This window comes from Nothobranchius furzeri, chromosome 16 (genome assembly GCF_043380555.1).
Source record: "Nothobranchius furzeri strain GRZ-AD chromosome 16, NfurGRZ-RIMD1, whole genome shotgun sequence".
Taxonomy (NCBI): Eukaryota; Metazoa; Chordata; class Actinopteri; order Cyprinodontiformes; family Nothobranchiidae; genus Nothobranchius; species Nothobranchius furzeri.
In genome coordinates, this window is record NC_091756.1 from 3,976,334 (window position 1) to 4,120,512 (window position 144,179).

Here is a 144,179-nt window from a genome sequence, read left to right on the forward strand (position 1 = left end):
GCCGGTAGATTCTTGGCGGGGCCGGTTGGTTTTGAAGTTAATGTCCACCCCTGATTAATAATAAATTATTATACCTTTTGTTTTACTACAGCATCGGTACGCTTCCTGTGCACAGATTATTAAGGATGCTTGTTTCAGCTGTGAGATTAGACGATAGGATCAATGACAAAATAAGTTGTCACACACTCCATGGAAACTTTCAGAGAATCCACAAATAGTGGCTTTCAGACGGTTTTGTTACTTTTAGCAAGTTTAGAAAAGCAGCAGATGAGACAGCATGTCTGATAATTTAGTTTTTCATCTGATAATATTAGAACATGTCAGTAATGTCTGAGGGGCTTTTATAAACACCGTATAACTAACACTACTGGAGAGGGTATGTGTTACACAGAGGCTTCTGGGGAGCCCAGTTATGGGGGGGGGGGGGGGGGGGGGGGGAGGCATTTTGCCTTGGTCCCCAAAATGCCTTGAAACGGCCTTGGCTGTGTGACTGAATTTTGAAAGTTATCTGAATTGTATCAGATGTATAAATATTACATGTGTATAACTTATTGTTTTATACAAGTAAAAACGTGTAGTGGAGATAAATCTACCTACATTTTACTTTGTTTTCTTGTTTTTATTTAACTATTTCCTGTCCTGTCTGTCTCTCATCTTCCTGCATCTCCTCTAAACTCTCCAGAAAAACTGCTGCCTGGATTCTTACTTTTTCACCTCATCAGTTACTTCTGAGCAGATCAAAGGGATCTCCTGACCACAAAGCGGAGAGCGCGTTTCGATGCTGCATCAGTGAGGTGAAATCACCGCAGCACAGGTGATGAGCTCCGCAGTAGCAGAGCGCTTCAGACACAAATAGGACAGAAAATAGAGAACATGAGCAGACATGAACGATCGTGTGCTAATTATAGTTTTTTGGTTTTTGCCACTTGGAGAATGGACCGTGCGCTGGACGCAGCAGCCTGGTGCGCTGTGCAACAACGCGCTGTGCCGCTCTCTGTGCTCTCTGCTCAAAAGAGTCCATAAATGATGTAATATAGGTAGAACACTTATTTCCGGCTCCCCTGGATGTGTAGGATATACAGCTCCCCCATAATTCGATCCCTGCTCCTGCAAAAGCCAGACATTTTCATCAATACAAGAACCCCCAGTCTGGACGCCCGGACAGAGAGTGAAAAGTGGACATGTCCGGGGAAAACAGGACGTACGGTCACCCTAGTCCTCATAAAGCGGGAAATTACAGATACAGTATTTTGCTCGTGCCCTTGCTGCCCTGGGCCTGGGCCCTTTAGAGTTCGTGGGCCCTGGGCAATTGCCCAGTTGCCCATATGGTTAATCCGGCCTTGTCTAGCTTACGTCACACCACCTCACACATCACACTCCATCACTGCATATCCACTCCATCACATCTCATTATTCATATCTTGTCATGTATAATCATTAGTTTAGGAAAAAGAATAAAATCCCTTTTTTTTTTTTTACTATATACTGACTCTGTCTGAATGAATACGAAGTGTGTTTATGGTCCCTGAACAAGTAAAAGTAACTATAATCTTCCGATTAAACTTCAAATATCAATCAGGTTGATATTTCATATTTATATGGAATCATCACACCTTTTAATTTGCAGTCGTCACGCTACAAAGAGTGACGCTACAGTTATATTTTTATACGTATAAGTTTCAATATAAGTGTATAACGAACCCTTTTACTTTTTTAGTTGTGTATATAATGGTAAATTGAATATGTTTCTACTTGCTAGCCATCGAAACTGCAACTATAAAGCAACTAACCAACCACAGCTAACTGATTTGGATATAAAAATAAACATTTTAGATATCAACCCGATAGCTACAGTTAGTTGACTTACATTTAAACTTGAAACTTGCCCCCAAAGTAGCTGCCGACTACTGATTCGCCATCCTTTTGAAAACACTGCTCTGTATTCTGGGAAATTTTTGACCAAGGCCAGGCTACAGGGCACCTCCTGTGTATCCTTGCTCAGCTAGCTAAGCAGCTAACCAACGGAGAACAAACGCCTCGGTACAACATGAACACTGGACCATGGCTTGGTGGTTCCTGATGATGTATCTCCTAGGCAACCGGGGCAGGACCAAGACATCAAGGCAAGGTTCCTTGGCATTGAGAAACACACCCTACCTCAGAGTAGGAGCTAGAATTGTTCTAGGAACTACGGAAAAAGGTTCCTAGTTCCTATCTGTCCGAACACAAGCAAAAAGGGGCTGGTTCCTGAAAAGGTTCTAGGATCTACAAAAGGTTCCTCCAGTCCAAATGTGCCTAAACACAGTTGATGTAACACACTAGGAGTCACCCTTAGACAGTTGTTTTATGATCAGAAATTCTGGGTTTACCAGAAAAGATCACACATGTACAACTGTCATGTGGCCATCATGTCTGACCCATGTTTGGCAGTACTATCTGCACGGTCATCCATCCATGAGCTGCAAAACCTTTATGATTATGAAGTTTAAATGTGGGCCCTAGGAAAAAAAATCCATCCCACTGATAATGATGTGTCCATTGCCTGGTGATCACTGAGCCGGCTCGTGCTGCTTCTGTCTGCCCTGCCTTCATCTGAAAACGTTCCCAGCACAGAGACTGGGTGGGATCCTGCACCGACTGCGTGTAGAATGACATCAGTGGGGCCTGTTTGCATCTAACATGAAGGGCCAAGAATTCCTCGGCGTGCATCGGCACTTCAGCCTGCCTCCATCGGCCCGGGGCACGGCGGCAGCCCCCGGAGCCGAGCAGCACATAACAATAGATCGTGTACCAAGTACCGGGCGGGCGGAAACGAACGACGAGGCGAGCCCCAGCCTCTTTTCCTACATAGCATCCTCCCATCATCCCTATCTCCCCGGACGGTTCGGTAACATGCAGCAGCGGCGCCGTGCGTGGCAGCTCTTACCCGTCACCCACCACCACACATTTGATGGCTTGCATTTGTGCAGAAGCTGGAGGCTTTCAGGGAACCGGAGAGGCGAGAGAGGCAGCGCTGACGGCTCAGATGTGAGCAGCGGGCTAGTTCGCCTCTTTTGGCGATGGAGCCGCAGGGAAAGAGGTCGATGACGAGCAGCACCGAACGTCTCCGACCGGAGCCGAGTGCGTTAAAGGGAGAGGCACCAAGTCCACCTGGCTGCAGCACGCAGAAAAGGGCGGGGGCGGGCCAGTTGTCAGACCCATACCATATTTGGAAAATGCAACACTTAGGTTCCGGAACGGAGGGAGGCGCTGTCCGGTCAGTTTTTTTTTTTTTTTTTTTTTTAGGATATTGGTTCGTTAACAATACAGTCAATATACACAAATGACCCAATATCCACTATGAAGTACATGGAAACAGTATAAACATAACAAAAACATGCCAACAGATTCACCGCCGGGGTTACTGCATACAAATTATGAAACATATGATGATCGAAACAGGAAACAATACGAGACATGCAACAGAGTATGAATTATGGAAAGATTTGAAATTTCGAGCAGAGACTTAGTGTCTTAATGGCTTTGTTATTGTTCGAGGTGGAGATTGTTTTCAAATAAAGCTTAAGCTCTTTTTTCAAGACACAAAAGGAAGGTCTTATTTTTAACACTTTACATTTATGGATGTAAAACTTGGTCAGCAATATGATAAGATTAGATAGAACAGTTCATTTTCCAAATCCCTCTGATAGTCTAGAAATCCAAACAGAACATTGTGAAAATGTAATACAAAGGTCTCTTGGATATGGTCCAATATAAATCTTGCCACAGTTTCCGAGTGTGTTCACAAGTCCAGAACAAGTGGTCGATAGTTTCTGGATGCTCCTTGCAGAAAGTACAGGATACATCAAAGTCTTTAATGAATCTCCTCAGGAATGTTTTAACAGGATAATAGCGATGAAGGAGTTTGAATGTGACTTCTTTGACTTTGTTTGTAAGCAAGTATCTGTTAGGAAGAGTCCATACTTTTTCCCACGACACATATTGAACAAGTGAATTCCATTTAGGGAGAACATGTGGTACAGAAACACAATCAGCTAGAAAAGGGAGCGAATCTTCTTATTTGGCCGTAATCTCGATAGAAAACAAAGTTTCCCTATAAATGTGTCACTTGGATCAGGCAAAGGGGTCATGTTAGATGGTGGGGTGGTATAACTTTTGAAAAGCATAATAACACCAGATGGAATAGCGTAGAAAACAATAGCAAATTCTTTAGGGGTTACCGGAGTTTTATGATGAGAGAGAAATTCTTGATAAGTAAATAAATTTCCTTCCTTATTAAAGAGCTGATTGATCTTTGTAATGCCATTCCTAAACCAATTGTCAAAGAATAAGGATTTCCTTTTGTAACAGACGTCTTTATTGTTCCATATAAGGTAATTATTAGGAGAAAAGTTATGCTTATAAATTAGAGACCAAGCCAATAACATTTATTTATGAAAATTTGAGAGAGAAACAGGTATACGTTCAATATTGTAGTTGCACAGTAAGAGAAATTTTAGTCCACCCAGCTTAGAAAAGATTTGATGGGAAATGATATTCCACATAGACATCGGGTCTTTTAAATAATGTTTAATCCAATTAATTTTGAATGTGTTGTTTAAAATATTAAAATCAAAAAAATTGAGTCCACCATTTTTGTAATTATTCATTAGTACTGATTTTTTAATATAATGAGTTTTGTTCTTCCAAATAAACTTATAAAGCTTCTGATCAATTTCTTTTGTAACTGTTTTATCAACGTCCAAAGAAATAGCAGCATATGCAAGTCTGGAGATTCCTTCCGCCTTAGCGAGTAGTATTCTGCCTTTTAATGAAAGGTCCCTTTGGAGCCACTGGTTAAATTTTTTTTGGTTCTTTCTAATATTGGGGTAAAGTTCAGGTCACCTCTGTCTTTTTGTTTTTTTTGTTACAACTATTCCTAGGTACGTCACTTCTTCTTTAACTGGAATATTGCAGATGGAGGGTAGCTCACAGTTCTTGACTGCCATTAGTTCGCATTTATTTATATTTAGAGAAAGGCCCGAAGCTTTGGAAAAAACCTGAATAACATCAAGAGCGAGGGAGATTTGAGATGAGTCACGTAAGAAAAGGGTTGTGTCATCAGCCAGTTGACTAATAATGACTTCTCTATCTGCAATCGATATGCCTTTTAGGTTGCTCATTTTGATATGAGAGGCCAATAATTGAGTGGCCAGGATAAATAAATAAGGACTGATGGGACATCCCTGACGAATCCCACGATTTATTTGAAACCTAGGAGATGTGCCATTCTTTAGTTTAATTGAACTGTTTCCCTTAGCGTATAAGGTTTTAATTGCTCTGCTAAAAAAATCCCCAAATCCAAATCTCTCTAGTGTTTTGAAGATAAAATTGTGTTCGATGGAGTCAAATGCCTTGTAAAAGTCCCAAAAGAGGATAAAACTTTCATTGGAAATTAGTTCAGGGTAATCTATTATGTCAAGTACGAGTCGAATGTTGTTAGAAATGTGCCTGTTCCTCAAAAATCCAGACTGCGTCTCATCTATAATATTATCTAACACGTTTTTTATGCGCTTAGCGAATATAATAGCTAAAATTTTATAGTCGTTATTGAGGAGACTAATTGGCCGCCAATTGTCAATAAGTGAGATATCCTTCTTCGGTTTAGGGATCAGGGTTATGAGGCCCTGTGTTAGAGTTGGAGGGAGAAAACCTTTGGAAATACTCTCATTAAAGATCTCTAATAAAAATGGAGCTAGCTCTTCAGAGAAGGATACGTAAAATTCAGAAGTGAGTCCATCCACCCCAGGAGATTTGTTGTTTTTTAAACTTTTAATTGACTCTAGTATCTCTTTTAAGGTGATTGGACTATTACAGAACATTTGATCCGCCGTACTAATTGGAGCAATATTCGTTAAAGAGTCCAAAAAACGGACAGCACTGTCATCACAATAACGAGAGCTATATAGCTCCTTATAAAAATTGGAACAGAAGTTTGCAATTCGATTAGCATCGTCACACATTACATTGTCTATTTTTAGTTGATGAATGGTATTATTTTTGGATTGGGATTTTTCTAGCCTAAAAAAGTATGCTGAATTCTGCTCTCCTTCCTCCAGCCATTGCTTCCTGGACCTTACAAAAGCCCCTTCAGCTCTAGATTGATAGAGTTTATCCAGTTTATTTTGAAATTCCAATAGAGTTTCTTGTTCTTCAGGGGATAACTTATCTGGACAAATAGATGACATCTGTGTTATTTTATAAATCACATTTTCTTCTTCATAACATTTGCATTTTGCTAGCTCACTACAGCATTTTCTAAAAAATTTTCCAGCTTCAAACTTTAGAAGTTCCCATTTACTCCCGTATACTTTTTCAGCCTGGGCCTCATTCCAAAAAGCTTGTATTAGTTCCTTAACCTTGGTTTTTACTATGTCATGACACAAGATGGAGCTGTTGAGTTTCCAGTATGCATTATGTTGGCGCGTGGTGGAAGAAGGAAGTAAAGAAATGTTAATTTGGATGGCCTTGTGGTCAGTCAAAGGGGTCGAGAGGATTTCAACCTTGACATATTCCTCGAGATTATTTGAAACTAACCAAAAATCTATTCTTGATTGTCTGGTTCTTGTTTTATTACCCCAGGTAAAAATTCTGTCATGTGGGTATTTTTTTCCTCCAAATATCTATTAGATCAAATCTTTGCATTATTGATTTTAGGTATAAATTAGCGTTAGACAGAGGACCTGGTGGCCACCTATCCATGGTGTTGTCCAAAGTGACATTAAAATCACCTCCTATAACTAGATAAGCAAGAGGGAATTTAGCCAACCAATAACAAATAGTCTTTTCTACGATTGTAAGCAAATTGTTATTATCACCTGTCGAGTTATATCCATGAATAAATGTTAACTAGAATGAAGTTGTAAGTATATATTTCCAGAATCTGACATATATAGTGGCCATTATCGTCACAGTCAGTATGTATTATTTTACCAGTAAAAGTGTTTTTAAGAGTACAAACTCCTGCAGACCTTTGTGTAGCATGTGAGAAAAAGGTCTCATTTCCCCACTGAGATTTCCAAAAGCAGACATCATCATCACCTGTATGAGTTTCCTGACAAAAAAAAACAAAAATCAGTTTTGCATTGTTTCCCAAACAAAAATAAAGCTTTTCGTTTCAAGTTATCCCTTAGACCCCTGGCGTTGAGAGAAACTATGGATAACGACAAATCTGTGATATTAAGATGAACTTTAACTTGCTGATCGCACAGTTCTTACCCTGCGAGCAATATGAAGGATTGATACGAGAACAGCATCAAAATAAGGTATAAGAGCATGTAAATGCAACATAAATGCACGGCATATGAGCCAACAGTCACTTGCAGAACTTAAGGCAAATTGTCTGGGGTAACATGGTGCAAATGTGGAGAGTTGTGGTAGCCAAGCTCCTCAACTCAGGCTGGAGGAAAAACCTCCTTTTTCTCAGTAAAAGCACGGCCTCCTACAAAGTATGCAATTTTCCCCGCCTTGTGTGCTTCACTCACAAGCGGCCAGAGTTTCAGCCTTGCTTCCCTATCAGCAAGGCCGGATTAACCATATGGGCAACTGGGCAATTGCCCAGGGCCCACGAACTCTAAAGGGCCCAGGGCAGCAAGGGCACGAGCAAAACACTGTATCTGTAATTACCCGCTTTATGAGGACTATGGTGACCGTACGTCCGGTTTTCCCCGGACATGTCCACTTTTCACTCTCTGTCCGGGGCGTCCGGACTGGGGGTTCTTGCATTGATGAAAATGTCCGGCTTTTCATCCAGGAGCAGGGATCGAATTATGGGGGAGCTGTATATCTTACACATCCAGGGAAGCCGGAAAAAAGTTTTCTACCTATATTACATCATTTATGGACTCTTCTGAGCAGAGAGCACAGAGCGGCACAGTGCTGCGTTGTTGCGCAGCGATCCAGGCTGCTGCGTCCAGCGTACGGTCCATTCTCAAAGTGGCGCAACCAAAAAACTATAATTAGCACACGATCGTTCATGTCCGCACATGTTCTCTATTTTCTGTCTTATTTGTGCCTGAATCGCTCTGCTGCTGCGGAGCTCATCACCTGTGCTGCGATGATTTCACCTCACGCAGCATCGAAACGCGCTCTCCGCTTTGTGGTCAGGGTTGCAACACATTCCCTTTGATCTGCTCAGAAGTAACTGATGAGGTGAAAAAGTAAGAATCCAGGCAGCAGATTTTCTGGAGAATTAAGAGGAGATGCAGGAAGATGAGAGACAGACAGGACAGGAAATAGTTAAATAAAAACAAGAAAACAAAACAAAAAAATTGTAAGTCGCTTTGGGTAAAAGCGTCTGCTAAGCACATAAACATAAACATAAACAAAACAAAGTGTTGAAAAGTAAAATGTAGGTAGATTTATCTCCACTACACGTTTTTATCTGTATAAAACAATAGGTTATACACATGTAATATTTATACATCTGATACAATTCAGATCACCTTCAACACTCAGTCACACACCCAGAAAAATGAGATTTTGTAATAAATATGCTACATATTTACATATGAATTGTTTTAGAGCCCTTTTATTGGCAGAATCTGATATTAATTTAGTTCTTACAAAAAATGGGTCCCAACATGGTTTGTGTGGCGTTGCCATAGTGTGACATCATAGGCACAGATCCCCTGTCCTCTTGTTTGGAAATGGAAATATGATCACCCTATATTAAACAAACTGTCCACCCGGGCTTTTGCGCTGCACAGAGACGCTTCGCTGCCTACGACTGAACGTTAGTTGAGAGTCAGTCTCATGCAGACTGACCAATGAAGAGAGAGCCTCAAGTTAAGACCCTCTCCTCATTGGTCAGTCCACACAAGGTGGGTCAAAGGTTAACCTGAGCGGGTTACGTGATGCCAGGCATTCAAGTATTGAGTATATTTACTGCATATTACAGTAAAATATTCTGTATGTGACCATATTATGGTGATCCTTGGGTCGTGATGATGGAGCCCTTGAATATTGTTGCCTAGGGTACAACAAAGTGTTAATCTGGCCCTGTCTATCAGCTTTGTAGAGATCTTCCACGAAGCGTAGACCGTTCCCTTGAAGGTAGGATGAGTTTTTCGCTGCAGCCCACACCGCAGCTCTTTGCATCCGTGAGGAGAACTGTATGATGATGCCTCTGGTGGCGCTCGGTTTCTTCACCCCGACCCGGTGGAGTGTGTCGATGACATCTGGGAGTCGTTCAGCATCTGATGGCAGCAGCTCTTGGCAGATACGGGTCACCTCTTTCCACACATCTTTGTCTTCCACCCTCTCACACACTCCGTGTAACTTTAAATTCCAGCGCCTCGATTATCTCTCCATTTCATTAATGCACGATTCAAGCGTGAGAAGCTGCTTCTTTTCTTCTGTAACAGTGATTTCGAGTTGAGAGACCTTACCCTTTAACTCAACCACTTGCTTACAGAGGACATCCAAATCTCCCCTCAGGTTCGAGATTTGCGCTGTATTATCCTTAACCAACGTCTTCAATTCGTCCGATCTGGCATTGATCAACATTGATAAAGAGGTGACAATGTCATTGTTTGCCATTTCAGATTTACCTTTCTTACTGGGTGGTTTCTCTGGGGTAATGGGGAGAGGCGGAAATTCCCCTTCATTCATTACAGAAATTTTTGGTGTGACATCTACAGCAGAGTAGTCATGGCAGTTGTCGATAAGAGCGTTGGAAGCACCTGCAACCTCCTGTTCCTCCATCTTCTTCATCACACTTTTTCTCTTCCCGCTAGAGTTCGCCATAACTTGAAAAAGAAGCCTTAAGAGTTTGCTATTGTAGTCAAATACGGTAAAGGGCTCAGTTTTGAGTCACCATAGGAAGTTTCAAGCCATATTATAACTATATATTTGCAAAATAAAGTTCAGTTTGATAGCTGCCCTCGAAAGCGTGTTCGTTCACAGCGCCATCTTGGCTCCTCCTCGTCCCGCTGTCCGGTCAGTTGTCAGACCCATATAAACTACGCCTGACGTCATGAATCCTATGATGTCCAAGGAGGAACCCTCCTTTCTCGCCTCTGATTGGCTGGAAGGGCTCTACTACGATTGGCTATTTCATGTAAGGGGAAACAGTTTTCCCTCGCTGCAGGATTTTATGTTTACAGCCAGATCTTGAGGAGTTTTTGGAAGAAAATGTGAACTCATCGCTATAATGAACATCCTTTCCTGTTTAGCAACAAACCAGCTTCAGTTTCTTTCATAAAAGAACCTGAAAAACATCAAATGTGAACTTGTAATAAATCTTGTTGCATTTTACCACACTGTAGACTGACTTTTTATCTGTTTAGCTCTGTTATGGGTATCTTATTATTTATTAGGCTATCTATGTCTTCGCTTTAATGGGTTAAGGCTGTTTACAGGTTAGAGCTCATCTCTCATCATCAGATTAAATGTGTATCATTTCATCAAAAACTAAGTTGAAGCTGATTATGATTTAGACCTATTTTTCACCGGTTTATTCTAGAGAAGAAACAGACCTGATGCACACAGCTGGGCAGAACAGGGCGGTTTTATTAAATGTTATACCCAGTGTTGGGAGTAACGCGATACAAAAGGAATTAATTACTGTAATGCATTGCTTTTTGCTGTAATGTGGTAATGTAAGGCATTACAGGGAAAGAAAATGGTAGCATTTACTCGGTACAGTTGTCAGTAACGTGGTAATTACAATACATTTTTAAACCCAGAATCAAGATGTGGGTTTCCTAAAAATTCAAATTGCAGGAAGCCTGAAAAAAGATCCAGTATCCACATATATGACGTCATTTATGGACTCAGCTTTGCGGGCATTCTATGAGCAGAGAGGACGCAGCGGTAATGGCTCAAACACTCCAGCTGCGTCCGGCCGCTGTTATATTCACAAAATCGCTCCACCAAAACAAAATAATTCACTTGTGATCGTTCATATCAGCCCATATTCTCTGGTACTTTGTGTACTTTTCACCCGAGTTCATAATCTGTGCCCCGGTGACTTCAACTCATTGCTGCTGGAGCGCAGCGCCTGTTAAGCTGTTGTTTTTTTTTTTTTTTTTTGCGTTCGGTAGATCCCTTTGGCTGATTAGTTAGAAAGTAGGAAATCTAGTTTACAGTTTTTCTGGAAGACGGAGAAAACATGCAGCATGCAGGAAGGTTAGAGAGAGAAAGGGCCGGAAATTATTCAAATAAAATCAAGAAAAAAAAGAAAAAAACTAGGTAGATTTATCCCCAATACACATTTTTACCAGTGAAAAGCAATAATATATAAGCATTTAATATTTATACATGTGATAGAATCAGATCACCCCAGAAGTCAGTCCCACATCCAGGGCCGTATCAAGGCATTTGGGGACCAAGGCAAATATAGGCTTGGAGCCCCCACCACCCCACTCCCTGCTCAGTTAATGGCAGCGTGTTGAGAGTACAGATTGTTGTTGCTTTTATTTAATAAACAATCATTTTAAAGCACTGTTATTATATCTGACTGTTTTTAACAGCAACCCTAGCTCAGACACCACATCACCTTCCACATATATGTCATGAGCTCACTGAGCGTCACAAGTAACTTAAAGTAATGCAAAAGTAGTGTAATGCCTTACATTTTAAAATCAGTAATATTGTAATGTAATGAATTACTTTTAAATGAGGGTAACAAGTAATAAATAATGCATTACAGTTTTGAAGTAACTTGCCCAACACTGGTCATACCCAGGTAAGGCACATATGTTTATCCTATGTACTCTAATGCTTCAGAGCCAAGAGATATAAAATTAGTCCAACAGTTTGATAAATGCAACAAGATTATAAATTCACATTTTAAGTTTTCCAGTTTGTTATGAAACATAAAACTAAATATTTAGCAAAACAGGACAGAATGTTTATTATAGCGCTAAGTTCACATTTTCTTTCCCAAACTCCCTAAAACAGCTTTCTGTTGGTGGCAGATGGACAGGCTGCAGCGAGGACAGCTGGTTTGCTGCTAAATGAAATAGCCAATCGTAGTAGAGCCTTTCTAGCCAATCAGAAGCGAGAAAGGCGGGATCTCCAAATGACGGAGGCGGTTCCAAGATGGCGCGTAGTATAGACGTGTTTTAGGAACTCAGACAAACCAACCGACCAATTTTAACCTTTTGGGGAACTATTAACGCATGTGTACAACTTTTAAAATAACAGTCAGCGCCTGGAGTCTGGAAAAGTAACAATGAAAAGTGCAGGAAGAAGGAAACTGGACTCCGGTGAGCCATTATCATCTAGTAGCAAGCTAGCAAGCTCAACTCGAGTTCAATCAACTTTTAATGCCAAAGACTGTTAATTTGCACGACTATATTACCTCAGACACTACTGAGAACATGGAAGCAGAGCTCTGCTCACTACCCGTGACACCTTCCAAACCCCCAGCAGAGAAGCAAAGGAAGACACGCGACGCTGACTCAAGCATCCTCTCAGAGTTAGCATCACTCACCGCCCTCATAAATACCAGATCAGATGCCCTGGAAAAGATGGTCAGTAAAAACTCTGTTGTAATTTCTGCGACTAAAGAGGCAATTAAAGACAACTGCAAGCAGACTGAGAGCATAAAAGAATCATTAGACTTTGTTTGTACTGGGAATAAAAAATCAGTTGATTGCTGTGAAAAACAAGTGAACAAATGCCAGAAATCCTGCAACTTGCATGAGAACCGTATCTCCCAACTTGAGAGTTACTCTCGTCGATGGAACTTACGACTTTTTGGATTGGAGGTAAAAGAAAACAAGATCTGAGGTGGGAAACCATCAACATCTGCCAAGCTTTGCTACCAGAGGCAAAAAACGAGTTACTTGGAGTGATCGATGCGGTTCATCGATTTGGAGTAAAGAAAAGCAGCAACACACGTCCTAGAGGGATCATCATTCGCTTTGGCCTTCGGTTTTATCAGGATGCTGTTTGGCGTTCTGCAAAACGCTCCTCCTTCCTACAAGAAAAAAAGCAGAGGATTGTTGAAGATCTGTCTGCAGAAGAACGAGATATAAGACAGGAATTATGGCCTGCAGTTGAAAAGGCGAGGAAAGAAAACAAAAGGGCCTACGTTGTAGGTGTCGGGTCTTTGTGAACGGGACTGAAATTTTCCCTCAGTAAATGAGGCTCGGTTCCACCCTGATAAATCACTTAGTGACTTTTGTTTATATCTAGATGCACCTTCTGCCACAGATGATTGTTATTAGTCACTCTCACATCACCTGTGGGTTAGCATTAAATGCACAAGTGTAAACAGGTGTTGTACTCACTGTTCTATCGTTAAAACACTTGTCTCATTACACTTAAAGGCCATCTTTCATTTTAAACACATGATGAAGTGCATATTTAGTAATATGCCTAAACTTTATATTTTCATTGAATAGAAGGAAGATATTTGAAAATAAAACCAGTTGTTAATGATCCAACTCTGCTTACCTAGCTAATCCGGTTTGAAACGGCGCCTCTAGCTGGAAACAGGAAGTGACGCACAAGGAGGGAAACATTTCCGACTCTACTAAGCAATGGATTCACAGCAGCAGGACGAGGCGCCAGAATTTGAACACAAATTTACAGTTATTTATAATACTGAAGGTGCACAGCCATACAGTTTTGAGCCAGCAGCAAGAGGGGATAAGAAAAGGCAAAACAGGTCATTTAAATGGTGAAAGAAGAGCTATAGAGCTCCGGATGTCACGTGACTCTCAAGAGAGTAGACGCCATGTTGGCAGGCAACAAATGTAAACAACATGAACGGGATCGGCTTGGATTTTACTTCGTCGGAGTTTACTTCACACTTTAAAACCGAAGAAATCGTTTTATATAGTCAGAAATTAAATAGACTAAACATCTCTCCGACCCTTACCGTGCCCCTGGGATACTTTTTAAAAACGCCAGAAGCTGTCGGAGCAGACTTCTTACCGGACCTGGCCGGGGACCGCCTTGGGATTTCCCCGGAGGAGCTGGCCCAGGTGGCTGGGGAGAGGGAAGTCTGGGCCTCTCGACCAAGCCCCCACAATGCGGCTCAAAAATTGAGTCAAACCCGGAAGTACCAAACATTGCAGTTCCACCATCATCCACTAGGGGCTGGTGTCAGAAGCGAGCAAATCCTCATTGACTCCCATGTTAAAAATACCAATTTCACAGCAGAAATAAACATGTTTACAGCCTGGTACCAAAACATGTTTTTGGTTTAAATGATCTAGTTTACACTCATGACAACTCTGAGGGGGGTGAATTTTTTTCACACTCTTCTGTTTAAGTGTATTAAAAGCCTAAAATTCTGTATAATTAATGAGCATCAGACCCACGTGACCACAGAGCTAGCTCCGGGGAAAGGCCTCAGTAGAGCCTCGGTCTGGCCTGGAAACTGCTCCGGGATTTTGAGTCTCTGTGTTTGTGTATTCTTGTTTGGATATTTTTTGTGCAATTGTTGGACAAAATGACTTGCTGTGGCATTAATTGCCTAATAGAGCGTCCAAGGAGTCTCCACTTCATTTATTTCGGTAAGTAAAATTATATTTATGTATTTTAGGTCACTGCCGAGCTGAGCTTAGATGTTAACATGTACTGTTTAACCATGAAATTTAAATGTAATAGAGTAAAACCCAGTGCATTTAACATAATGCTGCACTTTAGAAAATGGGTTGAAATATAACATGTTGGTGGAGCTGGGTTCCCACTATCGGCTTGTGGAGGTCTCGGGAGACCGATGTTTTCCACCCGTTCTCTCCTCCCCGCAGCTCGGCGCATCTCTGTCTGATCACGGCTTCTGTCTCCTGCGCGGGCTGCCGGCTTGTGGAGCTCTGGGATGGAAACCTTTCCACCCAGTTCTCCCCAGCGGCAGCTCTGCACATCTCAGATCGCAGCGGCGCTTGTCTGCTGTGCGGCTACCGGCTTGTGGAGGTCTCGGAGACCTCTGTGTTCCACCCGGTGTCGGTACAAGATCTGCTCGGGTGCAAGATCGGCTCGGGGTCCTTCGACTGCCGATGACGTCAAAGTACGGCAAACCCACTCAGACAAAATAAACTACACATCTATACTGTTGGAAAGAATTTAGCAGTTTCGTTATTAAAATAATGTTTCTTAAGACGTAAGTTTGTGTTTATAATGGTATTTGTAAAATAAAACACTATTTTTTATTCATAATGTTGAACTCCTCTTTGAGCACATCCCTTGAAGGATCATATGGTATTAGCAACACCTGTGAAATTGTATTTGCAGGAAAGAAGTGTGTCCCGTTTATTGAAGTATTTTGTGTTTAGAGTTTTTGACGTGTTGTCCATGCGTAGTTCAGTTACGCTCATAGCTTCTAGCCAAAACTCTGGAGTTAAAAGTTTTCTGGCTTTACTAAAATACCTGTCTGTACTTATTTGATTGATGGTAGTTTTACTTTCTATTAGACTCCAAATGTAATCATTTGGCACGTTTCTAATTCATAATTTGTAATAATGTAATCGGTGATATTAGCATTAGCATTCCTATGGGTTTTTCCATGTATATTAGCATTGCGCTAACCACTCGCTGCCAAATTGCAGCCTTTGCGATTAGAAAATCTCCTTTTGTCACATCGCAATTTAATTGCACATGCAGTTAATCGTTCAGCCCTAATATACATGCAGCTCTATGCTAATAGTGTATTTTCAAAGAGGTAATGATGGATTTCTTTGTAAAAGTTGTCCATCTCTCCAACAGAAAGATTTGCCTGGACCAACGTAACGTGATAACAGCGTAATGTGATTACGTAATTCCGTAAGGTTCATGTTCAGCCAATCAACTACTTAGACGTCATCGGCAGTCGACGGACCCCGAGCCGATCTTGTACCGACACCGGTTTTACCCAGCGGTCAGCCCGGCGTATCTCTGACTCAGAAGCTCCGGTGTTGTGCACAGTTAACTCCGGTTGTAGCTAGGTAGCTACCTCTGTTAGCTTAGCTCCTACCTCCGCGTTAGCTTTGGGTTAGCTTCAGGTTAGCTTGTAGCTAGTTCGACCGGGTGTCGTCAGTTGATCCCAGCCTTACAGCCCCACCCTCAGCTCCACCTCTCTTCCCTTTTGTGGAATTGTCTGGGCTTGACGGAACCTGTGACACGGTCAAAATGGCGGTGGTGGCCACCTCCCATTTAGCCTCAAAAATGTGTTATTGGAGTCTATGGAAACCCATTGTCCAATATTTATATGTCGATGCTCTCAACGCTACTGCTCATTTCTGCCTTCAGTCTGACGGCGCAGCGCAGCGTGCGCTTATTGAATCTGTGTGTGTGTGTGTGTGTGTGTGTGTGTGTGTGTGTGTATGTGTGTGTGTGTGTGTGTGTGTGTGTGTGTGTGTGTGTGTGTGTGTGTGTGTGCGTGCAGCACAGCTCCCATGAGTTGCTCCAGTCACTGCGTCTCGTTATTGGCGCTATTTATTGGGCCCACTTACTTTTCCTTAGGCCCACCCACAAATGAGTTTCTGGCTACGCTAATGGTGACATATGACAGACTTCTCGGAGTTCCGCAGCCATTACACTTTTCACCTTGCGCACCCCTATAGCGGCAGCTCGCGCACCCCTATTTGGGGAATCCCTGCTCTATTCTTTCTCTATTTGCTCTTTGCTGCGTCCGTCTGCTCTTGTCTGTTTTCCAGGCGAGGCGCTGCTCAACTTGAACAAGGCCTAGTGTCCTTCTGCCACCAGCAGAAAGCTGTTTTGGGAAGTTTAGTAAAGAAAATTTGAACTTAGCGCTATAATAAACATTCTGTCCTGGTTTGCAAAACATTTTATGTTTAATAAAAAAACAGAAAAACATAAAATGTGAATTTTAAATCTTGTTGCATTTATCAAACTGTTGTACTAACTTCATATCTCTTGGCTCTGAAGCATTAGAGTACACAGGATAAACATATGTGCCTTACCTGGGTATGACATTTAATAAAACTGCCCTCTTCTGCCCAGCTGTGTGCATCAGGTCTGTTTCTTCTCTAGAAGAATGAAAACGGGTGAAAAATAGGTCTAAATCATAATCAGCTTTAACTTAATTAAATGATACACATTTAATCTGATGATGAGAGATGTGCTCTAACCTGTAAACCGCCTTAACCTATTAAAGCAGGATAGCCTAATATGGAAGTAATAAGATAACCCCATAACAGAAAAAGTCGGTCTACAGTGCGATAAAATGCAACAAGATTTATTACAAGTTCACATTTGATGTTTTTCAGGTTATTTTATGAAAGAAACTGAAACTGGTTTGTTGCTAAACAGGAAAGGATGTTCATTATAGCGATGAGTTCACAATTTCTTCCAAAAACTCCTCAAGATCTGGTTGTAAACATAAAATCCTGCAGCGAGGGAAAACTGTTTCCCCTTACACGAAATAGCCAATCGTAGTAGAGCCCTTCCAGCCAATCAGAGGCGAGAAAGGCGGGACCTCCTTGGACATCCTAGAATTCCACATGATGGACTTCCTTTCCTAACGACGTCTGGAAAGACGGTTCGGAGCGCATCCTTAGTGTTTTCCTAACTCACAGGGAATATCAGTGACTAAGTAGCTATGGGTCCTCAGAAATGTTGCTAGGTGGTTCGCTTTGCTCATTTGATGGAAAAAACGACAGGAAGGGGTCTGAAAAGCTGCTAGAAATAGCCACAAAGTTGCTAAGTTGGCCACGCGGTGTTGGAGGTGCGTTCGATTTGCTACTTGGAGCAAAACGAGGAGGAGGAGCAAATATTCGGCTCTTTTTGTCGCAAATATGGGTGAGTCCAAGCTTCATGTTAACGTAAAGTGGTCAGGCTTTTCTAATCCTAGCTGTTTTATTTTCTGTCAGAAGCTAATTCAGGACATCTGTGTAAGACAGCTTTCATGGGCTGCGTCAGGGGCGTTCCTGTACCTTGAAACATTGGGGGCTGAACCCAGACCCTAAAGGAATCTAGGGAAACTTACACTGTAAAATATGCTTTTTATTATAGCTTTGTTGAGCACATTGGCACCTTGTTTAAAGACAGTCATTGCATTATGTTTTTCAAAATGTATTTATTTTCTCACACACATAAAAACTGACAAAACATGTTTTATTTTCTAAAAACATCAGGAGCTGAAAATTTCAGTTTTTCTGTTTTTACAAAACAAAGCCTGTAGTCCCGTTATAGGGCTTGAGATCACACTCTTATCTTTCTGGGATGTGCACGGACCAGGGGTTTTCCTGGCTCAAATTGAGGCAGAGGTGGTACCATCCTGACCATGCGCCAGCACATGCATACTCTGTGTATTTAACAGACTCATTTTTTTAAAGGCAAAATATGTTTTCGTTCAGTGTTCCAATCTAAGCTTCTGTTGATTAATTGAATATTCCATCTGACAACGTTTCAAGTGAAACAAAACTGGTTTACTGCTAAAAAAATAAGAAATAAAACAACAAAATGATCAGGCTGAAATAACAGACTTTTGTTATAAAAGGCTCAGTAACAGAGCTGAACGATTTTAGGAAAAGATTGATTCGCATTTTTCTGGTAGAAATTGCGATTTTGGTTCAATTCACGATTTTCTGCAAACAAAGGTCCAACACTAGCCTGCCAAGCCATCCTGTAGATTAAGTGAAAAGATGGTCTAGATTCTAATCTAGTACAACAAATCATTCACATTAATATTTACTATTTAACCATACAATAAAAACAGTTAAAGCTATTAATATTTTCTCCCATTATTATCTTTTATGTTATGTGTTTGTGAAGCAACTTGTGATTTTTTATCTAGAGAGGAGCTTCATAAAAACATGTTTTACTCCAAAAATGCATGGAGGAAATCTGTAGGTAGAAATAGCTTTTACATGTATTAAATAACAAAATGCACACGGTTTTCCCTGCATTACCGCGGCAGGCTGAAGCCATCTGATAGTTTATTCCTCACTAAAACATCAGCTCCATGAGAGAGACGCACGCATTCTGACGCCTTCGATTGTTTGAACTAAAGTGTGCCATCAGTAGGGTCGGGCATCGAGCATCGATTGGAACCGGTTCCAACTGTTTGTTTTTCCCGGAATCATTCAAAGTTTTTTATTTCGATTCCTAGAATGCCGACGGAAGAGGAATCCGCGGCCGATCTCCGTGAAAAATAAACGTGATCTGCAAATTGTGATCAACGCGTTTCAGAGCTGATCGCACCAGCTGTCTGTGTGCAGCAGGAGTCCCCCTCCCCCCACCCAGATATAAATAAACGCGTCTGCCGAACTTTTACTCCGTGATGTAAACTTTAACTCCTGCATCGTAGAGGAAACGTGTTAAAATACATCAACACGGTGGATTTAATAGAAGCTTTAAAGAACAAACTCTGGACGTGTGAGGTGAGTTTGTCTCACTGCAGAAATAAAAACACACGGAGCGTCAGCATTCAGATGCAGCCAGCTACATTTAAGTTTCACTTCCTGTTGCGACTGAACGCTGCAGCAGCATGGAGGTGTAGTTCTCAGTCATCCTGGACATGATCATCCTGAGAGTTTTAGCTGAAAACAGCTGGACGTTTCTGGATGTGTTGGAGACATTTAGCCTCTCATCCCAGAGGCTTCTTCCACACTTTGGTTGTGGTCAGTGTTGGGGTCCTGCCCTCATGAGAAAATTACTACGCAGTATTTTCTCCAAAGGACTGTGCCATCTACGCCCTGAAGCGTAGACAATAAAGCATATTAATATCAGCGCCAGCAGGGACTCCATGTCCCATGATCCTCCGCAGCCGGCAGCAGCTTGATGACGTCATCACGCGACGCCAAGTCTGACTGGCCCCGGTGGATACCGGCCCCTACAGAGACCGCCCGCTGGACGAGTCTATAAAGCCGAGGCGCAGAGCGGAACTCCTCCTCTCCCCTGCCCAGTTCACCTGGAGTCAGGAGACCCCCGCCTCTGCTCCTGCCGCTCCGGACGGCGTGTGTGTGACGCCTGGCTGCTGGGGTCAACGGACCAACGCCATCTGATCTGCTCAGCCCCTGGACACAGAGGGACGCCTTGTCTCTGTTCATTCAAGATTTTTTTTTCTTTTTTCTCTCTTTCTTTCTCCCGCTTCTCTAATAGTCCAAAACAAGCGGTCGACCACGTGACTGCTTTAAAATACTAGTCGGTCTCTCTTCCATGCTAAGAACGCCAACGGACCATCTCGAAGTAAGCTCCTCGTTTTTTTTTAAATATCTAAGTTTGTTTTACGCTGTGGCCAGGCCAGACAGACTGTTTAGATATTTAATTTGCCTTTATGATCAATCTGTTGCTGTGTTTTTCTCTTGAGCTTTGTGAAGCGATTTGAAGTTGTTTGGATCAAGTTTACTGTGAACGTTGCTGCTGTTTGCTGCGATTCTCATCTCTGGAGGGGAATCCTCGCTTTGTTTACTTCAGCCACCTAGCAACCTTTGTGTTGAGCACTCGGCCGCTCAACCCTTAGTAAAACTCCATCTCTAATTCCAAATTACGGTCCCAGCTGCTATATCGAAGCATGGAGCGTTGGCTCACCCGACGCCACGTCGAGATAACGCTGTACGGCCGCCATTTCAGTAAAACACACTCCAGCCTTTTGTTCATCACAGTGCAGCGGGTTGATAGCCTGGCAAGCCAGACTAAATAAAGTGTGTTTAGTCTGGCCACGCTCCATTGACGGCTCTCGGTTGTGGGGCGGGTTCTACCGTTGTCTTTCAAATGATCTCCGCATTCCACTGGACAATGAATGTGACATACTCTTGTTTCACTCTGCTGCATCATCCCACCCACCAGGCATATAGAGTGCCCTGATTGGCCCACAAAGCGGATAAAGCTCTGTGATTTGTTCACTAAGCAGATAGAGCACTATGATTGGCCCACCATTATGGACCAATCACAGCTCTTTATGTGTTTGAAACCCCTCTAGAGAGCTGTGATTGGCTAGCCAGAGTCCTGGTAGGAGCTGTGGAGGTTCCAGTGGAGCGTGCCTAGACCAAACTTTGCAAAGCAAGAATTTGGTCTAGTTCACTAGGCTAGCAGGTTGAGGCTTGATCTACGTTCAGGCACAGATCTAGGCCGACCCCCGTCTGTTTCTCCCTAGTTTAGAACGTGCTCACACCGTCAAATACGCGTCCGATCAGGGGGCCCACACCCGCTGATTATTTCGATCCTTTGTTCAACCAAACAAAGGATCCACAATTTTGTTTTTCAAACTCCCTCCAGTTTTGGTAATCAGCCTATCTCTGTCTGATTACATCATCAAGCAACCCCACCTTTGCTTGATTACATCACCGTCTCATCCCACCGGTCTGATTAGATTGTTACTCCACAGTATCACTCCATTGTTTCCTTGCTTGTTGTTTGTTTGATAAAATCAGTTGGTTGACATATTGATTGGCTAGCGCCTTGGAGGAGCTGAGGTGGTTATATTAGTTAATAAATGTTATCGCCAATGAAGTTTTGTCTCAAGTGAATTTCTCTGTGTTGGATAGAATATGACCGCTGCTCGTTAAAAGAATTTTACGAACTTTAGACAGATTGATAGAGGTTTGGATTCATTTTTCCCCAGTTAAAAGGGGTGGAGCCCTGAGGCATATCCATGGATATTCTAATTAAGTAATAAAATCGGTAAATATTTCCATATTTACGAATTTTATTGATGAATCCAAAGGGTAAGTAAAACTTACAAACTATTTGTTGGCTAATAACGCAACATAATAAACAAACACACTGGTTGTGCTGCAAGTCTTTTTCTTTTTCTCTCCAAAACATGTTTTTGTCTAAATGAAGGTGATGTTGTTGTTCATAGAGTTAAAATTCATGTTGAAGTTGAGATTATTTCATCAAGTAGGACATGTGGTTAGCTGGCTCATGTAAAGCATGTCATGTCTTGAATGAATCGGAATCGGGATTCAATAGGAACCGGAATCGAAACAAGGAATTGGAATCGGAATTGGAGTTGTTCAAAATCAAATGATGCCCATCCCTAGCCATCAGAAACATTCAAACCATTTTTAGAAGAGAAGTTGAGCTTTCAAGTCAACTAAAGTGCGACAAATCAGATAAACTGACTGGAACCTCGGCCATAGTGATTGTTTGGTTGTCTCAGCGTGTATACAACAAGCCATTCCATTGGAGGACTGTGAGGGCAGCAACATGGAAAATAGGCTTTCTTTGCTTGTAGGCTTTATAGTAATTACTGTAGCATTCAAGGTATAATTCTAATGCAGATGACCCTAATCGTCTACACTGAGATCACACAGTGGTGACCAGGTACCTGAGCTGTACTAAACTCCTCCTCAAAGATCCTTAAAGAATCAGAATTTGTGTTTGCCAAATGTTAAAAGCTGTTTTTCTGTAAATAAATTTTTTAGAAAAGTCCCAGAAAAAAACTTTATGCAAGGGCTACTAACCAGGCGCTTTTTCTGATAATGTTACATTTTCTAAGACATACAGGAGAAAATTACATGTTTGTTTACCTGGTTCATCATGTGTTGGCCCAGAGTCTTTTTGCCCAGTGCCAGCCACCAAAACTGATGAAGTGTTCTTCTTACTTCTCCCCAAAAATCGTCTGATGTCCATGTTCTATCTGACTCGGAGTGGGAACCGATCAAAGTAATATTCAGAGATACCGGGCTTTCAGCGACCAATAAAACGAGGATTTACCTGCCTCTTCAACCATCTTTGTAACTCTTCTCTTATTGGTCAAACCATCATGCCTGTGTTGCATTCATTAAAGCCAGAAAAATTACAAAACTACGCATGTTCTGGGGCGAAAAAACATTTGGGGAATGCTCAGGCCAGGCAACGCTACTCTACACTATGCGTGGGGGTACAGTTGTTAGCACTGTTGCCTCGCAGCAAGAAGGTTGCAGGTTCAAAACCCGGCTGCGGTCGTTCTGCGGGGAGTTTAGGGCTGGGCGATACGGCCTAAAATTAATATCACAATAGATTGAGGATTTGACCTCGATAACGATAAATGAACGATAACTCCAGGTATGCGCAGAAACAAAAGTTGTCCACTAGACAGGGCTGTCACATGTATTACTTTGAGTCACATTTTTATGTTTGTAAATTGTGATCAGCTCTGAAAAGTCTTGATCACAATTTGCAGATCACGTTTATTTTTCACGGAGATCGGCGGCGGATTCCTCCTCCGTCGGCACACTAGGAATCGAAAAAAAAAATGTTGAGCGATTCCGGGAAAAATGAACAGTTGGAACCGGTTCCAATCGATGCTCGATTCTCAATGCCCAGCCCTACTGACAACGTCTCGACCCTTGTATTGAAAAGTTTCAGAATCATAACGAACTACAAGCCCAGCACACCCGCCTCCACTGATCATCTGCTCTTGGCCAACTGCCTGAACAACTTCTGTTATCGGTTTGATGAGCCATCAGGCAGGTCTCACACCTCATCAGTCCCAACAGTAGAGCTATTGAGCCTGAGGCACACAGAAGACAGATGTGCTGCGCCACGGAAGCGCCGCAGTTTTGGGAAGTCAAATGGTCACACAAGACTCGCTACACTGCTGAGCGCTTCATGAAAAATCGTGAGATAATCTCAACTAGTGTTGTCACAGTGTGAAAATTTTACCTCACAGTTATTGTGGCCAAAATTATCATGGTTTTCGGCATTATCGCGGTATTTTTTTAAAATGTGTTACATTTTCAGACAGCTAAATAAACCCTCTATTTCAGGAAAATATTGTCCTCAGTTTGTCTAAATTTTGCCTAAAATGTGTTATTTTCAAAAAATGTTGTTAATTTGTTTATATTTTTCCATTTTAGTCTTAAACCCATTTGTGCCCACATTTTTTTCAGAGTTGTAATGCATATCTTTTTATCAGTTAAGTCCCTCTGAATCATGTTATATAACTTTTTTCAATTATATACTGTTTTTGGGAAGAAAATGGCATATTTATGTGGTATAGTGGTCAAACAGCTTGTCAGTAGGTGAAATGTGACCTAATAATAGGAATAGAGGAGTAATAATAATATCATTATAACCAGTGCAGACACTGGGGCATTATTTTCACTGGGCAAAATTTTTCCTCCCCCCCCCCCCCCCCCCCCCCCCCCCCGCACGCACACACACACACCTGTAACCTCACCCATGCATCCCACAAACAGGACACTGCTCTGTTGTTTTGGCGCACCTCACTGCAGCAATACCTCCCCCAATGGCTGTTCAAGGCCCAGCCCTGGTCATAACAAAGTAATAGCCTAATAGTATTGTCATAAAAATAAGAAAGGACTCAGGTTCCCCTGTATGAAATTCAAAACAAGACACAATTTGAGCTGTTTCCTTTACTCACTTTTTTAAAACTCAATCACAACAAAGATGTTTTTTTAGAACATCTAACACATATTTTTGTATATGACATAGTTCCCACACAATCATCATTTGGTATGGATGTACTACTCAGTGTGGTACTTTTTGAAGCACTCCACATCACATTTTTCGCACACAAATGGTGTGCGTCCACCAGTTCTTGCACCACTTGTACCTGCTACCAATGTTGCTGGACCAGTGTTTCAAGCTGTCACACCTGGTGACATCAGGTATCGCCACCGCCATTGCAGATTTTCTGCCTTGCCTACTTGGCTTTGTTCCATGGCGCTGGAGGAGGGTCTGGGCTATCAGCCTCTGGAGTGAGAGGAGATCCATCTGCCCGTTTTTCCAGGACCTAAATCAATGTCAAAACAATATTATTGGAGTGTATAATTTGTTTTATGTTTTATTGTTTTCTGCATCAAACAGAACTTGATTCATTCTCCAACATTTCAGAAACGAACCACTGGGTTCAAATAAAATAACTAACTAAGTCAAACATTTCATTTGGTGTTATTTCTGACACCCTTGAACATAAATATATGACTCTAGAGCTGCTCAGAGACATGAAACACTCATATATGAACCCATTATGGATTTTATTATTACATTATGTTTTCCTGTAGGTTTTCAGTACTTTTTTAGATTTTGTGAGTTTTTGCAAAGCGTGTTTTTCTCAGCCTGAGGCGTGGTGTTGAACCAGGAAACAGATGTTTTACTTTGTTAAATCTTCTTAAATGTTTAAATGTTTTGTCCTAACCTGTTGTGAATGGAGAGCTTTTGAGGGACGGCAGGTTGTGTCAATTACGTTTTAGATATAAAAAAAAAAGCAAATATCTGACATCTTCTATTTATCGATGAAAACAAATCAATATGAAATAATCGTGATGCATCGGGATATCGAATCGAATTGAATCGTTGACCCAATAATCGTAATCGAATCGGGAGACAAGTGAAGATTCACACCTCTACTTTTCTGTATATATTTACATATTTACAACCAGCACCGTGTCAGTCTCTGGCAACATTGTGATGCAGGCTGAACATTTGACTAGTGGTGGACTAGTGTGTTACTCCACCTCAAAGTTCTAGTCAAGCTCGTCCTCATATTTCTTGCTCATCATGGAGAGCAAGCGGCCCTGACCCACGCACATGAAATCTTCTTCTGGCTCTGCATCGTCCATCTCAGCAGCAGTGGAAGTCTTTCCATCCATGAAATCAAGACGCCTTCGCCGTTGGACATCATGAAACCATACGTTTATGGCTGGCTTCGGGTCGAAGTGTTTAATGTCTGCCGACAGTAACCGCACCGACACGAGCTCGCCCACACTCTTCCCTGACAGGCTGGACCGCCAGTCACTCTTTATCATTTTCATGTGGTTGAAACCTCTTTCACATTCAGCTGTAGACGCAGGCAGGGTCAGCAGCAGGTCCACAAGCTGAAGAACGTTGGGGCATTCTTCAAAGTACCTTCTGTTCAGTTCTTGATGAACTCACACCAGTCGGGCTGCTGATACACCTTGGATCGGAGTATTGTCCGCCCGACAGCAACTTTGTCCACCGGCACATCTGCATCTTCCAGGACAGGTTTGAAGTACCCTACCAGGACGTCAGCAGCTGCATCTCCAAAGTCTGAAAAACAAACAAAAAAAACCCATTTAATTATCAAAAAACCTTACTCTTTAAAAACCAAGAGGTGTCCTAGCATTGCCTCTTCATTTAAAAAAATGTGCTGTGATGAAATCACCTTATCAAAGTAAAATGAGGCAGTTCATAAATTGAAACAAAAAAAAAACAACCTGTCATGTTTACTTTGTCGGGCCAGAACCCAAAATCTGCAATGTTTGTGGCATGAAGTACCCCCCCCCCCCCCCCCCCCCCCCCTTTCACATGCCCAAATCAGTCCTCCATGTTGGCCACCAGGTCATCAATAAGAATCGGGTGTGATGACTGGAATGATCGACCGTCGCCCGAGAGTTCCCATCCCTCAAAGGTCGTCTTGTTCCCGAACGACTGTAGCATGGGACCAGGCCTACAAAGAGAAAGTAAAAAGTATAGGTTAGTTTAACACAATATAGACTGCTATATAGGGCTGTCACGGTAACCACAAAAATGAAATATCGCAATATGAAGAAGCCCACCGCGCTGCATCATGCGCCACCGCGATTACTGAACTTGGTTCAACTCAATGATGCATGTTGAGAAGGATGGCTGCACTGGTATCAAAGCAAAACGTTACTTCGCTCCTTTGGGAGCGCTTTGGTTTTCAGTACGTCAGCTGCTGCGCCGCCAGAGTCCTTGGCCGAGACAGAGCTGCCACCAGCGGCAAAAAAATAAATAAATAAATAAACGCTCGGAGACCTGCTGAAGTCCCGGACAAGCACTGTTAACGCAACCGTCCCGAAGAGAGTTTGAGCCGAGCTGGAGCTCACTCGCTACCTGCAGGAGGAATGCATCCACCCTAAAGAACCCCCCTGACATGGTGGAGCAACAACCGGGAGAGATTCCCTTTGCTCGCCAGAGTCGCACGCAAATACGTGTGCGTTAGTGCAAAGAGCGCACCATCCGAGAGGGTTTTCAGTGTTGCTGCAAATGTTGCCACCCCTCTCAGATCCTCTCTCAAACCGTATATGGTTAACATGCTGGTTTTCCTTGTGGGCAACAAGGACGTGACCGAGCTATAAAGCACCGTCATTCGTGTGTGTGAAAGTGAAAGTGAAATGATAGTGCGCCCGCCCGGTACATGTAATTTTTTATGCTCGATTTTAAACAACTAAACAAAATGGGGACTTGTTTCTTATTTGTTAGATGCTGCAGCCAAATTTGCATTTAAAAGTTTAACCTTCTCCTGAATTTTGTTGTTTTTAAGTTCAGTCGGACTCCGACTGTCGGAGAAACAAACGTTACTGCGATCTGTGTTGTTACTGCCCTTTGATCTGCATTCAGTAAAGTGTTATTAAAGAAGGCACGGCAATTTTTAACCTTTTTTAAATGTGTAAACATTATGTTTAGATAGTACTGCAATAAAAAAAAGGGCTGCAATAATATCGCACACCGCAATATTAAGCCACCCTGAATCACCGCAGGGGGAATTCCTCAACCGCGACAGCCCTACTGCTATAACTATTGATATGTTTAGAATACTATTTTTCAACCTAGCTCCCCCGTACCTCTCGGACCTCCTTCATCTCTCAACCTCCACCCGTTCCCTCAGGTCCTCCTCCTCCATCCACCTCTCTGTCCCACCTGTCCGTCTGGTCACTATGGGGAGCAGGGCCTTCAGTCGCTCTGCTCCCCAGCTCTGGAACTCACTCCCTCCTGACCTCCATAACTTTGACTCCCTCACTCTCTTTAAAACCAGACTCAAGACCCACCTGTTCCGTCCAGCATTACAATAATTACTCTCTTTGCTCCAATCTGTCTGTTTTATGCTGTTCTATCTTTTATTGTTGTGTATTTTATCTCTGTCTGTAAAGTGTCCTTGAGTGTTTAGAAAGGCGCTGTTGAAATAAAATGTATTATTATTATTATTAGTATTACCTTGGCCCCCAAAATGCCTTGAGACGGCCCTGGGTGTGTGACTGAGTGTTGAAGGAGATCTGAATTGTATCAGATGTATAAATATTACATGTGTATAACTTCTTGTTTTATACAGGTAAAAACGTGTAGTGGAGGTAGGGCTGGGCGATATGACGATTTTAGACCGTTTTACGATCTACACATCTGACGGTCTGTCATTTTTGAGAGACCTTTTTATCACGATTCACAGCTCTGCTGTTGAATTTCTGCCTCTGAATGAAAAGGGAACTTACCCCAGGCGAATGACACGCCTTTGTTTGACCCTTAACCAATTAGAGTGAGTCGTAGTAATATATTAGTGCCCCGCTTGTTTTCACCTGTGTGTGAACAAACATGGCTTCGGCCGCGGCTGAGCGACAACGAGGTTTTCGTTCCGAAGAGGAACGCAGGGTTTCCTTAGCGCGCGGCGCTAACAACTTAGCGACGTGACATGTCTTGGAGAAAGCGTAAAAACACGTTGGACGCTTCTTCTGAAGCAGGAAAATAACACTTCTTCTTAAGCAGAGCACGACGCCGCCTCGGCTCGTCCACCCTCTGCCGAGCCGGTGTCAGTACCGGACTGAGCTCGGTCAGCGGGTTTCATCAGACTCGTAGTTTCTTGTTTTTGTTGGGGACCCCCTGTATTTTACCGCTCCCTCCTGCAGTCTTCCCCTATTAACATTTAAAATGATTCTGTAAATCCGTGTATCAATAGAAACAATCTCTGCCTCTGCCAGCTGCAGTAAATGTAGTCTCCAAATAATAAGAGGTGCATTCATCTGTGTATCTCCTTTTGTCTGCATTAGTGATGTTTTCAGCACCAGAACAGTGAAGCAAAGAAAGATTCCTGAGTTTGTTAGTAATTTTATTTATTAGGTGCATCTAACCTGTTCTATTTTTCTCTGAAATGAGATCAAATCAGTGCTTCTATGGGTTGTCTCCACTCTGCACTGGAAAATTTTACTTTATTTAGAGACTTGTTGCAGAAAATATTCAGAATGCGCAGTTATTTGCTACCACAAGCCATCTCTGGTCCAGCCGCACATCAGAGCCGTATTTGAGCTTAACTAACCACTACATGAGCAACTGGGAGCTACATAGTATTTTGAACAAGTTCATGTTTGCACAATACGTTTGCAATTGACATGTTTGCACTTTAAACATGTTTACGATTTTAATTTATGTTAAGTTACTTGAAAAATGAGAAAAACTGATTTTTGTAATTGTTTCTCTCAGGGCTTTTATCATCTCTGGTGTGAGTTTAAAATATAAGTGTGTTAGCACTGTGCTGATTATCCCTAATATGAATAAATGTTTATTTATTCAATGTTTCTCTTCTTTAATACGCAATTGAAGTTATGCTATTCATGGATAAAAAATCGTGATAAAATCGAAATCGTGATAAAATATTGGAAAAATCGTGATATTCTATTTTTGCCATATCGCCCAGCCCTAAGTGGAGATAAATCTACCTACATTTTACTTTGTTTACTTGTTTTTATTGAACTATTTTCCTGTCCTGTCTGTCTCTCATCTTCCTGCATCTCCTCTAAACTCTCCAGAAAATCTGCTGCCTGGATTCTTACTTTTTCACCTCATCAGTTACTTCTGAGCAGATCAAAGATCTCCTGACCGCAGAGCGGAGAGCACGTTTCAATGCTGCATCAGTGAGGTGAAATCACCGCAGCACACGATGAGCGGAGCGTCAGGAACGATTAAAAGACAGAGTACCAGAGGATAGAAACAGATATGAACGATCATGTGTTAATAATAATGTTTTGTTGCGCCACCTTGAAAATGTATCGTGCGCCGGATGCAGCGGGCGCACCAACGATCAGCGCTCTGTGTCCTCCGCTCAACAGAACCCCGCTACACTGAGAGTCCATAAATATTGTAATATAGGCAGAAACGGGATCTTTTCCTGAAAGATATCTAGGCCCATAACTCAATCCCTGCTCCTGGATGAAAAACCGGACAATTTGATCATAGTAGGACACCATACCCCCCCCCACACACACACACACACACACCCCGGACAGAGAGGAAAGTGGACATGTGGTCACCCTTCTTTAAAACATGTAATGTCTTGAAAGAATCGGAACCAGGAATCTGAATAGTTCAAAATCAAACGATTACATTTGTTATTCGCAATTTAGGTTTCATTTTAATCGTATTTTTAAAAATGTTTTACAATTTTTAAAATTTTTTGTTCTTGTGATGTGCCTCTTGATTTTTATCTTGAGAGGCACTATATTTTCTTTCTTTCTTTCTTTCTTTCTTTCTTTCTTTCTTTCTTTCTTTCTTTCTTTCTTTCTTTCTTTCTTTCTTTCTTTCTTTCTTTCAATAACACATCTGTTATGTGTGTGATGATAAAGTTACAGTTGTCTGTAATTTACATCATGTGCTTCCTACAGATCAACAGACGGTGCTAGTCAAAGAAGAAGCTCCTGAAGAACAGCAGGACCCAGAACCCCACCAAATGAAGGAGGAACAGAAGGAGCTCTGGACCAGTCCGGAGGGAGAGCAGCTCCATGTAAAGGAGGAGCCTGATGCTGCCAGGTTTCCATTCACTGCTGTTTCTATAAAGAGAGAGGATGATGAAGAGAAACCTCTGTTCTCCCAGCTTCTTCAGCAGCAAATGGACGATGAAGAGGTTCCAACCAGCATCTCAGCTGACCAGATGACAGAAACTAACAGAAACCCAGATCTAAATACCCATGAACAGACATCTGGTTCTTCAGAGACTGACGATAGTGGAAATTATGAAAATGATGTGAATATTGACTCTGAGCTGTCGGAATCTGAACCTGTAACTGGAGATGGAGGCAATGACAGGAAGGATAGCGGGGCTTCTGAGTCAAGAGCAAATACATCTAGCTGCTCTGAGTGCGGTAAACAATTTCTTCACAAGCGGTCTCTACAGAGGCACATGACCTGTCATGGAAGATTAGAGTCTGCTGGCTGTTTGGTTTCTAAGAAACGTTTGAAGATGAAAATCAACGTAGACCCACATAGGAACGTCCAGAAAGAGATTAAATCTTCTAGATGTGATGACGGTGGTAAAGCATTTGGCCAGAGAACTACCCGAAGCACGCACATCAGAAAGCATACAGGAGAGAAGCCACATAAATGTGAGGTGTGTGGACAAAGATTTAGTTGTAAATCGTTTTTAACCAAACACACAAGAATCCATACAGGACAAAAACCATTTAAGTGTGATCTTTGTGGACTAACACTTGCTCATAAATCATCTTTGAACAAACACATGAGAATCCATACAGGAGAGAAACCATATAAATGTGAGGTTTGTGGACAAAGATTTGGTCTAAAGGAAAATTTAAACAGACACCTGAATGTCCACACAGGAGATAAACCATTTCAGTGTGAGGTTTGTGGAAAAAGATTTAATCAGAAATCATTATTAAAACAACACTCAAAAGTCCATACAGGACAAAAATCATTTCGATGTGATCTTTGTGGACACAGATTTAGTCAGGGGGTACATTTAAAGCAACACATGAAAATCCACACAGGAGAGAAACCATTTGAATGTGAGGTTTGTGGACAAAAATTTAGTTGTAAATCATATTTAACCAAACACACAAAAATCCACACAGGACAAAAACAATTTGAATGTGATCTTTGCGGACTAAAACTTACTCGTAAATCATCGTTAAGCAAACACATGAGAATACATACTGGAGAGAAACCATATAAATGTGATCTTTGTGGACAAAGATTCAGTCAGACTTTTACTTTGGATTCGCACATAAAAATCCACACAGGACAGAAACCATATGAATGTGAGGTTTGTGGACAAAGATTTAGTCAGAAATCATTTTTAAGCCAGCACACTAGAGTCCACACAGGACAGAAACCCTATCAATGTCAAGTTTGTGGACACAAATTTAGTCATCATTCAAGTTTAAACTCACACTTGAGAATGCACACAGGACATAAGCCATTTATATGTGAGGTCTGTGGAAAAAGGTATACTGGAAAATCAAGTTTAAACTCACACATGAGAATCCACACAGGTGAGAAAACCATTGAATAGTATTGCAGATAGGGATGACTCGATCACGTTTGTTTGCTCCCAATCATTTACTTTTCAGGAAATCGTTAAAATAAGGAGAAAAAAGTTCAAAATAATTTTCAGAAAGCATTAAACTAAGAAAAAAATGAAATACTTTGAGAAAGCATTAAGGTGACAGTGTGTAGTTTGGTGATGGGGGCAGTTCATACATTTACGGGTAGTTTTACCCCTTGTTGCTACTGTCGCTAGTTTTAAAAAAACATTAAAGGTAAATGTTTTTACCTTCTGAGCAGAAAGCATGCTGCCTCGGACTCCACGGGCTTTGATGATCCTTCAGTTAATTCCATTAAAGAATGCAATGCCGATGCTAGTTTTCTGGTGGAGTAGGTTCCAGATCTGCTCGGGGTTCTGAGCCTGTTGATGTGAAACTATGGCAATACCACTGGGCCACAATATATAGCATCTCTTTTTTAATTCTGTTCTCTCACGTAGGTTTTGGAAAGAGTTTAGCAGTTTTGTTAATAAATTCACGCTCCTTACTGCCTAAATATTTTCTTGATAACTGTAATTTGTTAATAAAACACATTGTCTTGTGAAACTACACAAAACCAACACCAGACTGTGCCAGAAAGCACAACAGTTTTTATATGTGAACATGGGGTGGGTACTTGTCTTTATATGCTTAAGTGGACATTTCCAAATTGTGGGGAGATCTGGCTGGTCCACACAGTGACAAAATACCCGTAAACATGGTTTTAGAGGTATGGTTTGAATTAACTTTTGGTTTAGCTTAGGGTTGTCACGGTGTGAAAATGTAACCTCACGGTTATTGTGACCAAAATTATCACGGTTTTCGGTATTATCCCGGTATTTTTTTTAACGTGCTACATTTTCACACAATTAAATAAACCCTGTATGTCCTCATTGTCTAAATTTAGCCTAAAATGTGTTATTTTGTAATCATGTTGTTTATTTGTTTACATTTTTCCCCTTTAGTCTTTAAAATACCAATGGAAGGTCTACACAAGGATACAGAGACAAGTGTGTGTGTGTGTGTGTGTGTGTGTGTGTGTGTGTGTGTGTGTGTGTGTGTGTGTGTGTGTGTGTGTGTGTGTGTGTGTGTGTGTGTGTGTGTGTGTGTGTGTGTGTGTGTGTGTGTGTGTGTGTGTGTGTGTGTGTGTGTGTGTGTGTGCTCTGTCTTCTCCATCCCCAGTGAGTCATGGTGGATGGCTGCTCATACTGAGCCAGGATCCTCTGGAGGTTTCTTCTTGTTAAAGGGAGTTTTCCTCTCCACCGTCGCTGCATGCTTTCTTAGTATGAGGATTGCTGTAACAATTCAATGGGTTCCTTATATAGAAAACTTTTTACTGATTGACCTAATGAACTGAACTGTATTGGAATGTTTACTTTGTGAAATGCCTTGAGATGACTGGTCATCATTTGGCACTATGTAAAGAAAACTGGATTGGAGTTCTTCTGTATATTTTGTTAGTGTTTATGTACATCAGTATATTAATTCATTAAAATGTTGGGTACTCTGTTCAATAACGTTCTTTTAAATTTCACCTAATTTCATAAAAATATGAGCTGCTCGGGGTTTCCTTTTATCAGTTGATATTTTTGCTTTATTTTACATTTTCTTTGGCAAACATACCCCCCCCCCCCCCCCCCCCCCCCATTTTGGGGGGACTACAGGACTACAGCTACAAAGGCTGCAATTGCAAATTTGTCCAAACCAGTCAAAGTCTTCTGTGTCATCATGCTAACAGAACTTCTGTAAGTCGCTCATCCAGCCAATCCTCTTGTGCAACTTCATCGGCAGGCACTGGCTCATGTGAAATATGGCGTCCCCAGAGACTTAGACCTGTGCCTTATGCATTTTTGACTCAATTTTTTATGGTTATATGTTACAATGCCATCAATATTCTTTAACATAAAAAAAAAGTTAATCCGATCTTTTTTTTTACCCGATTCTGATCTTTTCAACTACGTGATCTGGCTAGGTTTCTGATCACATGATATGCGGACTAATGTCAAGTCAAATGGCACATTTAAACAGACACAAGAATCCACAATGGAGGGAAAATACTTTAGCAGTTTACAGTTAAAAATGCCTTAAAGGACACTATTATTAGGATGAATCCACCTGTGGTTTCTGACATCATCCTACTTCACTTTACGATACAAAACACCTTTATAGGGAGCCTAAGTCACTTCCACATCATGGGTCCCCGGAAGAACAAAAAAATGAATGCAAGTCAACGGGGCTAAAAACGCTATTTTCTAATCTGCTTTGCCTTACGCCCTGGATTGCACATAAAATCTGAGGAATACCAAAAGCGGCTGCCGTGTATTCAAAAGTGTTAAAATTATCAAATAAAACAGGTTTTGCTAAAAGTATTGATGAACTTATAAAAGCAGCCCCGCCTCCCCTTTTCCCGTTCCTCGTAGAAAAATTGAAATTAAAATCAGGTGGGGAGGCATCTGTGAAAACAACAAGGGCATCTGAATTCAGCCATGTTTCAGTTTCAGTTAAAAATAAACACTGAAGATTAAAATCTAAAATCAGGTCATTTATAATAAAAGTTTTGTTCAGCAGAGAGAGAACATTAAAAAGAGCCACATTAACAGATGCTGGAGGTAGAGTGGCTGTGCGATTTACTGAACTTGAGGTTTTTGTTAGCTGTTTAAGGTTATTGAAGTTGGGTTTGCTAGATTTATGTTGGATTGGTCGCTCTCTGCTGATAATGACAGGTATGTGGTTGGTTTGGCAGGGTCCAAGTCCGATATGCGAGTTACTGTTAAAAACAAGGCTGGGTTTGTACCGTATTTTCCCCAGTATAAGTCGCACCAGCCATAAAATGTATAATGAAGAAGAAAAAAACATATAAAAGTCGCACTGGACTATAAGTCACATTTTGGGGGGAAATTTTATTATTTTTCTTACAAAATCTGAGACCAAGCATTTCACATTGCAAGACAAGTACCGGTAACAATAACAGAATAAACAACGCGGGCGCAGCAGCGCACCACGGTCTCCAGCAGAGGATGGCGGTGTTTGAAACCCTCCCTGCGGGACAGGGGAGCTCATTCCTGGGTCGGAGCTGCCCGGCCCGCAGCAGCTTGCCACAGGCTCCAGCAGGTGATGGTGGGGCAGAGGAGCTTATTCCTGGTCTGGAGCCGGTCCGCAGCAGCGCGGTATACATAATTTGGTATATAAGTCGCTCCGGAGTATATGTCGCAGGACCAGCCAGATGAATAAAATCCCGTTTGAGCAGTTCTGACTGTTGTTTGTGGATCTCGGTGGTGCCTGCGTGAATAACTTTACTCACGGTGGAGTGTTGTTGAATGATGTCCGTGATCTGATCCGTGATGTCTGACACTGTTGCTCTGGAAAACAGAGTGCGGCCCCCTTTCATTTGCACATTCCTGATGATGGCTGCCTGTTCAGACTGGGGCTTTGCAGGGGATCCCTTGCTGTCCAAGACTGGCTGGATGGTGAAAGCCTCTCCAGGGCTGCCATGGTGGTTTGTTTGTGCCGAGAGCTTGCTCAGTGGGTTCGGGGTACAATGTGCCGCCCCTCAGCGCAGGGCAGCCTAGGGAACAGCGCGACATGGATGGCTGCTGGACGTCAACTGATGCTCTGGCGGCTGGGAGGGATTCCCTGGGTTGAGAGCTGATCCTGCGAGGCTATGGTGGCCAGGTGCTGGCAGTGGAGGGAAGTCCTGGTCCAAGGCGCCGAACCGGTTGGGGAGAGGAAGCGCAGATGAAGGGGAGCAGCGACAGCCAGGGCCGATCGTGGTCCAGGCATCCCGCGGAAGCAGCGTGGAGCTGCGGGGGCTTTCGGCTTAGCCCCCAGATGTAGCCAGTGGTCTTCCACTGCAGCAGGTGTAGCCTCAAGTGCCCCAACCCTGCGAGGAGACCCGGTGGATCCATTCGCCTCCACAGCCTCGTAGGGCTGGCAGGGGATGGTGTCGGCCAGCTCCGCACTTCCAGCAGCGGCGAAGGTCCAGCCGAAGATGAAGTCCATGTCGTGCTCGTGATCTTGGATCTGGTGAAGTGTAGAGATCCTCTGCTCTAGCTCCGAGATCTTCTGGCTGAGCCTCAGGCAGCCACCACACCCGAAAGCACAGGGAGGAGCCGTCATGATGGGAAGAAAGGAGACATAGATAAAAACAAGTTGTTAAAAAGTTGGTGATGCTAAAATCGGTTAAAAACCAGTTTAAAAACTGTTTTTAAAAGGCAATAAAACCAGTTAAAGCCGTGTTTTTGTAAAAGACTTAGAGACGCTGACAAACAGAGCTGCTTCACTCAACAGGTGGGCGTGACTCCAGATTCTAGGGGTGGAGGGTGTTCTGTTTTGCCTTGGCCCCCAAAATGCCTTGAAACGGCCCTGGGTGTGTGACTGAATTTTGAAGGTGATCTGAATTGTATCAGATGTATAAATATGACATGTGTGTACAGGGGCGTCGGACTGGGGGGGGGGAAGGGTACCGTTTACCCAGGGCCCACTGCAGGGAGGGGCCCTGAGACAGCTTTGAATAAAAATGTTTTATTGTTGTTGTTTTTTCCCCCAAACTTACTTAATGTCTTAATAAACTTCCCTTTACCTGGATAAAGAGGTTAAGAAACAGAATTTTGCCTTAAAAATAATAACTGAATAATCTCTGAGGCATCTATCACCCCTTAAAAATGTGCAAAGTGGTTTAGTCCACACCTGCGGCCAGGGGCTGCACGGCAGCATGTACAGCTAAGAGTCATCGCAGATGCCGACAGCCAGAGCTGGAGGCAGGAGAGTCAGTCATGTCTTTTCCCAAGAAAGGGAAATCTGGCTTCCAGAAAAGAAAAGAAAAGAAGGAGAAAAAGTTAATTGAACAGAAGCAAGTATTGACTAGGGTTTTCAAGAAGGAAGGTGAGCAGCAGCAGAACACGGTTTTAGCTGATATTAGCTAGCTCTCAGAAGCTGCATTCATGTTAGGTGTTCAGTGTTAAACGCCTTTAGTTTCACCATCAAGATCAGATATAAATTAATTAGTGTTATCAGTGAAAACACTAATTAATATATATAGTAATCAGAATTATTATCGCGGGCGGCCGCCGCCAATTAATTTGCGGACATCGCAGTAAAAACAGGTTCACTCTGTGTGGAGATTTCAGCTCCTTCCCAGTCATGGACCAGGACAAACTTGGTATCGATGGATTCGTGGTAATCTCAGGAATGAGAAGCTGCCACTGTTTTTCGTATAGCACGATGACACTGGTGTTAGAGGATTGTTATTGACTTGGTTAGATATTTTAAGCCTATTTTAAATTTCTTTATATTTGATCTTGAAAACGGGCAAACTTATAATTTGGCTGATAATGCAGCGATTATAAAATTTAGAGTACATTACATTCACAGAGAGAACCTGGTTTATTTCATGTCATATGTATTTAATATATCAAGATATATCAGTATTAGCAAAGCTTAACATCATGAACCATGACAGACATGACTGAAGAGCAGATGAAGACATCATGCCAGGCACTGATGAGAAAATATTACAAGGATCTCACAGCTGAATTTGAGAATGAGATGCTACACCTGAGAACAATATATGGTGCCACATTTCCACACATTCGGTCTCCTCTTGAGCTGCTTAATGCCATACAGGATGCAATTACAGAGCATTGTTGGAGAAGTTTGTATTGGACTGAGGATATTTTGCACACTACCTGTGACTGTTGCTGGGGGTGAACGGGCTTTTAGCAAACTGAAACTGGTGAAAAATGATTTGAGATCAACAATGTCCCAGGATAGACCGAACAGCCTAGCTCTTCTTTCTATTGAAAGCCAATTAGCCAAAGGATTGGACTTTAAAGATCTCATAAGTGATTTTGCTAACATGAAGACCCGTCAGTGGGCATTTACTGGAAAATAAATTCCAGGATTTTTGTTTGAACACATTGTTGGCAAATAAAAATAATTATATGTGAAGTCTGGGCATTTCACTTTTATTATGCTGGCATTTGTATTTGCTCAATATAGAGGTTAAACTAAGACCATATTCATTATCTTGTCTTATAGCATGACAAAAAATGTGTAAGAGAGATATTAAGTAATTGAGCATGGGGGCCCACCTAGAAGACTTGTACCTAGGGCTCAGAATTTGGTGCTACGCCCCTGTGTGTGTAACTCAGGGGTTCCCAAAGTGTGGATTCCCCTGGGGGTGTGCGAGCTGCCGCTAGGGGGTGCGCGATGTGAAAAGTGTAATGGCTGCAGAGCTCAAAGAAGTCTGCCATATGTCACCATTAGCATAGCCAGAAACTCATTTGTGGGTGGGCCTAAGAAAATGTAAGTGGGCCCAATAAATGCAATTGAAAACAAGTATATTTTGCTTGTGTGTGTGTGTGTGTGTGTGTGTGTGTGTGTGTGTGCTCTGTGTGTGTGTGTGTGTGTGTGTGTGTGTGTGTGTGTGTGTGTGTGTGTGTGTGTGTGTGTGTGTGTGTGTGTGTGTGTGTGTGTGTGTGTGCTCTGTCTTCTCCATTCCCAGTGAGTCGTGGAGGATGGCTGCTTATACTGAGCCAGGATCCTCTGGAGGTTTCTTCCTGTTAAAAGGGAGTTTTCCTCTCCACTGTCGCTGCATGCTTGCTTAGTATGAGGATTGCTGTAAAGTCACTGACACTCGTCAGTGACTCGATGCAACCTGCTGGGTTCCTTATATAGGAAACATTTTTTCTGACTGGCTTAATGACCTGACCTGAATTAGAATGTTTACTATGTGAACTGCATTGAGACGACTCTTGTCGTGACTTGGCGCTTTATAAGTAAACTTGAATATCTGTATAAACATGGGTCCACGAGCCGACCGGAAGAGGAGGAGACTGAACGTTGCGCCTGTCAGAAATGCGGAACTTACACCTACCGGTATCTGAATCCTGAGGTGGAGAGAAAGCCTCTGGAATCGAACTGGGAATGGACCACTGCCCTCCGGAACAACCGCTGTTTACGTTCGGTGTGATAGCGGACGTCCAGTACGCTGATGTCGATGACGGATACAATTACAGTCGCACACGGAAACGTTACTACAGGAGCAGCCTGGAACTGCTGAGAAAGGCCCAGAAACGGTGGTCCGAGTCGGCTGCGAAGCCCGAGTTTATCCTCCAGCTCGGAGACATCATCGACGGCCTTAATCAGAGCCGCGGCGCGTCGGAGCTGGCGCTGAACACGGTGCTGCGAGAGTTCGGCTCCAGTCCCGGGGAGGTCCATCATGTCTGGGGTAACCATGAGTTTTATAACTTCAGCCGGAGCGCGCTGCTGAGTTCACGGCTCAACAGCAGCTCGCTCGCCGACTGCAGTCCCACCGGAACCCCGGCCCGGCCCGACATCTACGCCTACCAGTTCTGTCCGTTTCCCGGGTTCAGGTTTGTGGTAATGGACGCTTATGACATCAGCCTGCTGGGCAGGCCAGAGTCCACCGAACAGTACCGCAGCGCCCTGGATCAGTTAAAACTCTACAACAACAACGAGGACCTCAACTGTCCACCAGGTACGTCCTCTACCTTATTATTCTAATGGACGCCCACGCTCGTTCGTGAGGGGCGTTGGGGGCCTGTCCTCCCTAAAATGAAGGGGGTGAAATAATATACATACAAACACACACACACATATATATATATATATATATATATATATATATATATATATATATATATATATATATATATATATAACCTGCATTATGGTGCATTTACACAGGTGTTATACACCTGTTTTACCTACAGTAGTAAAACCGTAACTCAATAAAAGCTCCAGTGCTTAATATTCACCAATATATGCAAATTCAGCATAAAAATCAAACAAAGCTCATTTCATGAAGTTAAAAGCATTAGCTCAGTATTACCTGGGTTGGTTTAAGGTTGTAATAACCCATGTTATAGTAAACAAATTCCACTTTTTATAGGAGCGTGCTCTAAAGTCTCTGATACCACATTCCATCATTTTCTGGTTCTTCGTAACAGGGCCGTTGCTAGCTATTTTGGTGCCCTAAGCACAAAGGCATCGTGGTGCCCCCCCAGCAGAAAAAACAACACAATAACACAGTATGTGGAAGCACTTCGCCTTAAATTCTCTTTAATTCTCTTGTATGCACAAACTGCTTATTATTTCCAAAAAGTAGGATTGATATTTACATAATATCACATACACAACACAGGAACTCCATATTGTTATTATTTAGAACTATGTAACAGGTCCACACACCACAAGCACCGGTTGTGGCACGTGTTTCTCCAATGTTATTTTCAGATGCTTTTTCAGACCCAGGACTCACTCTGCCTTCAGAAGTGCTGGCTGTGGGCTGTGCTCGGTCTGCAGGTGTGCTTTACTTTGTAATTCCTGGTCAGGGCTGGGTGTTGTTGTAGAAGGTTCAGACGTGATGGCTCTTGAACTGCTGGTGGAGGGCTGATCTGAACTTTTGGCGTGAGCTCCTCCTTGAATGTACTTGTTCATTGAGCCTGCATTCAGACACAAAAAGATAATTTGTCATATTCACTCTATAATAAGATAAAAGTTTTAAACCATGGTAAAAAATACTGCAATAGATTATTTATAGGTTTATATTGGCTTATAAATCACTGGCATGTGACATGACTAAACTCAAAACTACTTAACCTTTATTAAGAACTAGAGAGGCACAATGTACACATTTTATACACAACTAGAAAATTCTGAATATGAAGGGAGGAGGTTAGCATAACGGACTTTTTTCTTCAAATTATACCATCAGCAGCTGATGTTCCTCTTGGCCCGTAAATGTTTATGAAATATATATCAACATAGAGCAAATACCTAATTTGAAAATAGGTTAGTCTAATTTTTCATATTAAATCTCAGTTACATAGCCTATAGGCCACATAGGCTATTTAATAATGATATAAATCATGTCCATAGTTGACTCATGATTAATCACAAACAGCTGCTTATTTAAAAATAAAACTTCTTACTTTACCTTGACGGTGTTTTTGTCCTTCCTGTTTTTGTGATATTTAAGTATTTGGGTAGGGATGCACCGATGGATCGGCATTTGATCGTAATCGGCCGATAGCGCCCCTATCGGTTTTGATCGAGTTTTCAAAATAGATCAAAGCAGACCCGTCGTATCATCTGACCTGCGGCCGTATGTTTTGGACACCCGAGTGAAGAGAGGGGCGGAGCTGTCAACTGATCACCACCTGGTGGTGAGTTGGATCAGATGGCAAGGGAACATGCCGCGTAGACCTGGCAGACCCAAACGCATAGTGAGGGTCTGCTGGGAACGCCTGGCAGAAGAACCTGTCAAGACGGTCTTCAACTCCCACCTCCGGCAGAGCTTTGACCGCGTCCCGAGAGCAGTGGGGGACATTGAGTCCGAGTGGGCCTTGTTCCACTCTGCGATTGTCGAGGCGGCTGTTGCTAGCTGTGGTCGTAAGGTGGCCGGTGCCAGTCGTGGTGGCAACCCCCGTACCCGCTGGTGGACACCAGAGGTTCGGGGAGCCGTCAGGCTGAAGAAGGAGGCCTACAGGGCGTGGCTGGTCTGTGGGTCTCCGGAGGCAGCAGACAGGTACCGGATAGCCAAGCGGGGTGCAGCAGTGGCAGTTGCCGAGGCAAAATCTCGGGCGTGGGAGGAGTTTGGTGAGGCCATGGAGAAAGACTATCGATCGGCTCCAAAGAGGTTCTGGCAAACTGTCCGGCGCCTCAGGAGAGGAAGGCAGCAACTCGCTCACACTGTTTACAGTGGGGATGGGGAGCTGCTGACGTCAACTGGGGCTATAGTCGGACGGTGGAAGGAATATTTTGAGGAGCTCCTCAATCCCACCAATGCGCATTCCGAGGAGGAACCAGAGCTGGGAGGCCTGGGGATGGACTGTCCGATCTCGGGGGCAGAAGTTGCTGAGGTAGTCAAACAACTACACAGCGGCGGAGCCCCGGGGGCGGATGAGGTTCGTCCTGGGTATCTCAAGGCTATGGATGTTGTAGGGCTGTCATGGTTGACACGTCTCTACAACATTGCGTGGTCATCGGGGGCAGTTCCTAGGGAGTGGCAGACCGGGGTGGTGGTCCCCATCTTTAAGAAGGGTGACCTGAGGGTGTGTTCCAACTATAGGGGGATCACACTCCTCAGCCTCCCTGGAAAGGTCTACTCCAAGGTACTGGAGAGGAGGGTCCGATCGATAGTTGAATCTCAGATAGAGGAGGAGCAATGTGGTTTTCGTCCTGGCCGTGGAACTGTGGACCAGCTCTATACCCTTGCAAGGGTGATGGAGGGGGCATGGGAGTTTGCCCAACCAATCCACATGTGCTTTGTGGATTTGGAGAAGGCTTATGACCGTGTCCCCAGGGGCACCCTGTGGGGGACGCTCCAGGAGTATGGGGTGGGTGGCTTTCTGTCAAGGGCCATTCAGTCCCTTTACCAGAGGAGCGTGAGTTTGGTCCGCATAGCCGGTAGTAAGTCGGACCTGTTCCCAGTGAGGGTTGGACTCCACCAGGGCTGCCCTTTGTCACCGGTTCTGTTCATCACTTTTATGGACAGAATTTCTAGACGCAGCCGTGGTGTGGAGTGTGTCGAGTTTGGTGGCAGGAGAATCTCGTCTCTGCTTTTTGCGGATGATGTGGTCCTCCTAGCTTCATCCAGCTCTGACCTTCAGCTCTTGCTGGGTAGGTTCGCGGCCGAATGTGAAGCGGCTGGGATGAGGATCAGCACCTCCAAATCTGAGACCATGGTTCTCGACCGGAAAAGGGTGGCTTGCCACCTCCGGGTCGGGGGAGAGGTCCTACCTCAAGTGGAGGAGTTTAAGTATCTCGGGGTCTTGTTCACGAGTGAGGGTAGGAGGGATCGGGAGATCGACAGGCGGATTGGTTCGGCGTCTGCAGTGATGTGGACGCTGAGCCGATCTGTCGTGGGGAAGAGGGAGCTGAGCCAGAAAGCCAGGCTCTCGATTTACCGGTCGATCTACGTCCCAATCCTCACCTATGGTCATGAGCTTTGGGTAATGACCGAAAGAACGAGATCGCGGATACAAGCGGCCGAAATGAGTTTCCTCCGTAGGGTGGCCGGGCTCAGCCTTAGAGATAGGGTGAGGAGCTCGGACATTCGGGAGGGACTCGGAGTAGAACCGCTGCTCCTCCGGATCGAAAGGAGCCAGTTGAGGTGGTTTGGGCATCTGGTCAGGATGCCTCCTGGACGCCTCCCCGGGGAGGTGTTTCGGGCATGTCCTGCCGGCAGAAGGCCCCCGGGTCGACCCAGGACACGTTGGAGAGGTTACATCTCCAATCTGGTCCGGGAACGCCTTGGGGTCCTGCCGGAGGAGCTGGTGGACAAGGCCGGGGAGAGGACGGCCTGGAGCTCCCTAGTTGGGATGCTGCCCCCGCGACCCGGACCCGGATAAGCGGAGGAAGACGAGACGAGACGAGAGATCAAAGCAGACCGATCAGGTAGGGTTGTCATGGTAACCGGTGTAGCGGTAAACCCCGGTAAAATAAAAGCTGACAATAATAATAACCGTCTTGTTTTTAAAAAAAAACTATATTATCTTGGTGGATTACCGTGGCTGCGGTGTAGGCGCGGTGACCCTTACCAGCCACCGTATCATCTGCTGAAGTTGCCGGCGGCACATGCACACTTTGTTGTTAACAACCAAAACTTTCTTGAAGCTAAAGCTGAAATAATGGTCAAAGGAGGAGACGGCAGCGCTCAGGAGGACATTTATTATCCCTCAAAGAAGACAAAGTGGGAAGTACGGGCATCTTTTAGATATTTGAAGAATGCCGAGGGACAGTTGATAGAAGACGGCTATCCTGTTTGCAGCACGTGCAGAAAAAGTGTCTGTGAAAGGCAGCAACGCTTCAAATCTCATGACACTTCTGCGTGACCATCACCCACAACTCTACAGTCAACGCAAGGCAAGCTAACGTTAGCGCTTTAGCTAAAATGCATGATCCGAGGATTTGGGTTGAGGGAGAACGCAACGAGTCGCTATATAAAGCAGCCGCAGCGCCGCTACCTGCATATAAACCGTGTCGCGGACACCGCCATGTTGAAATGACGCTATGCATTACGGGGCTCCCAGGGGCAGATAAGAGTTGGTCTCTCTCCGAGAATAATTATGAATTTAACAATGATTACTGCCTGATGACATTTTCCCACATCTGCAAAGCTCACTGGAAGGACACAAACCGAGGACGATATTTTCCTGATATAGGGTTTATTACTCAAGTAAGGGTAAAAAAGTATCTGATTAGAAGGCTACTTGAGTACTGAGTATCATCTGATCTAATATTTTTAAAATGATGACATCAAACAGACATAAAATAAGAAGTTATGGGCAAATATTGGTATTTTAAAGACTAAAGGGGAAAAATGTAAACAAGTAAACAACATAATTACAAAATAACACATTTTAGGCAAAATTTAGACACAAACTGAGGACAATATTTCCTGACATACAGGGTTTATTTAATTGTGTGAAAATGTAGCACGTTTAAAAAAAATACCACGATAATACCGAAAACCGTGGTAATTTTGGTCACAATAACCGTGAGGTTAAATTTTCACACCGTGACAACCCTAATACAGACCATTTTAGATTAGGTTACTTTTCCTTTATTCCCAGATTATGTAGTTTGTAGCACTCATTATAATGTTGTAGAAAATTTCTGGCCAATCCACGTGATCGGTATCGGTGATCAGCATTCTTTGATATCGGTATCGGTGATCGGCAGCAAAAAACATGATCGGTGCATCCCTAGATTGTACCAGCAATCTTATTTTGTTGCCTCAGCTTGGGGTCATGCTGTAGCCATGTTGCTGCACACTGATGCTGAAAGTCAAGCTGGGAGTCAGGTATGGAAATGTGGAGCAGGCTTGCACCTCAGGGACAAACCAGTGGCTTCTCACACCCAGAAGAGAGGTGAAGCCAGCCAGATTGAGCCACATTTGTGTCAGAAGACCAAAGTGGACAGACACGGGTTTACTGCAACCAGCCAGGGGAAAGTGCCGGAACAACAATGTCAAAATTATGACCTTTTAATTATAATCTAATATTAACGGGGTATTAATGCTGACATTACCTGTCACATGCTTCACATACAACACATTAGGCAGGGACTGTGTTGTAAAAACAAGCTTTTTAATGAATTATTTTCACTTTTAAAAATTGCTATTTATGCGACATTGTTACACAGCAGTAATTTTTGGTATCCTACACTATCTGTTTACACATGTTAACTAACATCTATTTCATGTTCAATTTAGAAGTGTGGGATTAAGATATAAAGAAACTGAAACTACAGGGACCCAAGGCAGCTGTGCTCACTTGTCTGGATTGTAGTGACGCAGACTCGCCTCGGAATGTGAACAAGGAAACCAAGACCCATTGGAGCCACTGGGAGCTCTGTATGATGAGAACTTAAGATGCCTGTCCTCATTTGAAATGAGAGAGAAGTGTACTGACTTTTTCCAGACTGAGGAATGAACGGACACAGGAAAGGTGTGCAAACCTTGAAAGCATTACTAGGAATCAGGCCCAATCTCAAGCTTGGCAAACACAGATTAGGGCGCATAACCAGCACCACCCTACATACTGTGTGGACAGTTAGAGCTGATGCAGCTAAAACAAACCCAGGTAAAACAAATCAAGCAATATGACAACAAGGACTTGTCTGGTATAAATGCAGTAAAAAGGGGAAGAGAAAATGAGTCAAGTACCAGAAAATGCTAACACTCCAGCAAAACGTCACTGTGGCACTCTGTGGTCTTGTTCATTCAGACAACCCACATCTTGGGGCACCACCTGATGTAGCAGCAAACCTCACCTGCTGTGGTGGAGGAACTGTAGAGATCAAGTGTCCACACAAATACAGAGATGGTCTGACAGGGAGCACTGAGGCCATATTTTTGCCTAGACCAGTCATTCCATCTCAATAAACAACATGAATATTACTATTGTAGCATACCAAAGGCCAACAATTTGATTATTTCTCCACTGTAAGGTCAGAGGTCATCTCATGGAAATGTCCAGGCTGTTCCACCTGCTTGGAGTATTGTGTGACACATCTTAACTGTACTGGTCTCCAAACCAGTAAACACACTGCTCTATGACCTTGTTGCCAAGAAGGGAAACCATAATAAGCCCTTCTCCTGATTCCCTTTATCTTAGCTGAAACCAAAGGTCTCGCTTTACTCTCTGAATAAAGTTAATCTTCCTTGAATCATAAATGACTTTACAACTTTATAGGTTGATATAATCAAATGTGTTGAATGAACAAGATATTTAAATTCAACGTGTTTTAATAATGTGTACCTTAATCAATGATGAGTTCAAATGAATAATTTTCCTGTGATGATTAATTTCAGATTTTAAACTACACTAGATCAGTATTCGTTTATTCTAGTAATTTAATCTATCAGTATATTCATACATCATAAGTTTATTATTAAAGTTTAACTTTTTTGCTTCACATAACTGTTATAACATTTTCACAATATCTGAGTGAAGGCGTGATTCTCTGAGGTCTTTGGTAACTAGGGCTGCAACTAATGATTATTTTCATAATTGATTAATCTGTCGATTATTTTTTCGATTAATCGGTTTGTTATTGTTTAGCTATTTAACCTATACAAGTGATGAATACATTTCAGTTAAGAAAAAGAAAAACATAAGAGAATTGTGCAGTTGACTGCAATCTATTTTATTGCACATGAACACAGTCAGCAGTGTAAAATGGGCTAAACAGTGCAACATATCAGTCCAGAATAATTTTTTGGCATCAAAATATAAGAGGTAAATTCCATAAAAAATTATGTAGAATCTAGAATAGAGTTTGTAAGTGGTATGCATTGCTGGGGGGTGAGTGTCTTGTTCCCCACGTAGTTGTCCATCGTTGCTTGTTTTTTTCTGCATAAGAAACACAAATTGACTGACATAAGTACACATATAAAACAAAGCAGCACACACACTACAACACTAAATCAATATTATGTTATTTGAATTAGTTAACAATATACAGTGATCATTTATTTTGATAAAAATGCGTTGTGAGGTGTTTTACAGTGTTAGTTAGTAAAACAGCTTTTTAATAGTAAAAAAATGACTTTTTCTGAATTTCTCCTATATTTAAAAATTGAAAGCATACAACTATGCCGCATTATATTCACCTGGACACAGCTTGTCTGTATATTTTTCTCTGCGGAGTTGTCCTTTTTTGAATGAGGAACATAGTTATGGGTTTGTGCCGTTTTTCTCTTAACGAGAACATTCTTATAAACAGACGTGCTAAATTTGGCAAGCGCATGATACACAACACGGAGGAGATTCACGATTGCATTTAGTCAATCAGAAGTAGAACACCGTAGACTGACGCGGCAAAAAAAAAAACATGTTTAGCATTCACTATAACGAACTCAGCTAAAACACAAAGTCCCAAATTTGATCTGCGTGTAGTGATGGACCACTATTTTTAGCTTATTTTCTGTTACTTACCGGGCTGGCTCTTCCTCTGCTGCATCAGCCCCCACGTTTTCGTCTCAAATGTTCACTTAGGGACGTCGTGCTTCCGTGCCATGCTAGATGGTTTTTGCATATTTTGCAGGTCACCCGTCTTTTCATGACATCTAGAGTGAAGTGCTCCCATACTCGTGAGGTTTTTGTCCGGGGTTTCTCTTCAGTTTTGTCGCTTCTATTTTTCTTCCGTATTTCTTCTTGTTCCGCCATCTCTCACAGCAAGATGAGCGTCAGTAACGTGATACGTCATGAAAACCGAGGGCACTTATTTGCTCGTTTCTTCTTCTACGGCTCCACTGGTAGATCAGTGGCTCATTACCGCCACACACTGGCGGCAAATTTAACAGATTGTAACCGATGTCAGATTATGGTAAAAATAGACTTTATGCGGTAAAATGTGATTATTAAACAACTAATCGATGACTAAAAAAGTTAACTATTTTAATAATCGATTATGATCGATTAAATCGATTCGTTGTTTCAGCTCTATTGGTAACGCCTTTAAACTTGTCAAATTCTGATTCGTCTAAATTTATCAGCAATAAAGTTGATAAATAGCATGAGTGGTGAGTTCACCAGACTTCTTGGCTACAGGATTATCAAAGATCCAGTTCTCCTTGAATTTAGATATCTCCGACCATGAGATAAGACCAGGGTCTGCAAGTTAGACGTTCCACGTCTGAGGTGTTGTAGTGTCTGAAATCACTCGCGAACTTTGCAGAGAGGCTTTGTCCTTGGGTTCAAAAGAGAGGGTGGTTCCAAATGCTTGCTCACCGGTTGGCCGAACCAGGAGGCAGCTAGAGAACTGAGGAATCTGGTATTGATTCCTGTACTTTAAATCAAAACTCTAGGAAACTGGAGAGAACATGGCACACACCAGGAGGAGTCCTATTTATCCTGGAAAAATAGTCTTGTGCTTTCTAAAAATAAGCTTCGACTGTCATGACTCGAGGGAGATGTTTAACCCAAGACATGCAGAATCAACACGACTACAATGGTGAGTAAAGAAAAATCCTTTTATTTTAGAACAGGAACTAAAGGAGCACTGGAAGGTCCAGTGAGGGTGTGCCGTTCGGCTTAAGTCCATTTAATAGTCCCAGATATGCGGAAAGGGTGTCAGCCTAGGTGAGCGTAGGTGGTGACACAGCGGGCTGAGGTGGATGAGGCAGCGGAGATTAAACAAGCAGGCGTGGAAGAGGAGGGTGGGGCGTGGTTCAGGAACTCCGGGGTTCAAGCGGCGAGAGTAGTGTGTAGAGTTGAATATCCTGAACAGAACAAACAGGCTTCAGAGGAAAATCCAACAGCGTAATCCAGAAAAAACAGTCCAGGGTTCAGAGCTAAAAAATCCAATATCTAAATCTAACAAGCAAACGAACAAACAAAGTCGAGAGGCTGGGGCTACCTAACAGGTGCAATCATACGGCGTAGTGTGGTGTCTCCATCCCCCGTTTATACCCGACCTCCAGATTGAAGATTCGGCACACCTGCAGCTCCCTCCGCTCCTCACCTTTGGAAAATTTCCTCAGAGATGGTTGTTGTGGAAAGAGTGCTCACCATAGCTCAGGAACATGACCCCCCCCCCCCCCCCCCCCCCCACCTCCCCGGGGACCCCAGGACATTGGCGAACTCCTTCCAAGCCTTGGACACGAACTGGGGGTCGCAATCCGAGAAGATCTCAGTAGGTATTCCATGGAGCCGAAACACGTGCAGGAGCTGGGCGGTTACGACAGAGGAAGTTAGGGTCTTTAAAGGAACCAGGTGACAGGCCTTGCCTGCCTACAATAGTCATTACAGAAGTAAAACCATGGGAGGAAGGTGGTCCACAAACAAAGTCTATTGCTATATGTGACCACGGGAGAGACTGACCAGGCAGAGAACACAATAATCCAGCTGGTGGTCAGTTGGTACCTTTCTGTTGGGCGCAAACATGGCACGCTGACACATATTCCTTAACGTCCTTATAGATGGCGGGCCACCAGAAAGAGCGCTTGATTAGTGCCAAGGTTCGTCCCACCCCGGGGTGTATGGAGAACTTCCCAGAGTGAGCCCAGTGGATGACTCTTCCTCGCAGACTCTGAGGAACAAACAGTTTATTGGATGGTCCGTTACCTGGGCCGGGGTCAACCTTGAGAGCCTCCAGAACCTGGTCCCTGATTGCCCAGGTGACCCCTGCCACAATGCAGGAAGGAGGCAGAATGGTTCCAGACGTGGAGTCTTCCTCTTAGGCATACTGGCAGGAGAGAGTGTCGGGCTTAGTGTTCTTAGATCCTGGGCGATAAGACAATACAAAATTAAAACGAGAGAAAAACAAGGACCAACGGTATTGCCGAGGGTTAAGTCTCTTAGCCTCCTTGAGGTAAGTCAGATTCTTGTGATCTGTCCAAATCACAAACGGATGTTCAGTCCCCTCCAACCAGTGCCTCCACTCCTCAAGAGCCAGTTTAATGGCCAGTAATTCCCGGTCACCCACATCATACCTGCTCTCGGTAGGTGTTAAGCGCTGGGAGAAAAAGGCACAGGGATGGAGCATGTGATCTGCAGGGGATACCTGTGAGAGGACCGCTCCCACCCCATTGTCTGAGGCATCCACCTCCAAGGTGAACTGCTGCGTGGTGTCAGGCCTGCAGAGTACCGGGGCCTCAGAGAACCTCTTCTTGAGTGCCCGGAAGGCTACCTCGGCCTCTGGAGACCAAGAAAAAGGTTTAGAAGTGGAGGTGAGAGACGTTAGTGGAGCAGCAGTGTGACTATAGTTTCGAATGAATTGCCTATAAAAGTTGGCAAAACCTAGAAATCGCTGCAGCTGTTTTCTAGTGGTAGGAGTGGGCCACTCTGTCACAGCTTGAACTTTGTCTGGGTCTGCCTTCAGTCGCCCGCTCTCCAACACAAAACCTAGAAATTTCACGACAGGTACATGAAATTCACATTTTTCTGCTTTAACAAACAGTCTGTTCTCCAAAAGCCGTTGTAAAACAGCTCGATCATGTCTCTGGTGCTGGGTGATGGACCTGGAAAAAATCTAGATGTCATCCAGATAGACAGTCACAAAGTCATTCAAATAATCACCCAGAACAGAGTTCACCAGTCTCTGGAACACCGCTGGAGCATTGGTGAGACGAAAAGGCATCACAAGGTATTCGAAGTGCCCCAAAGGTGTCTTGAAAGCCGTCTTCCACTCATCCCCTTGGCAAATCCTAACCAAGTGATAGGCGTTACGGAGATCCAACCGTGTGAAGATGGTGGCGTCTTGGACTGGCTCGAAAGTGGACGACAGTAGGGGTAGGGGGTACTTGTCCTTGACGGTTATCTGATTAAGACCCCCATAGTCAATGCAAGGGCGGAGAGATCCATCTTTCTTGGCGACGAAGAAGAACCCCACCCCCAGGGGTGAAGTAGATGGTCTGATGGTCCCGTTCGACAAAGCCTCAGTTATGTAAGTTTGCATGCAGTCAAATTCAGGTTTTGAGAGGCTGTACAGACGACTGGATGGCAACGGAGCACCCGGTAACAGATCAATACCACAATCAAAAGGGCGATGAGGAGGATGAGTGGCAGCGCGGTCCCGGCTGAACACCTGTTGAAGGTCGTAATAAGCTGGAGGTACTTGGGAGAGATCGGGGGGCTCAGTAGGCGCCAAGCTGGAGTCCTTAGACACGGTAGGAGCCGAGTTTAGGCATGTGAGATGACACTCCGGACTCCAGGTTTCGACTCTGCTGGCTCGCCTGTCCAGAAGCGGGTTGTGTTTCTTGAGCCACGAATGTTCTAGCACCACAGGGGTCTGCGGGGATGGGAAAACAAATAGTGAGCGTGCCTCTGTGTGGTTACCTGAAACCTGGAGCTGGAGTGGCAATGTCCTGCAGGTGATGGTGGACAGATCTCTTCCGTCCAGTGAGGTAACTAACAATGGCTCAGGAAGAAGTTCAGTAGAGATACCCCATTCACGAACCAGTTGGGGATCCACCAGAGTCTGCTCGCACCCCAAGTCTACTAAGGCAGTAGTCTGGTGGCGTTGATTTGCCCAAGTCACAGCACACTCGATGAGAAGCAGGGAGGATTTATTACCTGTGTTACTACCCACCAGGACTCCCGGTCCTACTGGTGGGCTCGACCTTTTGGCACCGTCAGGCATGTCGAAACAAAATGTCCTGGAAGTTCACAGTATAGACATCAGACCTTTGCTGATGCGTTGTTGTCATTCCTCCGAGGTTAGATGGGCTCTTCCCAACTGCATAGGCTCCTCTGATGACTCCGCAAGAGGAGGTCTAGGAGTAGGATGGCAATGAGTAGGAGACGGCGGAAAATGTACTGCGGCCGTCCTCTGTAGCTCACGATATCTCTTATCGATGGAGATGGACAGTGAGATTAATCCATCCAGGGTGGATGGCTCGGGACACAGAGCCAGCTGATTCTTCACTCTGTCTCTCAGGGCCTCAATTAAAGCTGCCTTTAAGGCGTCGTCATTCCACGACGTCATGGCTGCCAAAGTCCTGAATTCCAAAGACATCTCTGCCACCGTTCTCCTCCCCTGAGTTAAGTGCAAGAGCTTCTTCCTTATGTCAGTAGTGGTCTCAGAAATGCAGAAAGTCTGTTTAAACTCCTCCAGAAAGTCAGTATACGGACCAGACACGAAATCTGCGTTTCGGCTCTTCGCCTCTGCCCACCTAAGAGCCTTTCCCCTCATAAGTCCAACAATAAAAGAAATCTTAGAAGAGTCTGCCATAAAAGCACTTGGGAAGCGCTCGAACGCCAGGCGGCACTGAAGCAAGAAACCATAACACTCATCGAACTCACCCGAGAACGTAGGACATGACAGAGGAGGAGCTGAACGGAAGTGGGTGGCTTCCGGAGGGCCTACCTTTTCCGGTCCGGGCGGACTCACTGTTCGCAGCGTTGATTCCGAGTTTGAAGCGGAAATGGCGACTGGAGCTGAAGCTGGGACCGGCGCTGTGATCGTGAAGCTGTTGGACCATAGCCTCCAAATGCTGGTAACGCAGGTTAGCAATTGTCAGCTGCTCCATGAGCACCGGAAGAGTCTGCTCCTGCTGGGACATCCTGTTAGCCCGATCGGCGAGTGCTGATTCCGTTGGGTTAACGTGCTGGCCGGATGATTCTGTCATGACTCGAGGGAGATGTTTAACCCAAGACATGCAGAATCAACACGACTACAATGGTGAGTAAAGAAAAATCCTTCTATTTTAGAACAGGAACTAAAGGAGCATTGGAAGGTCCAGTGAGGGTGTGCCGTTTGGCTTAAGTCCATTTAATAGTCCCAGATATGCGGAAAGGGTGTCAGCCTGGGTGAGCAAACAAAGTCGAGAAGCTGGGGCTACCTGACAGGTGCAATCATACGGCGTAGTGTGGTGTCTCCATCCTCCCTTTATACCCGACCTCCAGATAGGAGATTCGGCACACCTGCAGCTCCCTCCGCTCCTCACCTGTGGAAAATTTCCTCAGAGATGGATATTGTGGAAAGAGTGCTCACCTCAGCTCAGGAACATGGCATCGACAAGCTAGAATTGCATATTTTTCATTGGTAATTGAGGAGAATAAGAATAATCCTAAATTTCTTTTCCAGTGTTGGGAAAGTTTGTTTAAAAAACAAACTAGTTCAAAGTTCAGTTCATACATTTTAAAACAAACTAGTTTGTTTCTTGGTTCATAATTTTTAAAATTTTGAACTAAGTTCACTTTTCCAAAAACGAACTAATTCATAGTTCTTTTTTCTCATATATATATATATATATATATAAACTCATGAAATAATTTTAATGGGGAATTATTAAACAATCTTAGGAAGCAGGCAGAGGTAGCAAACTCAAAGTGCAATATTAAAAGTGCAAAACATAAAAAAATGTATAATCTATAGTTAGTCCCATTTCAATTTTTCTGAATGAACTTTGACTCCTGCACACAGCATAGACATAGAAGAGTAGACGCCGCACCAATTGCTACTGCCTATGTTTGGCCGCATTTGTGGGTTCTCCTTTTCTATAAACTCTATGGTTAACAGGAAGTTTTAGCTAGGCTTTAGCTCCGGAAAAGCTCTGTGGAGATCTGGAGCTAGAATGGCGAAAGAACGCTTTCATAAACCCAGTCACGCACGCCAGGACGAACGCGCTCACTTTTACATTCTTCAGGCAACGTGCGAACGAGTTCAGTTCACATTCACGAAAAAAACGAACAAATTCACGAACAATCGTTCATTGAACGCGTTCGGGCACAACACTGTTCTTTTCTATACAGTTGTGGAACCAGCTCCCAGCTTTCTTCTGCAATCTGCTCTTTAACTGCATTACTTCCTGCTATTTCAGCTGTTAACTTTATTTTTTCTCTTGTGTTTTTCTCCCAAGAAGAAACTACAATGATGTTCTGCTGAGCTGTGGTGGCCTCATGGTGTCATGGTCTGCGTCTGTGTCTTCCCTCATGTGTTCTCCTTCCTCTAGGTTCCCATTTTGGGTCTCATAAGCGTCCTCATGTGTCCTTTGTCTGCGTCTCATTTATGTGTCTTCTCTTGTAGCTCCAGCCTTTTTGTCCCCAGCTCAGTGTGTGTGTGTGTGTGTGTGTGTGTGTGTGTGTGTGCGTGTGCGTGTGTGTCCCCTTCCCAGTCAGGTCTGGTGTCCTGCTCTGCTCCTCTCCTCATTAGTGCTTTCACCTGTGCCAGTTCCTCACACACCTGCTCCTCGTCTCCTATCACTCCAGCCCCAGTGTATGAAGCCTCTCCTTGTCTCATTGTTCTTGTCGGTCCATTGTTGTTTGTCAGCGGTGTTTTGTTGTTCTGTGTAAGTTTCCGGTCTCGTTCCCAGTCTTGGCTCTAAGTGAGCTTTTTTCTCCAGTTCCTGGATCTTTGGTTTTTGGTTCCCTGCCTTTTTGGATTTATTTTTATTTTGGACTCATCCTAAAATAAAAGGATTTTCTTTATATGAACTCCTGCCTCGTGTCATCCTGGGTATCTGCATTTTGGGTCCAAACCATCCTCTCATCGTGACAGAATGGACCGACCACCCAGGACCCAGCGAATTACCCGAATGTACAATTTTTATGGTGACCCGGACTTCTGTCAGGCTTTTATCTTGGACTTGGTGAGATTTTATTGCCCGGACATTTTGGACACTGATCGGATTATTAAGACAGTGCTCCGCCTAAGGGGAAAGGCCCTGCAATGGGCCAGCCATTACCTCGAGCAATATCCCTTAGAGGAGTTGGATTTTTGGGACTTCGCAGACGACCTGCGGGATGCTTGCAGCAGCCCACAAGCTCCCTCCTTTTCGGTGGATCACCATCTGTCAGCAAGCGCCGTTGTAAGAGCCGCCCTCTCAGCATCTTCAAAGTGCCCCACCTCCACACCCTCACCTGGTCCGGTCAGCGCCACCTTTCCATCTCCGGGGGGGTTGTCACACTTCATCACCCTCTGTTCCGAGACTTCAGTCCTTTCCTGCCCCGGTCCAGACCATCAGAACCGGCTTTGTCTCCTTCTCCCATGAACCAGTTGGCGCCGTCTCAGCACCTCTGATGGGCCAAATCACCACACCCTCACCTGATCCCGACAATGCTGCCTCTTCATCCCTGGTGGGTTGTTATTCCTCCTCATCTTCGGTTTCTGCCATCTCCACACCTCCGTTGACCCAAGACCCCCCACATCGACGACGCTGCAACCGCCATCAGAGGTCTTCTGTGGTCAGAGGCTCACCAATGATTCAGGTGTCACCTGCACTTACACCTCAGCCCAAGCTCCACTCGCCACCATCTCCAGCTCAGCCCGATCTCCTCATCCCGGAGACCCGAGCTGTTCAGCCTGTCCAAGAAGTCCCTGTTCTGCAGTCCAAGTCTGAGCTCCACCTGCCTTCACCTTATCCAGTTCCAGCGGTGGTCCCGGAGGACGCTTTGCATCCTTTCTCGGCAGTGGTCCCGGAGGACGCATCGCTTCCTGCCTCGGCGGTAGTCCCGGAGGACACATCGCTTCCTGCCTCGGCAGTGGTCCCGGAGGACGCATCGCACCCTGTCTCGGTGGTGGTCCCGGAGGAAGCATCGCACCCTGTCTCGGCGGTGGTCCCGGAGGACGCACCGCATCCGGTCCAGCCCTTCCAAGAGGCTCCGGTCCAGCCCTTCCAAGAGGCTCTGGTCCAGCCTTTCCAAGAGGCTCCGGTCCAGCCTTTCCACGAGGCTCCGGTCCAGCCCGTCCACGAGGCTCCGGTCCAGCCCGTCCACGAGGCTCCGCTCCTGGCCCAGCCTGTCCAAGAGGCTCGCTCCCGGCCCAGCCTGTCCAAGAGGCTCCGCCTAGTCCAGCGCTTCCAGGCCAGAAGTCGACGCCTCCAGGCCAAGTGTCGACGCCTCCAGTCCAAGGGTCGACGTCTCCTGTCTCGAAGTCGACGCCTCCTGTCTTGAAGTCGACGCCTCCTGTCTCTCTCGAAGTCGACGCCTCCTGTCTTTCGAAGTCGACGCCTCCTGTCTCGAAGTTGATGCCTCCTGTCTCGAAGTCGACGCCTCCTGTCTCGAAGTCAATGCCTCCTGTCTCAAAGTCAACGCCTCCTGTCTCGACGTCAACGCTCCCAGGCCAGAAGTCGACGCCTCCAGATCAAGGGTCGACGGCTCCAGTCCAAGGGTCGACGGCTCCAGTCCAAGGGTCGACGTCTCCAGTCCAAGGGTCGACGCCTCCAGTCCAAGGGTCGACGCCTCCAGGCCAAGGGTCGACACCTCCAGGCCAATGGTCTACGCTTCTAGGCCAAGGGTCGACGTCCCCAAGCCAAGGTTCAACTCTTCCAGTCCAAGGGTCGACTCCTCCAGTCCAAGGGTCGACGCCTCCAGGCCAAGGGTCGATGCCTCCAGGCCAAGGTTCGACGCCCCCAAGCCAAGGGTCGACGCCCCCAGGCCAGAGGTCGACGCCTCCTGTCTCAAAGTCGATGCCTCCTGTCTCGAATTCGACGCTTCCTGTTTCGAAGTTGACGCCTCCTGTCTCGAAGTCGATGCCTCCTGTCTCAAAGTCGATGCCGCCAGTCTCAAAGTCGACGCCTCTGGTCTCAAAGTCGATGCCTCCTGTCTCAAAGTCAACGCCTGCTGTCTCAAAGTCGACGCCTCCTGTCAAAGTCGACGCCCCCAGGCCAGAAGTCGACGCCTCCTGTCTCAAAGTCCACGCCCCCTGTCTCGAAGTCGACGCCTCCTGTCTCGAAGTCGACGCCTCCTGTCTCAAAGTCGACGCCTCCAGTCTCAAAGTCGACGCCTCCTGTCTCGAAGTCGGCAGAAGTAGGCGTCTCCAGCTCTGAAGTAGGCGTCTCCAGCTCTGAAGTAGATGTCTCCAGCTCTGAAGTAGGCGTCTCCAGCTCTGAAGTAGGCGTCTCCAGCTCTGAAGTAGACGTCTCCAGCTCTGAAGTAGACATCTCCAGCTCTGAAGTAGACGTCTCCAGCTCTGAAGGTGACGTCTCCAGCTCCAGCTCTGAAGTAGACGTCTCCCCATCTCAAGTCTCGACGTCCCCGTCTCAAATCTCGATGTCCCCGTCTCAAGTCTCGACGTCCCCGTCCCAAGTGTTTCAGTCCCCACAAGTGTTCCAGTCCCCACAAGTGTCCCAGTCTGCACAAGTGTCCCAGTCCCCACAAGTGTCCCAGTCTCCACAAGTGTCCCAGTCTCCACAAGTGTTCCTGTCCCCACAAGTGTTCCAGTCCCAAGTGTCCCAGTCTCAAGAGTCCCCTGTGTTCAAGTCTCAGGTGTCCCAGTCTCAAGTGTCCCAGTCTCAAGAGTCCCCTGTGTCCCAGTCTCAAGAATCCCCTGTGTTCCAGTCTCTCGAGTCCCAAGTGTTCTAGTCTCAGTCCCTGTCTCCAGAGTTCCAGTCTCAGTCCCTGTCTCCAGAGACCCTTCCTCGTCCGCTGAAGTCCCTTCCTCCTCCTCCTCCTCCAAAGCCCCCGATCCCCAGGGTTTCCTGTTCCCGCCTCCTGCTTCCCCGTCGCCAGCCCCCGAGACTTCCCTGGTCCCGACTCCTGGTTCCCTGTCGCCGGCCCCGAGACTTCCCTGGTCCCGCCTCCTGGTCCCCCGTCGCTGGCCCCCGAGACTTCCCTGGTCCCGCCTCTTGGTTCCCCGTTGCCGGCCCCCGAGACTTCCCTGGTCCCGCCTCCTGGTTCCCCGTCGCCGCCCCCCTAGGCTTCCCTGGTCCAGCCTCCAGGTTCCCCGTCGCCGGCCCCTGAGACTTCCCTGGTTCTGCCTCCTGGTCCCCCGTCGCCGGCCCCCGAGACTTCCCTGGTCCCGCCTCCTGGTTCTCCGTCGCCGGCCCCCTAGGCTTCCCTGGTCCCGCCTCCTGGTTCCCCGTCGCCGGCCCCCTAGGCTTCCCTGGTCCCACCTCCTGGTCCCCTGTCGCCGGTCCCCTAGGCTTCCCTGGCCCCGCCTCCTGGTCCCCTGTCGCCGGCCTCCCGGGGTCTCCTGTTTTCGGGTTGTGTTTTGTTTGTTCCCTCCTCTCCCTCCCTCTCGTGTCCTGTGTTGTCTTGTCTTGTGCTTGTTGTTGTTTGTTCGTGCTTGGGCGCCTGGTATCCGCCCCTTGGGGGGGGGGGGGGTTGTTACTGTCATGGTCTGCGTCTGTGTCTTCCCTCATGTGTTCTCCTTCCTCTAGGTTCCCATTTTGGGTCTCATAAGCGCCCTCGTGTGCTTTGTCTGCATCTCATTTATGTGTCTTCTCTTGTAGCTCCAGCCTTTTTGTCCCCAGCTCAGTGTGTGTGTGTCCTTCCCAGTCAGGTCTGGTGTCCTGCTCTACTCCTCTCCTCATTAGTGCTTTCACCTGTGCCAGTTCCCCACACACCTGCTCCTCGTCTCCTATCACTCCAGTCCCTGTGTATAAAGCCTCTCATTGTTCTTGTCGGTCCATTGTTGTTTGTCAGCGGTGTTTTGGTGTTCTGTGTAAGTTTCTGGTCTCGTTCTCAGTCTGTGCTTTAAGTGAGCTTTTTTCTCCTGTTCCTGGATCTTTGGTTTTTGGCTCCCTGCCTTTTTGGATTTACTTTTATTTTGGACTCATCCTAAAATAAAAGGATTTTCTTTATATCAACTCTTGCCTCGTGTCATCCTGGGAATCTGTATTTTGGGTCCAAACCATCCTCTCATCGTGACACATGGAGGGGGCCATCAGCTTGGATACTGCTGCTAACCACTTAAACATTCTCCCTCTTCTGATAGTAACATTTTACTTTCATTGACATTGAATGTGCTACTACTAGTTTACCCGTTTAATTATAGATTCACTAGGATAAATACAATAAAGTTTATCTCTTACTAAATAGAATATTTACTAAGAAAGCACAATGTAACCATAGAATTACTACTTGGTATATATTTTGTGTGTGTGTGTGTGTGTCTGGGTGGGTGTTAAGCCTAATTTATACTTCTACGTCGGGACGGACGCACGCAACGCCATTATCCATCCTTGCAAGGCTTCTGGAGAGCCCTCACATGGACTGACGGAGTCAAGTTCTCTTTTCTAAATACCTGTCCGTTGAGACGGAGAACGCAGGCTTGTGATTGGTCAGTCTTGTCAAAAACATAAAGAGAGCCAACGACATCTAGAGGCAGACATGGAGAAGCTTGAAGATTACATCGCGGACAAACTAAAAATATGAAAGTTTCGTTCACCCATTACTGGAGAAGTGAAAAGATGCACCGCAAGTGTTTTATTTGTGGACGGAAATGACGAGACACGTGGGTTTAGAAATGGTGAGCGCATGACGAGGTGGAGGAGAATGAGGGACAAATTTTTTTGTGTTAAATTGTCTCTTAAATACAAAAAACACAATATAAACTTACTATCTTGGACCAAAAACATGACAGGATACCGTGACAGAACAGTGCTACGCCCTCTGTTGTCTTGGCGGGGAATTGCTTTGCAACACTCCCCAGGAGACAGGGACATATGAGGGTAAATTGACTCTGTCCGTGCATGTCTCTCCCTGATGGAGCAGATGGAGAAGCATAAATTAGGCATTAGTATGTGTGTGTGTGCTCTGTCTTCTCGATCCCCAGTGAGTCGTGGAGGATGGCTGCTTATACTGAGCCAGGATTCTCTGGAGGTTTCTTCCTGTTAAAAGGGAGTTTTCCTCTCCACTGTCACTGCATGCTTGCTTAGTATGAGGATTGCTGTAAAGACTCGGGACACTAGTCAGTGACTCGATGCAACCTGCTGGGTTCCTTATATAGGAATCTTTTTACTGATTGGCTTAATGAACTGACCTGTATTAGAATGTTTACTTTTCTCTTAGTGTGAAGTGGAAAATATTATAAAAGTTATGTGGAGCAAATATGTTAAACATTAATAATAATCTTATGATGTATGAATATACTGATAGATTAAATTACTAGAATCAACAAACACTGATCTGTGCAAGTGCACCTTTACGTGTTTACACGTGGTATCCAGTACCGTGACTTTGTAAATTGGACAACAAAGGATCAGCTCATCACTCGTGTAACCAGAGATGAAGAAATGCTTCACACAGTCCTCCTTCTTGCAGAACTGTTCTTCACACAAAGCATTCTGCCTGAGCTTCTAATACGCAGCGTAGACCCTAAACATCAAGCCCCTAGAGCAGGGGCCTCCAAACGTTTTTGGCCAGTAACCTACTTTTACACCTTGAAAGTACTGAAGAGCTACTGCCATACCATTTATTATCATTGATACTTTCCATGTGTGAATATGCTTTATATGTTTAAAAAATACTATACTCACTATATTAGCATGCATTGTATTCACTAGTTTATTTCTCTGTATTTCAATACATCAATATTGTAAAAACAAAGTACAAGGAAAATAGTGACATTCTGAAAATAAAACTAAACGAGACATTGTGTTTATTAACTTATTAGATACTTTCAGATAATGAAATACAAAACTACTTCATTTGAATGATTTGACTTTTTTGTTTAGAGAGAAACGCCTTTTTCCTCCTCTCCTCCCTATTTTATCCCCAAGGCTCTTTGTCTGTCTTTCGGTGTACAGCGCTTCTGCATTTTTTCTGGAAACTGGAAATTATTAAAAATGTACCTGGTCAGTTGGTCTCTCAACGCGATAAAAAATTTTTTTTCAACGATGAGAACGGGAGAAGGGGCTCCTGGTTGCCCCTCTGGGACAGAGCCAGCTGGGCATATCGTGGACTCCTGGAAACAGTGGAACCTGATCTGCCTCTCTCAACTGTCTGTAGAGGCTTCTGAAGACGTCTGGATATTCGTGGTGTTGGTGTCAGGTTTCGTGCTGTTTGGCCTGAGCGGTTACCTGGCTTACCGGAAAATTAATGAGCTGTCGAGGAATATTTGCTCAATCCCGGAGCTCAGGGATGGATTACACCGCGCTGTGACTGCACCTTCATGCACCTTAGTTTCTGATGCGAGGCGTGGTTTTCTGTGGTGTTTGGAGCTGGATAAAATCTGTTGGATAAAAGCTGGATAAAATCTGTTGCACGTTACACCTGACCACAACGGTTCCTTCAGAATAAAAGCTGAACCTCATGACCCCTTCAGGGTCTCGCTGACACCAATAATAACCTGTCGTGACCTGGGAGCATTCTGAGACTAGACTGGTCAGCACCACTGCTGTTTCCACCGGCTTCGGTACCAAAGAGGGTCCACGGACCTCGACATTCTGGATCTAAACGGAGGCTTCCCCTGGGGTACGTAGACGGACAGATGGCGTTTCATGTGTGTTATAAATCTCCTACTAAAGTTTAGAGTGAAACATTCACTCCCACTCAGAACTAACTGCTTCTCCGGATCCACTGGTTCTGAATAACATTCCACACACCACCATCATCATTCATCACGTCTCACTCAACCTTAGTCCATCAGTCCACAGTAGTGTTGTCAAAAAAATCGATACCCAGATATAAATCGATACTAAAAGTGGTATCTAAATGAGATATTCCATCCCTGTGGTATCGATATTATGGACTATTATACACAGCCTTCTTCAAGTACACCGACACGCACGACAGCCAGATGCCGTAAAGCAGCCTCCGCCTCCCAGACAAACAGAAGAAGACGCCGCATGGCTACATAGCAATTTCCCACGCGAGTTGTCTCCGATCCAAGTTTTGTCTGCCAAATAAATAAACAAAAACAGCGAATTTGGGAGGCGCTTCACAGCCCAACTTAATTAGCATACCAAGTCCGACACGTAGTTGTATAGTCACGCTTATGTGCTTAAAGGAAACTCCCGTTTATTGCAACCCGGTCTTAATTTCTAGCATGCAGTACGTTTGTTTACTCACGCTGACAACTTTGGTGCTACTTGGATTCCCCGGGGTATTTACCGTAGGTCCATCGGCGAATCGCCGTCAGCGTATATCCATATAACGGGTGCGGACGGGCACCCATGGTGCAGCCTCGAAAGAAGACATTATCTGCACCAAAACGTCTTCATGTCGAAAGGTTTTGTTAGGAATCATTAACGTGATTCCCCTGTTCGTTTGGAGCGGGTCTGGTCTGGGATTTCTAGGCGTAAACAGACTAGCTGCGGCTAATCTAACCGGCGCTTTTAATGACATCACTGCCGTGCGCCAGTCTGTTTTTATTAAGATTACCGGTAGATGTACCTTTGTCCTACTGTGGAGAAATTCGTTTTCTCCCTTTATTGACCAACAGAGTTGTTCAAAAGTACAGAACAAAACATATGGCATTACATCTTATGACAAAAATGCACCTTAAACAGAGTTTAAGCAGCAAAACATCACTCTGCAAATAGTGTATATATAGTGAGACAATTCATGATTTAAAGTGTTAACTTTCACCAGTTTTTGTATGCACGTTTAAAAAAACGCTGATACTTGAAAGGTTTAAGCACTTAATACACTTAATTCTTAACATTTAATTTTTGTAATATAAATTGAGGAATGTTATTTTTTGAATAAACTTGTTCGATAAATGGGTGTTTTTAAAGAGTATCGAAATCGAGTATCGAGTTTTTTTCCAAGTATCGAATCGAGTTTGAAATTTTAGTATCGTGACAACCCTAGTCCACAGAGTGTTAAAGTTAGTCTGGTTTAAATTGTGTAGAAATAAATTTCTTAACTATTTTGAACCTGACTCTCTCTCTTTCCCCGGAGTTAATACGAAGTTTCAAGTAATCCCTGCAATAAAAAGTTCTGATCTTCTGGTTAAAATATTCAAAGATCCATCAGATTGGTATTTCATATTTCTATGGAATCTCACATTTTATGGTTCATAAGTAAGATGTAAACTACCCATCGTTACAAAGAGAATAAACACTACATGCCTTCCATTTTGTATAACACTGCTTTTATTGTGTTGCGGTTGGTTATGTTCTGGTGACGTGTAGAACTTGGGAGTGCAGGCTGCTGCCTGAAAGGTGGTTGGAGACGGAGTGTCTCCATGCTGCTTTGTTTTGGTCACTTATGTGCGTGAGGCGAGTGGTGTTACGACCCTGGGGAGTTTGGCTCATGTGCAAAAAGGAAGGGACAATAACATGGGATTTAAAAGTTAAAATGATTATCAGGTTTATTTACAACAATAACAAAAAAACAGATCTTACCATCCACAGGTTGGGAATAGTAAAACTATTTCTGCATGTGGGGAATTAAAACAAAAGTACAATTAACTATGGATGTCCCACTGGGCAAAGATTACTGGGTTCTGGACCAAAATAAGGATCTCCAAAGGTCCAAACTCTAAACTGGGTGGTTAAACCAAACTCAAGGTGATATTTTAAACTAAACCGAAAACACATAACACTCTAAATGTAACAAAAGGGAGATCTACACCACAAAAAAGATGAACTAAACTAAAACGTAACAGCTTATCCAAACATAAGAAGCTAGCGAAAATGCTAACAGTAGCTTTACCAACATTAAAGGGACTGTAAGGAAGTTTGAAGTTTTTATGCTCGCGATCACCAGTCAGGCCTAACGCGTAACTGCAGCTTCAAAAGTAAGCTCGTGCATGAGGTGTGCATGCTGTATGTGCACACTCCTTAATGAAAATAATGGCTGAGACAGTCCCATGTGTGTGTGTGTGTGTGTGTGTGGCCCGGAGGTAGGGCTGGGCGATATGACGATTTTAGACCGTTTTACGATCTACACATCTGACGGTCTGTCATTTTTGAGAGACCTTTTTATCACGATTCACAGCTCTGCTGTTGAATTTCTGCCTCTGAATGAAAAGGGAACTTACCCCAGGCGAATGACACGCCTTTGTTTGACCCTTAACCAATCAGAGTGAGTCATAGTAATATATTAGTGCCCCGCTTGTTTTCACCTGTGTGTGAACAAACATGGCTTCGGCCGCGGCTGAGCGACAACGAGGTTTTCGTTCCGAAGAGGAACGCAGGGTTTCCTTAGCGCGCAGCGCTAACAACTTAGCGACGTGACATGTCTCGGAGAAAGCGTAAAAACACGTTGGACGCTTCTTCTGAAGCAGGAAAATAACACCGCTTCTTAAGCAGAGCACGACGCCGCCTCGGCTCGTCCACCCTCTGCCGAGCAGGTGTCGGTACCGGACTGAGCTCGGTCACTGGGTCGCTGGAGCTGTTCCGTGACTGCCTGATGGAAAACCAGCGGGTTTCATCAGACTCGTAGTTTCTTATTTTTGCTGGGGACCCCCTGTATTTTACCGCTCCCTCCTGCAGTCTTCCCCTATTAACATTTAAAATGATAGAAACAATCTCTGCCTCTGCCAGCTGCAGTAAATGTAGTTTCCAAATAATAAGAGGTGCATTCATCTGTGTATCTCCTTTGATCCACATTAGTGATGTTTTCAGCACCAGAACAGTGAAGCAAAGAAAGATTCCTGAGTTCGTTAGTAATTTTATTTATTAGGTGCATCTAACCTGTTCTATTTGTCTCTGAAATGAGATCAAATCAGTGCTTCTATGGGTTGTCTCCAATCTGCACTGGAAAATTTTACTTTATTTAGAGACTTGTTGCAGAAAATATTCAGAATGCGCAGTTTTTTGCTACCACAAGCGATCTCTGGTCCAGCTGCACATCAGAGTCGTATTTGAGCTTAACTATCCACTACATGAGCAACTGGGAGCTACATAGTATTTTGAACAAGTTAATGTTTGCACAATACGTTTGCAAATGACATGTTTGCACTTTAAATATGTTTACGATTTTAATTTATGTTAAGTTTCTTGAAAAACGAGAAAAACAGATTTTTGTAATTGTTTCTCTCAGGGCTTTTATCATCTCTGGTGTAAGTTTAAAATATAAGTGGGTTAGCACTGTGTTGATTATCCCTAATATGAATAAATGTTTATTTATTCAATGTTTCTCTTCTTTAATACGCAATTGAAGTTATGCTATTCATGGATAAAAAAATCGTGATAAAATCGAAATCGTGATAAAATATTGGAAAAATCGTGATATTCTATTTTTGCCATATCGCCCAGCCCTACCCGGAGGACAGAAGAACACAGCAAATTAATAAAAATAATGTGCCTCTGTCTCTGCAGCTGCACTTACTCGTAGGCTGGCTGAACGTGCAGTGTGTGTGTGTGTGTGTGTGTGTGCTGTAGGCTTGGGCGGTATTACCGTATACACACGGTATTACAAAATAGCGACGGTGTCAGTTCCAATACCGTCATGTAAAACAGCTGTGCGACTGACCAGTTCCTCTATCCTCCCCGTACTCCAGCTCTGCAGGGAGAGCGTGTCAGCTGTGTCAGAAAACGACCTCCAGCTTACAAAGTCAATAAAAACTTTAGGTTACTGTCGTAACCCCGGTTCTCTGAGTAACATGAGTGAGATGTCTCACTATGGGATACGCCACTCCGCGGATTCCTCAGAAGCACTTATCTCAATACGCCAATCCTGATTGGCCAGTGACCGTGACGTACGCGTCACCTGCTACTATAAGTAGCAAGCGTCCCAACGCACGCACCATTCAAGATAAACACCTCTTCTCGCTTCGCCCAGCAAGAAGGGTTGTCTGGTGAGACATCTCACTCATGTTACTCAGAGAACCGGGGTTACGACAGTAACCTAAAGTTCTCTTTCTTAACATTCGTTTCGATGTCTCACTATGGGATATGGAGACTCCCGTATTGCCAGACAGCTTATCCAGCGATCACCAACCTACAGGGATACGTCTTGGCCCGCCAAAGACCCCACACTCAGAATCGTGTGAGTCATTGCAGGGACCGAAACATCAAGCTTATAGAAGCGTGCAAATGCAAGTGGAGAAGCCCAACTTGCTGCAGCACAAATCTCCTGGATTGACAGCCCCCGAAAAAGGGCCCAAGAGGCAGACAGGCCCCTAGTAGAATGGGCCCTGAGCCCAACAGGTGCCTGAATGCCCTGACAGGAGTAAGCCATAGAAATAGCCTCCACAATCCAGTGGGAAAGCCGCTGCTTTGTGACGGGTTTCCCCTTACGAGGCCCACCCCATGACACAAAAAGCTGGTCCCCCCTGCGAAGGTTCTCCGTCCGATTCACATACTCCTTGAGCGCGCAAATCGGACACAGCTTGTGCCACCGCTCCTCCTCAGGAGAGGAGAAGGGTGGTGGGTAGAAAGCTGTGAGGATAATAGGAGAAAAGGAGTCCACTACCTTAGGCACAAAGGCAGGGTTGGGCTTCAAGGACACCTTCATGTCACCGGGTGCAAACTGGGTGCAGGATGGGTGCACAGAGAGAGCCTGTAAGTCACTAACTCGCTTTGCAGATACCAAAGCCAGGAGTAGCACCACCTTAAGAGACAGGATCTTAAGGTCCAGGCTGTCCATAGGTTCAAATGGAGGCCCGGAGAGGGCCGACAGCACCAAGGACAGATCCCATGAGGGCACCAGGGGTCGAGACACAGGGAGAAGCCTGCGCGCGCCCCTCATGAAACTACACACCAGGGGGTGTCGACCTGCCAATTTCTTCCCAAAACCCAAGTGTCGGGCGGAAATGGCTGCTAGGTACACTTTAATGGTGGAGAAAGCCTTCTTCCCATCCAACAAGTCTTGCAGGAAAGACAGAATGATGTTCACCGGGCATTGGAAGGGTGAGACCTCCCTACCCTGACACCAGGCTTCAAACACCCTCCATTTACAGTCATATAGGGACCTAGTGGAGGGGGCCCTAGCATTCTGAATGGTTCGAATGACGGCCTGGGGCAGCTCTGCTGACACTAGCCCGCACCCCTCAGGGGCCAGGCCCACAGGGCCAGCCGTTCTGGATGAGGGTGGAAGATCGAGCCTCCCGCTTGGGACACCAGGTCCCTGCGAAGCGGCAGTTTCCAAGGTTGGCCCTCCAGGAGTTGGAAAATGTCCGCCACCCAATGCATGGCTGGCCAGTATGGGGCCACCAGAATGAGAGTGTGGCGCTGGGTTCGTACCCTCAGCAAGGTGGGTGGTATCAGGGCCACTGGGGGAAAAGCGTAAAGCAGTCTCCGTGGCCAGTCGTGCGCCAGCGCGTCCATGCCGAGTGGAGCGTCTCGGTCGCGCAGGGAGAAAAACAGTGGACACTGAGCATTCTCCTTGGAGGCAAAAAGATCCACTACGGCTGTGCCGAACCGGATCCAAATCTGTTCCAACACAGCTGGATGCAGGCTCCATTCCCCGTACAGGGGTGTCCCTCTGGACAACAGATCCGCCCCCCGATTCAGAACACCTGGGACATGGGTGGCTCTGATTGAGAGGAGATGCCTGCTGCACCATAGGATCAGTCTGCGTGCCAGCGTGTGTAACCGCATGGAGCGCAGCCCCCCCCTGGTGGTTTATATAAGCCACAGTCGTGGTGTTGTCTGTTCTCACTAGGACATGATGGCCGGAGAGAAAAGGCAGGAAGCGCCTCAGGGCCAGAAAGACCGCGAGGAGTTCCAGATAATTTATGTGTGTCCCCCAGAGCTCTCTGCTCCACACACCCCTGACAGAGCGACCATTCAGGAGCCCCCCCCCAACCTGACAGGCTCGCATCTGTCGTGACCACTTTCCTCACGAGAACCAACCCCAAAGGCACCCCCTGTGCCAAGAGGGAGGGGTGACGCCAACAGCGGAGCGCCGCGACGCACGCTGCAGAGACCGTCACCCTGCGCGCTCTGTGGCGCACTGGAGAGAGACCCGGAGAAGCCACCCAGCCTTGAAAATCTCTCATGTGTAGACGGCCGAGTGGTACCACTGAAATAGCCGACGCCATGAGACCCACAAGCCTGAGGCATAACGCAAACCGCACCGAACTGTGTAGGCGGAAGCGCGCCAGGCAGAGCGAGAGCGCGTTCACGCGCTGTGTCGAGAGACGGGCCGTGAACGCCCCTGAGTCCAGATTCAGACCTAGAAAGGTTATTTTCTGGGAGGGGAGTAAAGCGCTTTTCTGCCAGTTTATTCTGAAACCCAGACCACACAAGTGATGGATCACAACCAGCGTGTTTGACACTGCCTCCTCTCTGGACCGTGCCAGCAGGAGCCAGTCGTCTAAATACGTGGCCAGCCGAATGCCCCTTCCTCTCAGAGGGGCGATCGCTGCCTCCGTACACCTGACAAACACCCTCGGGCTCAGCGAGAGGCCGAATGGGAGCACGGTGTATTCGTAACACACTCCCTGAAAGGCAAACCTCAGAAATTTCCTGTGTGGAGGGTACACGGGAATATGAAAGTATGCGTCCCTCAGGTCGATTGAGGTGAACCAGTCGTTCTGGTGAATCAGACGCAAAAGGGATGAGAGCGTGAGCATTTTGAATCTGTACTTTCTGAGGCATCGGTTCAGGGCCCTCAAATCCAGGATCGGGCGAATCCCGGTCCCTCCCCGTTTCGGGACCAGGAAGTACCTGGAGTAGAAACCGCTCTGAGACCGATCGGGAGGCACAATGCATATCGCTCCCTTCTCCAGCAGGGAGGAGATTTCTCCCTGAAGGATGTGAGCTGACGTCCCCTGGGCGTGGGAGAACACTACGCCGGAGAATCGAGGAGGAACTGAGGCGAATTGGAGCCTGTAACCTCTCGAAATAGTTCTCAGCACCCAACGTGAAGCAGAAACCGCTGTCCATTCCTCCATGTGAGTGGAGAGCGGTGACACAGCCATGACACACGGAGCAGCAGCTCCCTCCAGAGGTTGTGGGGCAGCGGTGCTCGTGGCAACCACTGCGCATGCGCGGGGGCTTTGTGCTTTGACGGCCCAGGCGTACGGGGACGACCCGTGGCTGGCGGGTAAGTCCGCCAGGAGCCGCCCCCGCCTGGTTCCGCTCATGGGTAACATTTTTATTGATTTTTGCTGCGCCCTTGACATTTAGTCTGGATGCGTCAGCGAACGTTTTAATGCTCCTTGAGCGTGACATGTTTGTGAAAAACAATGTGAGTGCTTGTGACGTGTGTTTTGAGCCGGCACAGCCGGCTGCACGTCCTGGCCCCACCCTGGACCGCTCGGGGACTCTGCCTGAGGGGTTCCGTGGGGGGGGGGGGGGGAGGCACCATGGCAACATCGAACAGGAGGAGCTGGCGAACGGGGAACCGCCAGCTGCAGCGTCGGGAGGGAAAGAACTCCGTCAGGCTGCCCTCTTCTTCCTCCTCACCTGCTGACCGCCGGGTCGGGTGGGTTGTCCCGACGGCGGAACGGCTTGGTTGCCGGATCTCTGAGGCCAAACTGGTCGAAGCGCTGAGCCCGAAGGAGCTGGTTGGACAGCTTGAGGCTTCGGGTGCTTTGGGATCCGGAACTGAGGCTGGGCTCGGGCAGATGCCCGAGGCAGGTTCGGCCGAGCCGGCAGCGCCGGTGAGGGCTTACGGGGAAGGCAGAGATGAAGGGCTTCATCCTCTTTCTTTTTGGCCTCACACCGTTGCTGCATTGATGCCAGGGCAGAGCCAAAAATACCTTCAGGCACGATTGGCATGTCCAAAATATCCTCCTTCTCTCTATCAGAGGTTGGTGAGGTTCAGCCATCGTGCACGTTCTTGAAGCACCATCATGCCCATAGCTTTAGCCGTAGCCTGGACCGCGCAGCGCTGCACACGCAGGCAGATGTCGGTCAGTACGGTGATTTTCTCCCACACCTCCGGGTCCGGCTTCGTATTCATGTCCTCACAGAGCTCGGCTTGGTACGCCGAGAGCATGGAGGAGACGTTCAAAGCTCGGACCGAGATGGCGGCAGCCTTGTACGCCCTCTCGTTCAGCGCCGACTGGAAGCGGTCCGCCTTCGCAGGGAGAGCGGGAGGCCTGGAGGAAGTTGCCGAGAGCCGTGGGTGCAGGTGTGCTGCAACCAGCGGTTCCATCAGCGGCATGCGAAGCATGCCAGCCTTCTCCATCCCCACGAAGTCCAGCGAGGAGGCTCCTTGGACAGGAGACCTGGAGCTGAAAGGGTGTTTGTCCCAGGAGGACCTCACTTCTTGGAGAAGCTCCGGGAAGGCGGGAAGGAGAGGCTTTGCCGCCCTTGTGGCCTGAGGCAGCTTCTTTCCCTCGTAGCGGGATCTGACAGCCTCAGTGACCACGGTGGGCCAAGGGATGTTGAGCCTGGTCGCAGCGCGTCGGCAGACTGACTGCATGTCCAGGTGGACGGCCGGAGAAGCCGCTCCATCCCTGGGAGAGGACGGAAAGCTAGGCATGGAGGCCTGAGCGATGGGGAGAAAAACGTCGTCATCCTCGTCCTCCTCTGAAATGAGGAGTTCCGAGGTGTCCTCGTCGTCTCCGTAGTCCAACTCCAACACGTCCTCGACGGGGTGGCTCGGACCGGCCGGTTCGAGCTGTGAGCCCCAGCTGAGTTCGGCACACGGTTCCGGCTCCGGGAGGACATGTTCGCTGGCGTCCCCAGGCGGTGGCCCAGGGGCCGGCAGGCAAGGGTCCTTCTCCGACAGGCTAGCTTGGCGCGCTAGCCGCCGGCGAAGGCTCTTCAGGGTGAAGCAAGCGCAGCTCTCACATGACCCGGGGACTTCCAATGCCAGCTGGGCGTGTTCCAGCCCGAGGCAGCTCGAGCAGACCTTGTGCGGGTCTTTGCTTGAGATTTTGTTCCCACAGGTACAGAGGCGAGCTCCTGCGCCGTCGACTCCTCTGGTGGGAGTAGCGGCTTCCATGCTGGCTAACTGGTGTGTTAGCATAGAACAAACAGATGCACTGGAGTGTGAAGCTGCTCGTTATGCCCCGAACCTATGGTGAAGGTCAGGACAGGACGGTAAGTTAACGTTCGGCGACGGAGAGAATATTAGCTGGCTCCGTCTGTGAACAGTTGAGTTAACTTACCTTAGAGATAAGCGACCACCGAAGCGAGAAGAGGTGATTGAATGGTGCGTGCGTTGGGACGCTTGCTACCTATAGTAGCAGGTGACGCGTACGTCACGGTCACTGGCCAATCAGGATTGGCGTATTGAGATAAGTGCTTCTGAGGAATCCGCGGAGTGGCGTATCCCATAGTGAGACATCGAAACGAATGTTAAGAAAGAGAACCACAATTCTAAAAAAGCTGGAGGCCAAGTATGAATCTGATTCAGTGCGCAAATTAATGCGAAAATGCCCTTTCCTCGACCCTCGTTACCGTGGCAGACATGAGCTTGATGACAGCGCACTGGCTGAAATCAAAGCTGAATTACAGGCTGAGATCGTGAGCTTAGAGGGGCAAACAGCACCAGAAGCATCCGAACCATAGAGGAACGATCACAACCTGAACCCCCACGCAAAAAGATGTCTCTGTGAGCTCTCCTGCAAAAACGAGCCGCTGCGCTGACGCGCTGCGCCGGAGGGTCCCGTCAGCCGCGCAGAGCAGCGAGCTGGAGCTGAAATAACAGCGTACTGTTTGGAACCTGTTATTCAAGGGGACGAAGACCCTCTTCTCTGGTGGAAATATGCTGGCAGTAGTTTTCCCCAGCTGTCACGACTGGCCCGGAGGTATCTATGTAATTGTGCCACCAGCTCACCATTGGAGCGGGTTTTCAGCACCGCAGGTAAAGTTGTTGGTCCACAACGTGCAAACTTGAACCCAGAAAAAGTAAACATTCTGGTTTTTCTGGCGAGAAATCTTAACTAGATTTGCTGCAACATGCCGTAATGTGTCCTGTGTGTGTGTGTGTGTGTGTGTGTGTGTGCGCGCGCGCACGCGTGTGGCCGTGTGACGGAGTTTTCTTTTTATAATTTTAATGCAGTTGTTTTGGTTGCAATAATTTTTATAATTTCAATGTTTATGGTTATTCAACTCTTGTTGACTGTTACAGCTTATTTGCAGTGTTTCATGCTGCTCGTTGATAAGTTGTTCACTTGATTTGCGCACAACAGCGGTCCTGGGTTTTTACGTTGATTTATTGCAGTTGGACTGTTGACTCTTTGCACTTGTTTATAAGCCGCGTTTTTGTGTTAATAAATGTTGTTAATAGTGTGTGAGTTGCATTGTTATTTTTTTAGTAATTGTTTGGTATTCGGATTCAGAAAGGTAAAGGTCCACTTGAGGCTTACATCATACTTTTTAAGTATTCACGGTAATACCGTATACCGGGGTAAAATTAAGTGGAAGTTAGACGGTATTCAAATTTGGATACCGCCCAAGCCTAGTGTGCTGCTCGGAGGACAGAGGACAGGAGAACACGCAGCTAATTAAATAATTTGGTTCTGTACCTTTCTCTTCAGCACAGCCGACAAAAGTTTAAAATGGGTCAGTCCTCCTGCATGCGCAGATCATTTGAAGCAGCGCATTTGACCTCAGAAGTTGTTGTACGCTGCCGGGAGACGAAGGTGGGCAAAACAGGAAAGGAATCTAGTAGTGGACGGACATTGTTCCGGGTCTTCGGTATTTGGCGGAGATTTTAGAGAAGGCGGAGAAGAGGGCGTACTAGAGGAAAAACAGGCATATTCCTCCGCTATTTACAAACTCCTATTGTCAACAATGAACAGACATGTCAGCATTGTAAGTTTTTCCTCTCTAATATTCACCCTCGGTGTGCTCCACTTGTCTCGTCTCCTCTCCCCATTTGGTACCCTCCCAATAGGGGCAGTTTTCAAACTCTATAAACTCTGATTTTTGAATTAGAATAGAAACAGACCCAACGTGTTGCTCAGACCGACGTTGCACATCTCCACTATCTTTGGTGCTTTGGGCTTCCTGACAGGGTTGCGGAAGGCGCTTTATAAATAAAGCTTTGATTGATTGATTGATCTTCTGGTGTAAGGTGATAGGGTTATATTTGCAGCTGTGTCTCCTTAAACCCAACAATGATGCTTGTCAAAAAATGACGTCTGGCACTTAAAGGGTTAATTTACAGTCTTTCTCAGCAGGCCATTCAGATGTAAGCCTGTACATTTATAATTGATATTTCGTATTTATTTATAATTAATTTATATTTAATGTACATGAGTGTGGTCAAGTGAAACATTTAATTTTGTTTTAATTGAAACATTTTAGTTTTCATTTATATTGAGCATTGTTGTTATGTCAGTGCTGAATAAATATTTTCATGGTTTTGTAATTGATTAACTGCACTGCCTTGATTTGACTGGCATTGCCATCACAGCCATAAATTCTATGGTTCTACTTATTGACATAATAATTTCTTTTGTTGTTTTGGTTTTCAGCCGTGGTTTTCTCATTTTTGGTTTCGGCCAAGAATTTTCATTTTGGTGCCGACAGTCTAATGTACACTGTTTTTATCGTAACATTTTTCTAATGTCTGTCTTGCTATGATTTCTGTCTTTTTTCCTATTTTGTGTGCTAAATATCCACCTGATGCCTTAAACAGTGGGACTTTCTAATTTCATTGTTTTATTTTTTCAAGGTGCAATAATAGAACAGAACAGATATGTTTAGATTTTTTTTTTCCTGTTTCAGAGCTGGAGGACTTCAGCAGGTTTACCATGTTCAATGGTGGGTTCAGTAGGGACCAGATGGAGTGGCTGGAGTCTGTACTTACCTCAGCTGATGAAAACCAGGACAGAGTCACTATCGTCAGTAAGTTAAACTTGCTACTGGATGCTATACGTATTTATGTATGTATTATTGTTTTTTTTATTTTACTTTCTGGCAGGAAGGCTTAAATATACAATGGCAAATGTGCAAAACAAGCTAGCTTTTAAACAAAGACGGTTACAGAAATCTCACCCCTCTCGTCGCCCATCATCCCTAGGTCTAGGTATGTGCCTATTACACAAACATGCACTGACACGGTAAACGAGAGAGCACTAAACTGCAGTTGCACTTTTCGAGTTCCAAACGTCTTTTGTTGTCCGTGATTTCAAACGTTATTATGCTTTTTGGGAGTCTGGTAGTTTGTTCTAAAGTTGAAGTGGTAGCACCAGCTGCTACCACTTCAACCAGCGGTTCCTCTCGTACAGAGATTTTAGAGTGTTTCTGTTACTTTAAGACCCATTTGTAACTGTTTTTAGAGTAGTGAGAACACAGAGCATTTTCCCAGCTGCAGCAGGTGTCTCTCATTTGTCTGACTACTTTCATAAACTACTGTTAAGGGCAACAACCTATTCTGTCTGGTGCTTTCAGCGCTGCACAAATGTTATATAATTGTTAAAAATATAGCTTACCTCATCTTTTGTAAAGTTTCCAGTGCTACCAGGAAGAGAGACAATCTCTGAAAAATGTTCGCGACATGGACTGATGTTAAGCAGCGCGGTGTGTATTTATCAGGGAGTTGGTTTTTTTCAGTTTAGAGAAAAGGCTGACATGTTTTCCAATTACTTCTTTAGTCTGAGTTCTTTCCTTTTTTATTCAGTTTTAGTAGCCATTAGCAGAGCACTGTGCATTGTTGTGTGCATCAGTGATATTTGGTCTACGAGAAAATCATGCACTGACAAAGGCTCCGCCTCGCTTTAACCCTCCCACTGTTCTAATGGGTGACCCCGCGAGGAAAGTTGACCATTGAGCAGGATTGATGGTTTATCCCTTGAGGTCCACATGGCAGGGGTGAGGTGGTGCTCACTCCTCACCCCTGCCACTTGGAATATATATATATACATTTTTTAAATATATTTATACAAACTAGTTAGTTTTTGAAACAGTGAATTTTATTTAAAAATTTTAATTATGAACTAACAAATTAACTAGTTTGTTTTAAAATGTATGAACTGACTTTCAAACTAGTTAATTTTTTTAACGAACTTTTCCGACACTGACATTGACAGTACATAATGTGTTGAGAAGGTTAGTTGAAGGTGACTGAATCTTGTAATCTTTAATCAGTTAAGAAAAATTTTATTTTTGATTTCAAAGTTGATAAAAATAAAAAGTCTGGAATCTTTGGGCCTATTTGACTGTTGCTGTTTATGTGGGGTGGTGGTCTTAAATTTTGTACATAAAGGTCTTTAAAAGGTCTGAAATTTAACTTACTGAAACCTGCAAGAACCTGCAGGAGGAGGTAAATGTCTGAGGATGGGTAGGAATGGCTTGGGACCTAGACCCTCCAGGGAGCCAGCACCTCCACTGGCCCCAATAAGCACCTTGTTTGAATAATCAATAATGCATTAAAATGATGTGTTTAAACGAATATTTTTCCTGTAATGATTAATTTCAGATCTTAAACTACACCTGATCAGTATTTGTTGATTTAACAAGTTAATCTATCAGTATACTCATACATCAAAAAATAAATTTAAAGGTTTTAACATTGACTTCACATAAATGTGTAAAAGACATTTCCACTTCACGCTGAGAGTTAACCTCTGAGTATCAGAGCGAAGGTAAACGTGTCAAATTCTGATTGGCCAAATGTATACACAAAAGTTGATAAATACAGGATTCACTTCCTGATCTGGTTAGTTCTCCCGCTGCCTCCTGGCTCGACCGACCGGTGAGCAAGCATCTGGAACCATCCTCTCTTTTGACCCCAAGGTCAAAGCCTCTCTGCAACGCTTGCGAGTGATATCAGACAACGGCTCTTTTAAGAGTCATTGAACAGCCTTAGATACAAAATAGACATTCCAGCTTCCTGACATCCCCTGAAGATAACCCAGGCTAGAAGGGTCTTACTCTGAGCTGACTATGAGCTCCGGTACCAGAGGACCACGCCATCTGCAGTATCTATCTTGACCTCTTGACCCTCTGGATTGCTTGGGGATCTTCACATAAGGGTGCGTAGACCCGGCACAAATTGCGTTGGATGGTTTTATAAAAAATTTTTTAGCTTATCAAACCGTACAGCCAAACGGATTTTACCACCCAGACTTCACAAGCTCTCTCAGATACTGACAAGGTTTTGCTAAAACATCTAGTTCGCATTCCATCATTCCTTTCATCATCTGTTGTCTGCAGTGATGGGAATTTGCCGTTTAAAATAACGGTGTTACTAATGCCGTTCTTTTTTTGGTAACAGAATAATCAAATTAATTACTTTTCCCACTGTTGCAACGCCGTTACCGTTACTGGGGATGGAAGGTTGTGCATTACTATGTGCTTGTCGAACGTTGAGCAACAGCGTGAGGCTTTCTGACCGCCACACTTCAGCTGCAGCCAGGGAGAGAGAGGTGTCGGTAACGCACAAACACGATGATGATTGGCCGGGTGGGCGGAGACCCTCAGTGTTCTCACCGTATCAGTCACTGCCTGCTGTAGACACAACAGAGCAGCGATGGCAATAACGCTGTTTAAAATAACCGTGTTACTAAACAAAATATGTTTTTCAGTAACAAGCAAACTAATTAATTACCGTCTTCTTTTATGAAACCGTCGTTTCTGTTACTGATAAGAAAATGCGTGCGTTAAGCAGCGCGGTGTGTTGAAGCTGTCAGCTGATCAGGAGCTAAAGAGGCAGATGTTTTCATCCAAGCGCATCACGGCCGTGAAGAACAAGGAAGATGTGATGAATACTCTACGGCTGCAGGTGTGGATATGCAGCCGTGCCCTTCTTAGCGTGACAGTGGGACGTCCCGAAGGTCCGCTCAGACGTCCTATCAAAGCACAAAAGAGGACTCAAATGCAGAGCTCACACAGTTTAATAAGCTGAAGGGATTCCTGGCAGTACAGCACAACTGAACAAGTCCAAAACTAACTAAATACACTCACACAAAGTGTTACTGAGAGCAGGTTCACTTTACTCAACTGAAGAAGACAAACTGGCAAAGGAATCTGTTTGCAAAGAAGCATAAATGGAGAAGCCAGGACACTGGTGCAAAACATAAGGCTGATTAGTGAGGAGCCTCAGGTCGTGAAGCTACCTGTAATGAGACAGGAAGTGAATACACAAAATAAAACAGGAAGTACCAGAAATATAATAAAACCAGAAACATGACTGCAAAGCACTCAACCTACAGAACCACTCATGACATCACCCCCCGCACCACGCCCGGCGCCCGACGGGCCGGGAATGTCCGGGTGCTGGTCATAAAAGTCCCGAATCAGGGAGGGATCCAAAACATTGCCCGCAGGAACCCAAGACCTCTCCTCAGGCCCGTAACCTTCCCAATCAACGAGGAATTGACGACCCCGATGCTGCACAGCCAACAGCTGCCTCACTGAATAGACCGGGCCCCCCTCAACCATCCGGGGGGAGGAGGGGGTCTGGAGGCAGGAACTCTCCCTGGCCAGTTTAACCCGACTAACGTGAAATGTCGGATGGCACTTTATGGTCCAGGGGAGCTTGAGTCTAATAGCCACAGGATTAATGACCTTCGATACAGGAAATGGCCCAATACTGTACATCATTAATCAAAGCCTGAAAAACCGCGGGAGCATTAGAGAGACCAAAAGAAATCACCAGGTACTCATAATGCCCACTGGGCATATTAAAGGCAGTCTTCCATTCATCCCCCTCCCTCACTCTCACAAGATGATAAGCATTCCTTAAATCCAACTTAGTAAAAACTGTAGCATCTTGTAAGAGTTCAAAAGCCAAAGAGACCAGAGGGAGGGGGTACCTGTTCTTGATGGTGACGTCATTGAGACCCCGGTAATTGATGCACGGACGTAAAGTGTTGTCCTTCTTAGCCACAAAGAAAAGACCTGCCCCAGCAGGGGACGAAGATTCACGAATTATGCCTGCCCGGAGAGCCGCGTCAATATAATCCCTCATGGCCTGCCGTTCAGGTAAGGACAATGGGTACAGGCGACCCTTAGGGGGCGTGGTTTCCGGCAGCAGGTCAATGGCACAGTCATAAGGACGATGCAGGGGCAAAGAGGTAGCCTGTGACTTGCTAAAAACCTCCTTAAGGTTATGGTAACAAGAGGGAACCCTAGACAGATCTGGGAAGTCAGAATCACAGTCTGGTAGAACCCCTAGAACCTGGGAAGGAGGGGCATCACCTGGAGTAGACTGTAAACAATCGCAGTTCCAAGATAAAGTAGAACCCGAGGACCAATCTATGTTAGGATTATGCCAAACAAGCCAGGGATGACCGAAAATTGCCGGGTGTTGAGGAAAATCAGACAGGAAAAACTTAATCATTTCAGAATGGTTATCAGCGAAAGTCACTTTAACAGGTGGGGTTTGACTAGACACAGAGCACAACGGATGCCCATTCAAGGCAACAGCCTGCTGGGGCCTTTCAAGAGGCAAAAACTCTAAATCCAATTGTCTTGCAAATTGAGCATCCATCAAGTTAGCATCTGCACCAGAGTCTCAACAGTCTTTTCAGGAGTGGAGAGCTGGACAGTGGGGCTTGCACGTTGGAAGTCATTAGAAAAGTCATTAGAAAAGGAAGTGCACCAACGAAAACTTCCTTAGTGGTCCCTTCCTTAGTGGTCCCTTCTTATTTACTGGACAGTCGCTGACTTGGTGACCCGACTGGCCACAATGCAGACAGTGACCCTCCCGAAAGCGGCGCTGGCGTTCCTCAGGTGAAAGTTGGGCTCTGCCAATCACCATGGGCTCTTCTGATGAAGCTGGTGAAGCAGAGGATGTTGGGTAATTTCTATATTACTCCCATGTTACCTCAAAAAAAGTCAAAGCACACACAGAGGGATTAGATTCATAATTTGGTAAATTGCAAACAACCCTTTAACAGACAACAAACACATACTTTGCAAAGTGTCACATACTTTGCAAAGGGTGAGAAGAATCAGTACACACCAAACGAAAGGCAGTTTCCTCTCACACGGAGTCGAGACTCTGGAGAGTATTTATTTGCAAGAACACCCACACCCATACATTCCTTAAAACCCCCTTGGCCTCAGGAATCCACAGAAGACAAAAGGGATGCTTCAGATAATAGACCAACGAATCTCTTGGCCAGGGCAGGACGGCGTTCCTGCATAAGAGATTCCTGGTTTGGCTGGTTTGGCCTCTATATAATAGAACAAATGTGCCTAAAGCAGAAAGGAGTTTCTGTAAACATTTTAAATGTAAATAAGTACCTCAAGCAGAAAGGATTGGAAAGGAATTCCTGCAAACATATGGAGTGAGGTAACTGTTTGATAATCAGTTTTTACCTATCAATCCCCCCTGTTCAAACGGAGTTCACCTTAAATAATTATAACAATGAAGGATAACACAATCTGAGTTGACAACAAGAACATCAAACCACAATGGGTACAGAAACTGTAATTTACATTGTTGAAATCATAATGAAACCAACTTTATCAGGCAATATATTCATCTTCTGCAAGCTCATCTTTTTTTCTCAGGAGAGTATATTGAACCAAGGCATTCGTCATCAGTTTGCTTACCATATTCTTCTACCACGGGAGCACACAGCCTAAAACTAAGCAAATCATGACCAGGATAATAATAACAGGTGAGAGAAACTTTAACAAGAGCTGATACCAGTTACCAGACACCAGCTAACTCATAAAACTCCAGGATCCGCCAGTCAATTCGTTGGATTTCAGGAAGTTGCTAGAGGGGGAAAGTTAATGTAAAATGTCAATGTACGCAGCTCTAACTGTGGCAGAGCTGAGGTCAAAAGGGCTTGTTCGTGGACTGGAAAGTGTTGTTTGAGCAAAACAATGCCTTTGTCAGGATGGTGTTGCACTTTCGCCGAGATGAAACAGAAGAGTCCTGATGGCGGGGCCGTCGATGTGTGGAGTTTGGTGTTTGTAGATGGGGAACAGGGAAAGGGTCATCACAGACCCAGACCCTCTTACTTCAGCTCGAATGTCCTCGTAGGGACGCCCGTCCTCATGCAACATGAGGCGGGGGCAGGGAGCCAATCTGCACTTTGGGCCACACCAGTTGTGTGGCAGGAGAGAGAGCCAGTCTGAGCAAAAGATGTGTGTGTCAGCAACTTTGATGATGTTACAGCAACGCGGGATGCTTTGATGGTTGGGAGGGTGAGGGGATGTCTCTTTGGACAAGGAGCCATGAAACCAGACGGGAGATTTGGGGTACTGGATCTTGACATCATTGGAGGCAGGTCACAGCATCGTGTGGATGGACCCAGGAGGGATCTCAACCACCAGATGTTGTTTCCGTTGTTCCTCCCAACTGCTGCTGTTTCCTCTCGTTCCATCAGATGCCGACGGGCGGTTTCAGGGCAAAGTGCGATCCCCAAACATCAGCAGCGACATGGTGGATGGGCCCTGCAAGCTTAAGGCAGATCGTTTACTTACCTGCCGTCCTCGGCGTGCCCGCATGAGGATGGTCAGTCGTAGTGGCCCTCTCAGCAGTATGCAGCAGCGGGAGGGATAAGATGAGTGACCTTGACGCCTCATTTTGGTAGAAGCATGTGCACCCCCAATCTCCTTGGTTTCACGGCCTGTGGCGAGAAAGCACACAAGGATCTGCAAGTTTACTGTGGCTTTTTGACATCTTCAGCAACAACCATCCAATATACTTTTTGACCAGTCCAGTTTGGACCCCCAATGGGGCCGACATTTACTAGAAATTTACCAGCGCAGTCCACATTGTATCATCCTAAGCTAAAATTAAGACCACACACGTGAGGTCAGCATACAAACAAAATACTGAGGTGGACAGAAATGCCCTGAGACATCCTTTTATGAATTAAAAAGAACCATGAAATATAAACAAAAACCTCGCACTGCGTTCCCCCTGAACGTAAACGTTTGAACAGCAACAGATAAAATAATAAAAATAAACACAATGTCATGTCAAAAAGACCTGAGTAAGGCAACCCATTAGTGAGCTAGCATTATGGCTCAGTTCAAAGTATATTCATTAACCTAGGATCTATGATATACTCAACTACCCTACACCAGTAATTAGCATAACCCATCAATGATTGACAAGACTCATTTAACAGGAAGAGTCTAAGGTTTATGAAAGGTCCGAACACCGTTTTGTAAAAACAGCGAGTCAAATCATTATAGCCAGAAATCCCAACTGGGAGAAGAGTCTGCTTATGGCAGGAAACCAAGAAACAAAAACAAAATCACAAGTCAGGATGTCCTTAATTGTTTAAAGAACAGGCGACTTAAAGTCAAAACAATACATGTAAACACCAATCACAGAAAAGGTTCACATATATCGGCCTAGGACTGCACAAACTCGAACAACATGATTTAGTCATAACATAAAACCCTGAGATACGAAAACTGTCTCAGCAAAAGAAAAGGACAGAGATTGAACCATGAACCTCGGAGGACATCTGCTGTCTTAACAGTCTGGAATCACTGTTCTTTCTTCAGAGTGGACAAAAGGCCAAAATAACAAAGAAAACCCTAGCTCTCAATAACCCTTGAACCATCATGTATCTAACCCTGGCTAATTCAAAACAAGCAAAAGGTTAAAATGACAGTCCACTCTTACCGGTGTAGTGCTAAAACACAATTTTCACTAAGCAAAACTAATAATCAGAAGTTAGTTGAGGATATTAATGGTTTGTTGGTATAAACCATGCATGCACTGCATTGTGCAGAATTCTATCACCAAACAAAATAACCCAATAAAATAAAACTGCATAATTGAAACAATAATACAGAATATGGTGACATTAGCTTAAATTTGGGGATAGGCCACAAACCAAAGAATATATATATATATATATATATCAGATGGTCCCACTGGAAGATTTCACAATAAGTCTCATAAAATCAGCTCATTCTAAAAAAAAAAAAAGATTCTTCTCACCCTTTGCAAAGTATGTGACACTTTGCAAAGTATGTGTTTGTTGTCTGTTTAAGGGTTGTTTGCAATTTATCAAATTATGAATCTGATCCTTCTGTGTGTGCTTTGACTTTTTTTGAGGTAATATGGGAGTAATATAGAAATTACCCAACATTTTTGGTGCCGAAACCCGGGAGAGCAGAGCCCTTCAATGGGAGTTCGCCTTCGGAGAGCCGCATGGCGCCACTTCCTCATCAAAGTCCGGGGGGCTGAGAATTGCTGGGGGCTGGAGGTTGTAATTAGTCTGTGTCTGCATACACAAACACCCCACGACGAATAGAGAAAGTGAATGTGGGTCGTAATAGGTTGGATGTGCAAAATCACTATGTAAGCTCACTGACGCTTGTATTGTTTAAATATTTTATGGTGCAGCAAAGGTACCCAAGTTAATCATCGTTATAATTGGCTAAAGGAACCCAAACCGTTCTAAAATTCACCCCTTGTCGTTCTGTGGTCTGTGTATTCGTGGGTTTTTTGGGCTGCGTCCCATTTTGGATTGTGCAGGTTTGCCTGATCTCTGTAGTCCTGTGGGGTTATCGTTCGTTGCTGGTATCTGAGATATTGATGTCGGCTGTCCCATCACGGACATCGGACGTCTGTGCTGCATTATGGTTTTAAATCTGTGCCAAAGTGTTAAAAACCCGGCTGTGAACTTTGCTTCGGCGGATACCTGTGTGTGTGTGAAGGTATATGTGTCTCCCTGTGTGTGTGTGTGTGTGTGTGTGTGTGTGTGTGCGTGCGTGCGAAAAGGGGCGTGTATCTGGGTTTTTGAGTGTGTGTGAATCCTGCAGGTTCTGTTCTAAGTGTAATTGTGTAGCTACAGTTCTGAAGCTTTGAGCCAGCTCTGTCTGTCTGTCTGTCTGTCTCTGTTCTGTGCATGGATGAGAAAGTATGAATTTAAAGGGACTGGAAAAAGGAAACAAGATTGTTTGACTAAAGTTCTGGGACGGTGTGTTCAGGTGTGTGTGTGTGAGAGTGTGTGCATGGAAAATAGAAACAGAGAAGTGGTGAATTGCTTCAGTGGCTGCCAAATGTTATCTGAAAAAGTCATTTTAACATATGCCCGTATCTGCAGTTTAATTGTATTTCTGACAATGTTTGCATTAGAACTCAGGGGTGGACCTTTAAAGCGTCCGAGCGCCAATGGCGCTAAATTTTCTCATTGGGCGGTAAATACATGAAGACTTACCGCCCGGGTGGCGCCCAAGCCTTATTTGTCATTTACATACCGGCTTTCACCTACATCATGGCCCCGCCCTGTAGGAAGCCGCCGTTTTCGTTTCGCGCGCCTCTAGCCACGTACTGCACTTGTACGATTCGTGCACGTACTGCACGATTCTAGTTATAGTCACGTGAACTATAAGTTCACTATTAAAGACGAAGTGGAACCACGCTAGAAACACACAAGCACGCAGGGAGATGCCGCCGCCACAGGGATGGGATTTCTTGATGAAATCCCCGGCAAAACGCTTTAAAACTGGTGAGGAGAAGCGAGACAGTTCAAAACGGTATGAAGCAGAGAAGCGTGTGCATAGGTGGAATGATTCTTGGCGGGTTAAAGAAGAAGGGAGGCGCAGAGAGTGGCCGTGTTCGAGTTGATCAGCGCCTCGCCTGGAAAACAGACGAGAGCAGACGGAAGTAGCAGGGGGAGTGGCGTTTACGCCGGGGACACACCGGCCGCGGAAGCGCCGAGAAGCGAATCGCTCCCGAAATCCGGCCGCTGCTCAGTTCGGATCAGACGCGCCCCAGTCGAGGCGCGCCTCGGCTCAGCTATAGTTTTTCCTCCATTTCCTCTGCCTTTTCTCAGCTCTTTTCCTCTGTGTGTGTGTGTGTGTGTGTGTGTGTGTGTGTGTGTGTGTGTGTGTGTGTGTGTGTGTGTGTGTGTGTGTCAGTGTTGCCAGATCCAAAATCCCACAATATTGTACAGAGAGGCCTAAATTATCGTTTTTCAGTACAAATTATCGTACATTATAAATTTGATAGTAACGTTCTATAAACGACTTCTCACTCCAATATAATATAACAAAGAAGGTGTTTTATATAACCTTACAGTTTCTCGCGAGAGTAGGCCCTATCGATGTGATTGGGCTATTTATTGTACAGATCCAGAGTCAGTTTTTGTAATAGACACAATAGCATAAACCTGTAAGCACTGAGGTGAAATCTGACTTCAAAACAGTTTAAAATTATGTAATGGACTTGGGAAAGCCACAGCAAAAAACGGTGTTACTAGATGCAATGTGAAATTATCGTACATTTGAGGATTTTTGAAACTATTGATCGTACATCGTACTGAGCCCAAAATTATGGTACAAATACGATAATTATCGTACATCTGGCAACACTGGTGTGTGTGTGTGTGTGTGTGTGTGTGTGTGTGTGTGTGTGTGTGTGTGTGTGTGAGTGAGTGAGTGAGTGAGTGTGTGTGTGTGTGTGTGAGTGAGTGAGTGAGTTAGTGAGTGAGTGAGTGAGTGAGTGAGTGAGTGAGTGAGTGAGTGAGTGAGTGAGTGAGTGAGTGAGTGAGTGAGTGAGAGCCTATGGTGTGAACCAGTTGTTTCTGCCAGTTGAATCTCGTGGATTTCCCTGTATGTGTAGCTCGGGGGTGACAATGGCTGAAGATATCGCGTTAGCATTCACACTTGTTCAATTTTCAATTTTAATTCTGGTGCCTGTTAGCAGCTGAAACACATCCTCACGTGCTTGTGGATATCATATATTGTATATGGAGACATGACTGTAATAATAAGTAAAGGTTATCAGCTGTAGGTTCAGTGTGCTCATAGGAAACGTGACAAAAGAAAACAAAACACATTTCTCTTTATGGCCTATATAGTTGTCATCATCAACATAACGTGATTTACAGAATACATGTGAACAACTAACATTTCATGTTCTACCACCGGATGTTTGGATCAAAATATGAACCAATCAGATCTTAGATCAGGTGAGAACCAGGCGTTTCCCGTCATCATCTAGGTTTTTCAGCCGGTGGAGAGCAACTGCAGCGCCTTGCTCCAAAATCTGCGGCCGCCTTGATCTCACGAGGTTATCGTTGCCTACGTATGCATGACGTCAGAGCAAGTCGGCGTCAATTCGGACACAAATCTAACCGGCATGCACTGCTCGCCAATCACTGGTGGTCTAATCTGCGCAGAACTGGCTCATCTCGAACACAGTCGATGGCTCGAATACAGCAAAGCGGAGTTGGTGATGTACTGCGTTGTATGCCGTAAGTATGCGACGACAAAATCGAGTTTTGTTGACGGAACAAACAAATTCAAACTTGAATACGTTATTATGTTTGTGAATGTGTACAAAATAAAGGTTTATTACATTTAAAACGGTTCAGTTGTTATTTTGACTCGTTTTGGCAGCTGACCGGTAGATTCTTGGCGGGGCCGGTAAATATTCGGAGTTACCGGCCCGGCTGGCCGGTTGGTTTTGAAGTTAATGTCCACCCCTGGAACTCCTTGGCGTGCTCCCAGCCTGTTTCACTAAACCAGTGCGACTTAGATAGAATGGGGAATACCGCTTCTAAAGACAAGCTGGAGGGAGAGATGGAATTTATGTCCCGTAAACACCCAGATAGTTTAAAATTTATGGATGAATGGCGGAAGAAATACAAAGTTGTTGGAACATTAAAATGTCAACAATGGCATGACTTAGTTGATATATGCAACGTTAAAGTTACGGCAGCCACTTCTCTACTGTGTTCAGAGGCATCATGTCTTTTGCTATACAAAAAGTTATAGCTTTTATGATGGTTTTGCTTCTCTTTGAGTTCTGCTCGTACGGTGCAACAGCTGAAAATGACGAGATGATCGATTGCTGTTTTGGTTGTGCAACTGCACCGCCAGTGTAACAAGTTGTCCGGACTCTGCTCGCATTTTCACGCTCTCTGTATAATCACTTGGGTGGTATTTCTTTAGATGATTAAATAGATTTGTAGTGTTGCCAGTTTTTGAAGGCACCATTCGCCGACATACCTTGCATGTCGGCTTGATTTGCTCAACGTCACTTTTGAGATACCCGAACCACCGCCACACAACTGACGTTGAGTAACTTTTCTTCTGAACAATGTCTTCATCTCCAGAAGACAACTCCGAGTCATGACTGGGATCTACTTCGATGTCTTCAGCTCCACGTTTGGCCATTCTGCTTATTAAACCTCTTCACCGAAGTAGCGGAGCAGGAAAAGTGTAATTGCAAATGCTTCTTCTTTTTGTTAAATGGCGGTGGGCAACCAACGCGCATGGAGGGTTATCGCCCCCTACTGAGGCTGCAAACATCTGTTATTTCTGATCGAGACTCCCAGATGATCACCGTAATTGAACTGAAAATGATCGTGATCACAAAGTGCGATCATATGATCGCCCAGCCCTACCTGTGTGTGTTTACCACCCAGCTTCAGCTCTTCTGTGGTTGGGTCTGACCCAAGTTAGTAAATGTAAGTCCTCCATCAGACTTGTGCCTCTTCTAGTGTCATTTTAAAGGATTTTTATATATTTATTTAACCATTACTAGATTACCAGCAACATAAATACTAGTAAAACACACAATTATGTGAAGCTGGAAAAATTAAAATACTGTGCAAAATTACATTCATTCTGTACTTTAACTAGACTGAGAGACCATTTAAAGGCTCGGGAACCTTTATAGGTGTTTCTATTTGCAATTTTAAATTTTAGCTGATTGGGGTCTTGTTAAATATCACACAGTGACCTTTTAATAGTCTAGATAAGTGTAATGTTCCTGTTAGTAGTTCCTCTTGTTATTTAAATTATTCAGGTTTATAAAAACCATTTGGACATACATTTTATTATGCTCCAGTCATTAGTCATTAATATTTCACTATTGTAGTAATTTATAGTAAATTAAGTAAGTTCAATTAAAAGGGGAACCCATTTTTCTTGCATTCTTTAATGAAAAAAGTAATTAAGTAGTTCTTTTTCTTGGTAATTAGTTACTTTTACAATCTCATAACTCTGTAAGTAACTGAGTTACTTTTTGACAAAGTAATTAGTAACTATAACTAATTACTTTTTAAAGTAACTTTCCCAACACTGGTTATCAGTACAACCATCATTTCATTCATACTTTGTCCTGCACATTTATCTAGTTTAGAAAATAAGATTACAGATCATTCTTATAAACTATATTCTTGACTCTGTCTGGATTAATGTGAAGTGTGTGTTCCCTGAATAAGTCAAAGAAAGTAAAGTCTTCTGATTAAACATTCAAAGACCAATCAGATTGATATTTCATATTTATATGGAATATCACATCTTATTGATCATTTAATACAGCAATACTCAATGGCGGCCCACGGGCCAGTCGTGGCCCTCTCTTTGTGGCCCCCAAACCCCACGCACACCCCCCACCCCCACCCCCACTGGCCGACCGGGAGGTGTAGGATAGATAGAGCTGAGGAAAATAATCAAATAATCAATAAATAATAATACATTTTATTTTAAAGGGCCTTTCAGGTCACCCAAGGTCACTTTACAGGAGAATGAACACAGTACACAATAAAAATACAGATAAAACAACTAAAGGACAAGTAAACAGAATAAAATAGATGAAATCACAAACAGTAATGTCACGTTGCAGGTTAGGAGGAGGTTGGTAGGACCCAAGATGCGGAAAACCCCAGATGACACGAGGCAGGAGTGGTTTTAAAGTAAAATCCTTTTTATTAGGAGATGAACCAAAAATCCAAAAAGGGCAGGAAGCCAAAAACCAAGTCCTGAACAACAGGAGTACAAAAGCTCACTTAGAGCAAGAAACCTAGAGCCACAGGACCTGGGAGAGATATCTGGAGGGCTGAAGACCAGGGGACACATTAGGAACTCAAAGAGACACATAAGGGGGATTCTTAGGGAGAAATGGAGCACACAAGGAGACACATGAGGGAGACGCAGACACAGACCATGACAAGTAAGCGGTTCGGAACAAATGGGTTTTGAGTTTGGTTTTGAAGAGGTTGAAGCTATCGGTGTTTCTGATGTCAGGAGGGAGAGAGTTCCAGAGACGGGGCGCAGAGCAGCTGAAAGCCCTACTACCCATGGTGCTGAGGTGGATTGAGGGAATTACCAGATGGATGGAGGAGGAAGATCTGAGAGAACGGCAGGGTGTAGCAATGGTAATGAGGCTGGCAATGTATGGAGGGGATATGGAATGGATGGCTTTGAATTTATGGAGTAGAATTTTGAAAATGGACCTGAATTTTATGGGAAGCCAATGAAGCTGCTGCTGGAGGACCGGGGTGATGTGGTGGAAAGTGTCAGTTCTACTAATAATACGTGCTGCTGAATTCTGAACAAGTTGGAGTTTATGAGTGAGTTTGCTAGGGAGACCGTACAGAAGTGAATTACAGTAGTCAAGGTGGGAGATAACAAGGCTATTGACTAGGATGGCTGTAGCGTTAGACGTAAGGGAAGGGTGGAGACGATTTATGGATCGGAGGTGAAAGAATGCAGACCGAGTTATGTTATTGATATGAGCCTGAAACGAGAGAGAGCTGTCGACGATGACACCCAGACTCTTAACCTGAGGGGTGGGGGTAACCGTGGTGTTGTCAATGGTCATGGAGAAGCTGTCAATTTTTAGCCTAGTGAACTAGACCAAATTCTTGCTTTGCAAAGTTTGGTCTAGGCACGCTCCATTGGAACCTCAGCAGCTCCTACCAAGACTCTGGCTAGCCAATCACTAGAGGGGTTTCAAACACATAAAGAGCTGTGATTGGTCCATAATGGTGGGCCAATCATAGTGCTCTATCTGCTTAGTGAACAAATCACAGAGCTTTATCCACTTTGTGGGCCAATCATAGTGCTCTATATGCCTGGTGGGTGGGATGATGCAGCAGAGTGAAACAAGAGTACGTCACATTCATTGTCCAGTGGAATGCGGACATCATTTGAAAGACAACGGTAGAACCCGCCCCACAACCGAGAGCCGTCAATGGAGCATGGCCAGACTAAATAATACATTTATTTAGTCTGGCTTGCCAGGCTAGTCAATTTTGGCAATGTTGGACTTACAGAAAAACAGAACGACTAGATTTCTGATGCTTTCTTTCTATGGATCCTGTACAAAGGTAATACTTTAAATCTGGGTGTCTTTGTGCTTCCTTGTCCAGGTCATCTGCCAGTCCACCCATCTGCAACCGACTGGGTTTGCCTTGCGTGGAACTTTGAAGAGCTCCTGGCTGCCATACGCTCCCACAGCAGCGTTGTATGTTACATGGCTGGACACACACATACCGGGGGATACTACTATGACAAAGAGTCAGGGGTGCACCACCTGACCCTGGATGGTGTGATTGAGACTCCTCCTGACACTGATGCCTTTGCCACAGTTTCAGTCTACACAGACCGGATGGTGCTGAAAGGTTATGGGATGGTAATGGATCAAGTGTTTATGTTCTAATGGTACATCAGCAGGGCAGCACAATAAGACAGGATGGATACCTCAGGTCCAGAACCACCTGACTAAAGGTTGAATCAGAGCCCTGTGGTTTTTAACATGGGATACTGCGGGGATGTTTTGCAATATTCTGACATTCAGAGGTTTATGAATCACTTTACTAGAAAATTGGCTTTACAACATTGAGTCTTTCTATTCTTACCTTTAACAGCAGACAGATCCAGAAGTATAACCTTAACTTCTAACAAAGTTTTCTGGACGATATATTGTCCAACAAATTATTGACGATAAACTATATTATTGTCGACATTATTGAGACCAAATGAACCACTTTTTTAAAGTTAAAGAGCAAATTGCAGGTAAAATTATTTTTCTTTCTTTCTTTCTTTATTTATTTTTCCCGTGTCCGGTCTGGCTGTGAAGCCAACAGAATTAATGTCCAACTGCCGGTTAAATCTGGCTAAATTATTTTTCTAATTCATATAAAATGTTGTCCAAAATACTATTTCAATTCAATTGAATTTAATTCAAGTTTATTTATAAAGCGCCAAATCACGACAAGAGTCGTCTCAAGGCACTTCACATAATAAACTCTCCAATTCAGGTCAGTTCATTAAGCCAATCAGAAATAATGTTTCCTATATAAGGAACCCAGCAGGTTGCATCGAGTCACTGACTAGTGTCAGAGTCTTTACAGCAATCCTCATACTAAGTAAGCATGTAGCGACAGTGGAGAGGAAAACTCCCTTTTAACAGGAAGAAACCTCCAGAGAATCCTGGCTCAGTATAAGCAGCCATCCTCCACGACTCACTGGGGATCGAGAAGACAGAGCAGACACACACACACACACACACACACACACACACACACACACACACACACACACACACACACACACACCAAGTAATGTTTATAATGTTAATGTTTGAAAATCTTATTGTGGATATTTGGTTTTAAAATCCATAACAGCAGAGTTTTCTAGTAAAAGTTCCTTTCTCTTGTTTCTAAATGTGAACCTCTGACGTAACCAAAGGGAGTTAGAAGCTAAGCAGCCTCAGCTCAGTGTGGAGTGGCTAGTTTTAGGGTATAGAGGTCATGTGATCCAGTCAGTGTGTGTTTACTAGTGTTGGGTTGTGTTCATGTTGATAAACTAGTGTGTGTGAAGGCTGCTCCAACTCCAGCCTGTCTGGACATCGAGTCCACGGGTTTCCAGATCAGAGAAACAACGCCTCTATATCCGTGCCTGAGGGCGTTTTTGTGCAGCTGCAAAGACAGACTTCTGTAGCCCACATCGGTCGGTACCGGGTCAGGGAGGTCTGCGCTGGGGTCTGGAGACCCGTAGCGGGGTTTAAAAAATTAAATGTGGATTTCTGGAGCTCAAATCACCATCAGAACCAGGTCAGAACCGACTGCCAGAAGAACCGCGCGGCTCAGTTGGTTTCCGGGTTGGAACCGGATCAGAACCGCCGCCTGGACCACCAGGAGAGGATGCACGGCTTTTAAAAGTTCCAACACGACTGGCTCGCTGGTGTTTGGGTCAGATCCAGCTCACAGAAGCCTGCATGAGCTCCAGAACCGGATGACAGTCGGCGCTCTCCCTCTCTCTAAGCTAAACTGCGTTAGGTGAACGGATATTAAAGAGTATGAGACCGCTGACAGACGCTCATTAGTATTAATATTATATTAACTGACTGATACTACTTTAACTGTCTGGTACATGATAGTAATCTGTAAGCTAACATGGTTAACTCACAGCGGTGGTCGACTGTAGCTTCCTGGGCGCTCTATAGGTGATTGATTGATTGATTGACAAGCGACCCCCCCCCCCCCCCGCTGCTTCTCTTTCACTCGGCTTTGGCCGATGGGTTCTTATAAACATTTAAAGGTTCCTCTGTGTCAGAGCCACATTAGAGTCCATATTTTTCTCTGGCTTCAGCTAAAAGGACTCCAGCAGCTGACGTCACTTGTTTAACCGTTTGGCAAAAAACAAAAATCCTTTCCCACAAATTTGACGCTGAAAGCCTAAATAATTTATGTACGTGTAAAAATGTTTAAAATGAGTTTCTGTTATTTTTCTCTAAACATTGGTTCATGGGAGTCTCTAACCTGCTATTTGCTCTTTAATATATCACAATAATGCAAGTACACCCTTTAACCCTCCCACTGTCCTAATGGGTGTGACCCCATGAGGAAAGTTGACCATTGAGCAGGATTGATGGTTTATCCCTTGAGGTCCATGTGGCAGGGGTGAGGAGTGAGCACCACCTCACCCCTGCAGACACAACGGCTCTTTTAAGAGCTACTCAACACCTCAAGACAGACATCTAACCTGCAGGCCCTGGTTGCATCTCATGGCCGATGAAAGCTGAATTCAAAGGGAGCTACGACTCTTTGGGTTCTCGTAGTCTTGACTTTCATTGAACTCACCACTCGGGCTGCCTGTCCTCCGGACCTCCGGGAGTGACAGGCAAACAAGAGACAAGTGCAAGACTCTGCACACTGGCATTGGATGGCTTCATACTAAACAAAGTTTAGCTTGTCAAACCACACAGCCAAATTGATTTTACAACCCAGACTTCACAAGATCAATCTCAGACACTCACAAGGTTCTGCTAAAACATCTAGCTTCTATTCCATCACATCATTCATCATCTGTTATATGTTCAACCATCATTTCATTCATGCTTTGTCATGTAAAATCATTCAGTTCAGGAAAATAGAATTACAATAATTTTTATAACTATATTCTTGACTCTTTCTGAATTCATGTGAAGTGTGAGTTCCCTGAATAAGTCAAAGAAACTAAAGTCTTCTGATTACAGGTACTGTAATGTAGCGTCATGAATGGCCTCTAATTTGTGACAAAGGTCACACTTTCCCAGCTGGGTCAAGCTGGGTCGAACTGTAACTTTACCCCACAGATTAACCCGCCTGGAGCCATGATGTCTGCTGAAACACCATCTTTATCTGCTGCTGTTCCGTCCCAAGATGGACCCTTCAGGATTTTACAATAATAATTTTAAATAATAATTTTAATAAACTCTTGATTTTATTACTGTTTATTACAATCATCATAATAGCGCCGTTATGGCTGCTCTCGTGGTCTGCCTGTATCTGTTCTGTCTACATGTGTGTGTGTGTAACCTTGGTCAGGCTGTGCTGCGGAGTCAAGTTCCTATGCTCTGGTTCGCTGGAGCGCTGGCAATAAAACTTTCTGATTCTGATTTCTGATTCTATCATCTTGGTTCATTTCAAATGTATTTTAATTACTGAAATGACTTATTATGCTTTGGGTAATATAATATAATTATTTATGATAATCCGTAATGTGTGTTCAGTAAACCAGAAGGTCATCTTGCACGTTAACCACCACATGCAGAGGGTATCCAGGGTAAAGTTGAAATCATCTCACATGTCTTTATTTCATGACCAAGCTTTCTGACGCTGAGAGGGCGTGTTCTGAATCCCGCAGCTGTAAGTTCAGTTCTTGAACCATACCAGGAGACAAGGGACGGCCGCCCAAGTCTCTACTAAGCATTCTGTCACGCCGATAGTCTTGCTTCGGATAAACGCACCTGTTTCCAGCTGACGCAAAACTCCTTCGGAGTTATTGATTTTGAGACACAAATAGTTTCACCAGTCGAGTGACCCAAGGAGACATCTCAGGACCGATTTGGTCGCACTAAGGTCCCTCTACCAACCTCGTGCCCGGAGGACATCATCTCCACCTGACATCTCGGATCCAGAAGAGGGTCTCCTGATCTGGGTGAGGTAGACACTTTGGACAGATGGCGTCTGTATGCTGTTTATCTAAGTAACATCAGTTAGCTGCAAAACCAACTTTCCACCCAGAACACTTCTCTCGCTGAAAGAAACCTGATTCATTCACTCATTCAAAACCTTGCATTTCATTTAGTTTTGTAGCATCATGAAGGTCCTCTAATTTGTGGCAAAGGTCACATTTACCCAGCTGGGTCAAACAGTACTTTTAAACCCACAGATTACCAAGGAGCCATGATGTCTGCTCAATATCATATCACCTATCGGCTGCTGTTCCATCCCAGGAGAAGGACACTTCAAGTTCAGGATGATAATAATTAAATGATAATATTAATAAAATATATTTGATTTTATTACTGTTTATGAAAATCATCATAAATGATCACTTGGTTCGGTATAAAGGTATTTTAATTACATGAAATGGATTATTATGCTTTGGGTATAATAATGATTAATTATGATTATGGTTGATGACAGTAAAAGATGTGTTCAGCCAAGAAGGTCAGTTCCACCTTATCCATCTAACACAGAGTCCAGATAAACGATAACTGCATCACATGTTTTTGACGCATGACCAAGCTTTCTTACTGAGAGAGTGGGAGTGTCCTGAGAGCTTTTGTAAACTAACCATCACAGCTTCACGTTCAGTTCTTGAACCAACATCACGGAGGAAGCGAACGGCCGTCCCTAAACCTCCACCTTCTGTTCTGTCACCCTGACAAGAATAGCTAAGAATAAACGAAACTGTAACCAGCTAACGAAAAATCATTTTCTTTTTTTTTTCTTTTTTACCGTGTCCTGTCTGGCTGTGAAGCAAACAGAATTGATGTCTGAATGCTGGTAACAAGCCTTACAGATTTACGCTCAGGTGGAGCATCAAAGCGTCTGCTTTTAATGTCACGCCTGATACTTAAAACTTTATTGTTATTGTTGTTGAATGCCAACCAGACGGCCAGATCTCCCTCCTAGCCTCCAGCCCCAGGAAGCCAAGCAACAACAGCGGTGTGCTAAGACCCCTAGTCTCCCTCCACCTGCTCCAATATAGTGTTGTGTGTTGATGAGGTGTATTCCATGGCTATGGTGAGTGGGCAGTGCGGGCATTGTCCGGCCTATGCCAGCTGATGCCACCGCACCACCCCACTTGCACCCACAGCCCTCGGTGTCTAAGTGCAGTTTAAAATTGGAAGTGGGCACCGGCACCTGGGAGGAGGCTGAGATATCTCCCTGCCAAGTGCCGTTGAATGTGCTCACTCCCAAGGCCCTAAGTGTGTGTTTGCGTGGAATGTCTTCGGTGGAAGTGTATAAGGTGCAAATAAAATTGGGGGGCAGGTTGCCACTGGAATGCGGAAATGGGGTCCATACCCGCACTCCCTGACTTGCCCACCCCCCAAGGTCCTATGTGCATGCTTGTGTGATGATGTGAGGGAGCAGGAGGAGAGAAATGTCTGGGGATGGGGAGGAATGGCTGGTTGGGCTAAGCCCTCCAGGGGGCCAGCTCCCCCACTGGCCCCAATAGGCACCTCTGTTGTCAAATTGCCACCAAGGGCATGGAGACCCCAGCTCATCCTGCCAGGGCCCAAAGCAGCAGCATTGCAGAGCCTCACAGAGTCCGAGGGCACCAACCCAGCCCCACCCCAGCAGAATATCTATGCCCACCCCTGCATTTGCACAACTTCCAGAATATATAAGACATAGGACATCCAGGTAAGGTTGGGTCCTCCCCCTCCTGGACCTCCTGATAATTTCATTCACGCATCCAAAATTGTATTTCCAATTTAGCTTTCATCCATCCGCAGGTTTGTTCTTTTAAAACAAGTTTAATATCAAAGCTGTTAAAATTATCATTAAATTGTCATCCATGAATTGTTGTTTCAAATCTTTAAGTTTAAAATTGTTAGTAATAAAATTTCTTCATTTTTAAACTTGCTTCATTATTGAAACGAAACACAGAAAAGGTATAATATTTCTGGTTATTGAAAAGCAAAGATTCCTAGCTTCTGATTCAAAATAACTTTTGCTATTAAATTTAATTATCTCAAAAATAACCAATCAGAAAAAAGACAGAAATGCCGAGTGTAACGCTGTAGTTTTTTAGCTGCAGTAAAAAAAAAAGCTGTATGGCAAACCCCTAAACGATGTACCACAGACAGATAACTGAAGTGGCTGATATCAAGAAATCCTATCAATGGCTAGAAAGAGCTGGTCTGAAGGACAGCACAGAGGCACTCATCATGGCTGCACAGGAACAGGCCCTGAACACCAGAGCAACAGATGCCAAGATCTGTCACACCACACCAGACCCAAGGTGTAGGCTATGCAAAGAGCCCCCTGAGACGATCCACCACATAACTGCAGGTGTAAGCTGCTGCTAAGATACTGCGCAGAACCCTCAAGCTCCCAGGCCTCTGGTAGAAAACCCGAGCTTGGAAGGATGAGACCACCCACGGAGGGTGAGATAGGAATTTTTATATTTATACACCTTACTATTTATCACCTGTGTGCATTATTCTGACATAATTTTAACAATCTGAAGTCATTCGAATGCCATTTTAAAAGTTTTATATTTTTCTTATTCATTTGTCTAAATCTTTTGTTTATCCTTTCTGTCATTCTTTCTTTCTCTTCTTTTATTTATTTAATTAGTTGTTTCTTGATTTGATAAAAGTTGGAATTGGTTCCCTTTTTATCTTTCAATTTGGAAAGGCCACTTTCAACTATTTTTACACTCCACGCATCTTTAATCTGCTCAAATTATAAAAGTTTTTTTTCATAAACATAGCACACTGTTTATAAACCTCAACCTATAGTACTGAAAAAATATGTTATGATAATCCAAACTCACAATAAATAACGGAGGAGAGCCTTCTGTTGACTTTCATTAATCGACTAGGTTTCACAAATTAACCAACTGTCTTCTATGAATTTAGCTGTTAATGCCAAATAATCTAGTCCATGGTGAAGTCTAAATTTTGTAATTTTTTGAGCTAAGTGAATTCTAAAAAGTGCGGAAATCTGCTTCCTTTGAATGAAATAAAGTTATTTATAATCAGGAAGTGTCTTTATTAGTGCCGACTGACCTAGTTCAGGTTTAGAGTATTGTAAATGTGTAATTAGAGCAAAGATGCTTGAGGTGTGTAAACTGCCAGTGGGCGGTTTTCCAAAGTCCCGTGAAGGCAGCGGTTCAGACGTGGGCGCGGTGCAGCTGTTGCGTTCAAGTGACGCAGTGTCCCGTCTGGAGGCAGGGGAGGGAAGTTCCACCCTGCATAGCAGCCAGCCTGCCCGAGTGCTGCTGCTTGAACAAAACAATGGCGACTCACAGCTCGAGTAGCAACTCTACGAGCTCCGGACACATCGTGGGGGCCGTGTCGCATCAGCTTCACCAACAGACACAAAGCAGCAGCATGCAAGGTAGGCGACTACACCTTCCATATCACACAGTTCCCGTTTCAGACGCGCATTTAGGAGACAGGCGGAAAAGCTAGCTTTTAGTTTCCCAGAAGGAAAAGAGACGGTCAAGGGAATTGTAACAACATTTTCCGGTTAGTGCGTTCAAAATAAATCACGATTGTAGCTTTTGAGCAGTTCAAGGTAGTGTAGATCTGTGGAGCTGATCTAACGTTTGCCCAGATAAGATGACATATGGTGACTGTTCTTGAAATGTATGTTATACACTTATGTTACGGTCAGCTGGTGTGCAGGACTGGTGTGTCATTCTACAATATGATAAGGCGAGGAAGTAATTTTACGATTCAAGTCATCATAATTTAGCTGTCGAATTGGACTTTTATTTTGAAGGCCCAGTTGTACACCTTCCGCTGACGCTTAAGGTTTCTTTATTTGACATCAAATGGTAACCCCAGACTTTAAAGCTGGGGTTTAGTCGTCTCACGAGATAACTCAGCCGACTAGTCTGTCGAGACCATGTTAAATGTTTATCGTTTCCGCGTCGGTCACTTAAGTCCACACTGCAAATTGTAACATACACGCTAAGCTACTGTCTGATGTCTGCTCCACCATTGCTGTTAGCACATTGCTGCTAGCAAGAAACATACAAAGGCCTACCAACTCAGAGATTAAATAACTTTCCCACCGGGGTCCCCGTTCTCTTACACGCCTCTTGTATCTGTGTCAAAGTCACGCATTTAGTTTGATAACCAGTAAAAGTTTTTAAACTTTGATTACCAAATTTTACCGTGCTGCTAATGATGGTCAGTGGTTCCATAGCCTTGCATAAATCACACCTCTGTTATGAGACTTATGTGTGTGAGCTGGCTTTAATGAGAATGTGTGCTACATTTAATGTTTGACTATTCGTCCCAGCCTTTTAACTGTCCATTAGCGGGCAAGGATCAAGTTTAGCTGGAGTAGGGGCAGATGGCCTGTCTGATTATTGACCTGCAAACATTCACCTTTTTCACTCCTGGAAGATTAAATGTCATTTATGTCAGGCTCAAAGAGCTGCATTTTCTTATCCTGTGACAGATACCAAATGTTTTATCTAAACCTTTCAGAGACCAACACCTGCTGGAGATGTCAGAATGAAACAGGTATTCCCTCTCACTTCACAAGGTCTTAGTCTTCTCTCCGACATCTTTCTTTTGTTGTTTTAGTCCGCCTCATCTCCGTTAAGAAATCCCTTCACTTATTTGCTCACTTCATAGATCTTTTTTCATTGTTTCTAAAACTTTATAGTTTATTGTATATTATTGTCATCAAACTCCCCTATCTGCATGCTGATAAATTTTCTTCTTTCAGTTCTACATTAGAGCAACCTGAAGTTGACTCAGTAGGCAGACTCCATTCAGTAAGACCTTATAGGGAGCCTAAGTCTCCTCCCTCGCCGGTCGGCTCATGGGTTTGGAAGAACGAAAAGGTGAATGCAAGTCAGTAAGGCCAAAAGAGCGATTTTTGAATCTGTTTTGCTTTATGCCCTGGATCGCACATATGTTATACTTCTATTTAAATGAAAAGTAATGTGTATTTCAAACACACCTTGCTTGTAAAAGTTTGTAATTAGCATGACTACAAATCAGACGTTGGTGCATCACCACACCACATAATCTCCTCTCCCCTAGCGTAGTTGCTACTTGCAAACTTTACGATGGTTCTTTCCTCCTGAATAGGGCGGAACGATCTATCGTTTTTTGACGGAAATAGCTATTTCAAACAGCACGATCACGTGACCATCAACGCTGCGGTTTTAGCGGTTTTGACTGATCCAGGATCAGTTGTGTGATTTTATTTTATTTTTTTTTACATCCGGGGTTTTCCCCCTGTGTATGACGGCGGCAAAAGCACGGGAGAGGGGAGTGGGGTGTACCGTCCAGAGCCGAGCCCAACTCCACAGCTGTCAGAGCTGCACGTTCAGGTTATTTTCCCTGTTTTATGTTCCCACACACGGTGCTGCTAGAGACAATAATAATGGTGCCGTAGGTGAACCCGGGACAGAGAGAGAGAGAGAGAACGTAGTTGAGTAAGGGAGAGAGAGACTCCTCCCACATCAGCAGGTTCAGGCTGAATTCTAAAGCTTGGTTTATGCATCATCAGCGCGAGTGCGGAGTGCAACACTTTAGTTGACTTGAAAGCTCAGCTTCTCTTTTAAAAATGGTTTGATCATTCACTTTGAAAACCCGTTCAAAAGATTCGATTCGTTCGTGAACATCACATCACTAGTTTGTTTCTGATGGCACACGTTAGTTCAAACAAGCTAAGGTGTCAGAATGCGTGCGTCTCCCTCACGGAGCTGACGTTTTAGTGAGCAAAAACTATCAGATGGTTTCGAAAAACGTGCAGTCAGCCTGCCGCGGTAATGCAGGGAAAACTGTAGTTTTTTTTTATTTAATACATGTAAAAGCTATTTCTACCTACAGATTTCCTCCATGCATTTTTGGAGCACAACCTGTTTTTATAAAGCTCCTCTCTAGATAAAAATCACAAGTTGCTTCACAAACACATAAAATTTATTTAAAAAGATAATAATGGGAGAAAACATTAATAGCTTTAACTGTTTTTATTGTATGATTAAATAGTAAATATTAATGTGAATGATTTGTTGTACTAGATAAGAATCTAGACCATCTTTTCACTTAATCTACAGGATGGCTTGGCAGGCTAGTGTTGGACCTTTGTTTGCTGAAAATCGTAAATTGAACCGAAATTGCAATTTCTGCTAGAAAAATTGCGATTCAATCTTTTCCTAAAATCGTTCAGCTCTACTCCTGAAGGAAGGATTTGAAGTTCGCTGAACTTACAGGCATTTTCCATCTGTTGTTCTCCGTGTCTGGTTCGATCAGTTTGGTGATGTGCATTTGTAGTCCTGGACGTATTTTCACACAACACCTAAAATAACGTTCCCCCCCATTCCAAAATAAGCGTGTTCTTGTCATCAAAATCCCCCTTTAAAATTCACAGGCATCATATGTGAAGTCCATGGCACACAAACAGCAGAATTAGAAAATAGTATTTTTAGCCCCATTGACTTGCATTCATTGTTTCGTGCTTCTGGGGACCCATGGTCCAGAAGTAGATGGGCATGACTTTAGGCTCTCTTTAAGACAGGAAGTTTTTCCCGACTGTCTTTAGGCTTTTTATTTTTCAGAAAGCTGGTTGAGATTTGTCAAAACAGAATAATCCAGAATCTGGGTCACGTTCCACTGGCATACCTTCTCACCTCTGGCTGGCCAGGCCAGGATATCTTTCCACTGTTATGCTGATGATACTCAGCTCTATCTCAAGACACCATCCACCTTCTCTGCCCCTGTGCTAACTAACATGTACAATAAAGACTTGTCTGGAGGACATAGAGGCATGGATCAAAGTCAACTTTCTTCAGTTGAACAGAAGCCAATCAAATTGGCACACCACATTAGCTCCACTTTTTCATTTTCTCTCGCCAAATTATATCCCTATCCACAACTGTCATCAATTTGGGTGCTAAAATGGATTTGCAACTCACATTTGACACCCCTATCAAACACTTGTGTAAAACATTTTATCATCTTAGGAAGTTTAGCATAAACCGCCCAATACTAAGCCTGGCAGACACGGAGAAGCTTGTCCAGGTCTTTGCCTCTTCCAGACTAGACTTCTGTAATGCAGTCCTCATCAGCATCTCTGGAAAAGCATTCTGAGACGGCAACATGTCCAGACACAGCACTGCTAGGGTCCTAATGAGGGTTCGCATGAGTTAGTGTATCAGCCCAATTCTGAAAGATCTTCATTGGTTCCCAGTCTCACTCAGAATTAAGTAAAAAGTTTCTCTACTTATTTATTTAGTGCATTAGACTATTTCAATTAAACACCTTGGTGTCATCTTTAAATGGGGTTTTCTGGCTTCACTGTTGAACAAATAAGATACCGTATGCTATGAACATATAAACATGAAGGTAATATGCTATAGGCATCCAGTGTCAAGTAACTGTCACCTGTGCCTAGTCAAGATAAAATGGTGACTTAAATCTGCCAGTGGAACAACACCAACATACAGCACCACTCATGTTTCAGAATGGAGTGCTTGTAGGTTTCACTGACTCTTTGATTCTTTTACCACATTTGAAGTTGTGGTCCTGAGTTAAGCAAACTTAAGAAAAACCAAATGCAGGGTAGCGTGTCAGACACACTGTACGGTGATTCCTTCCCTAACTGGAGCACAGTAACCTGTCGTGCATTCCACTTTCAGCTCTGACTTTCTGGGACCTCACTCTTAATGAGCCCGACTCAAACAGGCCCTGAGAAAAAGTAGTAAACATGTCTTTTCTTTACTTCAGGGTTTCAGATAAGCCTGTCTGGAGTGCCCCAAAGTAAGCATTAGACTCGCACACTAAAGCACACTGACCTCTACTCTTTGTGGGTATACATCAGTAGTCCAAAGTGGTTTTGGTCCTTTAGCGGGTCATGGATCATGACTGTTCGACCTGACCTGAGCTCATGGGTACAGCAAGTGACCACTGTGCACTACTGAGAGAGCTTGTGTGGTGTTCTGGTAGTCAAGGAGACTGTCCACTACTGTCGACTGTCCCTAAATGCAGTAACGCCCATCAAAAGTTCTTCTGGACTGGGGCTTCATGATTGGGATTTGAGTTAGAAGAATGGAGACTGGCAAAAAGAACCCAGTACTTCCTGTCAGGACCTCAAAGAAAAGATATTCTAGAGATGTACCATAGGTGTCTGACTTCGCCTAGAATGTTATGTTTTAGCTTTTTAACTAAAGTGCGATTTACTCTGTAAGGATTGTGACTCAAGTGCTGTCTGAGGGATGGGCACACTTTGATCTCTCAGACAGTTTGATATTTGTTTCTATGTAAAAGTTATAATTAATCACTATTACCTTTTATTATTATTATTATTGCATTACAATAATATTTTACATTGGTGTTATGTCATATTATGACCTTTATTGTTGCTAATTAAACATACAAAAAGTGTATATAAGTCAAATGAATTTAAACTTTTACACAGAAACACACTTGAGAGTGAGGTTTGACTGCTCAGGGTCTGTGCAGGAGTGCTTTCAGGAGGCATTTCCAGTCTTCTCACCCTTCCCTTTCCCACCAGCCTTTCCTAATAAACATCAGGTGAAATGCATGTCTGTTTTTGAGCGCTTGGATCCTCTCAATTCCATGCTGGTGTTCAAAAAAGCATTTTGTTCTTCCTTGCCTTCCACTGGTCTAAAACTGCTTGAGATATTCCAAAGCATTTTTGCATTTATATTTGATTAGTTTCATAGTTAAGTAATGGGAATAAATGAACCATACACCTACCTAATAGTAATTTGGGGGGGATTTTTTAATTTGTTTTCATTAATATGAAGGCTTATCTCAAGTGAGTCTGATAGGTGTGGCAAGGATCCGATCAGACAGCCTGTTTGTACCACAGTGTGGCAAAAACATTGAGACAACTCAGATCTGTGTCTTTGTCTTCCTGATAGTCAAACGCAAGGCTCTGAAGCTGAACTTTGCCAACCCTTCGGTGAAATCCACTTCGAGGCTCATGCTCAACCCCATAGTTCCTTCCTTCCAGAATCCTCACATGTAAGTAAATGCAAGAGATAGCCATACATACTGTTTAATGTCTTAGGCAGTTCTTCTAATTATTTTTACACGGTCATCCGAGAGAGGCTCGGATGACTAAACTTCTCAGCCTTTCTCTAAGGGAGAGCCCAGCCACCCTGCGGAGAAAACTCATTTCAGCCGCTTGTATCCGCAGTCTCATTCTTTCGGTCACTACCCAAAGCTCGTGACCATAGGTGAGGGTTGGATTGTAGATCGACCGGTAAATTGAAAGCTTTGCCTTCTGGCTCAGGCCTCTCTTCACCAGGACAGATCAGTACAGCGCCCACATCACTGCAGCACTAATCCGCCTGTCGATCTTGCGCTCCAGCTTTCCCTCACTTGTGAACAAGACCCAGCGATACTTAAATTTCTCCACTTGAGGCAGGACCTCATCCCTGACCTGGAGAAGACATTCTAGCCCTTTCCAACTCAAGACCATGGTCTCAGATTTAGAGGAGCTGATTCTCATCCCAGCTGCTTAACACTCAGCAGCAAACCGCTCCAGTGAGAGCTGGAGATCATGTTCTGATGAAGCCAACTGGACCGCATCATCTGCAAAAAGCAGAGACTCAATCCTTAGGCCATCAAATGGATCCCCTCAACACCTTGGATGTGTCTAGAAATCCAACCCAAAGTCCCTGGACTCTGCTTCCTCACTGGAACACGTGCCGGTGGGATTGAGGAGGTCTTCAAAGTACTCCGCCCACCGATCCACAACGTCCTGAGTCAGGGCAGCAGCACACCGTCCCCATTATGAACAGTGTTGGTAGTGCACTGCTTTCCCCTCCTGAGGCGCCTGATGGTAGACCAGAATCTCTTTGAAGTTGTATGGAAGTCTTGCTCCATGGTCTTACCGAATTCCTCCCACGCCCAGGTTTTTGCCTCTGTGACCACCCGGTCCACATTTCGCTTGGGCTGCCGGTACTCATCAGCTGCCTCTGGAGTTCCACTGGCCAAAAAGACTCAATAGGACTCTTTTTTCAGCTCGGTGGCATCCCTAACCGCCAATGTCCACCAGCGGGTTCAGGGATTTCCGCCATGACGGGCACAGATGACCCTGCAGCCGCTGCTCCGGTCGGCCGCCTTGACAATGGAAGCACGGATCATGGCCCACGCGGACTCAATGTCCCCTTCCTCCCCCCGGAACATTTTGGAAGTTCTGTCGGAGGTGGGAATTGAAACTTCTCCTGACAGGATACTACACCATACATTCCCAGCAGACCCTCACAATACTTTTGAGCCTGCCAGGTCTGACCAACATCCTCCCCCACCATCGAAGCCAACTCACCACCAGGTAGTGATCAGTTGACAGCTCTGCCCCTCGCTTCACCCGAGTGTCCAAGACATGCAGCTGCAGATCAGATGATGGTCAGTAGTCAACAAAGTTGATCATTGAGCTGCGGCCTAAGGTATCCTGGTGCCAAGAGCAACTAGTATGCCCACCCCTGCTCGGCACCTGTCAGTTGTAGCAGCTCGACAGTGGTAGTGTCCAGCCCCTCTCAAGGAAACTGGGTCTGGAGACAGAGCTATGCGTCGAGATGAGTCACACTATAAAAGTAACTGGAGGTGAAAATGAAGGAAGCCTGGCAGCACTTTTTCTGGATGGTTGAGAGGAGATGCAAGAAGATCAGAAACAAACAGGACAGGGAAAAAAATACAGAAACCAAATCAAAGTGCTTGAAAAAATAATAGGTAGATTAATCCCACTGCATATTTTTATCTGTATAAAGTGATAATTTATAAGCATGTAATATTTATATATTTGATGCAGTTCAGATCACCTTCCAAACTCAGTCCCACACCCAGGGCCGTTTCAAGGAACTTTGGGGGCCAAAGCAGAATAGAAACACACACACACACACACACACACACACACACACACACACACACACACACACACACACACACACACACACACACACACACACACACACACACACACACACACACACACACACACACACACACACAAGTTCGTATTTTTATACATATTAGGACTTTGTATTGACTTCCATTCGATTTAGTAACTGGATTTATGCTTAACCTAAACCCTAACCATAACCAGTGTACCTCTAAACCTCACCCCTAAGCCTAAAACAGGGGGGTCACCATATTAGAACTGGGTTTTGGTCCTAATGAGGCCCATAAGTCTTCAGAAGATTAGTTAATATAACTGTTTTGGTCTTAAGTAGGATAGTTAAACAAGTACACACACACACACACACACACACACACACACACACACACACACACACACACACACACACACACACACACATATTGTTCTGGGTTTGTTTGTTCTTGAATTTCTTTAGAGTAAGACATGAGATGTTGCTGTTGGCCTCCTTCATGTTGTCAGACAGATTCTATTGGACTGATTTATTAATTCTACATGTCTGGATAAGAAATGTTAGAAGAACTGAACTCAGCCTTCTAAATAATATGATAAATTACAGTTAATTCTCAGACTAACATGGTTTAATATGGAAAATTGCCGTTTGATCTGAAACATTTAGGTGACAAATTCAATTCGAAGATACTTTATTAATCCCAGAGGGACATTAGAGTTTCAGCACACACAATTCTGAGATCAGACATACATACATAGGCATAGACACATGACAAGAATTGGTGACTGTGGTCATTCACAACCCGAGTCGCGCTACCTTAATAGAGATCAGAGGGTTTACATGAGGATTGGGTCAGGTGGAGGAAACAAAGGCACTTCAGAGTTACCCTCCACAGAGAGGGCAGCTTTGCTATGCAAAAAAAACCTCAGACAGATATGCACACAGACTTCAGACATTACACAACGCAAGTGTCCACTAGGTGGGGTGGTGGGTTTGGGACTCTCCACACATCAGTGCATGCAGCCGCGATAAGCAGCGCTTGTCACCTCCGTTTGGACAGGGGAGGGAGGTAGTTGGGTTTAGAGAGCACAGTGACTCCTGGAAACGATTCAGCGGCCTTCACCGGTCACAGTCCCGCCCAGGCTGGGATAGGGAGACAGAGTTGCCATGGTGACGGCAGCATTCCACATTTCTTCTGAGGGGGAATATTCACTTCGCCTCACAGGCTCAAGGACACCAGATTCAGAGAATAACTTGTTTTGGGGCCAGACAGAGATAATTTCCTCTCTGTCTTAAAGTTCCGTTGGTCCTCAACCCCTCTAAATCCAATAATGGCGTTATTAATCCATCCCAATCCGTGCTGACCCGTCAACTTTTTCCTTGATCGAATCAACCTTCTTTGCCAGAGCCTGAATCTCAGCCAAAGTTCCAAGTTTACGACTCATCTCGACAATTATATGAGTTTGTGCGTTCACAGCGCGGTGTAATCCATCCCTGAGCTCCGGGATTGAGCCAATATTCCTCGACAGCTCATTAATTTTCCAGTAAGCCAGGTAACCACACACACCAAAAAGCAAGAAACCTGACGCCAACACCACGAATATCCAGCCGTCTTCAGAATCCTCTACAGACAGTTGAGAGAGGCAGATCAGGTTCCACTGTTTCCAGGAGTCCATGATATGCCCAGCTGGTTCTGTCCCAGAGGGGCAACCGGGAGCTCCTTCTCCCGTTCTCATTGTTGAAAAAATTTTGTCGATCGCGTTGAGAGACCAGCTGACCAGGTCCATTTTTAATAATTTCCAGTTTCCAGAAAAAATACAGAAGCGCCGTACACCCAAAGACAGACAAAGAGCCTTGGGATAAGATAGGGAGGAGAGGAGGAAAAAAGCGTCTGTCCTCTCCAAGAGCCGGAAGAAGAAAAACTAAAAAGGGAAGGGTGTAGAAATGTTCTCACAGTATTATTGCAGCCACAGCTTCTGTTATTGGAATAAATAAATATATTTTTGGCTTTAATGTCATGAGTACGTCTGTGAATGACCCTCATACATAATCCTGCTTTCTTCTACATGTGATCCCCACCTCTCTGGTCCCACCTGCTCTGGGTTCTGTAGAGAGCGCCTGCGAACACACAGCATCGAGTCATCGGGGAAGCTAAAGATCTCCCCGGAGCAGCACTGCGACTTCACTGCAGAGGATCTGAGAGACCTTGGTGAGATTGGTCGCGGGGCCTACGGCTCCGTCAGCAAAATGGTCCACAAACCCACGGGTCAGATTATGGCCGTCAAGGTAACTAAAATTCCACCAGCTGATTTATAAGAGGGTCATGTATAGTGCTGCCACAATTAGTCGATTTGTCACGAAGACGTCGACAAATAAAATAGTTGACTATAAATTTAATAGCCGGCGTCGTTAATTCTATGACCAGTATTATAATCTCTCCTGCTGCGGCACCTTCAGCAGCTGCTTTTTGCCTTTCTGCATGAGACACATGCACAGTAGTGGCCATCTGGGTCAGCCTCCGAATCAGAATCACCGGAGAAAGAAGACGTCATGGCGGGTCGGCAATGTAGCTCAAACGTTTGGGAACATTTTACAAAGACAACAGAAAAGCATGTAGAATGCTAAATCTGCAAAGTGAAACTCTCCTGTCACGAGAGCACATCGGTGATGCACAAGCACCTAAAAACGAAGCATGTCATGGTGGAGAACAAAAGTCGCCATAAACTGACTGTCAACAAAACTGGCTATTAGTCGACTATTAAAATAGTTGTTTGTGGCAGCGCTAGTCATGTGTGACCTTTTAATAATTTGTTAAAGAGTGGTATTCCATCTAAATTTCTTGTAAAACTACAAAACAAATTTTCTGTCTGCTAAAATTAAAAAGCATTGTTGTCCAACAGACTGTGGCAGTTTCTCAATACTCAAGGACGCTAGTACGTTCTTGTGCACTTGACAAGTATGTTCTTGGCAAGCACAGCAGAAAGCTCGTTCTACCGAGTATGAGAGGACGAGGATGGCATTTGGAACAGAACCGTGCTCGGTTCCGTCGTTTAAAAAACGAACTTGCATAAAAATAAAAGTCTAGTTTGTCCCTTAAATGACAAAAGAACACTGAATGCATATATTTGTTCCACTTTTGAATACAATTGATCAGATACCAGTATTTCCTGCCGTTAAAGAGCGATTAACACTTAAATGAACTGTTTTGTGTTGATAACCTGTATATTTATTTTTTATTTAACCAGGAAGGTCCCATTGAGATTAAAATCCGCATTTTCAAGGGAATCCTGGCCAAGAGGCAGCAAAAGTTAGTTACAAAATGTTTCTGTTACAGAGACAAAATTACAGAAGGCAGTTACACAGGGAATCCATCTCGAGGCATCTCAGTCAGGTTTTAAATGTATTGAAGGAAATAAAATCGGTTAATTTCCAGTTTTCCTGCTGCCTGTTTCATGCAGAAGGAGCAGAGTGAACGAAAGCCCTTTTGCCCAGTTCAGTGCGAGCAAATGGGACACAAAGGAACAATAGAGGTTTGCTGTGAGAAGTTACACTTCTCCATGAGACTAAGTTACAGATCTAGGTGGGTAGTAATCCAAGCATGGCCTTATAAATGAAAGTGTACCAATGTCCCAACCTCCTGCTGCATAAAGAAGACCATCCCACTGGAGAGTACAATTCACAGTGGTGGGTCAGTGGTCTACAGTTAGTAAGAAACCTCAGCGAGGCATGATAAACCACATCCATCTTACCAAGACACTGTGCTGAGGCATTCATATACAAGAGGTCTCCGTAATCCACAATAGACAGAAATGTTGCAGTCACTAGTCGTTCTTCTGCCTCAAAAGAAAAACACAGTTTGTTTTGAAAAAGGAAACCCAGTCGGAGTTTGAGTTTCTTCACAAGATTATCTACATGGGGCTTCAAGGAGAGGGAGTCATCGACAGCAAGGTATTTGTTTGTGTGGACCACCTCCATGATGTTTCCCTCGAGTGGTCACAGAGGGCATACTTAGAGTTTGAAAACAACATTAGTCTTGTCGGCACTGAGGACCAATTTTAACAGCACAAGTGTTGGTTGGACCTCATTAAAAGCTTTCTGTAAGAATTCAACAGCTTTAATGGGGGATGTTCCAAAACAGTAAATGGCTGTCATCAACGTAAAAGTGTAAATTAGCACCCGATTCATTTTGTCTTATGTCATTAATATACATAATGAACAAAAGGGGTCCCAAAACGGAACCCTGTGGTACTCCCGTGTGGATACTCAAACTTTCGGAGGTCAACCAATCACATTTAACGCAGCCATGAGATTGCATGATCAGACAATCCCAAACAAAGTAGCTTATGTGTGGTCTACAGTGTCAAAGGCTTTTGACAGATCTATAAAAAGTGAAGTGAGTATAGATAAGTGTCTAAGGCCACGTTCACACTGCAGGCAAAGTGCATCAAATCCAATTTTTCCCCCCACATGCGACCCATATTAGTTATTTTTTTTATAACAGTCTGAACAGCGCAGATTCGATTTTTTTCAAATCCGATCCAGGTTACGTTCATATGTGGTACTGATTCCAGTACATATCTGATGTTTTTGAAAGTGACTGCAGTCTGAACAATCAAGTCGCATTAACGCCGTCTGGCTAAGAGGTGCACGGTGACGCCTGTACGTCTCTACGTGGCTGCAATGCACTGAACTGGTCTTCAGCTGAGTCTCTGCCGCACCTCCACCTGGCTCAGCCACTCACCCGCCAGTTTGACACTTTATGGTCTGGAGCCGCTTGTCTCCTTACAAACATCCCCCCCCCCCCCCCCCCCCCCCTTTCTTCTAGTGATTGCAGTGGACAGCAAATCCTCCAGTATGTTGCAAACTCTTTATGTTTGCTCCTTGTCTCCTTGAAACTTGCAACAGACACATTATAGGACCAATCATACCCATTATATCGACTTACTGTTTAGCTTACTGTGATCACGCATGGGCTGAGTTTAGAAGCTTGTGAGAAGGTTGGCCTGAAATGTGTGCGTGCTCCACAGAGGATTCGCTCCACAGTGGATGAGAAGGAGCAGAAGCAGCTGCTGATGGATCTCGATGTGGTGATGAGGAGTAGCGACTGTCTCTACATTGTCCAGTTCTATGGTGCCCTATTCAGAGAGGTCTGGTGAACCCACACCGTTTGGATCATGCACTAGATTTTGTAGAGATTTTTATTTAATAGGAAAACTGATCTTTGAACTTTGACTTTCAGGGCGACTGTTGGATATGTATGGAGCTTATGTCTACCTCATTAGACAAATTCTACAAATATGTATATTGCACATTAGATGACGTCATTCCAGAGGAAATACTAGGGAAAATAACATTAGCTGTAAGCACTTGTCGTGTGTCATTTTTTTTACATGTGATGGTGTGATTAGCATAAAAACAATAACCAGGTTGTTTGATTGTGTTCACAGACAGTTAAAGCACTGAATCACTTGAAAGAAAATTTGAAAATTATTCACAGAGGTAAGATAATTGTATTTTTTTTTGTCAGCTGTAAATGTGGCTCACTTTGTTGCTGAATAAAATTGTCCCCTTTTGTCTTCAAAGACATCAAACCTTCCAACATTCTTATGGACCGAAAGGGTAATATCAAACTGTGTGACTTTGGCATCAGTGGTCAGCTTGTGGATTCCATAGCCAAGACTAGAGATGCGGGCTGCAGGCCTTATATGGCGGTAAGTGAGTCCATGTGGTCAGAGTGAAACACCAATCAGACATTTCATGAGTCTTTTTATTCTTAAATGTACTACATGGAGCCAGGACACGAATTACATAGTCTTTCAGGGCAGCCCTGTGAAACTGCGTAGTATCCAATAAATAAATTGTACGTGCTTACTTAAGGATGCAAAAGTTTGGGCAACCTTGTTAAACTTCATGATTTTCTTTTATAAATTGTTGGTTGTTATGATAAAACTTTTATCATATAGGAGACACACAGTGATATTTGAGAAGTTAAAGTTTAAATTCAATTAATTCAATTCAGTTTGTTTATTTTTAAAGCGCCAAATCACGACAAGAGTCGTCTCAAGGCACTTCTCACAGTAAACATTCCAATACAGGTCAGTTCATTAAGCCAATTCATATAAATATGAATCATCAATCTGATTGGTCTTTGAATATTTGATTTACCATTATTCTAGGTTCTTTGACTATTCGGTTATAAAACTGAATTGAATTCAATTTTCCTAAACTAATGATTATATATGACAAAGTATGAATGAAATGATGGTTGTACAGGATAACACAGGATGAATGAAATGGTGGAATGCAGGGCTGCTGCTATAGAATACTGTAGTATTCGAGTATTCTATCGAATCTTCCACCGATTAATCGAGTATTCTATTTGACGACGTTTCAAGTGAAACGAGATCAGGGTCTTCTGCTAAAAACAGGAAAATAAAAAAGCTAAATTATAAAAGGCTCAGTGATGTGTATTAAGTTGGTGTTGTCTAGTTCCCTCTTTTTCCAGCTGATATTTATTGTTAATAAATATTTTATGGAACAACATTTGACTTGCATTTCATTCTCAATTTAGGTTTGTATTGACCTCATCCTAGTCAAAATAACACATCTAAATCTATTCACATATAACGAGTAATATTTAATTATGTCATTAACTTGTTCAGTGGTAAGCTACTAGAAACGCTAACATTTAATTTCTACTGTTAACAATGTACTTGTGGTATTTATCTTATTATGTACGGGTTGGCAACAAAATCTAGTCTACATTGTATTGCCATATAAAGTGTTATTGAATTATATGCTACAAAGGCTTGCCAAAGTGTCTGCGGTGGATGGAGCGGACTCGTAGCAACAACCAGACGGTAGCTGCAGCGGCTCTGCTCCACACCGCTGCAGAGATCCACAAATAAACGCTTGTGGAGTTTAGTCGTTCACAACCACCACGTTTTTTTCTGAACCATACTTGCTCGTGAGAATGCCACCTGCTAGCTTAGCATTAGCCAATCCACCCATAGTTTAACTCTTGATCCCAAACTTTGGACCATTTCTGCCTTTTAAAATGGTTTCTGTCTTTGCTGGTTTCTCTATTTTCCTCCACAGCACCTAGGTCACCACGTAGTGCACCTGTAAAATGTGTTCAGACTGTGGAGCGCACATTTAACGAAGCTTCGAATCTGTAAAAAATGAATCAAGAAACTGAACGAATCCAACCATTCGAATCATTCGATGATTCGTTTCAGCCCTAGTGGAATGTGAGCTAGATGTTTTAGCAGAAACTGGTTAAGGATCTAAGAGATCTTGTGATGTCTGGGTTGTAAAACCAGTTTGGCTGTATGGTTTGATAAGCTAGAGATTATTCATAAAACCATCCAACGCCATTTGTGCCGAGTCTCTGCACTCTTTGTGTCCCCATCCGATCCAGGGGGGTCAAGAGGTCGGGATGGACACTGCCGGTACTGGACCTAGGGCAACAGAACCCGTAGTCTAGCTCCGAGAATGACCCATCTAGTCTGAGATACCCTCCAGGTGACGGCAGGAAGCTGGCGTATCTATTTTGCCTCCAAGGCTGTTGTGTCTGATTTCACTCGCAAGCGTGGCAGAGCGACTGTGACCTTGGTCAAAAGAGAGAATGGTTCCAAATGCTTGTTCACCCGATCGGTCTAATCGGGAGGCGGCTGGAGAACTGACTAGATCAGGAAGTGATCCTTGTATTTATTAAATGTTGACAAATTTAGACAAATCAGAATTTGACAAGTTTAAAGACGTTGGCCGTTGTTGGGCGACGGTGGCACAGGAGTTAAGTGCTCGCCCCGTAATCGGAAGGTTGCAGGTTCGAGCCCCGCTCAGTCTGTCGCTGTCGTTGTGTCCTTGGGCAAGACACTTAACCCACGTTGCCTGCTGGTGGTGGTCGGAGGGACCGGTGGCGCCTGTGCTCGGCAGCCTCGCCTCTGTCAGTGCGCCCCAGGGCAGCTGTGGCTACATCGTAGCTCATCCCCACCAGTGTGTGAATGTGTGTGTGAATGGGTGAACGACTGATTGTGTTGTAAAGCACCTTGGGGGGTTCCAGGACTCTAGAAGGCGCTATATCAAATACAGGCCATTTACAGGGCGTTCCCAAAGACCTCAGAGAATCCCCTCTTATACTTGGAGATACTTAGAGGTTAACTCTTAGTGTGAAATGAAAATGGTGCAACAGTTATGTGGAGCAATAATGTTAAACAGTAATAATAAGAAGTGATATCAGTGCATTTGTACTGATAGATTAAATTACTAGAATCAACAATTACTGATCTGGTGTTGTTTAAGATCTGAAATGAATCATTACAAGAAAAGTATTCATTTTAACCCATCATTCATTAATATAAAGTAAAGGACACATTAATCAAACACTTTGGATTTAAACATAATGTCATCACCAGAGTAGGATTATGTAGTCATTTATGAGCCAAGAAAGATGAGCTTTATTCAGAGAGTAGATGTCTCGTCTTCTGCATGAGAACGTGGCTTTCCAGCCAAGATGAGGGGATTCAAGAGAAGGACTTATTACCAGAGGTGTGGACTCGAGTCATATGTCTTGGACACGAGTCATTATTTTAATGACTTCTGACTTGACTTGATAATCTATAAAGACTTACGACTTGACTCGGACATGAACACATTGACTTGCGACTTGAATCGGCTTGCACCTGTTGGCTTGATGATGACTTGAGCATATTTGATATTTAGCACAAAAGTGGCTCGACATGGACAAAAATCATGAATCATTCTTGGCTCTGGGTTTGATCTTGTACTGCTGACTGCAGCAGCTCTTCGTTTATAATCAGTTTCAGTTTCTGCTGTTTGAGCAAATAAACGAAGCTTCAAGAAGCTTTAATTCTGGAATTTATTTATCACTGTCGTTAAATTGAAGTTGGACAGATGACTTGATTATGACTTGAAAGTTCAAAGTTGTGGACTTTGGCTTGACTTGGACTTGGTTGTCTTTGACTTGGACTTGACTGGAGACTTGATTGGAAAGACTTGTGACTTGCAAAGCAGTGACTTGGTCGTCTCTCTGCTTATTACAGCATCTGTCTGCATCCCTTTGTAGAGTTTATTTTTCTTCTCGCAGCTCAAGGCTACCAGGACGCCACATTCAGATAAGAATTTGTTTGGGTCAGGCAGAGATAAGGTCCTGCCTGCCTTTCAGTTTTTAACTCATCATTCGGTCTCTCAGTAAATCCAGTTATTGGGTTTAAACTTGCCCATAACATGCAGTGACTTTCTTCAAGATCACATCCATTTAGCGCTCTAAGTGGCGCAAAAAGTGTGTTTCTCGGGCCGGTGTTCAGTTACGTCTCTGTTGATCACCTGCTGCTGCTGAGAGTGTGGAAGGAACAGGTGAGCTGCTGCTTTAGTTCCTAGAAACACTTTCTATGCCCAGACAGTAGTGACCTGTTATTTATAATTTTATAATTAATAGTAAGTTAATAAATACACTAAAGCCACAGTATGTGATAGAAAATAAGATTTAAAAAGTCTGAATATTTTCTCCCACAGCTCAGCTGTGTTAAATAAGCAGATGTCTGCCTCAGTTGGACAACATTAAGTCTTCACAGATAACTAATCTTTTATTGAAAAAAAGAATAATAGTTTTTTGTTTTAATATTTAATTTATTTAATTTCTAAGGTTTGGATGTCTGTGAACATTACTTATTTTCTGATGAGTGTAGAAACATAGTATCATGTGTAGGAGTCGGTAAATGTAGTGCTTTAAGAGCTTACCTCTACTTATGACCAATAAGCTGGGATAACCTATATGAATAAAAAGATTAAGTAGATATTGTTTCTCATGTAGGGATGCCCTAGATAGTGAGGGAATGTACTTAAACTTGATTAAATAGAAGCAGCTGTTCAGAACTGGAGCACTGCATGAAAATATGGACCAGGTAAAATATAGCAGACCTTCTCAAGGCTGTGAAGCCATCAGCAGAGAGCCTGAGAAGGTACCTGCTGGTGCAGTCACCTGTCTGGACCTCGTGGGGTGAGAATGATCATGAGACACATCCTGTGTCGGTCCACAGCTGTCCTGGAGGGGCTTGTTAACATCAAGCATCACTGAGAACACTCATGTACAGTGTTCCCCTGCTCAAGAAGCCCCATCAGGTCCTTCATAAGTTTGTCTGTGGACATCTGAATGTTTAAAGAAAGTTTTAAAGGGAGCACTGAGGTGTCAGTGAGACCAAAATCAAACTCGTTGGCATCAGCTTAACCTGTGGCCTTTAGAGGTGCAGAAATACAGCGTCTGACCCGGAGGTCATCATCTCCACAGGCAAGCATAGAGGTGGAAGCATTGTGCTTGTAGCTTGTTTTCTGCTGAGTGTACAGAATGACTCTGACACTGTAGCGTCATGAAGGGACTGTCTTCTCCCCTCTCCTCATGAAGAATCAACAACCTTGAGATATTGCTCAAGGCCTTTTGATGCCTCTGCATCTAAACTGTTTAACTAGCTATTTGCCTCCCCCTACAGCTCAAGAGAAGAAAGAAGATCAGAACTCTCTTCTGTTAAATAATAATCAAATACCTGTGTTAGTCCAAATAATCATGTAAAGCTCAATGTTAAATCGATCTGTGAAATGAGAATATTAATTACTTGATATTATAATCCTATGATAGTTTTTAATAAGTAATATAACTTTTAAACTACACACTAGACTGATCACACGTAATGGTAAATCACATGACACATTCCTTTGTCTCTCCAATCAGAGCTTTCCTTTCTGACGCGTGGCATAATCTGTGCGGTGTTTATATTTGTGTCCAATTCTGATTCGACCATAAACATCTGAAGAAAACATCTGAATTATAAAACTAACTCCCACGTCATCCTTAACTCAGTTCAAACGTTCTAGAGTTGCGAGCCGGCCACTCGTAACTTTTTAACCACAAAGAACCTAACGACAAGCTGGAAAATAAAACCTGTTGCAAGCTCCACCTGACGCGACGCTCCTTCAGAGTAAAAGCTGCACTCACTGACCCTTCAGGGTCCTGCTGACGCTGTCAAACACCTGTCGCTTACCTGGAGGCAATCCCAAGACTAGTCTGTCATACCGTACGCTGTTTCACCGGCTCCGGTACCAAAGGGGGGTCCGAGAACCTGGCATTCTGGATCTGCAACGGCGGTCTCCGCGAGGGTATGTAGAACGGCGAGATAGCGCCTGAATGTGGTTTTTGAAACTCCGACTATAGTTTAGAGCAAAACATTCGCTCCCACACAGAACTAACGCTTCTCCGGAAACGACAGTTCTGATAACGACATTCCACATTACACCCTCCATTTTGCCTCATTCACACCTAGATCCATTCATCACACAGTGTTTAGTTAGCCTTGTTTTAAATTGTTTGGAAAAAATCTTCTTAAACTTTAAAACTTGTCTCTCTCTTTTGACTCTGGGTTGTTACGAAGTGTTACCTAATCCCTGCAATAAAAAGTTCCGATCTTCTGGTTGAAGGTAGTATTCAAAGATCCATCAAATTGATTCCATATTTTCTATGGAATCTCACCTTTGATGGTTTCCTACGTAAGATGTAACTATTGATCCACTACAACACATTGAAGGGCCTATGGAGAGGATAATGGACCATAACATCTTGGACAAGTGCCGTCTTTCCTCATTTGGAAATCTGAAGAGGGGGCTTGTGATGGGTCCATCAGCACAGCGTGGCCCAAAAACAAATCACCCAGGCAACAAAGCAGAAATGGCTGAATAAATTAAAAGGATTCAGATACTTTCTGGAAAGAGAAATGGGCAAAAGTTCCTCCTGAGGGGTGTGAAAACCTAATGACCTACTTCAAGAAACGTCTTACTCTGTTTGCCAACAAAATTTTCTCTACCAAATGGCTACTGAGCCGTGGTCGGTTGTGGCCCAAATATTCAATTCACTCAATGACTTTTAAATGAAATCAGGCATTTAATTCATTCTTCTTACTTCTACAAGCAGAGTTAGTCCTGCATGAATAATATAATTATTACTGAATGTGTATCTGTGTGTTCCCAGCCTGAAAGGATAGATCCCAGTGCTTCCAGACAAGGTTACGATGTCCGGTCTGATGTTTGGAGTTTGGGAATCACTCTGGTAAGAGAAGCTGGTTCATCATGGAACATTAATATTGATATCTCCTGTGTCGTAGTAGAACATGTTGGTAACTGGGTTTGTTTTCAGTATGAGTTGGCCACTGGGCGGTTTCCTTACCCCAAGTGGAATAGTGTTTTTGATCAGCTGACTCAAGTGGTGAAAGGAGAGCCTCCCCACCTCAGCAACTCGGAGGAGAGGCAGTTCTCTCCAAAGTTTATCAACTTTGTTAACCTGTGGTAAGTGTCATTTCATTCTCTGCATTGCATACTTTGATCAACATTTAGATGTTTTAGGTTCCAGCTAAATATGAAGCCCCTGAAAGTTTTAGCAGTTGCTACATTCGTCTGTTTGAATCTAAAATAGCATTTTATTTGAATGCTGTACTTGTTTTTTTTCTGTCCAGCCTTACAAAGGATGAATCAAAGAGGCCAAAGTACAGGGAGCTTCTGGTGAGTTTCAGCAGAAATGTGGAGTCAGGTCTGGGACTTGGACTTGATTAAGAGCTACAATGGCAAATCTGCAAAACAAGCTAGCTTAACATTTTTTCATGTCTCAACAACATTCTAACATAGCTATACATATTTTGTGGAAATAAAAAAAACAAGCCAATCGCACAGCTCAGTCCAAAACCAAAGATTGGACCTTCCAGTTGTAGGTCTCACTGGATCAACGCACTTCTGCGTTTACTGGGATCTTCCACTCATCACACACTCGTGTATTTAGCAACAGAACACAGCTGGTGTGAGGTTCTTCGCTCACTAACATCAGAGAAGGAGAAACAGCCGGCTGCTACCACTTCAACTTTAGGACAACCTACCCGAGTCCCAAAAAGACCAACATCAACTGGTGTTTAGCACTCCCTTTGCTTACTGCGGCAGTGCGCGTTCTGGTGTCGGGGCGTGACCTAGGGATGCCAGCCAATAGGAGGGGTGAGAGTTCTGTGACTGTATGTGCCTCTTTTGCAGATTTGCCACTTTTGCTGCTTTGAATAAAACAAAGACTCGTGACTTGACTGGTACTCGTTTGGGACTCGTGTTATGAACAGATTTTATTTCATGTAATCAGAAGGTAAAGTTATTGTGAGGTTATCTTTATCGCCCAGTCTCAGTTGCGATAACTTGACTTGTACTGTGGCATCTGGAAAAGTCCTGGAAAATCATTTCAAGAAAAGTTCAGCCTCCATTATGCCTGGTATTTAAAAAGCACGTTCAGACAAATGCTTTTAGTACATTAGTAAATTTTATTCACATAGCACTCATCACAGACATGGAATCACAAAGTGCTTCACATAGATTAAAACAAAATAAATTATAATGATCTCAAAACAGAAATGGATTAACATCAGAAAAAAAGTCATAAAATGATCAAATATCTTAAAACAAATTAAAGATTATTCCAAACTGGAGTTAAAAGATTTATGTAAAAGCAGCTTCAAATAAAAGAGTCTTTAGCTGTTTTAAGTGTCCTGACTGTCGATGCTGCGTAAGGATAAAGGAAGATCATTCCAGAGTCGGGGTGCAATAATCTGGAGGGAGCAACCACCTCGACTTTTATATCTGGTCTTTGGAACTTCTAGAAGGTTCTGGTGGGTGGACCTGAGGGCTCGGGTTGGAGCATAAGGCTTTAACAGGTCAGTAATATAGGGAGGAGCTTGACCATGTAGAGCCCGGAAAGTTCTAGTCAGGACTCTAAAATGAACTCGAAAGTTAACGGGTAACCAGTGCAGAGACACCAGAATAGGAGTGATGTGTGCTCTTCTGTTTGCTCCAGTTAGGAGCCTCGCTGCAGAGTTCTGGACCAACTGAAGGTGGTCAGGGATTATTGTTAAAACATGTGAAGAGTGTGTTACAGTAATCTAGACGGGAGGAGATAAAGGCATGGAGAACCATTTCAAGTTCATGTTTTGACACCAACCTTTGCAGTTTGGAGATATTTCTTAAGTGGTAAAAACTGTTTCAGACCAACGTTTTTGAGTGACCTTCAAGAGACATTGATTGGTCAAAAACACCCAAATTTCTTAAGTTTGTCGTGACGACAGAGGATAACTGACCCAAGTTTTAGACTAATCAGGGGAACCATGCTCTCAGGGGCTATGATCAGACATTCAGTCTTTTCAGAGTTGAACTGAAGCAAGTTATCTCCTAGCCAGCTTGTGATCGCTGATAGACACTCTGGTAATTCAGACCGTTTGTTGAATTCAGAATCCTTAAAGGAGCAGTACAGCGGAATGTCATCTGCATATAGGTGATAAGAGACATTATGTAAAAAATCAAGTATCTGTCCAAGAGAGGGTGTATGTACAGTAGAAACAACAGTGGACCCAAAACAGAGCCCTGGGGTACCCCACAGAACAGATCTGTAGAATGTGAGATGATTTAGCTGTTGTATCTGGTGGATTGCTTCAGATGAAACCAACACTGTGTGTTTTGGCAGCTTAGCTGGAGATGGGAGATTGTACCTTTATAACTAAACTCAGTATGGTGATTGTAAATCATTTGTAATGCTATGGAGACATAAATCAGCCTGAATCTTTCTGTGTCCTTCCTCAGAAACACCCTTTTATTCTGATGTACGAGGAGCGCTTTGTGGACGTTGCCAGTTACGTGAGTCGCATCCTGGATCAGATCCCCTCCTCGCCCGTCTCTCCTATGTATGTCGACTGATGCCAACAAGGGTTTGTGGGTGGGTTTCATTTAATTTGTGGTTGGTGGTGCCATGCTTTTGTCATCTCAGCCATCAAAGCTGGGTCACCTGTTGTTCCAAAGAACAGAAAAAAATAAATCCAGGTTGCTTGGTGCAATGAATGATTATATAAAAAATCCTTTCCTTCTCCCATTACCTAATTTAAAAACACCATCCACCAACTGCCAGAAAAACTTAAAGAAGTCGTGTTCTTAGTAAAGTGCAGCTCGTCTTTCTCCATAACAAAACAATTCAAGTACACGTCTATACTTGAACTCAATCACAAAAACGTAATCTTCCAAATAATGAGTTGATGATGTGAGCTTCAGCTTCATGTATGCTTGTGTTCACCTCTCAACTGCACCGATGAGTGCTGATGGACCTCCTCTCTACACTTTAGAAGCGTGTGTTGTGGTGAGCACCCTCACACCTCACAAATCTACAGGTATGCAAAAGTCTTTCTGGAAACTCATGGATTTGGTTATGTGGCTTTAGTTTATTTTTGTAGCTTTACAATATGCATTGTGTGAGAGTATGTCCTAAAATGTTATGGGATGTTTCTCACGCTGAGGGCTGCTCTTGGTTTGTTGTTCGGGTCATCTTGTTCGAATCACAGTTGTAAGGATGCCATTTCTTTGCTGTTATTGTTGCTTTTCAACAACTGAATAAAGAAAAACTTTGTTCATTTTTGCTAAAACAAATGCTTAACGGGGGTGTTGCTGGAAGTTTCTAATATCATCCAGGAGTCAAATGGCTTTTTTACCATCAGAAGTCTGCTACCGAGACTAAAAACAAACACGTAATTGGATGAAAACGCCTGAAGGGCTGGTCAGCCGAGGCGTGAACATCGCGACTCAGGTGTTCTTTGGGTGTTTAGCATGAAAGCATCTTTCAGGAGAAAGATGAGAAGACAGATTTATTTATTTTTACTTCCCACTTTTAAAGTAGAAATGTTAAAAACAGCTGAATTAAATACTAAATGTTGAGGGAAAGATTAATATTATGTCTAGTATTACGTCTAAATGTTGAGGAAAACAGAAATATTAAACTGGGTACATTTACCGTGTTCCAAATATTTAGAGAAAAAGTGCAAAGTGAAAATCAAGATTCTGGAATCGTTATTTTTGATTGAAAATGAGTCAAACCCCCATTCATCAGAGGCCTACAATACCCATAATGCCTGGTGCTAACAAACTGATCACTTCATTTCAATGATACGGAATGTTTGACTTTATTCTAGAAAATCGTATCAGGACTTTTTTCTTGGCAAAAAAAAAATGCTTATCTTTTCTTTACCTCAAAGTGACTCAACACAACATCATAGTTTCACCATTTCAACAACGCCTGCTGTCTTTTTTAAAAACACAGCATGAGCGTTCTGTTTGTTTCTGACAACTGCACCAGTGGATTTGCCTCTAGGCAAACACAACGCTGAATTGATTTTAAGATTTAATGGTCTCAAAATGAGACCAGCAGAGTATTCTTTATAAGTTATAAGCCTTTGCCTAATATTAAAATTTTGGCTTTAGCAAAGATCAACAGGGCGGTTCGTGTGTCTGAAACACTGGAGAGGAACAAACTAGATCCAACCCGACACTGCGTGGTGTTAAGTAACTTCATGTGCATGGATGTGCATAAGTGATGTCATCCAGGTGGGCTGTCCCTGGCAGGTTCTGCTCAGACGTTCAAGCTGCAATAGCAAATGTGGGAAACAAATTAGTTTAAAACATTGTCGTCGTGCCTTTTAACAACGTTCTAACAGTACAGCTATAGATGTATTGTGAAGGCGTTTGTCTCGCAGAAGCGCCGCACCTCCCTGGCTCCTCCAGCCATTACGCATTCACGTTTTTTGGTGTGAGGTCTCCCTCAACAGCATCAGAGGAGGAGAAACAGCCGGCTGCTACCACTTCAACTTTAGGACAAGCTACCAGAGTCCCTAAAAGAAAAACACCATTTGAAGTCACAAACATCAAAAGACGGTTGTACCTTGAAAATAGTGACTGGTATTTAGCACGTTGTTGTTTACTGTGGCGAGGTAAATGGCTTGTGTTTGGTACAGCGCCTTCTAGAGTCCCGGAAACCCCCAAGGTGCTTTACAACACAATCAGTCATTCACACACTGGTGGGGATGAGCTACGATGTAGCCACGGCTGCCCTGGGGCGCAGTGACAGAGGCGAGCCTGCCGAGCACTGGCGCCACCGGTCCCTCCGACCACCACCAGCAGGCGAGGGAGGGGGTTAAGTGTCTTGCCCAAGGACACAATGACAGCGACAAACTGAGCGGGGCTCGAACCTGCAACCTTCTGATTACGGGGCGAGCTCTTAAGTCCCGTGCCACCGTCGCCCCATGTAGGCTTCCAGTGAATGTGGATCCATGGAAGATACCCGAGGGCAACGGTGAGTTCTGAGACAATGTTTGTGTCAAACCCTAGCTTAGTTTCAGATTAGCTGTAACCGCTTTCAGCTTCGTTCTTGAACAGAGTCAACAAGAAGAAATGTGACTTAAAACTGTTTCCTTTAGAGAAAAACTGTCGATTGTATCAGTCTGGCACAGAACAGTCAGAGCTCACATGTACAGGCAGGCAGCAAAGGTAAAAAAACATGAAAGGATGATGCTGCTACTCACGTGGTCTTCGGACTACAGCCACCTCATTGCAGGCTTACTGACCCACAAGGTCACCAGACACTCGGCATGCTTCTGTGGTCTCACATGTCTCTGGCCTGCCTGTTGATGTATTTTTATGTTGAACACCTCGCCCATCGACAAGCTAGGTTTTTCAGGCAGGTTCTGAGCTGAAGATCGTGGAGTTGATTACAAAACCAACAACAAATTGTTTCTGTGGAATCTAGTAGACACATATAATGGTATGACGGACTTTACTGGAAAAGGCAGCTGTATTCTCACAGGTTCCCAGAGCTGTCCACCTTTAATGGTTAAATGCAGCATGAGACCAGTTGGTCCACCACCAGACGTGTTGCATTAGTTCCTTAAAGCAGATTGGGGCTTTAAGCCAGTACCGTATGGGGCTGTGACTGCTGATGGCAAATCTCAAACAGCATTGTAAGAAAGGTTTTACGATGTTACGAAACATCTGCGAGGATTGTCGGTTTCCCAGTGAGAACCAAGCAGATGATGGAGCTAGTGGCAGCCCAGTGAGGTACTGATGCTGTATTAGACACTAAGCTTTATGTCGGTTTGAGGCCAAATAATCTGCTTGACATAGTTTTTCAATGTGATGCAACACACTCCCTGAAAATGATGGTGTCAGTAATACCGGTGCATTACTAGTGTTGTTGCTCAAAATGGAAAATGTCAGGAAATATGCTTTATTATTTTCATTTAATAGAATGTGTGAAATGTTTATGTTCAAAACCACAAAGCTTTATTGATAAACCATATTTAGCTGTTGTCTACATGATCCTGGCCCGTTCTGCTGGGGAAACCTGGAGGGCTCTTCTGAGGGTTTGTACTTAAGATTCTTATAAGTTGGTGCAAAACTTACAGATGTGTTTTCTTTTAATGTAATAATTAAATCTAATTATTTTATCTTTATTTTTTTGGGGTCATGGGATGTTTTTGGGAAGCTAACTTACTGCTGGCAGCCGTGTCCATGGCACATGTTGTAAAAATTGCTATTTAATAGAGCAGTGGTTCCTAACCTGGGGGTCCCGACCCCCACAAGGGGGCGCCAAAGCCTCTGAGTGGGTCGCCAGGACCTCTCCACTTTAAGGGGTTAAAACTTCATTTATTGTTTATAGCCTACATTTTGCTCACATTTTTTTTTCATGAGTGAAAAGTTTACTGATATTAAGACAGGAAATAATTAGTAGCGAAAGAGTAACACACTTTTAAGAACATTTTGCTCAGCTCACTGTTTTATTTTCAAGTGTCAAAAGTTCATTAAAGATAGGACTGGTTGATTAATCACAGCCTTTACAGTAAATAATCTAGTATAAACAGTAATATACACATTTAAGTACATTTTGCTCAGTGTATTTTTATGTGTCAAACGTTTATTGAAAGGAATGATTGATTTATCGGTGTTTACAAGAAACGATGTGTTCAGAAAAGTAATACAAACTGTCAAGCACATTATGCTCTGTTTGGTTTTGTTAATGACTTTGTTCTGTACTGGAGCCTACTATTACTGTTATCTATTGAATCAAAGCATATTAAAATGTGCTTGAACAATTTTATCATTTCTTAATCATGTTTGTACTGGAAGAGAGAATGGGAGGGGGTCGTCAGAAATTTTACTGGTAAAAAACGGGGTCCCTTGGGAAAAAGGTTGGGAACCACTGTCATAGAGCATTGATATTACAATAAAAGATATCAAGACCAGTGATGATAATCTTTTAATAAAGTTCCCTCCGATAAGGCGGAAGCCTTGTGTCGTGTGCTGCTTGTCTATTCGACATGAATAAAAGAGATGCAGAAGTAATTTTGCTGTGATCGTTTTATTGCTCGTCTTTACGTTGTATACAGATCTGCTGACAGGATACATTTGTTTACAATATTAAGGCAAGTCGGTGGCCAAGCAACAAGAAAGCTTCTGTCAGGTGTAATATGTGCGATTTGTTTGTTTTCCACTGTATTTGGTTCAAAATCAGCCCTAGTGGAAAAGAACAATGTCCAGAAGATTACACTACAACCATAAGAGAAACCCCCACCGTAGAAGAAAATAACACGTGAACTGTCGCAACACGTAAAGGCCATAATCAGCCGAAGCAACACGGGCGGCAGATAATCAGTGAAATAACTGCCGTTACCTTCAGTGAAGAGACAATAAACACCACTTTCACATTTGCTCAGTAAATATGAAGATTTCAGTGACCTTAATAGAAACGACTACATGTGTGACTGAAATACGGGAAACAAACCAATGACATCACAGCAGAGGTTTACAGTCGTGATTAGAAAATGGTGTCGTAGCCGTGTCTTTAGAAACAGCAAAAAAGGGCTGCCTGAGAAACTTCGGATCAGATCAAAATGTCCAATTTAAACTGAAACAACCAAACATGACTCAGCTGAAACAACCAAACATGACTCAGCTGATTTGAGGCCTCTGTCATCCTGGATTAACACCATCCATCTGGTTCTAGACCCACTGGTTCCTGTGGAGCATTGTGGGTGCTGGGCTAAGGACCGGATACGCCAGCACGGTTTGGAATAGGACGAGCATCAAACCCAGTCTGAAACCTCATTATACCCCCATCCCTTCAGCAATGCCCCAAGAGTACAACTTACCCCCTCGCTTCACACGTTACTTCCTTTTATTCCCCTTCCTAAAATGCAGAAATTTGAGCACATACGAATAAAATCATGTACTTCCTTTTGTTCATAGTTGAAATGGAACAAGTAAAAGTGGTTTCCTCAGTGACTCTGGGCCCACCTGTGCGTACCCAGGTGCTCGTGTCCGTTCTCAGTCATTTACATAGAGAAACGCCCTCATTTAACCATATTTGGTTACACTACGTCCTCAGCACGTGAGGAAATTCCCAGGTTTTTTTGTTTTTGTTTCGTTTTTTTTTTTCCAGAAAAAATAAAGTTTATTGATGTGAGATTGAGACACTGGCTGAGTGCAGCCTCTTCTGAGCTGTCATTCAGTCTGGTTGTGTGTATGATCGGGGGGCAGGAGGTGGTTCAGGGGGGTTCTCGTAGTTGTAAAATAAAATACGAACTGGAATGGGATTCATGAGATTTTTCTGTCGCACCACAAAGGGTCCCAAATCCCAGCATGGCAGAAGGATTTCTTCCTCACGGAGAACGCGATCCCTCCAGACAGCACGCTCTATTAAATCTTCAAATAACAGATTAGTCATGATGTCAGATTCCCGTCGGTCATGTGCCTTTTACTGGTTTTAGCACCAATTATGCGAGTCATCCAAATGTTTCTCATCCACAAATTTTATTTTGTCAGTGGAAAAGCGGCTTTTTTGCATAATTGGTGTTGAAACCAGTAAAAGACACTGTTAGCGACGGGAATCTGACATTATATCACGGCTGATCTGTGTTATTGGAGGATTTACCAGAATGTGCACACTGGAGCGTCCTCCGTGAGCGCTGCAATCTCAAAGGAAATCCTTCTGCTATGCTGTGATTTGGGCAAGGGCGCCCCAAGGGGTGGCCATGGCCACCCCTAGAAAGGTGCTGGTCCCCCCAGGAAAAGTCAGTGTTAATAAATCATATTAATGTTCAGTCAAATCATATATTGATCTTGTTAATCAAGACATGATTGTAAAACAAAATAAAAATAATACAGTTAAGTAAATAAATAATAGGAATAAAAAATAAATGCATGTGTTTCCGCTGCTCACCATTTAAAAAAAAGTTTTTATCCCCATGGTTTTTATTTTTTTATGAACAGCAACAGGTGAATTAAGCTAAAAAAATGTAATTTTAAATAAAATTTGGAATACCATTTTAAATAACTGAAATGTCTTTTTCTGAAATGTTTGTGTTGGTAAAATTTAAGTTAAATGTTTTGGATAAGTACTGTTATTTTAATAAAAATAAATAAAGGAGCAATGCAATACATCGCTACAGGCTAAGCTCTCCCAGAGTTACCACAAGGACCTATTTGATGTGCCACCCCAAAAATTTATTTGGCCCCATCTGGCCACCTCTATCAAAATTTTCTGGAGGCGCCTCTGGATTTGGGACCATTTGCAGAGCAACGGATAACTACGAGAACCCCCCAGAACCTCCTCCTGCTCCCCGATCACACCAACCAGACTGAATGACCGCTCAGAAGAGGCTGAGGCCATGGACGTCATTTTCACTTTAGAAGTGGGGGGGGACACGGGGGGGGGGGGGGGGGCCGGATCTTAACAGTATGTTCTAATGGGAAACAGGCTTCAACACAAACGGTTGTTTTCTGCTGGGTCCTAGAGCTCAACCAGTGTCAATTTAATATAGCGTAATATTGTTTTTGGATGGTAAAAAGTGCAGGGGTCAAAACTTGACTTTGGAAAACGTGGGGGGGACATGTCCCCCCCCCCCCCCAAAAATTACGTCCATGGCTGAGGCTGCACTCGGACAACATTTCCAAATAAAACTAACTCCACAGAACGACTCCTTAACAACCCGTTACTCCACGATGAATCAGATAACTTTTAATTTATTCCCGACAGGAACCTCTCCCCTCTGTCCCAACCGCGTTTTTAACCTCTGAAACTTCTTTGGTTCTTTTGCGCTTCGGCAGCCAGTGTTTCGATCTTGCTGTCAATAAAGTTATTTTTTCCGGGAAAAAACGGAATCCCCTCACGTGCTGAAGAGTAGCGTGACCAATATGGTTAATTGAGGGCGTTTCTGTATGTAAATGATGGCGAACGGACACGAGCACCTGGGTACGCACTGGTGGGATTTATCGTCAGACTTTGCGGAGGAACGTGCGTACGAGAGGCCACCGCACGATTCATAAATCAGTCTTTTGACTGTTCGTACACACATTCTAAATTTCAGTCGTAGGAGGGAACATAGGACAGTTTCTATGAGCGTTTGATAAACGAGGCCCCAGGCCTTTATACAAACAAATTAGGGGTTCTGATGAGCTTTCTGGGTTCAGCGCTGTGCTAGCTGTGAGCTTCATGGATGTTATTCTACTGTTTCTGGCTGATGCTAAAAAGTGGACGGATACAGTAGTTGTTCTAAACCAGCTGTGGTGGCAGTTAAGACTGATGTAGTGTGGTCTTCACAGTTAGCTTCTGGATATAAACCCTGCTTATTCACAAGCGTTTGGAATGAACGTATTCAATTTATGATCGTCTAAAGAAAATAAATATAAGAAAACATGACTTTTCTATCAGGTTTGATAACAATAGTGGTAAAAAGCAACAACATTCAACAGTAAAGCCAGTCAGTGTAAAGACACAATCATAAATACAAAAGATGAAATAAATAACTGTGATTGGCCTGGAATTATCAACTAGTGAGGAGAAAAGTTATCTTTTTTAAATGACTCCGAGCTTTCAAAAGGACTATATGCTGAGAGTTAATACAAAAGTGTAAATGGGACAAAAGTATATGTCTTCATGTATATGTTGTATAGACACAACTGTGGTGAAATAAGGCCGTTTTTGTGCTGCTTTAACCCTCATGTAACCCTTTAATTTTCTAACTTTTTTGTCCTTTGAGCACAAAAAAAATGCATTAAGGTCGAATAAGGGTTAACTTGATCTCCCTAGCGCCTCCTTGTGGATAAACATCAAAATTAAAGATGGTTCAGCACAAAAACGTTTCGTAGCAGTTCAACAACCATTAATGATAATTAGTGATAAATATGAATTAAGTGCTAAGTGAGTTTTACTTAACGGGTGGGCCCAAAACCATAGCTGGACTTTAATGCGAGCTGGTCCAAAAACCCCGTGAAGATACGACGCTGAACATTCCAGGAAATAGTTGGAACATCTGCACGCCGGAGAAGGAACATCTCTGCTTTTGTCAAAGACTTTTGAAAAGCTGATGTTAAAGTCTAGCACACCTGATATATGACTAATACACATATTTACATCTAATTAAACACTTTGCTATGATCTCTTTACAATCCCAATGTACTTGTCGTTGCATTGACAGAAGTCTTCTTCGTCTTTGCATCTTTTTGTTTGTTGCCACTAACACAATCACAGAGCCAGCAGGTATATGGTCGCTGGTGACTGATGTCTTTAAGTCAGGCTGGTATACCACTGATGGTCGGCATGGCAACCATGTCTCCACAGGGAAACGTCTGTCATCCTTCTATAGAAGTTTTGTTCTCCGTGGTCCAAACAGCACCTGGTTTCTGGTTTTGATGATAAAATAAATGTTAAGTAAAATTAAGATTCAAGACAAAATGTCTAGGCGTCTACAAAACATTTCTTTGGATTACAGCAAAGCGAGTCACACTTGGATCGAAGCTAGTAAAGGGCACGGTTCAGTGGTAGTCTTACTTTCACCAGTGCTGCAGTTGAAGGTCCATGGCAGAGTTCAGGTTAATGTCTGTGACATCCAGGAACTCAGCGTTAAAGATACTGGGCATACTGGGCTGAGCATCACTGTAGGCGGCGGCTGAGCTGAGTGGTGCCAGTTCCAGCCACTCCATCATTTCCCACGGCGTCTCGCTGTAGGCCATGCTGACCACCCCTTGTACCTCAGGAACAGCCTTACTGCCAACGGGGGACAGAGGGTGGTCTGTCAGGTCTCTGTTGGTCAAAGCTTTTTCCTGTTGGAGATGGTTAGGGTGGCAGCGCTGGCCGCTGTATTCCTCATTGTTCCTGTTCCCTTCACTTTTCTGGAGCTCATGATCAGTAGCTCCTCCACGCTCCACTGGACTGTTCAGCAGAGTCTGTAGGTGGCTCTCGGAGACGTGATGGGCGGCATGGTCGTAAGGAAGCTGACTGGAGGACAAGGACTCAAAGTGCCGGTGGAATCTTGGAACAAGGAGGCCGGGACACCCTGGGGACACAGTAATGTGAGGCACAACTTTGGTTACAGAGGACCTCTCCCTCGCTTCTCTGGCGTTAGCTGGCATCTCTTGAGGAGAAAGAGGAGAGGAGGGAGTGTCACACTAGGTACTGGATGCTAACGTGTCTGATAAGAGTGACTGACCTGAACCTGACCAAACATACCGTGGGACGAAGAGGAATGTGTGGCCTGTTCAGAAAGCCACTCTAAGAAATCCATTCATTTAGCGCTTTCACCAGGCCATGGTTCTTTGTGAACGTTATTGTTAGAAAAACCAAGTCCGGTCGTTGGGCATGAACTATAATCGTTGCATATGTGCTGTTGTAATATTATTTACATTATAGGTATTTCTACTTTCAGTAGTAGGAACCATGACAAGTTGGACTTTGCAAACCTCTTACTTGTACATCAATGCTGCCCATGACCGACCTGCTCTCAGGTTAGCATCTCCGTCCTGAAGAGTGTAAACTCTTTTTCTGAACAGATGCTGTTCAGGAAGCTATCTACAACAGGTAGTTACTCTTAGCTTTGAACCAGAAACACAACTCAGACTGGTGAGAACATTTATTTATGGTGTATTTTACTGATATCACACCCAAACGTTTTCCAGTTTTGGATATTCTTCTCAATTGTTTTCCTCCAAGTGCATGTGGTGACTGCGTGTCTTATTCTGACTAACCCTAACTCCTGTGTCACCAAAGTCATCTGCTCTTGGATATATCACAGTGAGTTAGGGGAGGAGGATTGAAAGTTCCTCGTAGAAATGATTTTTTCCCACTTACCTCCACTCTCTATGAGAACATCCAAGAGTTCGTCCATCTGCTCGCTGCGGGTCAGTTGCTGTAACATGAAACAGTGTGTCTGTTGTCACAACGTTTAGTGCTTCACTCTTTCACATCATTTCTCGGCTGTTTCCATAGATACTGAACTAGAATGGCAGCATTTCAGGTTCCAAAGGCTTCTGTTAAAAACTAGAGCTTAGTTAATGATACAGTAACGGTAAAGCCCGAGTCATGCTTCTGCGTCTGCGTCAGCGCGGGGACACGAAACGCCATTATCCGTCCTTACGGGCCTGCTGGAGAGCCCCGCAAGGACGGACGGAGTCGAGCTCTCTTTTCTAAACATCCGTCCGTCGAGACGGAAAACGCAAGCTTGTGATTGGTCAGGACGCCGCTGTCGTCTACACCGCCGCCATTGCGCCATCAAAAACAAAAGGAGAGCCGAGGATAACTGGCAGCAGACACGGAGAAGCTTGAAGAATACCTCGCGGAAAAACTCTAAAAACATGAACGTTTAATTCTCCCGTGCCTGGAGGAGTGAAAAGATACGCAGCAAGCGTTTTATTTGTGGACGGAAATGACAGGAAACGTGGGTTTAGAGGTGGCGAGCGCATGAAGAGGTGGAGGAGGATGAGAGACACATTTGTCAGTGCTAAAAAGTCTCTTATATACAAAAAAACACAATATAAACACACCATCTTGGACCGATACATGACAGGATACCTCAGATCAGCGCTACGCCCTCTGCTGTCCTGGCGGGGAGTTGCTTTGCAACACTCCCCAGGAGACGGAGAAGTATGAGGGAAAAACGTCTCCGTTCGTGCGCGCGTCTCTCCCTGTTGGGGCTGACGGAGAAGCATGACTCAGGCTTTAGTTAATGATGAAACACGGATTGGTTGATGTAAAAATACTAATTTGTTATTACCATACCATAGTTTATTTATATGGCACTTTTAAAACGCGGCATGGGAGCTGTTATTGATAAATTAATAGGTAATTGGGTACAACTCAAGTGATCTTTACCATACAGTTCAAGCACAAGCAGGAACCCAAGGACCCAAAAGCTAAAGCTAACAGGAAGTGACAAAAACTGCAGTTCTCCCCTCATCCACTAGGGGCTGAAACAGGCAAATCCTCATTGACTCCCATGTTAGAAAATGTCCGTTTGACAGCAGGAACAAACGTGTTTACAGCCTGGTTCAAAAAGCCATTTTAGCTTTAATAGCAGCACAACACATCGATGTGTGCTTCACTTGAGTCGCTCAACTGCGTTTTCTGACTAGAAGCGCATGGAAACCTCCATTCGGGTTCCAAGCTCCGTGTAGCTTTGAGTTAGCTTGTAGCTACATTGGTTCAGAGTTCATGGGTGTAAATCATTTGGCCCCACCCTCACAGCTCCACTCTCAGCCCCATCTCTTTTCCCATTTTTGGATGGTCTGGGAGACTGTGACACGGCCAAGATGGCGGTGATCTGAACCCCCCATTTGGCTTCAAAAAGACCCTCAGAAAGCTATGGGTGGGGCTTGTACATCTTTTTTATACAGTCATTGTTTAAGGAGGGGCGAGCTTATGTAAGACTAAGAAATGATTAAAGTTTATGGAGAACTGAACCACTGACGTAACAAACAAGAACGACACAGATGATGGACTTCCAAAAGATGAAATAAGAAGAGAGAGGAGAAAATTGAAACTGAAGCAACGCCACATGGTAAAATTAAATCCCCGGCAGCCATCTCCACTGGCATTTAGCACAGATTTGTGTTTACCTGCTTGACTGCATCTTCATAGCATGGGGGCTGTCTTAGATCAGACGAGTCTGACTCTGAGCTACTGAAGGCAGGGGGGGAGCCCTGACACTTTAGGCCAACATGCCGGGAAGATGGTAATACTGACATCTATATGAGAAATAAGTGAGAAGTGGCATTAGCATTGTGTAAGGGAGCTTGCAAATTGAGAGATGCAGGGAAAAAGAAGAATGTTTGAGTTAAATACGGTTTCATCTAAAGATGGTTTGGCGTTGTAAAGTAAAAGACGAGAGAAAATGGACGTCTGGACAACGAGTGACAGTTTAGAGTGAACAGACAGCAGAAAAACAAATGTGAAGTGGTTCACTCGGAGGTTAGTACACCACTTTGCTGTTTACCTTTGGCCGAACATTGTGGCTTTCAGCCTTGGTGGAGCCGTTGTGATGTAAGCCACAGTCAGCGGAGCCAGGAAATACAGGCTGTAGGTTTCTTTGGTCTGAAGGATACGAACAATCCACCTGCTGGTCACAGCTCCGCGGCTGCATCTGCAGTTAGCATCACACATACGAACATGCTTTCTTTAAAATCATGCGATACGTAGCACAATAATTGTAATGCTACGCATACTCGTGTTTTTACATATTCGCAGAGTTGTGTGTGAACCGGAGTGTAACATGAAACTGATGAAAAGCGATGTGCGCTGTGAAAGTTTGGGGCTGTTTAAGATGGACTTTGGCCTGAAGGACATGAACAATATTTCTCCTGAAACAATGCTTCATGCTCCGCACTAACCCCGAATCCACATTGCTGGCATCAGTGATGCAAAACAGCAGCGGGACAGTTCCTATGCGTGCTTCGTGGTGCGTGAATCATCACCGGCGAGCGCCTCCGCCGTGACGCCATCCTCCTTGCTGGACTCTCAAGATCACAAAATCCTTCAAGGCTTCAAAGGTGACGGTTTGTTCATGCCATCCACCATTAAACCAAGAAGGAGATCACGTTTGATATCACTGACTGATGTCATACACACTGCCTGGCCAAAGAAAGGTTTCCAACACAAAAAGGTCACACACCCTAATATTATTTCATTGGACGCCTTTAGCTTTGATTACACACACATTCTCTGTGGCGTTGTTTCGATAAGCTTCTGCAACGTCACCAGATTTATTTCCATCCAGCGTTGCATTAATGTTCACTAAGATCTTGCACTGATGGTGGTGGTGTCTGACCGCTGCACAAAGCCTTCTCCAGCACATCCCAAAGATTCTCAATGGGGTTCAGGTCTGGACTCAGTGGTGTCTAATCCATGTGTGAAAATAATGTCTCATGCTCCCTGAACCTCTTTCACTATCTGAGCCCGATGAATCCTGGCATTGTCACCTTGGAATATGGCCGTGCCATCAGGGAAGATGGAATAACCCGGTCATTAAGGGATATTCAGGTAGTCAGCTGACCTCATTTTTGGAGCACATCCTGTTGCTGAACCTAGACCTGACCACCTGCAAGCCCAGATCATAGCTCTGCCCCCACAGGCTTGTACAGTAGACACTAGGCATGATGGGTGCATCACTTCATCTGCCTCTCTTCTCACCCTGATGCACCATCACTCTGGAACAGGGTCCATCTGGACTCATCAGACCACATGACCAGATTGCTCCACACTTGAATCTGTAGCAAATGGAAATGTAGTTTTTCCGGTTTGCCTCACTGATTAGTGGATTTCTTGCGGCTACACAGCTGTTCAGTCCCAGTCCCTTGAGTTCCCGTTGCATTGTTCATGTGGAGATGCTCTTGCTTTCACAATTAATCATAGCCCTGAGTTCTGCTGTTGCTTTTCTTTGATTTGATCTCATCAAAGTTTTAAGTGATCACCAATCATGATCATTCAGGGTTAGGTTTTTTACAGCCACAGTTTTTCCTCAAAGACGATGGGTTCCCAATACCCTTCCAGTTTTTAAAGGAACACTTGGCAGTTTGCTTGTTTTTAGCAGCCCCTAGTGTCCGTTTTTCATTATTTCTGGTAAACTGAAAATGAAACGTTTCTCCTTGCTGTGCGTTAGTCTTTTCAGCACCTTAAACTAACACCTGAAACGACTCCCCAGCTTTTTTAGTGTCTACAGGAGTGATTCATCACTAAATCAAACAAATCAGCTGTGTTCAGGATCTAAAACATGCTGGACGCAGACTGCAGTGTTAGTCCAACAGGTGGCGGCCCGCCACACTGAAGTTGCAAATGCGGTAGTCAGGCCACAGGGGGCGATAGTGGGACATTTCATTAATGCTGGTAAAGTGCCATTTTAACACATATGGGCTCAAGAAAATTATTTAACACTAAAACAATGAAATCATAAAGTATGCTTTGGACAGATCTTAACCCGGTTTTAGTCATTTCTACAATCTCCTTAGATGTTTTCTCTGCTTGAAGCACGCCAACGATCCGACCCTTCTCTAAGAGACTAACACCTTTTCCACGACCACCAGATGGTTTACACATGGTTGTTTAAGAAATAAGAAGCAGCTCATTGCACCAGTTGGAGTTAAATAACTTGCGGCGAGCTGAAAGATAATCGCCCTGCAGTAATGATCCAATGGGAGGCTCCTACCTGTTTGCTTACGGGCCATTCCCATCTGTACCGGGTCGGCCCGGGCCGGGTAGCGTAGGTTGTTTACATATCTGGGTGGCCTGGTATTTTTCCGGGCCAACCAAGGCTCATTCTCAGCCCTCTTCTCGAGGGGGTCTGCTTCAGGCCGACCAGGGCCAACACACCCACTGCTGACAGCAAATTCACACCTTCCATTAGAGCAAGCCTCTGATTGGTGGGTAGAATCAGCCCACATGGGCTTAAGACAAGGATGTGTGGAATCAACCGGGCCAGGCTGGGGCCGACTGGGGCTACCCGGCCCGGGCCGACCCGGTACAGATGGGAATGGCCCATTAGTCAAATCCAGGTGGAGACTGTTTTGGCCAGGCAGTGTATAAAGTTGTTCTTCTCCATTTCCAGGATTAAAGCTGTGGAAAACGCACTGTTGCACTTTTTAAAAGATGTCTGTAAGCCGCTAGGTCACATGTATTGATGTAATCTACATAAATAAGATCTCTGCAATAGACTTTTATTTGGAAAATTACCAGATGTTTAAAGATACCAAGTATGATTTCCAGAAGCAGCTCACGACAAAAATAGAACCCAATTCCATCAATCCTATCTAACGGAGCGCTTTCGGGGTGTGTCTGGAATTTTCCACACTGCACCTGTGATGGATTCTGTTTGAAGTAGAGACCTTTTGCTGCCTTTCTGTGCCGCTGATGCCTCAAGTGTGGATTAAGGGTCAGGCTGTCGCACATTGCCTTCATGAAAATAAATACATCCTTAGATGTGTGAAGGCTGGTCCGGATCAGAAAATGTTCAGCAGACAACGGATGCCAGTCAGACTTTGTTCTGATACGTAAAACCTTCAAGGTGTGCTTTTTAAACCATAACTGGTAGAAATGATACCTGTACACTGTGAGTTCTGTGTCCACGGCTGTCCCGTCCTGTTGGAGGTGACAACAGGTAGGGGTTGTTAGGAGATGATGGCTGGGAACGGCTGGAGGCTTTTCCATTGGGAGAGTCCTGCGGGGAGCACTGTGGACTGAGGAAGGCTGACATGGTTGATGGGCTTCCACAGGAAGGACCTGTATCTATACACTGCCCCCCCCTCACAGTTGTTGTGGAAATGATGCTTTGTCTGAGATCCTCCATGCAGCCACTAGGAGGACACTTGAGCTGTTTGGGAGAAGACAGGGGGCAGCTGGAGGACAAGGACATCGGTTCTTGCTTGATCATCACTCCCAAATAATGCTGTCCAGTTGTGGTCTGCTGCTGATGGAGCGTCGAGGAGTGAGACGGAGGAGAGGGGGGGTCCTGTAATGCTCCATAGCAGCGTTTCCTCTTGTGGAGTTGCATCTTTAGCTCTTCCACCTGACAAGCACCATCACAGCGGGAGATCAGAAGCTGGTGTCATGAGCATGCATGTCACATGAATCCTGCTCTTTAATGACTGAACCGTGTTTTACAGCGGGGACAGATTCGGAAAGCTTTCACAGCGTGTCGCTACCACGTTAGTTCTAAAGTTGACTGGAATAAATGTTCCTCATTGTTCTACACACATCTCATAATGACAACACGAGAAAAGCCTTTGGGAGCTCACTGCCAATGTGTTAAGAACATTTCAAAACCTGAGAACTCACATGTACACAAGTATTCACCGCCTTTGCTCAATACTTTAGCGAGGCAGCGTTGGCAGCAACTGCAGCCTCAAGTCTTTTAGGAAATGACCTCACCACCAGCATAGCTCACCTGTCTTTGGGAAATTTCTCCCTCTGGTTTGATGGGAAGCACTGGTACAGTCCTCTTAAGAGCTCCCCAGAGATGTTCAATCACATTCAAGTCCGACCTTGGGCTGGGACACCCAGAGTTGTCCAGAAGACACTCCCTTGATATCTATCTAGGCTATCTAGGCTAGTGCCCAACCATCTCCAGCCACCTATCCCCATTATCTCAGTGCTCACGGTACGCTCTTTGGACAACAAGCTGGACTACATCCGTCTACTCTGCACCAACCACATCACATCAGGAGTGTGTTCTTGTGTTTGTGAAACGTGGCTTAATGACAGCATCCTGGACCACGCATCCAGATTGAATAGCTAACATGCTATCTAGCAGACAGAGCTCTAGTCGAGGAAGGTGAGACCTGAGGTCGGGAGCTCTGTGTTTGCATCAGTGACACCTGGTGTTTTGACGCTGTTGTGGTGTGTAAACGCTGCTTTCCACCGGTGGAGTTGATGGTTATTAAGCGAGGGCCGTTCTACCTACGCCTAATGAATAAAACGGGCCTTTTACTTGCTGGTTCTGGCCGAGATGCAGCCTGCTTCCTGACAGCAGCAAACTGAAGAGGCTGTTCGCTGGGTGAGTGCTCACCCGCAGTCCTGATGGCTTTGCAAGTGAGTCGGGTGCAGTAAGTGTCCAGGAGTGAAGGGAGCGAGACACCAATGACCCTCTCAGCTGACCTCACCGTGTGAAGCAGGGTCTTATGGCAGGATGTGGTGGCAGACACCGTACCACACAGTGATGCAGAGTAGTTAGTAAGGTCCTCAGTGATGTACACCCCAGGAACTCACTAGGGGTGTGCCAACTTAGCTACCTCACAATTCGATTCGACTCATGGTCCTACGATTTGATTATTAAATGATCATCATGGCTACCATGTAAGACTGAACACACACCCAACATAGTTTTGCATTAAATCTACAGGAAAAACGTGAATGTTAAAAATAAAAGTAAAAACAGAATCAGCTGAGACGGCAAACTGGAGTGATGCAGAGACCTGGGAGCTTCTGGCCTTTAGACCTGAAGCCCAGAACATCAGACCGTTCGCATGGACACTCATGGAGCAGCTCGTGAGCAAACTTGAGGAGTGGTGTTTCAGTTAGCATAAAAATCAAGTTACTTGAAAGCTAAAAGCCCGAAGACCGCTTCCTTATACCGCCATCTTTTGTTAAAAACACGATCGCGCCACACTGCCGCCGCAGGCTGACCACGTATAAACGATCAAAGACTCCGTAATACCGCCTCAGCATTGCAGCAATGTATCGCTTAATGTTAATAGAGGCTGGAGTTGCGGGCAAGATTCATTAATCCTTTGAACGTTGGCTGCTTAGGAGGAACAACCACCGGCATCTTCCAATCATCTGACCCGAGATGGAAACATGTAAGGAACATGTTGGTACTGTTGCTGTTGTGTTTTAGTTTACTTTTACACAACTTTTCTTTAATGCTCACGAGTAAATCTCACGCTCAAAGACTGAAGCTGAAAAACAAGCAGCCTGTCCTCCACAGTGTCTGGGCGGCACGCACACCTTTCGTGTTCCTTGCACGCCTCGCAGCTGTTTTTTTTAGCTTATAATCGTTTATGAAAGTTGGCGAATTGTGCACCTCTCGCCTGTCGTGTATCTCCTCACCGTGGCTGAAGAGCCACCACGGTCGTGTTGTCCACGAACGTTGATGAAGAGGTTTGAGGTTGTGTGTCGGCAGAGGAAAGTGGAGGTGGCTCAGCACACATCCTTGAGGGAGGCTCTTGAGCTTAGAGCTTCATGGCAAATGCTGGGAACACTTATGTACACGCGGTTTCCCAGTTCAAGTTATTTTTATGCTTTTGTCTTTATGGAGTTTGTGTGTAGAACTTTGATGAACTTAATCCGATCCACTACAACGATAACAATATTAAGACTTTCATGCTGATTATGATCATGATGTTTAGTTAGAGCATCTGTTATTCACCTGTCTCTGCTCCTGGTGCAACTTCCACGTGAGTTCTTCGATCACCCTCTGCTTCTCCACCAGCATTTTATCTTTTTCAGCATCTGGAGCCTCAGTGCCTCCACCCACCCCCACCCGCTGGTCTCTTCCACTCAGCTGGTCACCTCCCACGCCCTGGACCTCCTCTATGCTTAGCTGTGCCGGGGATGGTTGCAGATGGAACTGATTTGGGGAGGACATGGGGACATCACTAAAACTGTCGGGGAGGGAGCCACTCAGAGAAAGCTCAGAGGAGGCTGGAGAAATAGGCGGGGTCGAGGAGGTGCTTGGGTAAGGGTAGAACCCCCCCTGTGAAAGAGCGCTGGAGGACAACGGAGACTGGTAGGAGGACAGGGACCCCGTGGGTGTGACTGGGAAGGTCAAGGTGGTGATGTCAGAGGATCCTGAAGGGGAGGAGTCTGCAGTGGAATCCTTAAAAGGCCGGAGGCGCTCGATTAGGGCCGTCTTGGTGCCTGAGACGGGCATGCCCCGGATACGCAGGTGCTGCCTCAGTTCTGACACCTCACAGAGCAAAACAAAAAGTAACTCGTTTTATATTCATTCTTTAAGCTGTGAATTTGGTCATTTTCTTCCATTATCACCTACTTTGAGATCTTCCAGATTTACAGGGAGAGGCCCGACTTTGATGGGAGAGGTGCTGCTCTGGGTAGAATAAGCGTTTTTGACTGGAGAGGATGAATTACTGCTGGCTGTGCTGGACGGACCGCTAGTGCTGCAGGCTGATGGCTGCTCAGTAGCTCCTCTGGAACTGAAAACACAACAGAAACCTACTTTGGGCCCGTTGGGGTCTGAGTAGAAGGGTCTAGGACGGTGTGAGTACGCATCATTCCTGGGTAACGGTGCTGTTTTACACCAGCCACATGGTATTTAGCTGTGCTGTGTTAATGGGTGTGACTTACTTCTGCTCTGGTGGGTGAGGCTGGTAGACGAAGCTGGGCTGCCTCTGCTGGGCATGGACCTGTGTCTGCAGCGTGTGTGAGTGTTGCAGTGGTGAGTGCTGTATGGGTGAATGTGTGTGGGTGTGTTTCTGCTGGCTCAGGATCTGCAGCTGCAGGAAGAGCTGCTGCTGCTGAAGAAGTCGAGCATATGCTGAGTCCATGGGAGGGGGGGACTTCTCCGCCTTCTGGTCTGGAGGAATGTACTGGTGGTACTTGAGCTTCTTCACTTTGGGCTTCACATCTTTAGGCTTCTTGTGTCGGTTCTTGTCTGATGTCTTGGACTGTTCAGGAAAAGGATGGTTAGTTGGTCTACATCTTAGAGACAAACATCTAAAGCAAGACAGGGTTCATGTTTTCAACTGGCTAACCTTGACTATAGCAGGAACAGGTACTGGGGGGGTTGCCTGGCTGTCGCTGGTCTCAAACACATGTTCTTCCTGGCTTTGGTCAAGTGGGTCCCGGTTTGTGCCACCCTGTTCACAAATCAATCACGTGCACGTCAGAATTTCTCTGGTATGCCAAAGCTAACGGTAGGCTTGTTGGGCTTCATTTCCAGTGTGATGTCACTGAGTCGGTGTGAGAAGGCTGACAGGGCATGCACAGTTCCCTCTGTCACCACCAGAGAGCGGCAGAGCCAAAGGAAAGGCAGTTGCCAGAGGCGTTTCAAAACATGGAGTAGAAAATCTCTTCTCCTTTACCTGCTGTGGACTTGTGAGGGCAGGCGAGGAAGAGGAGGAGGCTGTACTGCCAACAGCATCAGAAGAAGGGCAGGCCGAGCCCTGAGACTCATCACTGTGGTGCTGCTCAGGAGACAGACTCTCACGGCTACTCTCCTCCTCAAAAGCATAGGAGTCCTCTTGTTTTGGAAACTTTCCATGGTTCACTGTAAGAAAAGGCAAGATGAAGGGAAGGTTACTAATGCAAATGCAAAGAGAACGTGTCAGTGCTGCTGTTCAGAAAGACGACTGAACCAGTGATATGGCAGTTATGTGAGTGAAAGGTTCGACTGAGTGGTCGGGTCCCTGGTGGTGGTGGGGGGCAGGTCTGGTCCAGTCTGGGGGTGGGGGGTGGGGGGCATTCCAGCAGGCCACCTATTGAGAATCACCAGTCTTGTGCTGTATAGAAATAAGCTTCAACAAGCTAGAACTGCATATTTTTATTACTAATTGAAGAGAATAAGCATAATCCTAAATTTCTTTTCAGTACAGTTGCTAAACTTACACAGAATCATAGCTCTGAACCATCTATTCCCTTAGCCCTCAGCAGTAATGACTTTATGGGATGTTTACAAGTAAAATGAATTCTATTAGAAACAAAATCTTTAGCATCCTCCCTAATGCGATTTCTTCTTCCTCAGTAAGTGAGGCAGCATCAGAGGTGACTGTAGAACCTCATCTGTGCTTGAATCGTATTGATCCAGTTGAGCTTTCAGAGTTATCAAAAATATTAGCTTCATCTAAACCTTCAACTTGCATTTTAGATCCAATCCCAACCAAATTATTTTAAAATGCATTTCTTTTGGTTACTGCCCCCATTCTAGATATAATCAATCTATCCTTAGTAAATGGGTATGTACCACAAGATTTTAAGGTTGCTGTAATCCAACCTTCACTTAAGAAACCTTCTCTGGATCCAGATGACCCAGTGAATTATAGAATGTTATGCCTGCCACTTTTTTATTGTGGAAGATGGAGCCGCATAACTTAAATGACCTAAACTTGGCTTCAGCTCCTCCTGCTCCTCCCTTCAGCTGGCAGAGCTGCATATCATCAGCTGACCAGCTGTATCACGTTGTTTTACACGTTTATTCACTCGTTGCCAGCGATGAAAGGGAGTCTGATGTGCTTGTCATTTTGCTGGAGGTTGTGCTCCCAAGGATTTTTGACCCTAATGGGCATCCGTTGGTCAGATCTTCCTCCAACACAAAAATACTGCTTGATTGCAATGATTCAGGTATGTACTGCCCCCTATTGCCAGGAAAAATACACACCATCACTTTAGGTTGTCCTCTTTGGACCAGAATCTCTGAAGGTGAACCAATCAGAACAAGGACTCATTTCTAGTCCTCAGCAGTCCGATCCTCAGCCCTTTGAACATCATTCTGGTGTTCTTAGAGAAATGGCATCTTTACTGCACTTGGCACCTTGCCAAAAGTCTTCTCCTGGCTGAGGTGCTGATGCACTCCCAACAGCCTGATGGTGATCCAGGTCTGCTCTGGTGGAGTCCTGATCCCAGGAGTCCTTGTGCCGGCTAGACATGCTTGTGCATTCTTCAAAAACAAACTGGAAATGGGTTTTTAATTATACTTCACCTGTTCACACTTCATAACATCCAAGCAAAGTTTGCGATTTGTGGTGCTTGTGCCAGTCCTTACCATGCTGTTGGTTCAGTTCATGGCTAATCAGGAGGCAGACTATCCCAGCTACAAGTCATACTGGAGTGGAAGAACTGGTTCTTTCTTCCAGGTCACTTGGCAAACAGACAGTCTTAATATTGCTGAAGTAGTTGGCTGCAGCTACACAAACAACATCCCAGTACAACCGCGCTATTTTACCAGGTGAAAAGTTAACAACCGAGTAGATAATTAAGACAATTTGTACAAAATAGTTATAGTGATTTAATCAGCTGGAGAGATTTGAACATAATCTCTGTTCTATAACGAAATTATGGCTGCCAGAGTTGACCAAATGAAATAAAGAAACGTAAAACTGCCGTTATCAGTAAATCTAAATAAACATAAATGATTCGTTGGTTCTATGATAACTGTAACTGTGGACTAATAAAGATTCTCTTCAAATCTACGTTTAAGTCTTATGAGCAGTAAAATCTGGCCGATTCTCTGCATGTTCCCACCAAGAGACATTGAACAGAAAAGTAAGCTCCTTCAGCGGGAGATGGACTTGTTTCAGCTTCATCCTGGAATGGATTTAGAAGTTTGGTGTTTCAGGTGACCGCTGCCTAATGTAGACATGGAATCCCACCCAAAACACACAGTCCTGTCTTTCTGTCGTTTTCTGAATATATTCCACTGGAAAGTCTTTAGTTGGATGTACAGGTACTGGACAAGTATGAACCCTAACCTAACCCGAACCAAGTATCACCGTAATTAGCCTGATCACACACAACTGGGTCTATAACTCAGCCAGTGCTCCGCTTACTCTGCTTCAATCTGGTGGAGTAGCTGGCATGTTCTTTGTCCTGTGGTCCCCAGCTCCTTCCAGGTCCCCCCCCCCATGTTCCCTCTAGTCCCTTCATGTCTAGTGGTCCCACCTCGTTTATTGCCAGTCTTCCCAGTATTAGATTCCCTCTTCTTTTGGTTCTTGTCTCTTCAGTTTCCCAAGTTAGAGATCTGGTGCTTCTTGTGTATTCTTGTGCCCAGTTTCAGGTTGATTAGTTCACTTATCTTTAGTCTTCTGTGTGTTTAGATAAAGTTAGCATCGCCCTTTAGTGTACTGCTTCCTCCACACTTCTGCCTCCCATCAGCTCACACACCTGCTCCGTTTCCCTGATCACTGCCTTCTGTCCCGGTCTTGTTGTGTGTGTGTGTGTGTGTGTGTGTGTGTGTGTTCGTTCTTGTACATAGCACATACTGAGGACCATTTTCACTATTGTACAAAGTGAGGACATTTTTTGGTCCTCGCTTTTTTTAAAAAGGTTACCAGTTGGTTTCAGAGGTATGGTGTGAATAAGGTTTTAGTTAAGGTTAGGGTTAGACTGGTTAGGGTTAGGGTTAGGCTCAATCCAGTCAATAAAATGAATGGATGCCAGTGACGGTCCTCACAACGAATGCCTGACTAGTGTGTGTGTGTGTGTGTGTGTGTGTGTGTGTGTATGTGTGTGTGTGTGTTGCCTGTCAGCGTGTTTTCTGTTTTGAGTTCGTTTAGAGTTTTCCTCCTGTGAGTGTTTAAGTCGGCTCCGGAGTTTTTCCTAAGCCTGTGGACTTCCTTATCACTCCTAAATGAAGGATTTAATTTTTGCAACTACACCTCTCTCTCTCTCTCTCTCTCTCTCTCTCTCTCTCTCTCTCTCTCTCTCTCTCTCTCTCTCTCTCTCCTCTCTCTGTGTTGTTCTGGGTTCCTGCCTTTGGCTCCGAACCTCCCATCCACCAGCAGCATCACATAGGCCAACTCTTCCTGGTGTAAAACTTCAGAATTACCAACGTTTTACAAGCCAAGCAACATCTGAAGTGTTAGGGTCCAGACGTGGTTAAAAACATGATGGTTATGATGTTGATTACATTATATTTTACATTAATGATGGGTTTTCATTTCACTATTATGATAAACAATCAGTTTTAGGAACAGGAAGCACTAGCTTACGACATTTCTGCCCTGGAGTCGCCTCTTAGTTTGATGTTCTAAATATGAGTGTTGCACACAGTGTGTCTGATCAGATGTATTCAAACACTGCCGTCTGTCACCGACACCTAGTGTGACACAGCCTGGAGGTGTTACGCTATGTGGAGGAGAGAGCCGTGCAGCCACTTTCCCTCAGGGCGTGGTGGACTTCTGCTCTGATAGAAGTACAGCTGTGATTAGTGCAGGTGTGAGCAGAAGTCTAACAGAGCTGGTGTGTGTGTGTGTGTGTGTGTGTGTGTGTGTGTGTGTGTGTGTGTGTGTCACAAGGTCTGAGTCTTGTATCCCAACATGTGGTTTCAGTCACACTACTAGGCCTAGACCCACACACACACACACACACACACACACACACACACACACACACACACACACACACACACACACACACACACACACACACACACACACACACACACACACACACACACACACACAGTTTCCTCCTACCTGTTCATATCTAACTCGCAGGAGTCGACTCATCATGGGGATGTATGTACAGACCCCCCCACCCCCCCACCCCCACTGTGAGATGTCACCATGAGACTGAGCTGGCACAGTTACAGGAAGTCGGCCGGCAGCAAACACTTCGACTTTTCAAGTGAGCAGATTAGAGCTCAGGTCCTCTCCAGAAGCGCTGAGCAGAGGTCAGAGAACAGGGTGAACTCAGGAAACGTCACACGGCTGCTGCACGTAGAATAGGGGTTAATGGAACTTGTGCTGCTGCTGTTCTTCCTTGTTGGTAAATGTAGATTAAATGTGAATGTCTTGCTAGTTTTACAGCAACCTGTGCTTAGATATGTGTGCAGGCTGCACAATATACCGGTGCATTATTTCTTAGACCCTTTGTCCACGTTTTCACACTGCAGGAAGCTCAGGGCACGTGAACTACTATGTGAAGGATGCTAGAAGCCTTGTGCGACAGCTTTAAGGAAACACAAAGGACGTGCCTCTTTTGCCTTTTGGGAATCACTTTAAGGGGCAAACAGAAAATGGATTTTACTTCGTAAAAAGCGACTTTAGCTACTGCTCACTGAAATGAACTCAGCTGAATTTTTTCAAAAACGTTTGACCAGTTAAGTTACTCAAATGCCAACTTCAGCATTCAGTAGGGGTAAAAATGTGCACAAGTACGGCCACACATGTATGCACAGATGCAGGGGCAGAGCTTCAGGAGGGGCTGGGGGGCAGCTGGCCCCTGGTCCCAGCTTGAGAGGGGTCCGCCCCTGAAATGAGTCGGATGATAGGGAATGGCGCCTCTAACACGAACGAAGGATGCTTGAGAAGACAAGCACTTCCATAACGTGTGTTCGGAGGAGAATGAGCTCCATTCTTAATCATTTCTCTAATGCAGATTTATTTGGGGCTTATATAGGTTGCCCCAGTCAGGATTAAAATGTGCTGCATGACTGGCTTTATTTTTACTCTCACATGTTGCTTTATGAATCTAAATATAGCAGCAACTTTTTTTTTTAATGAACCTGCTTTTCTAACGCACCAGCTGGCTGCAAATAACCGGTTCCTTTAGGCTACATGAAGACCAAAAGGGCAAACTCTGTCCAAAGAATATTTGCGCAATTGAGACGGAGACAAAGCAAACATGCCTGAGGGCCATGACCCTTTTATTCAGGCCAATAAACGTTATTATAGCGTAAGGTGCATATCTAAAGAGCAGTATGTTGTCCTACGCTTATCCAGGGCTGGGTCGCGGGGTAGCATCTCAAGTAGGGCATCCCAGAGAGCCCTTTCCCCAGCCACTTTTACGAGCTCCGCCAGCAGGACCCCAGGCGTTTCCGCGCCAAATCACGACAAGAGTCGTCTCAAGGCACTTCACACAGTAAACATTCCAATACAGGTCAGTTCATTTGGCCAATCAGTAAAAGGTTTCCTATATAAGGAACCCAGCAGGTTGCATCGAGTCACTGACTAGTGTCCGAGTCTTTACAGCAATCCTCATACTAAGCAAGCATGTAGCGACAGTGGAGAGGAAAACTCCCTTTTAACAGGAAGAAACCTCCAGAGAATCCTGGCTCAGTATAAGCAGCCATCCTCCACGACTCAATGGGGATGGAGAAGACAGAACACACACACACACACACACACACACACACACACACACACACACACACACACACACACACACACACACACACACACACACACACACACACACACACACACACACACACACACACACACACACACACACACACACACACACACACAAATCATATATACCAAGTAATGTTTCTTCTGATAAGAGATAAACTTTGTTGTATTCATCATAGTGAATCTATAATTAAACGGGTAAACTAGTAGTAGCACATCTCATGTCAAAGAAAGCAAAAAGTTATTATCAGGAGAGGGAGAATGTTTAAGTGGTTAGCAATAGTGAGGCCACCACAGCTCAGCAGAAAATTATTGTA

The 144,179-nt window shown here is 44.4% G+C and overlaps 5 protein-coding genes across 14 annotated transcripts in view; 3 read left to right on the plus strand and 2 right to left on the minus strand.

Annotated features, from left to right (window-relative positions):
* Positions 1–3,093, minus strand: part of LOC107395638 (ras-related C3 botulinum toxin substrate 3) — a 25,081-nt gene extending 21,988 nt beyond the window's left edge. For both annotated transcript variants that reach the window (XM_070545365.1, XM_070545362.1), the window contains exon 1: positions 2,927–3,093. In XM_070545365.1, the coding sequence (XP_070401466.1) occupies positions 2,927–2,961 (35 nt within the window). In that variant the 5' untranslated portion in view covers positions 2,962–3,093. The remainder of the gene's footprint in view (positions 1–2,926) is intronic.
* Positions 3,094–17,554: 14,461 nt separating this feature from the next.
* On the plus strand, positions 17,555–32,070 carry LOC107373835 (zinc finger protein 345). The gene is made up of 2 exons (XM_015941978.3): positions 17,555–17,736; positions 30,240–32,070. Exons 1-2 carry the CDS (start codon positions 17,733–17,735, stop codon positions 31,880–31,882), a joined length of 1,647 nt encoding a protein of 548 aa, XP_015797464.3. The 5' UTR covers positions 17,555–17,732; the 3' UTR covers positions 31,883–32,070.
* A 6,606-nt stretch (positions 32,071–38,676) lies between these two features.
* Positions 38,677–88,882, plus strand: adprm (ADP-ribose/CDP-alcohol diphosphatase, manganese-dependent). Its single transcript, XM_054735921.2, has 3 exons — positions 38,677–39,390; positions 73,060–73,179; positions 88,374–88,882. Exons 1-3 carry the CDS (start codon positions 38,817–38,819, stop codon positions 88,661–88,663), a joined length of 984 nt encoding a protein of 327 aa, XP_054591896.2. The 5' UTR covers positions 38,677–38,816; the 3' UTR covers positions 88,664–88,882.
* A 6,632-nt stretch (positions 88,883–95,514) lies between these two features.
* Positions 95,515–118,823, plus strand: LOC107397353 (dual specificity mitogen-activated protein kinase kinase 4). 4 transcript variants are annotated; one of them, XM_015977326.3, is made up of 13 exons: positions 95,515–95,849; positions 96,953–96,988; positions 100,208–100,240; positions 101,368–101,470; positions 105,453–105,627; positions 108,369–108,488; positions 108,581–108,700; positions 108,789–108,840; positions 108,925–109,052; positions 115,379–115,456; positions 115,544–115,692; positions 115,860–115,905; positions 118,006–118,823. In XM_015977326.3, the coding sequence occupies exons 1-13, from the start codon at positions 95,747–95,749 to the stop codon at positions 118,117–118,119; spliced, it is 1,257 nt and encodes a 418-aa protein (XP_015832812.1). In that variant the 5' UTR covers positions 95,515–95,746; the 3' UTR covers positions 118,120–118,823. The 4 variants fall into 4 exon arrangements, with proteins under 4 accessions (XP_015832812.1, XP_015832813.1, XP_070401462.1 ...); XM_015977327.3 differs by lacking the exon at positions 100,208–100,240; XM_070545361.1 differs by lacking the exon at positions 96,953–96,988.
* Positions 118,824–126,781: 7,958 nt separating this feature from the next.
* The window catches only part of myocd (myocardin), a 44,709-nt gene continuing 27,311 nt past the window's right edge, over positions 126,782–144,179 (minus strand). For 2 of the 6 annotated variants that reach the window (XM_015977320.3, XM_054735918.2), the window contains 10 exons: positions 138,097–138,281; positions 137,767–137,871; positions 137,360–137,679; positions 137,046–137,208; positions 136,422–136,961; positions 133,599–134,063; positions 130,503–130,649; positions 130,126–130,254; positions 128,363–128,420; positions 126,900–127,649 (listed from right to left, as the gene is read on the minus strand). In XM_015977320.3, the coding sequence (XP_015832806.3) occupies positions 127,069–127,649; positions 128,363–128,420; positions 130,126–130,254; positions 130,503–130,649; positions 133,599–134,063; positions 136,422–136,961; positions 137,046–137,208; positions 137,360–137,679; positions 137,767–137,871; positions 138,097–138,281 (2,693 nt within the window). In that variant the 3' untranslated portion in view covers positions 126,900–127,068. Of the gene's footprint in view, positions 127,650–128,362; positions 128,421–130,125; positions 130,255–130,502; positions 130,650–133,598; positions 134,064–136,421; positions 136,962–137,045; positions 137,209–137,359; positions 137,680–137,766; positions 137,872–138,096; positions 138,282–144,179 lie in introns of all 6 variants that reach the window. The other 4 variants (XM_054735917.2, XM_015977321.3, XM_015977322.3 and 1 more) reach the window with 4 other exon arrangements.

What these genes read in the sequence shown, in the direction of transcription:
- LOC107397353 (XM_015977326.3), top strand. Translation starts at nt 95,747, where the DNA reads ATGGCGACTCACAGCTCGAGTAGCAACTCTACGAGCTCCGGACACATC. An exon ending in CCTGTCTGGAGTGCCCCAAA is followed by an intron (nt 100,241 to 101,367) that starts GTAAGCATTAGA and finishes TCTTCCTGATAG; the next exon opens with TCAAACGCAAGGCTCTGAAG. An exon ending in ATCAACTTTGTTAACCTGTG is followed by an intron (nt 115,693 to 115,859) that starts GTAAGTGTCATT and finishes TTTTCTGTCCAG; the next exon opens with CCTTACAAAGGATGAATCAA.
- adprm (XM_054735921.2), top strand. Translation starts at nt 38,817, where the DNA reads ATGGACCACTGCCCTCCGGAACAACCGCTGTTTACGTTCGGTGTGATA. An exon ending in GGACCTCAACTGTCCACCAG is followed by an intron (nt 39,391 to 73,059) that starts GTACGTCCTCTA and finishes TTCCTGTTTCAG; the next exon opens with AGCTGGAGGACTTCAGCAGG. An exon ending in GGACAGAGTCACTATCGTCA is followed by an intron (nt 73,180 to 88,373) that starts GTAAGTTAAACT and finishes TTCCTTGTCCAG; the next exon opens with GTCATCTGCCAGTCCACCCA.